Consider the following 144,179-nt stretch of genomic DNA (forward strand, 5'->3'; position numbering starts at 1 on the left):
GCTGCTTGTCATGTGGCTGCTGAAGAAAGATTTTAAAAACCAGACTTGTAGGTGAATGAGAACGTGTATTGCATGACTAGTTAAAAGTCCACCTTGAGAAGCACTGGCGACTTCGAAACACAAATGGAGAGAGGAGCTCTCTCTTGCAACAATCAACCGGGTGTGACGAAGGAATTGTACACGGAGTGTCATGCATAGTTCACATGGAAGAAAAACAGACTGAGGTGTTGCACAAGAGCCACATGAAAACAAAGATTCCAGTGTCACTGCCCAAGCTAGTGAGATGTGAACAGAAAGTTGCATAAGTTCATAAATGATGGTTGCATTACCAGCTAAGAGGAAAAAGGTATTGCAATAAAGATTCCCTAGAAAGTGTACTCCGTGCTATAAAATCCTCTCCCCTTCTCATCATCAATAGTATTGGCAAGAGTGTCCGCCTTTAGCATTGCCATTAACAGAGGGGGTAAATAGAGAAAACAGTAAGTACTGCCCTTGTCTGAACTACGTAGCCAGCAGGTGGCATCCTAAAAGCAGGAATAGGGACCATTTTTCTTGGGTCCCCTTGGCCTAAGAAGTTAACTCTCCCCCCCCCCCCACATCTCTCAAGAGCCCCTTGGATGCTCAGTTTCTCTAGAAACACCTCCATGTGGAGATTGCAGATTGTTAGATTATTAAATCTCCTTTATGCAGTACAGACCTGTCTCCATGACTGTATGGAAACGGAGTATCAGACTTAATCAAAGAACATTCTATGTTTAAACCTTAAAACCTTGAATTTTTGCTACCAAAAAAAAAAAAAATGCAAAAAAACCCTATGCAAAGGGAACCTTTCACGCTTTTAGTATTCAGGAATGCTACAGTCAAGAAAATCTCAGTTTTAAAAAAATAAACCTAAAAACAGGCAGAGAAGAGTGCCATCAGCACTGAAGTCTTTTATCTTAGATTATGATTTTGTATCATGACAACTAAACATTAGAAGGATTCAGTAAACACACAGATGAGTTGGCCCTCAAATGTACAACCGACAGGATGTTTGTTGGTATTACGTAATATAAATTAGGAATGATTCCACATCAGAAAGTCCTCACTTTCTTCACAGGTTATGAACTGTTGGTCAAACACGTCATCACAATCTCCCCTACCCATAAGAAGGTCTTTCAATACACAAAGTATTGGGACAGAAAAAAGAATATTAATTGTTAAGAGAACAAAAGCTGTGATGCAAAAAGTCTTCATTGTTGCCTCTTCAACATGAGTACTGGCCTTTAAAAGAAGCTATGACAAACAGGTAAATCAGAATTTGATAAGTTATATACCATACACTATAAAAGATGAAAATGAATAACTTGACTACATAGAAGTTATGAAACAGTTTGTATTTTATACATAGAATATGTACACTGGTATTGGACATGTGGGTTTTATCCATGCAAATTCAATACAAAACTATTTACAAAAAATAACAGTAGGATTGTTTTTCAAAGAAACATGTACATGTTGGAAGCTCTAGCAATAATGGAAGTCCTGAAAAAAGAGACGTAAGATACAGTATTGTACACATAGGTGAACTTAAAAATGAGAGAAAGGGTTTACAAAACATGAAATGCAGAACAAATTAAAACGCAATATCAAATAGTTGTATTATAACTATTTACACAATTTAAGCATTTGCTGCTACGTATATGATCACTTTCCAGATCTCTGTCTCAGAATTACTTGGTAAATTTTGCATACATTTACATGTTGCTGATTTGGTTACACTGTGTTTTCTGAGTTTTGTAATCACAAAAAAAGGTACAAAACAAAATATCTGAACACGCACCAAGTGATAATTGAACATGGTTTTTAAGCAATCACATTTTCTTGGTTCTACAGATTACACAATAGTTAAAAGTTAATTCACATTAATCCCACACTATTTCACCAAACAATCCCTTTACAATGTTTGTGTGCGCACTACACAAACAGGACTAACATATGCATATACTGTAGATGCAACACAGAACAGCGGCAACTTGGAAATTCCCACCGTTGTGGCAATGCCCTATCCATGCTTACTACAGTACATGGGCTCAGCAAACAAAACTGTACTAATACTTACAAATAAAGGCTTGCTCCTGCATGTGCTCTACCAACAGAACTCCCAATGTTCAATGTTAATTCCACGTGGGGAGCAACATGGTCAGGCCCAAAATAAGAACTGCCATTCTGGGCAGACTTTACTGATTTAAAAGAAAAAGAAAGAAAAAAAAAAAACATGAAAACCCCACACTTTTGTGGTTACCTCCACATATTTGATCTGTCTGGCTTTATGAAAGTACTACACTTCCACTGGGGAGGAAGCCTTAACTTTGTCTTAAGTGCCAACAGATTGTTTTAAATGGATTGCTATGTAGCTCAGTTATAAACACCAGGGGAAAGTCTAGTTTCCCTGAAGTCAAGGAGTTTTCTCATTGATTTCAATGGGGCTAGAGTTTCACCCATCGGGAATTAATTTGTATTTGGTTTAATCAATTCCTCTATTTTAAGACTTGTTAGAAAAGTGAGGGAGAAGTTTTGTAAAGCTTATCAAGGACTGGCATGCTGATGCGTGCAACAGAAGGAAGTTTACTTAAAGAACCCTTGTTTAAAAAAAAAAAAAAGCTTAATTTTCATTTACTTTAAAAGCAATTCGACTATCATTCAGAGTGACTGATGCCATCATGGTTGTCACGGTTTTCTCCTGCCAGGCTTAAAAATGACCTTTAGGTGGTTTTATAAACTAAAGCACGTTTTAAAAAAAATGATAAGAAATAAAGAAAATGACAGCGAAACACAGTGTAGTGTAAAACTACAATTTAAGACTTAACAGAAATGCCCTATAGACAGTAGCTTTTAAAAATCAATCAATACAAAGCTTTATTCTAGGAAATAAAAATTAAAACCATTGTCTGGAATTAAAATAGAGAAGCTTCCTTCTCAGTTTAATCACAGGGACAATGCAGAGAAAACAATGTCCACATTAGAAATAAAAGCGTAATGTTTTCTTTTCACATTTATATCAAAATAACTGTACATAAAACTTATTGTGCTTTTTAAAAAAAAATCTGTGCATTTTATATACATGTTTTCCCCACAGGTGTGTAGAGACCTCTATAAATGCATTGTATGTATATTATGCTTAACTGTGTGTTGCACATGTAATAGCCAAGAGTGTTAATACTGTTTCTTTTCATACGATTACAACTACTGTATAGTAGCTCACAAACTGGAGTCAAGAAGCAATCTTAACTCCAGGGAAATTTCTTCGTTTGCAGCACTGCACACTCCCCTAACAAGCATTCCTTTCATGAGTCCAATATGCCAGTATTTTTTTTTTTTTTAAGTGACAATTATTGGAAACTGAGAAAACCAATTCTATACCTACTATAGCCTGTTCAGAGAGATGTGGGTCCAGAACTAGGAGCTGATCCTTTAAATCATAAAACTATACTGCAATTCCAAACCATCTGCTTTCTTCTCCCAATTCGCTTCACCCGGCTAACCTGTCTTCTGAATAATCTGGTCTGGGATGCAGCCAGCATACGCCCCACTGGAAATTCTATGCCACACAAAAATTGCATATATTCTCTTGTATATAGACCATTAGAATTTGTCTTTACAATTTCAGATCAGAGTGGTGTTCCTTTATTTACACGTGACTTTTTTAAACGCCAGGCATTTCATTTTCAGCTGGAAGTTGTTGGAAATGACAAACGAGTGTTTCAAAATGCTCATTTCAAAAAAAGGATGCACCCCTTGGTATAACCTGGTGCAGAAAATGGTAAAAAAGGTTGCTTACCTGTAACTAGAGGTTCTTTGAGATGTGTGGTCCCTTTCTATGTTCCACACTTGGGTAAGCATATGCACCACGCACTAGTCCAGAGATTTTTAGTAAGCAATGTTGGTCCACATGTGCGCAGTTGCTCTCCTCATGCTCTGAACTGAGGGTATGAGGAGCAGTGCAGACTGATGCCTCTTCAGTTTATTCGCTTACCATGAATCCAGTCATCGGCCACCACAGAGGGGATGGAGAGTGGGTAGTAAATACAGCTAGGAACCATACATCTCAAAGAACCTCCAGTAACAGGTAACCTACCTCCATTTCTTCTTTGAGTGATGGTTCCCAGGTCTATTCCATACATGGAAAATTAGTAAGCAGTAGTCAAACAGGAGGTGGGAGCAAGAATGAAAATGGTATGCATGTCTAGTATGGTTGTTCCCACCGTTATATTTGCAGCACAGGTACGGACCAACGCATAACGTCTGAAGGTACTGCTAGAGCTCCAGTAGCCGCCCTGCTTGTATCTAGCAGAGTACATCTCAGAGATGCTAGAGAGGTTGTTTTGGCTCAAGTGGAGCAGGCACTCATCCCTTCAGGATGTGAGAGACATGCTAGTTGGTAGCAAAGATTCAGCTCGAGATCCTTTTAGAGAGTCTGTGCACAGAGAATGCTTGAGTCGTTGATTGCTCTGCTAAGGTGCTAAATAGTCTCGGTGGTTTCCGATTTGCTTTCATTCTCTCCACATAGAACACCAGTGCCCGTCGGACATCTAGAGAGTGAAGCCTACTCTCCGCATCAGAAGCGTTGAGGTTTTGGGGGAAAAGGTGCCAATAAGTGGATGGTTTGTTTTATGTGAAACTAAAATTATTTTAGGGATGAACTCCAGGTACAGGCAGAGAGGTCTCTTTATGAGAAGTGGTATAATGAGGATTTGCCTTGAACATAAGAGTGACCATATGGGCCATCTAGCCCAATATGCTGTCTGACAGTGGCCAGTGCCAGATGCTTCAGAGAAAATGAACAGAACAGGGCAATTTTGAGTGATCCATCCCGTTCCACCTTCTGGCAGCTGGGGCTTTAGGGACACCCAGAGCATGGGGCTGCTCCAATCATCCTGGCTAATAGCCACTGATGGCCCTATCCTCCATGAATTTATATCTAGGCTCAAAAAAGAACTAGATACTTTTGGCCTTCACAACATTTTCTGGCAAGTTCCACAGGTTTTCTGTGCATTGTGTGAAGTACTTACTTTTGTTTTAAATCTGCTGCCTATTAATTTCATCATATGACCCTGGTTCTTGTGTTATGTGAAGGGGCAAATAACACTTCCCTATTCACTTTCTCCAAACCAGTCATGATTTTATAGACCTCCATCACACCCCCCTTTAGTCATCTCTTTTTCACGCTGATCAGTCCCAGTCTTTTTACATCTCTCCTCCTATGGAAGCTGTTCCACACCCCTAATTATTTTGTTGTCCTTCTCTGCACCTTTTCCAATGCTAATGTATCTTTTTTTTTAGATGGAGTGACCAGAATGGCATCAGTAGTCCAGGTGGAGACATATAATGGATTTATAGAGTAACATTATGATATTTTCTGTCTTATGTATCCCTTTCCTAATGGTTTCTAACTTGGTTAGCTTTTTGCCTGCCACTGCACATTGAGCAGATGTTTTCAGAGCACTACCAACAAGTACTCCGAGATGTCCTTCTTGAGCGGTAACAGCTAATTTACACGTAATCATTTTGTATTCTGGTATTTTTGTGTCCCATTAATTATCTTCATCTCACCAAGTTTCCCAAGCACCTGCTACATCAATATCCTCATTTAACACCAGGCAATTTAGTTCACCCACGTTGGTATTTAGACTCCTAGCATTTTTATATAAGCACTTACATTTGTCAACATTCAGCTGCTTGCTTTCATGTGTTCTATTTAAATGGGATTCTTAGGTTTTACTGATCCTCACTAGCGCCAATCTGTACTTTGCTAACTTTTCCCTATCCTATTAGGATACAGAATATCCCCCTTAATAAATTCAACCCTAGGGGACATCTCAGTCCAAAGCACGTGCTCCTCTGCCCCTGTTGGCTTTCCCCCAGCCCTTAAAAAAATTCTACAACTTTTTGAATTTTACATGCCAGCAATCTGGTTCCATTTTGGGTGGAGCCCATCCTTCCTTTCCCCAAAGGTTCCCCAGGTCCTAATAAACTTAAAGCCTCTGCTCCCTACACACTCTTCTCGTCCACACATTGAGACCCTGCAGTTCTTTCTGTCTTCCTGGCAATGTGTGTGGAACTTGAAGCATTTCAAAGAATGTTACAATGGAGATCCTCAACATTAATCTCTGACTTAACGGACAAAATTGGCCCTCAGGACCTTTCTCCTACCTTTCCCTATGTCACTGACACCTACATGTACCACAACCACTGACTCCTCTCCAGCACAGCAACATAAAACACACTGTCTAGATGTCTTGTGAAATCCACAGTCTTCACACCGGGCAGGCAATTTACCATAATATTCTCCTGGTCACCACAATCCTAACTACCTAGATTTCTAATAATCTGATCCCACATTATCATCTGGTTTGTCCCAATAACTGGAGTTGCCTCCCCCAGTTGGGTATCCTCAGTGCAAGAGGATACCATGACATCTGGAAGGAGGGTCCCAAATATGGGATTTGGGATGTTCTCCTTCCACGAGACTGTCATCCTCCTTAACAGCACAGAGGCTGTCAGACTGGGGATAGGACCGTTCTGCTGTGTCCCTGAAAGTCTTGTCTGTATACCTGCCTCCTTTAGCTCCTCCAGTTCAGTCACTCTAGTGCCAAGAGCCTGCACCGGGTCTCTGAGGGCCACGAGCTGCTTGCACAGTATGCACACATAGCATCTTCAGAGCAATAAACTGGACAGCCCCACTCTGCTGCTGGACTTTTGACTCCTGAATGGCCTTTTGGGGAAGTGGGGATGGGAGGGGTGATGGTTATTGGTCTAAGTTTAGAGTATGTTAGGTATAATCTGCCTCATACTCCCTCAAAACTCTGTTTGCTGCTCCCACTTGCTAGCTCCTCTGGTTGCTTAGGAGCTAGCGTTTTAAACCTATTCTCCCCGAGTTAGTCCTCCTCCCTTGTCAACGGAGTCCAAAGGGGTTAGCATTAAAGGATTGCAGGCTTGGGCCTCATTAGTAAGCTCCCAGCCTAGCTAGCCGCTTGGCTCAGCACGCAGCCCTCCAAATCGACCACACTATAATCTTCAGTCAAGCAAGCACACAACAGACAAACTCACCCCAAGGATCACACAGTCTTGCCTCATCTCAGAACACCCTTGCAAAACTCTCATTTGCTGCTGTTTGCTAGTTGTGGTTAGCCTTGAGCTCCCGCAGCTCGCCCACTCTTCTGATTGATGGGATGGCGCCTAGGAAGACAACTTTCATCGCCAGGTGGGACACGGAACAGGTGGCTATTGGTCCAAAAGGAGGTCTATTAAGTGCTGACAGGACAAGATTGAGATCCCATTCTGGTGTTAATTTCACCACTGGTGAGAAGGTTCTAATGAGTCCCTTTCAGGATGAGTTGTTGGATGACTGAAGATAGTATGGCACTCAATTGGAGGACTGGAGGATGAAAGGCACTGCTTGCTACAAGATGGACCTGATGTCTAAAACAGGGGTTCTCAAACTGCGGGTCGGGACCCCTCAGGGGGTCAACAAGGGTATTACATGGGGGGCACAAGCGGTCAGCCTCCACCTCAAACCCCGCTTTGCCTCCAGCATTTATAATGGTGTTAAATAGATAAACAAGTGTTTTTAATGTACGGGGGGGGGGTCGCACTCAGAGGCTTGCTATGTGAAAGGGGGCACCAGTACAATAGTTTGAGAACCACTGGTCTAAAAAAGAAGAACATATGCATATGCATCTGAAGAAGTGGGCTGTAGTCCATGAAAGCTTATGCTCTAATAAATTTGTTAGTCTCTAAGGTGCCACAAGTACTCCTGTTCTTTTTGCGGATACAGACTAACACGGCTGCTACTCTGAAAACTGGTCTAAAAGGTGACTAGAACAGTCTAAAATGACAGGAATGCCAAAGGATTCTGAAGATAACTAGTGCTGGGAGGATGGGTTGAGATCTTCAGGAAATCCAAGATCCAGAACTGTCTCCAGCCAGTTGGGTGTGATGAGGATGACCTCTCAAGGGGTCCAGGTGCCTAGTGCAGTGTGATTGTCCACATGGGCTCCCCAACCCTCGAGTGTGAGAAAAGGAACTCCCACACCAACTTTTTCTGGGTTCCCCCACCAGGCAACAGAAGCCGGGATCTTGGCCAGGACTGTTATTCAGCATTGATATTGTCTTTGTCTGGTGAGCAGATAGACTGAAACCAGCGTTATAGGCAGCGGAGGTGGAGCCCAGTAAACAGTGTTATGTGGGTGCCTGAGGCCATGTTGTTTAGATGGGAAAGGCAGACCCTGGCTGTAGTCTGAGGGTGAGCTGTTTTATCAAATTACTCATGGTGTAGAATCTCTCTATCAGAAGGTAGGTTCTTGCAGAGTCCAGAGTTGCTGTTCTGAAATTTATGATCCTTGTGGGAATCAAAGTGAATTTTTGTTTGTTGATGCAGACTCCCAGGTAAGAGAAGAGGTGGAGTAGGAATAAGGTCGCTGACTGGACTTCCCTGCCAGATCTGCCCATCAGCAGCCAGTTTTCGAGACATGGAAAGACTGTAAAGCCATTTCTTCTCATCTGGGCCACCATTACCCTGTATCTAGTGTATACAGGAGGACTCCGAAGTGATAAAAATCTTGCCCAAGAAAGAACCTGAGACATTTTATGTGGTACATGTGAATGCCTAAGTGAAAGATCATGTCAAGATCTGTGAAGTATGTTGCCCTCTTCCTGAGAGGGGATTGTTGATGCCAATGTGATCATGCTGAATTTTAACTTTCAGACGAAGACAATTAGTTGGGGTAGGTCAAGAATTAGTCTCTATTCCAGGGCTTGGCAACCTTTCAGAAGTGATGTGCCGAGTCTTTATTTATTCACGCTAATTTAAGGTTTCGTGTGCCAGTAATAAATTTTTAACCTTTTTAGAAGGTCTCGTTCTAGAAGTCTAATATAATATAACTAAACTATTGTTGTATGTAAAGTAAATAAGGTTTTTAAAATGTTTAAGAAGCTTCATTTAAAATTAAATTAAAATGCAGAGCCCCCTGGACCGGTGGCCAGGACCCAGGCAGTGTGAGTGCCACTGAAAATCAACTCGTGTGCCGCCTTCGGCACCTGTGCCATAGGTTGCCTACCCCTGCTCTATTCTCTGTTCTTTTGGGGAACTAAGAAAACTGGGCAATAGAATCCCTTCCCTTGATGTTGAGGTGGCACTCGTTCTACGGCTCCTTGTTGGAGAAGAGAGTCCACCTCCTGCTATAGGACTGTCTCATGAACTCGGTCCCTGAAAAGACGCTGAGAAGCGGGTTTGTGGGTAGGAGGTAACAAACTCAATTGTATAGCCTGAGTGAACAGTTTCCAATACCCACTTGTCTGTTATTGCACTCCAATTGGGGATGCAATGAATAAAGTGGCCACCAAATACTTGGGGACAGGGTCAGAATAATGAGGCATCAACACAGCAATGCGGACCTTGCATGTCTTGTCAAAAGAAACTCTTGGGCAGGAGGTTGGAATCAGCTGTGTTAGACCTTGAGGAAGCTGTGTACCTTGGTCTCTGTACCCTCTGTCCCTCATGTGGTGGTTTGTGAGGGGGCCATCTTGGCTTGTACACTTGGTTGCGGTGCTTCCTGTGGGACAAGGGTATAGATGTCCAGAGAGCGAAGTGTTGTTCTCAAGTACTCAGAGTGAAGAGACTCATCAGTCTTTTCATTAAATAAGTTAACTTCTTCAAAGGGCAGATCTTCAAGGGTACTTTGCACTTCCCAAGAAAAACCTGAGGACTGTAACCAGGATTCTCTCCTCACAACAACTGAAGTAGCCATCTTTCTGGAATCAATATCAGCAGCATCTACTGCAGCCTAAAGAAATGTTTTGGCCACAAAGTTTACCCTCATCAATTAGGTTCTGGAATTGGGCTCTATCCTGCTGAGGGAGTTTGTCCTTGAAATCAAAAAACTTCCCTTAATTGGTGAAATCATATTTTGATAAGAGGGCCAGGTAGTCAGCAATTTGCAATTGAAAGCTTGAAGAGAAAACTTCTCCCCCTAGGAGATTGAGGCATTTGGCACCCTTCTCCAAAGGTGTCCTCTTGGGGTGTGGCTGCTGAAGTCGGATGCTGAAAACAAAACTTGCTTCTTTAAGTGGAATGAAGTAGTGCTTCTCAGCCTTTTTTGGGAGGAGTGGGAGTGCATGAGGCAGGAATGTGCTACACTACCCTGGCTGGATCCATAATGACTGTTGACTTGGAGGGCCTCTTGACTTGGACCTGAGGGTTGCAAGATGTCCAATAACTGTGCTGAGACTCCTGAACCTGCTTGAGCTGCATCTGGCACTAAGACACCACTTTTTGTGAGAGTTCCTTATATTGCCTGTGATCATCAGCAGATGGGGTGACTGCTTAATTTAGGTAGGATGATGCGAGATGGCCACCGGAACCACTTGAATGGTCAGATCTGGCTCAACTTCCTCCCCCTCACATTCCAATGGAGCTGTTTGGTGTTGGGTAGGAGAGAGTAGATAAGGTTCATGCATGGATCAGGGTGCCAAGAGTAAGAGTCTCCTAGGGCCCCAGTAATGCCATTGCGAGAGGTCAACTGATTGGGGGGTGGACCCATGGCATTAGGAACCATCGGTCCCTCGGAAAGTCATACTTTGACAGAGGACTGAACCCTGTTTTCCTGGAAATTCTGTCCATACTTGCCTCCCTTTGTAGATGCAGAGGTTCATATGTAGCCTCTTACTAATCTGATGTGAAGTTTGGTTCCTGATCAACCATTGGAAGCGTTGATACCAATGGACGGGTACTCAGGTTCATGTATGAGAGACGTTAACTCCATGCCCTCAAGATGGTTTCTTCCTCTGGTATGACGATCTCTCTAAATAAGGTTGGACCAAAGAGGGGAGGGGACTGAGGACACAAGAGTGAAAATATCCCCCAGGGAGACATAAGTCTCAGACTACCACATAGTATAGGGTGTTTTGGTGGTCAGGGCCACTGGATCCAACACCTCCCTGGTTACAGTGGACATCTGATTTTTCTGAGACTTGGTTGGTGCAGAGTCTGATCTGGATGCTGAAGGCAGTGGATGCCTGTCTTTTGGTTTCTATGTCGGCACCGAGATTGGTATCAACAGATCTGTACTCCTGCATGCCACATTCTCCTGCAGAGGTGGTTTACCTGGGCCTGAGTCCTTAGGATCTGTGTGCAAGGACTCACCCGACTTGGATGGAGTTGGGGAGGGATCTCTTCAGGTAAGATTTTGAAGAGGATCTTTGCCCCTGCGCTTGTGAGTGCCCCATACTCTCATGAGAACCCTTTGATTCTTTAGCCTTGCAGGTTGTAGCCTCAGCTCCTGAGTTTGTGCTCAGAGGGATGATGCCTGTTGATTGAGACTTGTGTACAGAGGGGGTCTCCCCAGTCTGGATGCAACTGGGGTCTCATGATTTTTTTCCCCATTAGGTTCTCTCTCAGTCTGAGTGCTCAACCCTCATGAATTTGGGGAAAGAGTGGTGGATGCTGCACGTAGCAGGGATGTGAGCCTTGCCAAGACAGTAAAGTCAGCATTGATGTTAATCACCCACTGAGGAGGAGTGGGGGGCAGGAAACAGTTCTTAAACCCTGGGACTGTGGGCATAGTCCTCACCCTTGGAGGAGAATTTCTCCAACGTGTGGAAAAAACTAACTAAACTACACTATACAAATACTACAACTCGAAAATATAGTTTTTAGTATTTGCACTATCTACACACACACAGATTGATTGAAGAAAGCAATCGAAGAAGCTGTGGATGCAGAAGATTCCACCCTCAGGCAACGTGGAAGGAATTGGAGAGGCATCGGTCCACACTGCCTCGTATGTCCTTGGTTCGGAGCTTGAGAAGAGCAACTGTGTATGTGGATCAACAGACACTACTTACTAAAAATCTCCAGACTCAGATGCATGGTGCACACATGTACCATCACTCGAAGAAGTAGAATGCCTAACCGGTGCAGAATTATTTTTAACAAGAAGAAGTGCTAAAAATCTTGTAAGAATTACCAGTGAAAATATAAACTAGAACCTACTACACTGAGACAAAAGTTAATCAGATTGTATCATGGTAAAAGTAGGCCTTTTAATGCAAGTGAAGACTTGACATTTTGTCATTTTCCAAATTATGAAAAACATGTTGGGGAAGTTGGAATTTGGTAAAGATATTTCTTTTCAAGACTTTGCTTACCTAATAAATGTTTTATCATTGTCTCTGTGTTGGAATGCAGACTTATTTTGAAAAAGCCAGATTAAAATGCAGCCCTATATTATGTTTTGGGATTTAAGAAAATATCAAAAGGAAACGTCAGAGCTTACGTGATCCTTTACTTCATTTGCACACTCTCTGCCTGTGAACACCAGTAGTTTTGAAAATATATTTTAAAACTATCATTTCCTGAAATACTGGGGAGAAACATGGAACTTCTGAGGTTTAGTGAAGACAATCACCATCTTGTCAAAAAATGATCAAAATTGAAAATATTTATGGAATACATGACATCTTAGCATGGTTTGAATCTGGCCATGGATTTTAATGCCAATGTTTTTTATTTTGGAAGAGAATTGCCTCCAAGTCACCAAACATTTAAAAAAAAAAAAATGCAGTTTTCACTATCGTGAAACAACTGCTGATAGTTCCCACCTCCACAATTGAGGTTATTTAGCTTCTTGTGGTGTAAAAGTTGTGCTCCTGAGGAATTCTTTTCAAAATACTGTAGGCTTTTGGTTTCGATCAGATGGTGAAATCTTGGTCCCATTGAAGTCACTAGCAAAACTCCCAATGACTTCAATGGAGCCAGGATTTTACTCAGAATCCTTACAATTCATGTCACAGTTAAAAAATTATTACTATTTCCTTCCTTAATTTGCTCCTTTATACAGTACATTTAGGGCCCTGGTTATGTTATGGAAGGGCTTTAGAAATCTGGACACAACTGAGGCTTTTTGATGGTCTGTCAATGACTTGCACTCCTGTGTGCCATGCCAATCAAAGTCACAGATCTAATCAGTCCAGCCTTTAATTATTTATATGTAAACTATTGAGACACTTTAGTAAGTGTATTTCTGAGACAGTTCGAAGTCATTCAGCCACCTTGAACTAAGCACTTTATAGCATGTTTTAAGTAGTGGCATGAATCACTTAGAAATGCCTTGGGTGAAATATCTTATTCCTTAAAGGACAAAACATTCTTACATGAGACATTGGAGCCATCCAAATATCCTGCCAATCTTTGGGGGAAGAGAAGAAACATATGGGGCTAAAGAAAACATATTGATATGTTCAGACACACAATTAAAAATGCATCTTATAGTTTTATATTATCTTGGGGTAACTCGGCTTTGAATGCTCAATAATCAGCATGTGAGTAACTCCTAGGATAGTTAAATCATCAAAAGGCAATGAGTGAGATTTCCTAAAGCTCTTACTGTTGGCATAAGTCTATTCCTATTCAAGTCAAGCCAATGCGGAGTTTCTCTGAAGCCCCCACCAAAAAGGACCCAATCTGAGTAGCCAAAGAAGGTACTACACAAAATGGAAACACAGTGTTTCAAACATGCAGGATGTTGGGATCTCTTCACTCCATTTGATGCCTCAGTGCACAGCTGTGAGGCAGTTTCCCACATGGAAAAGTAAGGGGAAAGACAGGCTCCTGGGAGCATGAGAGGGTGAAGTTAGTGGGTCTGTAAGCAGATACGGTTAGCAATAGAAATAGATAATAAATAGAAGGATTGATGATGGCTTCTTATGATTAAAGACATTTAGAAACAACACTCTAAACATGCAATATTAGTTAATTGCACCAGCTAAGAGCATCCTTCTATGGGCTGCTCTCCCCTTGTCTGCACGTGGAAGGAGGGAGAGACTGCTACTTCCACCGAGTGGGCTGGGCTAACACAAGGGAATGGTCAGGCCCTGCCACACTGCATCCTGCTCTGAACCCTGATTTCTGCATGGAAATCGAATATTCATTCAATATTGACCTAAGGAACCTTGCCCTTCCCTTACCCGCCAAAGCTGCAGTTGTGGGGTTTATTCTGAATTCTGAGGTGGGGGAAAAAGATGTGTTGTAGACAGCAATGCCTCCCCATTTTCAGATTGGAGGTATTGTTTCTTCATCCCTTAAAACATGGAGCCATATTAAGTCCTTTTTCAGTCTCTTCTGCAGCTGCTACTACTCCTGGGGGAATTCTGCACCATTGCGCAATGCAGAATTCATGTTCTGGGCAGAATTTCCTTTTTCCCTGCAGAATTGGTGCTGCAAAGCTGCTGGCTGCCACTAGGTTCCAGCAAAGTCCAGCTCTCCAGCTTGCAAATACACTGCTGGGGGGAGAACGAGGGTTCTGGGCAGCTGCGGTTCCCAGCACCCTGAAGGAAGAAGATGGCATACAGGAAACTCCATACAAGCCTGGGACCCGGCGTCAGACTGTTTTCCCCTCTGGATCCCTGCGCAGGAGGAGGTGCTTTCGTGGGTAAAAAAAACACTTCTTCAGATGCATGGAGTCATGCATCTGAAGAAGTGGGGTTTTTTTACCCATGAAAGCTTATGCCCAAATAAATCTGTCAAACTATTTTAAGCTATTTAGGGAAAACTGTGCTAACTTTTATTTATTTATTTTTAAGTGAAACTAGTGTACTACACTGACAGCTAGACTTTAGTGTTCAAATTTTAAGTCAGAATGTAATCTTCTCTTGACATATTGCAATACTCCACAAGGGATAAACAAAAACTAAGTGACTAGAAGTGATCTTAAGTGAGGATTGCACTGTATTCAACAAACTTTACAGAGGAAACTTAATTCCATCCAGAAAACTGAAGTGTTGTTCAGGATTGGTGAACGTATTTAAACATTATCCAACTTAGACTATGGTTACAAAAATCTTAAAGTTAATGTCTTTGCCACCAGCAAGTCTATGGTTAACACTACTGGAAAAGGAATTGCTATTTTTGAGGTCAAGAGGGTATGTATAAAAAATTGCAAGATAGTACAGTTCTTAATATGGAACATTTTTCTTTTTTTGAATGATCAGGTAATTCTTCAGCTATTAAAATACAGCAAAAGTAACAACCAAAAATCTGCTTACTGAACTAAATGTGCTTGTTCATTGTAATCTCAACTAAATTTATTCTTTTCCCCTGATATTGCATTTATGTGAAATGAGAATACATTTACCCATTCTTTTTTACAATGGACCTCTCTTATGAATATGAATTAAGATAAACAATAAAAAAGGATAATTCAGAGGAAGATAAATGAAACTACTTATTTTAATGGCCGATTATATTGAGCCAATTACAGTTTCTGCATGAGTACCTGTTTAAATGATATTTTTATGTGTATGATTTTGTAAAGGAGGGCATGGCTTTTTTTTTTTTTTTAAATGAGCTGTATTTGAGAATGCACTCTATAAACAGAGTATGTTAACAAGAGCCCATGAATTACTTTTATTTCAATGGATTTTAGTTAAAGAACATTAAAATTATTTTATCTTCTAAATCTTTTAGCCATCAGGATTATAATTTTCTTCTCAACTGGCTTTAATGCTTCAATTAAAGAGAGTAAGGAAATGAAATGAAACAGCTTTAGGTCAATTGGCAACAGAGTACAACTTAATTTTTTTACATCATCTGGCACACAAGGTTTTACCCTTGGTCTAAAGTAACAGTCTAAAAATACATCTGAGACATAATCAGAAATGTTGGGCTCTGGGTAAGTCACATATTTACTAAGAAGGTAAACTTTTTTTGTTTGGGAGGTAGGGAAAGAGACAGAAAAAAAGGATGTCAACTGCCCATCATTCTGAAAGTTCTCAGAACACTGTGGGAAAAATATCAGTCAGAAAAGTTGTAGAATCGAACAAGTACTTAAACCCAGAAGTTCGACAAAGCTTCTGTTGCGGGGATTTAGTTTATTTAATTTTTTTTTTTTTTTTTTTTTTTACATTTGTCCCCGAGAGTTTGATATTCTCGGCACAGACTTAACTGTTTATAATTGGTGATACTGGTGCAAATGAGAAGCATTGGTGCAAAGTGATGATGCGGTATGTCATGCAGGTGATTATTTCCAAAATAAGTCCCTCTCAACAAACGTGTAAACATTGAAAAATATAAAGATTCCTAGCTTGAATTTTTTTTAATCTAACTTATGGTGATTTGTTATTGTAAAAAAAACTAATGCAAAATCAGGGACAACATGATGTAAAATACTGAAAGTCACAGCATAAACCTGAGATTTTGGCAGCTTTATCAAAACATCCTTAATGATTATTATGTATGCGTCACTAGTCCATATATTTCTTATTTAACTATGGACATCATGGTTTGTCTCAAACAAGGAAAATAACTCAAAGTGACAATTTTTGTTAACAATACATTACAACAGAAGTGATTGGGTATTATCAAATTAAATAGCATAAATAAAATGTATTTACATTATTTTTCCAATCATTAGACAACATAATCAATTAAATTGTGCAACTTAAAACACCTAACACCAAAAATGTGAAGCATCATTTAAATCTTCACATATTACTGACCTTACGAAAAATTATTAAAATATTTTAAAATTCCCATTGTATCTATTTCAGACAAAGAAATTGCAAAAACGTTTAAGACTATTAAGAGTCATCAATTACACAGGCACTTCACATGTAAACAATCTACCGTACAACTGAAAAAATAGTTTGGCACAAACTTAGAAGATTGGAAAAAAACACCTTTTTCCTATATAATGTTTTGTGTAATTACCATACATCCAACTAAATACTGGAGATGTTAGAAGTATATAAATTACAGTCAGAAGTGCAAGAAATAAAAAACTCAAATATAGAGCTATATGAAACAAAAATGGATTAAATATGATCTGTCACTCAGATTTTCACTATCATACTGTAGCTGGTTTTTGTTTTATCTTTACATGTAATCCAGATGACTGACAAACTTTTTATAGTAGGGCTTTGTTTGGTGTGTGTGTGTGTGTGTGTGTGTGTGTGTGTTATCCTTTAACAAACAAAACTAAACAACATTTTCAATGTAGTAAAAAATCCAGTTTTTAAAAATAATATCATGAAACATTAATGGGAAACTTGGAACTTGTATTACCTGGACAGAGAATCTGATGTTGTTAAAATCTCTTGTGCATCCAAGTTTTAAAACATCAGTATAACTGTATATTCAGGTAACAGTCAGTTTGAAATCAAAGTTTTACATGTCCCTCCAAAATAAGGCTCTGTCTAAAGTGTCTGGGCAGAAACTACTTCTGATGGCTTGGATGTTCCCATTGAGGAAGCTGAATTGCTTGGCAGCAATCTAAATCAATAGATCCATGATAAGTTGTCTGGTTTCCAAAAGTCACGTTACACAGAGGAAAGCTGGGATGCTTTAGATGAAGGTAGTTCAAGCAGAGCCTGAACCGTAAGACCAACTTTCACTAGACCCCTTTCCTCCAAAATGTGATGAGGCAGGCAAAGCCTTTCCTGAAAAATAAAATGGTACATGCATCATGTTTCAACCATTCTGCACAGCTTGGGTAAAAAGTGTACTTTTAGAAGACTTCAACACTCAGATACCTCACTATGACTAATTAGAGATCTATGTAGAAATCTTCTCTGGTCAATAAGTTTGCATATGCATCTATCTCTACAGCAAATTTTAAGTGCGACAAGGTGCTCAGAAGTTAATTATATCTCACATAAGATCTGATAATTGCAGTGTGAATAAACTACACACAAATATAAATTAGTAAGTTAGAGCAAAACAAAAACTAAAGAGTGTCTTATTAAAATGTTAAACTAAGAAGAAAAACACTATTTCTTAAAAGCCTCTGATAATGTATTGAAGATTTAGGGCCAGACTCCCCCATCTGTTTCCATAAACAGAGTGAGCAAAATGGAGTGAGGGTGGGGTAGTGCTGGTCAGTGGCAGACTTCTTCCGTCCTTGTCCTTGCAGAAGCTCCACTACAAGTTGTCTGTAGGGAGGACTACAATTTGCTGGAACTCAAGAATGAATCCTCTCCCACCCAAACCCATAGGAATTCTCTTATAAGCATGACATTCAACATGAACCCCTTTTCTCTATCGAAGTGGAGCCATTGGTAGCAGCCAGTAGGGGAGTCATTGGAAACATGACTTGTGCAGGAGTTGTGCGGATATGGAGGGCGGGAGCAGAAGCACAGGGCTATAGCTTAGGAACTATGGTTTTCAGGGTTAAGCCACCTTCCTGTCCTACTGAGGTGGAGTTCAACAGCCACTGTCAGAACAGTCATGTGGCAACTGCAAATACAAACTAATGGAGTTTCCTGTCCCCTAATGCACAGAAGAAAATTTGGCCCTCAATTTTTCCCTTCATGGAGGAGGTGGAAGAATGAGCATGGGTAAAATGAAAGTGAGGGAATAGTAACAAGAACTAGAGATGAGCTAGTACAGTTAAGAGCCATGCAAGCTTCTTCTATGTAGCTCTGTCAATGCACCTTGTGATCTGCAAAATCCCTTTCATTCTAGTCCAAGATCTTTCCTAGGCAGATATTCCCATTCATGCCACAATGTGCCACTAAACAAAGGGTTTCTGAAAAACACACACACACAGCTCGTCTATAGCACTTTTCACCAGTAGATCTCAAAGCACTTTATACAGAAGGTCACTATCATTATCCCCTGAAACTGAGACACAGGGAAGTGACTTGGCCAAGGTCACCCAGCAAGCCAGTGGCAGAACCAGGAATGGATCACAGGTCTCCCAACTCCCATTTCACTGCCCTAATTACTAGGCTTTCTAGATAACCCAGAAAAGTAAATGCTAACACATCTTGTCTGCGATTATTAATAAGTATATTAATCAATAAAGTGATTAGTATACCTGTGGCACGCCCAATTTTTTACAAGCATCAAGAAAGTTTTCAACATTTCTTCTGCACTTTGCCATACTGAGTTTAGGCTGTAAAGATAGGATGTTAGATCTTTGTTACACATTTATAAAAGGACTTTATAATTATGATGCAAATTCAATAACAGTTGTATTAGAAATCAAGCGAAGTTACAAAACTAATTTTTTAAGGACTTAGTACATAACAGACTGCTAAACCCTTGAGCCTTAATGTAACACTAAATACTTGCTTATTGCATCCTGAAATAAAATGAAAATTGATAATATAACCATTTAAAATAGTGAAGATAATTCCCAATTTTCTAGTGCTGAATTCCAATAGTTTGCTTTCACTTCAGATAGAATAAAAATGATGCAGATGACTCACCACTGCTGGTGATGGTACATGAATACTTGCAACAGAACGTGGCCTTATGTGATTGGCTAAATGGCAAAGAACAACCCCATCCATCAATGCTGCTCCAATGTCATCTGGCAAAATGACTTTTAACCTCGATTCAAGATTCTGTAAAATAGAAGAGGTGTCCATAGTAACGATAGTATCACTGTCAAGGAAATTTTGATTTAATTTAAAATCCAATAATCCCATACATTTAAAAATGGCAACACTAACCCTAAACTGTTATGCTAGGGGTACAGATATCCTCTGTATAATTAATCTGCTTTTCCTCAGCTGTTTTGAATGATGTAACTATGTTCACAGGTATATCGAGGTAGCAGCTCATGCAGCTGCTACCATGGTGCTCTGTGCACATGTGCAGATCAGCTATGAAAACAAACCTACTGCTCCTGTCAAAGCCCATACAACGGACAGCTTGCACATTCATTCTCTGAAAGTGAAGGATCTGTAGGTTGAAATGTCACGCTCAAAAGCAGCATCAGCTGCTGGTGAAGATATGGAGGCTATGGGTTTGATACATGCTATTCATGGGAGGCAACTTCTTTTTTCTACTACTCTGGGGGTCACACCCACAGAGAGAGAGAGACACAGATAGTTGGAGTGGAAGCATATTTTGGGGGTTGGGGTGTCACCCACCCGACAAGTGATAATTGAATGGTGAGGGGTGGAAGTACCTACACTTGTGTAGCAAGAGAGTTGGGGGAAGGTGGAAGTGCTTTTCACCACACAAATTACAAGCCTTCATGGAGAAAGGGGCAGGAAGCACACTCGATCAATCACCTTAGGAGCAGTGCTTCTCCTAAACAGCTTAACTGGACTTGAGCAAATTGCTGCTACAGCAGGAGCTGGAGCTGCTATCATGGTATTATCTAGAATATAGATTCAGTGTTTAACTGAAATCTCTGTACATGATGTGCCCTTTAGACGTGTGCAGCCTCTGATGACATACAGCTGGGAATCGGAGGATGAATTAAAAATATAACTAACACAACATCAAGAAGAACGGACTGTTCTAAGTTTCTGTTTTATCTAACCATTATTTAGTAGCTGCATAAAAAAAGAGTTACACTTTTTTATTAATTAAGAATGTAACTTACAAAATGATTTTCAGAATAGAGCCATATAGGAAAACATTTATTCAAAACACTGAAATTTAGATCCAACATGGCATTATTCACACTCTTTTCAGCTAAGGTCCTTCCCACCAAAGCATGTCTGATGATTCAGGGATGATGATTCGAAATCTGGGACCAACTCTTCAGGTACATGCCAGAATGCACAGTCAAGTGGTGGGCACCATTCTCCTTGTGCCATGTTACAGCAGCATTTGGCTCTCAAGGGCCAAACGTATGGCCCAGATTGACATGGTGATGGGGCATCCCAACTGCACTCCCTTTCCTAACCTGGTAGGAGAGATGTGTTGCATACAAACTCCAAAGATGGAGTTACAATACTGCAGCTATCACCCTTGCACTGCCTGGGCCACGTAGATAGGTTTTACAGCAAGTATATGCTGGTGGTGCAAAGAAAAGTAAGTGCACTGCACGCAAGGGTGTGCCCCCCCCCAGCTTGAGCCTAAACAGCAAGTCATGGGAACGTACATTGCGAAGATGTCTTATTTGTTCCCTTTCTTCCCTTAAATGCTCCATTTTCCTCCTCATTGTAAATCCAGGGTCCACTACTCCAGAGTCCTGGCGAGAGGAACGGCTGAAAGCTGTTATAAAACAGACAGCTGTCAATATTTGGAACACCCCCGCTATGGAAAAAAAAATCCACCAGTAAAGTAAAAGAGAAAAATCACAGTTATTGAAATGTTAAGCAGAACAAGTATGTTCCAATGCTATAAAGTGACTACAATAACTTACGGCTCAATGGGCTAGCGGCTACATGTAGTCTTTAGGTGTTAAATTTTCAAGGGGAAGCACATAGGCTCTCCCTTCCAATGTCTGCATTTGTGCCTGGAAATTAGGTAGGTAGCAAATCTGTCTGGGTACATAACTATGCTTTCTTTTTTGACAGGGTAGACCACACTGGTTTTTGAAAATATCTATTCTTACACCTTTTTACTGTAGCCCAGCATAAACCTGTTGTGGAAGGAACTCCCTGAATTTATTTATAACCAGTAATAATTAAAATAAATATTTAAAACTAGGTCACCGGAGAAAGTTTATGAAACCACAAGTTACGGGTATGAATTTTCTTATTAACCTAAGCTTCATAATGCTGCCCTGCTGCAATGGAAAGGACAAGGTTAAGCATTCTAGTTTGCATTTGATTTATCACTCTCCACTATCAAAAAAAACCCTTGCAGGTGACTTATTATTTGATTATCCTCATACTTGCAAATACCAATACCTTTGCAGTATTAAACTTGGAAGAATTTCCATAATATTTAGAAATATTGTAACTTATTACACTTAAATTTAATTCTTGTGAAAACCCATTGAAAGAGGTTCTAATTTTTTTGGGTGGGGGGGTCATCTTAGCAGGAAAGAATCTAGACATCCCCAATAATGAGCATTGTATGTAACTTGTTCCTAATGCCAACACTGGTCTTGTACATTTTATGACATGCATGCTACACGTAAAAGATGTGTATTCTCATCTTAACCACCGAGCCTATGGAAATACCCAAAGTATAAACTTCTTAAAAGGTGGAAGTCTTTTATAATACACTGTACATTAGAGAGTGAACTGTCCACAGAGACAATAAATAACCAACTGCAGAATGCATTTTGATACTGAGTGCTTACAAGCGAGTATTAACAAAGAACAAATTTGTTAAGACAGCAAAAGATTGACCTGAATGCATATTGTAAAGTAGTAAGGCAAGCTTTTCCTAATGAGCTCAGAAACTCCCAGATGTTCATGTGAAATTCTTCCTTGTTTGGCCAAGGCAGCATTTCTCAACTATACTTTAAATGGTTACTATATAACATGCATATGACTGATGCAAATGTCAGAAGATAGCACGAACTAAAAATATTTGCAGCCTTGCTTCCTAGTCTTCAGAAAATTAAGATCTGCTTTAACCAAGAGGAGTTAGCAGCTGTCTGGAAATGGCAAGGGCAGGGCAGCCGAAATGTGCTGAGCCTAATGATTTTTGGCAAACTCTGAAACCCCACATATTGTTTCAATGGACACTAGCCTGCCAGCCATTGATTGCCAAAGGCAGTTCTGCATTGTTTTCCCCCCTACACAGGACGGCGAAAGACACAAAAGAAATCAATAGAGCCCTGCAAATATCTGCTTTACATCTACGGATATCTGCATCTGTGGATATTCGGACCATTTTTGCAGATCCGATGCAGATACAAATTTGGTATCCGCTCAGGGCTCTAGAAATCAATGTAGCAAATAACTGCAATTTAGAGACAGTGCAGTTATGAGCTTGTCAGAGCAGCTAGTCATGTCTCTTCCAACTGTACACTTGCCATAAGTGAACCGTGGGCACTGTACTGTGCAGTGGCCTCTCCCCTTCTATTTGTTCCAAAAAGTCCCAGTCTCACATTTCTGCTGCCCTTATCTTCAGCTCCAATGTGGGAAGCAAGATCTGCTGTGGCATACTGTATTAGATAGCACCACCTTACCTGACCTAGGTTTGAGACCAAACGGACCATGAGAGTTACTGTCTGTCCTTTCATAATCCTGTTAAAGAGAGATAATATATCAAATTTTCTGCAATTTTCTCCAATTTTTGATGAAAAATTAAAAAAAAGTTTTCACACCCTAAACTTTTGTTTCCATGATGACAAGAGAACCTGCTTTAACTTAGTTGAAAAGCTATAATGAGGGGGAAGACATTTTAATAAGAAAGCAGCGAATGAAGACTCACCATCCACAGATGAAAGACATAAGCCTCTTCTAGGCACAAAAGTGGCACAAGTTTAACTCAAATCTGTTTTTAAATCAATTTAAACTAGTGCAAGTCTCTGCGTGGACACATTTATAAGCTAGCTGTAAACACTAAGGGAATCCACACACAAGCTGGGATCAATTTAACTAAATCTATATAAAAGCCAATGCTAGTTAACTTGGTGCCACTTGCATGTGCAAGCAAGGCCAGAACCACTTACAGAACAATGGGAAATGACAGCATGGGTAGGTAATCGTGGAATGAGCAGCTTCCAGGTAGACAGCCACTAATCCAAGTCTGTCTCTCCCCTGCTCAGGACTGGCCCTAGGCACCAGCCCACCAAGCTGGTGCTTGGGGCGGCACCTGGAGGGGGGCGGCGCGGTGCGGTGCTCCAGCTCCGGGGAGAGCGGAGCCCCGGCCGGGACTGGCCACCCTGGCCGCCGGGGAGAGCGGAGCCCCGGCCGGGCACTCTGCCCTCTCCCCCCCGCGCCCACCCCTGCTGCTGGGGGGGCGCAGGGGCGGCCGGAGGCTTTTTGGCCTGGGGCGGCAAAAAAGCCAGAGCCGGCCCTGCCCTTTTGCAGCTCAAATGGAGGGAAAACAGACCCGGAGGGATTATCTGTTTTCAAGAAGAAATAACCTTCAACAGCTGGGACAGTGGCCTCTCCCATCCCAAAAGGTGGCGAAGGGAAATTCCAACTCTTCAGTCCCCTGATGTGCTTGGAATCTTCTCCCAGCCTCCTACCTCATGATCCCTATCTGGCAATGGGTGGAAACCTTCAGCTTCATTGGGTGTCTTTTCTTCCTGGGTCAGTACTGTAATGCAGCTGACTGCCAGGGAAACATCATGGTCAGACCACAAAGGATTTTCCTTCCTAACCCTCAAACAACCAGAGAACCACACTGCCCGGGTAAAAGATGCATAAGGCAATCATGACTGTGGGGATGAATTCCCTTAAATTAGAGGGGGGGCCTTTTGCAATTCTGGCTGCTCTATGGACTCGCTGAGGTCCAAACCATAACTTGTTTTTAAACTCTCTAAAATGCTACACATGTAGGTAGCCTGCACTCTGTCTGTTCAATATGGCAGCTATGATTTCTCCCTTCTCAGTAGCTATTTTCATCAGCTAGAGTAAGAGGCAGAAAACAAATGCTACTTTCTAATACACCAACCTTTAAAAAAAAAAAAAAAAACAGAGGGAGCGAGAGATTTTATGCTAGTGGAGGCAGGACAAGTTAAGGAAGTTAACAAGGAATCTGTCCTTGATTCCTACTTATTTCTGTTTTTAAATTATTGCACAAGTGCATAATATTTTAATTCAATTCCTCTTTCAAAGCAAAGCTCATTGATTAACATTTTCTGACCTGTCCAAGAGTTACATGTTTTTGCACAGTGAACCACAATGAAAACAAATTAGCGCACACAGAAAATGTTCACTGAAAGAAAAAAACAAAACAAAACACAAACTTGTACCTCAGATGATACAGGAGACTGTGGGGACACATTAGTATTATCACTGTCTTGCTAAAAAGAAATCAAAGAGATGAAATTATAAAATGAAAATTATGGTTTTGAATAGGTATATGAAATTATGAAAATGCATACAAAAGACACATGCAACATTTTTTCCTCAAGTGTTGGGCAAAGTGGTAGTGACTAAATTAAAAAAATTGCAAATCAACTAAACACACACGTACAGCAGCCATAATTTGACAAAGGGTTTTTCCTGTTGTAAAACATCTTTAACTTGAACACCTCAATACATGGGAAAATGCCTAAGTCTATTATTCAGTAAATACATTTCAATTTGATAGATTTCATTTTGAAGCGAATGTTATTTTAAAATATAGTCCTTTCATTTAGTTGTAAAATGTTTAAGTCACAGAGCACACCTTTATCTATAAATATTATTTTGGAAAAGACCGGAACTAGTTACTGCAGTTTTCCTTTAAAGATGGTCACAAAAATAGAACGTAAGTTGTCACTGGATCTTTCTTTGAGATCCAGCTTTTTCTACACTATAAAACAATTTTCCCCCAGATTTTAACTTTAGATGCATCTATTAATTCACACTTGAGTAACTATAGCAGTTGAACTGGTAACTGCTATAATAATCCAAAGCATTGCTTTGTGGGTTTCCATATTGTTAAAAGACATAAAAAGATAAAGGAAGACTATTTCAGCCACCCTGACCTTGCAATTGGAAAGGTAACTGACAACATTATGGTTTGCCAGTGGTTTCGCTTTAAATATTTCCAACAAGAAATGAAAGACAAGACAAAAAAAGGAGGGCAAAAAAATGAATTTCAAAAGTAACACTAACTCTTTATTTACTATACTCCAGACTTTCAAATGCGAGGTCTGAGTGCATTTAGTATTAGCTAGGGCTGTCAATTAAATGCCAGTTAACTCACGCGATTAAGTTAAAAAAATTAATGGTGATTAATCGCAGTTTTAATCACACTGTTAAACAATAGAATACCAATGTATTAAATATTTTTGGATGTTTTTCTACATATTCCAATATATTGATTTCTATTACAACACAGTATACAAAGTGTACAGTGCTCACTTCATATTATTACAAATATTTGCACTGTAAAAATGATAAACAAAACAATATTTTTCAATTCACCTCATTCAAGTACTGTAGTGCAGTCTCTTTATCGTGAAAGTGCAATTTACAAATGTAGATTTTTTTGTTACATAACTGCACTCAAAAACAAAACAATGTAAAACTTTAGAGCCCACAAGTTCACTCAGTCCTTCTTGTTCAGCCAATCGTTAAGACAAACAATTTTTTTTAAATTTACAGGAGATAGTGCTGCCCGCTTCTTATTTACAATGTCACCTGAAAGTGAGAACAGGTGTTTGCATGGCGCTTTTGTAGCTGACACTGCAAGGTATCTATGTGCCAGATATGCTAAACATTCATACGCCCCTTCATGCTTCAGCCACCATTCCAGAGAACATGCTTCCATGCTGCTGATGCTCGTAAAAAAAAATAATGCATTCATTAAATTTGTGACTAAACTCCTTGAGGGAGAATTGTACATCTCCTGCTCTGTTTTACCTGCATTCTGCCATATATTTCATGTTATAGCAGTCTTGGATGATGACCCAGCACGTTGTTTGTTTTAAGAACACTTTCACAGCAGATTTGACAAAACGCAAAGAAGGTACCAATGTGAGATTTCTAAAGATAGCTACAGCACTCGACCCAAGGTTTAAGAACCTAAAGTGCCTTCCAAAATCTGAGAGGGATGAGATGTGAAGTATACTTTCAGAAGTCTTAAAAGAGCAACACTCTGATGCAGAAACTACAGAACCCAAACCACCAAAAAGGAAAATCAACCTTCTGCTGGTGGCATCTGACTCAGATAATTAAAATGGGCATGAATTGGTCTGCACTGCTTTGGATCATTATTGAGCAGAACATGTCATCAGCATGGACGCATGTCCTCTGGAATGGTGGTTGAAGCATGAAGAGACATCTGAATCTTTAGTGCATCTGGCACGTAAATATCTTGCAATGCCGGCTACAACAGTGCCATGCGTACGCCTGTTCTCACTTTCAGGTGACATTGTAAACAAGAAGCAGGCAGCATTATCTGCAAAGGTAAACAAACTTGTCTGAGCGATTGGCTGAACAAGAAGTAGGACTGAGTGGACTTGTAGGCTCTAAAGTTTTCAATTGTTTTATTTTTGAATGCAGTTTTTTTGGTCCATAATTCTACATTAGTAAGTTCAACTTTCACGATAAAGAGATTGCCCTCCAGTCTTGTAGTAGGTGAACTGAAAAATATTATTTCTTGTTTTTTACAGTGCAAATATTTGTAAAAAATTATAAAGTGAGCACTGTACATTTTGTATTCTGTGTTTTAATTGAAATCAATATTTGAAAATGTAGAAAACATCCAAAAATATTGAAATAAATGGCATTCTATTCTTGTTTAACAGCGCGTGCAATCACGATTAATTTTTTTAATCTCCTGCCAGTCCTAGTATTAGCATTTCATGCTGATGGCTGCTATGGAAATAATATGGTGCAAAAAGCATAAGGAAATATTAACCGGCTTTTTGTGGAAGAGTCACTTCATCCGAAGTACCTAATATTGTGTATAGTATGTATATAGCAGTGTATACATTGCCTTTGTTCAGTTGAATAGCTGAACTATTACTAGTTCGGTACTATACTGGTACTAAAGTGTAAAAATCCCCAAATGCTTCATTGTCTCAGTGTTTCCTTGTGTTCCCATCTGTCTGTATGCAACTGTTGTCTCTTGTTTTATACTTCGATTGTAAGATCTCTGGGGCATGGACAGTCTTTGTGTGATGTTTGTACAGCACCTAGCCCAGCGTGATCCTGGTCCACGACTAGGTGCTACACTAATACAAATAAATAATGAATTTTCTGAAGTATTTTTTACCACTATCATGCTCACCTCATCATTTTCATTTCCACTTGAACTCTTTCTGGAAGTCTTGTACTGCAAAACAGAAACAAGTTTTGTTTTTTTTAAACAGGAAACATGGGTTTCATTTGTACCAAATGGAATCTCTGTCAGTCAAATTGCGAGACAGATGGGCATCATTCAGTAAACGTTTTTAAATGGTGAAGAACTCAGGGCTGGGAGTTAGCAGTTTCTAGTCCTGACTGCCACTAACTCCTGACATGATCCCGAGCAGGTCACGTTACTTACATTTGTCCATCCACATTACTTACCTATGTCACAGGGCTGCTGACAAGCTAGCAGTGCTGCAGAAGTAAAAACAAAAGGTTACTCACCTTGTGCAGTAACAGTGGTTCTTTGAGATGCGTGTCCCTATGGGTGCTCCACATAAGGTGCGCGTGCACCTCTCAAGCCCTTGATCAGAGATTTTCCATTAGCAGTGTCCATTTGGCCTACTCATGCCCTCTACACCAGTGGTCTCCAAACTTTTTTGATCGCGCACCCCTATCAGTAAAAATTTTTTGAGCGTGCACCCCCTGCCGTGCTGACTCTACCATTTTTGCCGAAGCAAAAAAATAATAAAAATAAAAAAGCCGCTCGGACTCCCGCCTGACGAAGAGAAGGGGGAAAAAAAAGCACTCCTCCTGCCGCGCACCCCCAAGGATCCTCTTGCGCACCCCACTTTGGAGACCACTGCTCTATGCAACCTCATGCCGCACTCTGAGGGCATATAGGGCTACACGGGCAAACTGCCCTCAATTCTTCTGTATCTGAATGCCCAACAAGAACAGTCTGAGGCAGAGGGGAAGGAGGGCAGTAGTGAAGCACCTATACGGACGCACATCTCGAAGAACCAAAGTTACTGCGTAACTACTACTTTGAGTTGTGTCCTTATGGGTGCTCCACTTCAGGTGACTCCCAAGCAGTGTACTCACTGGGAGGGAGCGAGCGAGCTTCGGCATCAAGTCCAAGATCGAAGACAGTACAGCAGAACCAAGTGCTGCATCAGATCTGATGGCGTGAACTAATGCATAGGGTTGAGAAAGGTACGCACTGAAGCCCATGTAGCATCTCTGCATATCTCAGATGCTGGAATATTTTTGAGTAATGCTGTGGAAGTTGCTTGTGATCTTGTAGTGTGTGCTACAGTCCTTTGGGGAGGCAAAGCACCAGCTGCATCATACCAAGCACTAATACAGCCAGAGATCCATCTCTACCGTCTCCGTGAAGAGATCATGCACTTCTTTGACCTTTCAGCAATGGAGACAGAGAGTCTAGGTGATTTCTGAAATTGTTTAGTCTTATCCATATAAAAGACCAATGTCCATCATACAACTAATGTCTGAAGGGAAATCTCCTGCTGAGATTTATGTGGTTTAGGAAAAAAAAACCACGGGTGAAGATGGTTTAAATGGAAATTGGACAGCACCTCAGGTAAGAACTTTGGGTGCAGTCACAGAAAGACCTTGTCCTTGAAAAATATCGTGTGGGGGTCTACCATCAAGGCTCCCCAACCCTGAGGGCTGACATAGCAGCTACTAGAAAGGCCATCTTCATAGATAAGTGAAGCAAGGAGCAGGTCACTATCGATTAAAACAGAGGTCCCATAAGGTATTGAAGTACCCAGTTGAGATTTGAAGTCTGAGCAGGATCCTTAACATGTGGATGAAGATTACCCAGACCTTAATAAATCTCGATGACATTAAGTGCACAAAAATAGAAAACCCCTCTAGAGAGGAATTAAAAGCTGATATTGCAGTGAAATGAACTTTAATAGAGCGAATAGATACACCTGATTTTTTAAATCCAGCAGATAATCAAATATGGCTGATGGAGGAGAAGCTTCGGGCACAAGGTGGTGATGGTGATATCAGCGGTTGAACCTCTTCCATTTTTGAAGGTAAATAATTAGGAGTTAACTCCCTTTTACTGTTTAGTAATATTTGTACTCCTGTCGAGCAGGTGGATTTTAATCCCATGAGCCATCTCGGAGCCATGCCTAGAGATGGAGGACCTCTAGGTTGGGGGTGAAGCACATGACCTGCATCCTGAGAGAGGAGTTGAGGGACTGTTGGAAACTTGAGCGACAGTTGGATACACAAGTGAAGCAGGTAAAGATATCAAGCTTGTGTCGGCCAGCTCAGCACTACAAGGATAACCCTGGTCTTGTTTTGCCTGATCTTGTTCATCATTCTTAGCATTAGTAGTGTTGGAGTGAATGTGCAGAACAGGTCCTCTGTCCAAGGAAGCAGAGAGGTGTCTCCCAAAGAGAGGTGACTTAGACCTCCTCTTCAGTAGGATAAGAGGAACTTCCTGTTGTGGGATGTGGTGAATAGGTCCATCTGTGGAAGTCCCCACCTCTGGAATATTCCATGAAGGATTTGAGAGTTCAACTCCCATTCGTAGTCCTGGGAGGAGCGCCTGCTGAGTAACAGGCTTTGACATTTTGGACTCCAGGAAAGCAGCTAATAACTGAAGATGATGGACTATACAGCAGTTCCATAATTGTATAGCTTCGGTGTACAGGGAAGGGGATCTTGCGCCTTCCTGTTTACTGATATAGAACAGGCAAGCCACATTATCTGTAAGTGATTCTGATTGATTTACCCTTGATAAGGTGTCAGAACTGAAGTGGGATAATTTGGAGTTCTTTACATTTAGCTGGAGACCCAATTCTGGAAGAGGGAGAGAGCTGTCTGGGTGGAAATTAGCACTGCTTTGTAAGACTGGGCCTTGACTTTTCAGATACAGGAAGACTAAAATTGCTTCTTGCGGAAGATAAGCAGTCTTAGCAAAAGTCAGGCTCTGCCTGTGTGCAGGCTCACAGAACCTGGCAAGAACAGGGCTGATATTGCAGAAACATGCACACTCCTAAGTGCTAGGCACAGGACACTCACGCAAGCACATTCCAGAAGGGTGGTACTAGAACATCCCGACACCAAGTATAGTATGAACACACTCCCCGAAGGTGATACAAGGATACACTGACCCCCTCTTAGAGATAAGGTCAGGATGACAGTGTGATGGACAGAGATGTTTTGATTGAAACAACATATACAAGGTAATGGGTGGTAACAAACCATGTCATGGAGCAGTAACTAACTACGTTTGAGGGGCAACACGCAACTTGTTTGTACTGGTGTATAAAGATGGATCTTAGAGGGAGTGTCTTTGTCTGGCCTAGGGGGCAGCGGAACATCCCACCGCTGATTGAGCTGGTCCACTGTCATGGGCATACATGTGCTAGTGTAACTGTAGACATTAATCCGGGGAGCTAGGACCATGCTTCCTTGGCAATAAACCTGGCCGGGTGCCTTCGCTACTAAACCAAGTCTTGTGGTCTTATTGGGCAGTTCTATCTAGGTCTGCTGTGTCTGCCATCTGCGCAGAGCTAGGACAGCACTGTAAGAACAGACTCACGCAGCCAACATCTGACACCACCACTAAAAGCTTTAAGAACCCCTTTGGGGCTGAAGAGAGGTCAAAGGGAAGTACTAGATTTTGAAAATGATCCTGGCCCAGGATACCAGAGTGCAGGTATTTCCTGTGTACGGGACGTATCACTATATGTAACAAGGCGTCCTGTAGGTCAAAGGCCGAAAACCATTAAATTCTTAATGGCAGAATTCAACTGCCTTAATTATGAGACCATTCTTTTTGCAGTCTTCTGCCTCATTCACTACACACCTCTAAACTTCTGGAACAAATGAAGCCTGGGACCTACAGACAATCGCTTCCTTTACTAGACAACCCTGGTTCATCCCCACAGGGTCCATCCTATGCACTGAATGAGGAATGGGTCCTATGAGGAAACAGAAGACAGCATCCCTGTTCATAGTTCAGGCACTCAGCCCTGGGCTGGAGCATGCTCAGTGCAGAGATCACCTTTGGAGCTTCTAGCTGCTAAAACTGAAGATGTCTCTACTGAGCAAGTGTGAACTGCAATTTTTCAAAGGCTTATAAATTGCCCAAATTTGGGCAGATTTTCATGGGGATAGCAAAAGGCACATCCTGGACACCAAGGCCACCATCCTGTAAAATTTCAAGTACCTATTCCAAAGCAGCAGCCCTAGAGATTTTTTAAAGAAAGGGTCACCAGAATTTTATAACATGGGCAAAGCAACATTCTTTGAATGACAAACATTTTAGCTACAATTTAAAAAAAAATCAGTTTACGGAAGACACCTGGCATGGAAAATTACAGCCTGACTGTTAAAAATCTGGCCCAAGTTATAAGCTACTGAAAACAGGATCTTATAATAGCAATGATAGAGCAACCTTAGTAATAGGTAGTGCTTCCAGCCCCACCCAAGAGGTATATCAATTTGAGCTGAAGTTTTCCCATGTTAGGAGTCTCTCAGTCTGATATATACTATATTAATTTCAGCTATAAATGGTTCTAATGTGCAGACGTGCTCTGCACACACAGCTGCAACTGAAGTCAACTTGAACTGTACTTTGAGCATACACAGTCCTATCAAAATACCAAGTATACTGAAAAAATCAGAACCTAGGTGTTTTAAGTTGGGCATCCAAAATTAGAGGAGACAACCATTTTAGCTGTGATCTCTCTATGCTTAAATCCCCCAACTGTAAAATTGGAACAACAACATCACCTAATCTCACAGGCATATTGTGAAGCTGAATTCATTAAAGTTTGAGAAACACTCAGATACTATGATGATAGCATCACAGGAAACACCGATGAGAAAATTAATAATTTTGTATTTAGACCTGGTTTGAATGGTATACATTAAATGAGATCTGGGGCCACAATGAATGCACAAAACAAAAAGAAATATTGACTACCCATTCACTGTATGTTTTAGTCTATTAAAAGTTTCTCCGTACATTTTTGCAATTTTGACGGTCATTTCAGCTAAGGGCCATACAAACAGTTACACTGGCCATAAAGCAAATGTGAATGGAAAGCAAAAAAGAGCACATTAAGAAGATATAATCCTAAATTGCATACCAAACTAGGAAGTACTCTGTGCAACTAGTGCCTTGAGAAAGCCAGACTCCATTCACATAGGTAGTGGACCACACAGAAAGATGATGAGTAAGATCAATGAGCTATGTGTCATCTCCACAACACCATCTTCTCAGAAATGGTGTTCAGCAGCCATATAATACTACAGGCATTGAAGTTTTCACAGTCACTTTACAGATGAAACCATAGCGGTTGAGCAAATAATCTTTTCTGAAGAGGCCACTGATTTAACCATGCAAAGAATTATATCCAGAATGACAATGTGATGGTTAGTTATGAAATACAGAAATGTAATTAATAGCCAGGATGTGTTGCAGGGAGAAAGAGAAAAGCCCTTTTCACTCGACAGTAACGCCAACATGAGATCTCATATGACGGAAAGCACATTCACTGAAGTAAACCGAAGCACTACAAGGCTCTACTCAGGTAACAGTTTCTCTTTGAAGTTTGTTTTTGAAGTTTTTTTGTTGAAATATGGCTACTTTTAAATCTGTAGTAGAATGTCAAGGGAGGCTGAAGTGTTCTCCTACTGGCTTTTGTATGTTACCATTCCTGATGTCCAATTTGTGTCCATTTATTCTTTTACATAGAGACTGTTTTGGCCAATGGTGTGGCTCATGTGGTTGGGTCCTCTGATGGTGTCGCTAGAGTAGATATGGGGACAGAGTAGGCAATGAGGTTTGTTACAGGAATTGGTTCCTGGGTTAGTGTTTCTGTGGTGTGGTGTGTAGTTGCTGGTGAGTATTTGCTTCAGGTTGGGGGGCTGTCTGTAAGCGAGGACTGGCCTGTCTCCCAAGGTCTGTGAGAGTAAGGGATCGTTTTCCAGGATAGGTTGTAAATCGTTTATGTACTGGAGAGGTTTTAGCTGGGGGCTGTACGTAATGGCCAGTGGCGTTCTGTTATTTTCCTTGTTGGGCATGAGCCACACCATCAGGGACTCATTCACCTGCACATCTACTAATGTGATATATGCCATCATGTATCAGCAATGCCCCTCTGCCATGTATATTGGCCAAACCGGATAGTCTATGTAAAGAGTCCTTCCCTTTCCCCCTCTTTGCTCCAGAGTCACATATAGTACTAGGGGACACACTCCTTGCCAGTTCTGGATGATGTACAGGGAGGTCTCCCCAGCCTGGGCCTGACTGGAGCCTTGCTGCACTCCATAAGGTGCTTCCGAAGCCAAAGTTCTCGCAGAAAAGCACAGCAGATATTGCATTTGATGGAGAAATGAGCTTCTCCAAGGCAGTAGAGGCAGTATGATTATTGCCACTGGCCCAAAAGGAGCAACGGGAGGAGACGTGGTTTTTGAAACCTGGTATCCTAGGCATAATCTAAGTCCCATGCTGGGAGACTGGAAAGAATCTCACATCAGAGAATCCAACACTAACTAGTGAACACCAAATAATAAATAAAATGAAAAAATTATAACAAAGTATCAGCTCTGGACATTGGAGGATTCTGACTCAGGCCATGCGGTGCTAAGAAAGAGCTGAAGAGGCGGTCGGTCAGCCCCACCCCTTATCTCCTCAGTGTGGAGCATGAGGAGAATAGGGGCACAGGTGTGGACTAACTGACACTATTTGCAATAATTTTCCAGTTTCAGGAGGATGGAGCAAATATGTATTCAGTTGAATATACAGAGGCACCTGCACTCAAAGAAGAAATTTGCTATTGGATTCAGTTTATTTAGATCTTCTGTAACACTGTTAAAGCTGTCATATCTTTATAGATAGAAAGCCTAATCTGAAGCTTGTCACAAAACACCACAATTATCTACAGAAGTTGGAAAAAAAATTGACTTCTGCTCTGTTGCCTGTGATCTTGTGCCTATTTTGCATCATGCGGACACTGACATCTTGTGACCATTAGTCCATATTGCAAACAAACGGAAATAATTTCAGAGTATTTCCTCTCTCTCACCCTCAAGTTAATGCAGTAAGATAGTTACTAAATCAAACATGTAAGGGTGATATTAGCATACTGTACTAGGATATGGCAACTGATTTAAGATGTACTGTATATCTTTCTTAGACTGCAAAAATACCAAACTGAGCATCAACATTTGTTTAAAATAGTTTTGCATTTTTTTTGTGGTTTTAATCCTGAGGTGGGGGGAAGAAGAGAAGAAATGATGGATGTTTGGAAGGTTTCTAGGTTAGGTTTTATTCTCTGCCTTCAGAATACAGTTTTAAGTTTACATTTGCTATTGAAGATAAGAGAAATAAGAAGCATTTCCTCACTCAGCTAAATGTTTCCAGTTTTCCTGCACTCTTAAATTGCCCTGGAAGCAGATGTATTAATCTAACAGGACTGAACCAACGCAGAATATAACTCACGTGCAAGTTAGAAGAGAATGCTATCCCATTAGGCCCCTTCATTTAGTTACCCAAGAAAACCCATCCGCTTATCTTACAAAAGAGAAATAAAGCCCATAGTATTTTAATGATTCATGCCTAAAACACAGTATTTCAAAATATTGTTTGTTAATATGTATTTGATTAGATGATATATACACACTTACTTCTACAAATTGCAGCAGAGAGTGAACCAGAAGATAAATGTAACAGTTTGTATCATACTAGTCTGGTGATAATTAAGTTAAATACATTGGCTTCCTTTAGGATACAGAAAAGGTGCTCAAGTTGTAACTAGAAACATTAGTTCTTCAAAGAGGGAAAAGAGGCAGCAAATGAAAAAATAAGTATACAATACCTTGAAATATTCCTTTCTAACTTGTTTGCTCCTCCTCCTCTCTTCATTCTGCCAGATAACAGGCTGTGTTTCTGGCCAGTGCTGCTCATCTGTCAGATCCTTTTGGTTTTCTAGTGGCTGCAAAGTTCAACAACGTTTTTAGACAGCAAGAATTTAAACATTAGCATGGATTATGAGGACACTGAAATTATATTACAGAGGTAAATTTGAACAGAAAAGTTGGTTTAACTAGAAATACTATTTATCTTGGGCCTTATTTGTCTCTGTTACGCTTCAGTTTTGCAGCATTGTAATTCCACCAATCTCTAATACAGGTCACTTCTACCGACAGCACTTCTTACATTTCAAGACTCTAAAATAAGTTATATATGGGGGAGAGTATAAGTTTAATGAATGCCTTAAATTGTTACTTTTTTTTTTTTTTTTTTTTTTTTATAAAACCACAGCTTTCTTCATTATCCATGCTGGGCCTGATTTTCACAAATTAGCATGTACTGAAATTGTATACACTTACCACTAATAGGCATGCAAATGGAAAGGTAGATTTGTGACCAGCTATTCATGTGTGATTACCCTATTTGAGAATGCAGCGAGTCACTGTGCATGCAAATTGAGGTGTGCATAATTTTACACATCAGGTCAGTTATCCACTGATATTCTTTTTTTAAAAAGCATTTTCTTGTGACTCCCACCTACAATGAAATGTATGCAATAGATGGCACTATCTAAATATCCATCTTTACAACATGTAAATTAATATAATAATTTGAAGGAGACAATAAAAAGCTTATTCATAAAAGATCAGTGAATTTAAATAATTAAATGTTCTCATATCCACTAAATATAAAGAAAGATGATTCAAAAGGAGATATTTACCTACAAGGACACTGCATATAAATCAATCTACATTTCTAAAGCTGTCTTTGTATTACCACCTAAGGGCACCATAAAACGAACATAAAACAAACACTGAATTGAAATCTACAACCAAACATTTTGAGTTTGATCACAAACATTTCACAGCACTTCAATGTGTTTCCTACCCAGGAATAAAAAGCAAAACAAGAGATCTACAATATAATATATCTGCTGGGAGAGCAATACAGCGGTGCACAGGCAATCCAGGAAATTTTTGGAAAGTGTAGGGGACAATTTCCTGGTGCAAGTGCTGGAGGAACCAACTAGGGGCAAAGCTTTTCTTGACCTGCTGCTCACAAACAGGGAAGAACTAGTAGGGGAAGCAAAAGTGGATGGGAACCTGGGAGGCAGTGACCATGAGATGGTCGAGTTCAGGATCCTGACACAAGGAAGAAAGGAGAGCAGCAGAATACGGACCCTGGACTTCAGAAAAGCAGACTTTGACTCCCTCAGGGAACAGATGGGCAGGATCCCCTGGGAGAATAACATGAAGGGCAAAGGGGTCCAGGAGAGCTGGCTGTATTTTAAAGAATCCTTATTGAGGTTGCAGGAACAAACCATCCCGATGTGTAGAAAGAATAGTAAATATGGCAGGCGACCAGCTTGGCTAAACAGTGAAATCCTTGCTGATCTTAAACGCAAAAAAGAGGCTTATAAGGAGTGGAAGATTGGACAAATGACCAGGGAGGAGTATAAAAATATTGCTCAGGCGTGCAGGAGTGAAATCAGGAAGGCCAAATCACACTTGGAGTTGCAGTTAGCAAGAGATGTTAAGAGTAACAAGAAGGGTTTCTTCAGGTATGTTAGCAACAAGAAGAAAATCAAGGAAAGTGTGGGCCCCTTACTGAATGAGGGAGGCAACCTAGTGACCGAGGATGTGGAAAAAGCTAATGTACTCAATGATTTTTTTGCCTCTGTCTTCACGCACAAGGTCAGCTCCCAGATTGCTGCACTGGGCAGTACAGCATGGGGAGAAGGTGGCCAACCCTCTGTGGAGAAAGAAGTGGTTCGGGACTATTTAGAAAAACTGGACGTGCACAAGTCCATGGGGCTGGATGCGCTGCATCCGAGGGTGCTAAAGGAGTTGGCGGGTGAGATTGCAGAGCCATTAGCCATTATTTTTGAAAACTCATGGCGATCGGGGGAGGTCCCAGATGACTGGAAAAAGGCTAATGTAGTGCCCATCTTTAAAAAAGGGAAGAAGGAGGATCCGGGGAACTACAGGCCAGTCAGCCTCACCTCAGTCCCTGGAAAAATCATGGAGCAGGTCCTCAAGGAATCAATTATGAAACATTTAGAGGAGAGGAAAGTGATCAGGAACAGTCAGCATGGATTCACGAAGGGGAAGTCGTGCCTGACTAACCTAATTGCCTTCTATGATGAGATAACTGGCTCTGTGGATGAGGGGAAAGCAGTGGATGTGTTATTTCTTGACTTTAGCAAAGCTTTTGATACTGTCTCCCACAGTATTCTTGCCACCAAGTTAAAGAAGTATGGGCTGGATGAATGGACTGTAAGGTGGATAGAAAGCTGGCTAGATCGTCGGGCTCAACGGGTAGTGATCAATGGCTCCATGTCTAGTTGGCAGCCGGTTTCAAGTGGAGTGCCCCAAGGGTCGGTCCTGGGGCCGGTTTTGTTTAATATCTTTATTAATGATCTGGAGGATGGTGTGGACTGCACTCTCAGCAAGTTTGCAGATGACACTAAACTAGGAGGCGTGGTAGATACACTAGAGGGTAGGGATCGGATACAGAGGGACCTAGACAAATTAGAGGATTGGGCAGAAAAAAACCTGATGAGGTTCAACAAGGACAAGTGCAGAGTCCTGCACTTAGGACGGAAGAATCCCATGCACTGCTACAGACTAGGGACCGAATGGCTAGGTAGCAGTTCTGCTGAAAAGGACCTAGGGGTCACAGTGGACGAGAAGCTGGATATGAGTCAACAGTGTGCTCTTGTTGCCAAGAAGGCTAACGGCATTTTGGGCTGTATAAGTAGGGGCATTGCCAGCAGATCGAGGAACGTGATCGATCGTTCCCCTTTATTCGACATTGGTGAGGCCTCATCTGGAATACTGTGTCCAGTTTTGGTCCCCACACTACAAGAAGGATGTGGAAAAATTGGAAAGAGTCCAGCGGAGGGCAACAAAAATGATTAGGGGTCTGGAGCACATGACTTATGAGGAGAGGCTGAGAGAACTGGGATTGTTTAGTCTCCAGAAGAGAAGAATGAGGGGGGATTTGATAGCAGCCTTCAACTACCTGAAGGGGGGTTCCAAAGAGGATGGAGCTCGGCTGTTCTCAGTGGTGGCAGATGACAGAACAAGGAGCAATGGTCTCAAGTTGCAGTGGGGGAGGTCCAGGTTGGATATCAGGAAAAACTATTTCACTAGGAGGGTGGTGAAACACTGGAATGCGTTACCTAGGGAGGTGGTGGAGTCTCCTTCCTTGGAGGTTTTTAAGGCCCGGCTTGACAAAGCCCTGGCTGGGATGATTTAGCTGGGAATTGGTCCTGCTTTGAGCAGGGGGTTGGACTAGATGACCTCTTGAGGTCCCTTCCAACTCTGATATTCTATGATTCTAAGGACTATTTAAAAGCTGAGAAAACAGAAAAATCTGTTACGCACAAGACAAAGAAATTATACAAGAATAAAGTAGGGCGAAATTAAGACCCATAATGCCTTAGAAGTAGTACATAGATCTTAAATTCATATAAGCATTATTTGAAAGAAAGAAAAATGAAGTCTGTATTAAAGATGCAATACAAAATGAAGAGGGACATTTTTAGATTACCTTTACATTTGCAACCACAATTATGTGGTATCTGCAAACAAATACATCTGTGAACACAAACACTATGCAAGTTATGCTACACCAGTAGCACATCCATGGATGAAATGATTATCAAGGGCTAATAAGGTGATATAGTTTTACATGCATATATTTACCTGCCATCTGTAAGGAGACACTGGAGAATTTGTTTCATCTGTTGAGACACTTAAAAAAAAAAAAAAACTATTTGAATATGCATTTTCTTGGTTTTATTAACTATGTTGTTACTTTTTACACACTAATAGCAAGACTTCCAAAATACTTTAGACTAATATAGAAATTTGATATTTTAAGCAGATTTTTTGAGGTCTGAATTAGTGTTAAAAATGCATATTGTTATGAACACTGTTTTGATGTCTTGTGTGTTGCCCAACAATTTTATAACCAATACTGTCAAAAGTAATTTTATGAGCTTTTGATTAAAATGTAATGAAATTTGAGATTTTTGCATCCAGATCCATTTTAAGCTCCTTTATAGTTTTAGCATACTATGCTTACCATTTTCCAAGCTTATTGCCAATACATACTACAACTGGATAACATTAATCTTTAAAATATTACTTGTGGAATTCAGTTACTTCCTTTCTTCAAGAACCAGATACACCCTTTATTCAAAATTAACAGTAAAACTAAAGTCTGTTCTAATGCCATTTTAAAAGGGTACTTTCAGTTTAAGCCCACACGCTTTTTTTTTTTAACTGAATATTAAGAACATATAAGATTACTACGACTGAAAGTTCAGAGTAACAATTTCTCTATCGTTTCCAGAGTTTTTACTTTGTGACTGCAACAGCCCCGTATATAGTCAGTTTCACTGTTTGCCCTGTAGGGTCAGTTTTTGTGTGTGGGGGTCCATCACATAGCAATAGGGCAGAGAAATGTTTTAGAAGAGAGGAAAATTAAATTGTAGAACCTCAAAAGTTCACAGGGGGACTAACAGGTAGATATAGTACTTGAAACTACTTGTATTATTCAATTCAAAAAATGAGCTTAAAAAGTTTAAGTTCTTTGAACAAAATCCTTCTTCAAAGTTCCTACTTAAAACTCACTGCTTCAGTAATGCTTACCAGCAACCATCTTGGCTGACACTGGGGACCGAACCAGGGACCTCCAGAACTGAAAGCATGAGTCCCATCATGAGCTGAAGAACCAGATGCAGTAGCTGTGGGCTGCAAGAGACCCTCCCTTCTGAGGACTTTGCACAGAGAGGGATACATAGCACTCACCAAACAGTGGGTTACATTTAGAGTCATCTACAGCCTGGGCAACTGGATTATGATGTTGCATTATACAACATGACATCACTGCATACAACACAATAGAAAGTGAAGGATAAAAAAGCAGCAAATCATTTCTGAGGACAAGGGGCTATTTCTAAGGTAACTGCAGCAGCTACAAAGTCGCTTAATACTCTGCCAAGACTTTTAGCAGGTAGATTTAAAAATAGGCATGAGATATATGATCTTTCTACAATACTGTTCTGGGGAGCAAAACTATAAATGTCACAAGCTGCAGTTTGGGAAACAGGCTGCAAAATTTCTACTGAGGGCTATTATAGGTTTGGTTAAAATCCTAATTTTAATTGCATTAGAAAATCTGAGGAGGAAAACCAGCAATGCCCATAACCAATGAACCAGAAGCGATCCTGGGATGGAGCGTTCACCCAATGAAAGGCCTGGAAGGGTTAAGATGGCTAAGTGAGCCAATTAACTGCCCAGGCTGCACCTGGAGGAGACAGGGAGCTCAGATGGGCAGGAACAGGTGGGGCCTATATAATTCAGGAAGCTGGCAACAGAGGGGACTGCATGGAAGTAGTCTGTAGTCACTCCCTGGGTGAAGGGAGGTGTGGTTTGGACTATAGAGCAGTTGTTCTCAAACTAGGGCCGCCGCTTGTTCAGGGAAAGCCCCTGGCGGGCCGGGTGCCGCGTCTGCAGGTTCGGCTTATTGCGGCTCCCACTGGCCGCGGTTCGCCGCTCCAGGACAATGGGGGCTGCAGGAAGTGGCGTGGGCCAAGGGACGTACTGGCCCCCCTTCCCACAGCCCCCATTGGCCTGGAGCAGCGAACCGCGGCCAGTGGGAGCCGTGATCGGCCGAACCTGCAGATGCGGCAGGTAAACAAACCAGCCCGGCCTGCCAGGGGCTTTCCCTGAACAAGCAGCGGCCCTAGTTTGAGAATCACTGCTATAGAGGATAGTCCAAAGTCACTCCCTGGGAAGAGGGAATTGGGAGGTTGACAAACCCGAGAGGGGGGAAGCTAGGACAAGGCTCATGGGGAAAGCAGCGAGGTATGGGATAGATCAAACCTTGGCTGCCGATGACAGGGCCCCTGAGCCAGGACCCAGAGTAGAGGGCATATCCAGGTCCAGTAGGGGGCTACCAGCCACTGATGAAATGGCACCAGTGGGGCAGTGAGTAAGAAAACTGCCTGAACCCATTTTTCAAGAGGGACTTTGATAACCCGGGGGGGAGGGGGTGGAGAGAGGCAGGAAATAAGTATGGTGACCTGGCCAGAGGGCCGAATCATGAAGAGGAGGCTGGGGTTCCTGGAGTGAGAGGGGTCCGCAGGGCGAGAGGACAAAGAAAGAGACACCATCAGGGGAGGGCACAAGGCCTGGCCGGACCTAATCCCCAGGGTGGCAAGCAGGTGGTGCTACCAGCAGTGAGTGAATCCTCTCAGAACTCATTTTTGGTTTAGACATGGATAATGTACCTTTTTCAAAAGGCACAATATACGTTAAGATGCTTGGAACCAGTCCTGTGGTGAGATACATCATACATAATTTTTAAATCACTTAAATATGTATTTATCATTTATAGACCTATTCACCAAGGAAATCCAATCTGAATAGAAAGCATTGAAAAACAATTATATTTAGAGAAAATTTTACTTGTATATCTATTTCCTATTAAATACTTGCAGTAATAAATGTAAGGGCAGAAAGGAAACAAAGATCCTGTTTTTAAGTTCCATCTACTTGTGTTGATTATTCCTTACTTGAGGAAAATCCTGTTAGTTACAGACTAGGCTGCTGAGGAGAGGATTATGTTGTCACAGACAAAGGATTAGGACTCTGGGGCTCTAATTTTACTGTTCAAAACGGTTCCGACATTAAAAGGGAAGTTTGTATCTGACAAATTTGTTTCTTAGAAATAGAATATCTATAGGTCCTCTACCTAGGACTGGTTCAAACACAGACAAAAAGATGCTAGTTAAAATCTACCTTATGAAGAGGGCCTTCCCCCCCATGATCGCTCCTGAATATACCAAGTAATTGTAATTGTGCTCTCCCCTGCCCAGTAGCTGGGTTTAGGATTTGGCATTATTCACGGATATGATTTGCCGAGTAGCTTTTCCACTCCTGATGCTTCTATTTACAATTGGGAAATGTTTATTAGCAGCCACAAACAGCAAAAACCTCCATTAAAGAACTCTAGCAAACCAACAGTATCCCTAGAAAAAACAAACAAAATTTAGGATTAAAAAAGTTTGCTTTCAGTTTACTGCTCAATTTTAATGCCTAAATAACTTGGAAATGCACTGTTTACATCATATAGAAGTGTTTTTCAGATTACTAACAGTTTAAGTTAAACACCAAAACTATTTTTTTCAAGTTCTACTTAAATGTTCAAAGTGAGAAATTCAAAGTTACCCCCAAGTTATTCCTAATATAGATAAGAAACTAATCTGGCTATATTTCAAAGAATAAAACTGGTAAATTAAACTCAATGGCCGAGAGAGCTTTTCACATTAGGGACATGCCAAAATTAAACAAAATTGACATCTAAGGGACACGATCAACTTGCATTTCTTTTAAAATTGGTAAACTAAAACAAATTCTTTTGACAGGGCACCCTTTCAAAGAGAGCGTTCTGAGTTTTTTCCTTAAAATGCCCTATAAAATTTTTACCTTTTATCTGTTCTTTTCAACCAGAAAGAAACAGACAAACTGACTAAAGAGGGCAAACAGTGAAACTGATTCTACACACAACCTGCCAAAAGCGCCTAGTAAACAAAATGAAAAATAAAAATATTTTCACTGACTTCTGTCAAAATAATCTTGGATGTTACTACAACATATAGTAGGCACATATCATTCACAGAAAGAAATAAGTGAAAGGGAACTATGCAATTCATTCCCAAGTATTTCAAACATGCATTATCAGAGGAACTGGTGTAAGCTTTTAGTGATCTAGAACAAAATTCTTCAATTTATAACTGAACTTCAGCCATGGAATCTGAGCGACCCAAACCATACGAATGTTAGATACTTAGGTAAGATACTAGAATTCAATTCAGTCCCAATGGTGCAGGGAAGTGCAAACTGCACCTCACTGTGCCCACCAGGGACCAAGTGGAGAGAAAAATCAAGCCTGGGAAGAGCCTCCCTGCTAGCTGCTGAACCCCCAAGTTTTTCATTGAATCAGCTCCTCAACCAGACTCTCAGCTGTGAGAACCTTACTCTGCTGAATCCCCCACCCCCCGGAGATTGATTTTCTGCTGCTGGGGACCGTGAGTCAGAGGGTGGTGTTAGCAGACACCAAGCAACTCTGGCCTTTGTTTCCTCAAAAACATACCCCTTTATCAACACTGGTATAAGTAAAGTTTGGGTCTCTCATCACAAAAGGCATTTAAGGTCACCCAGTAGAGTAGCAATACGGTAAAGGGCACATAGCGGTCCGGAATACTAATCATTTTATGAACTCATGGCTGAAAGAATAAGAACTTTCTGATATCATGTTTCATGGTGTGAAAAAAACTGATCTACAGAAAAATACACTGCTATAAAATGTCTTAATGATCATATTATACCAGAATTAAACAAAAAATAATTTCTTGAAGGAGACCACCACCACAACCCCAAAACAGCTAAAAAGTGCTCTGGTATTATTATTCCAACAGCTGTATTTCACATCCAAATTTTGTCAGTGGAAGGAGTGTGAGGCTCCCACAAAAGTCGCGAACATTCAAGGGAAGAATTCAGTCCTCATTGTTCAGTGTTCCTTCCCTACCCTGTATAAAATGTTCACAAAAAAAAAAAATCTTACTTCAGTACTATGAAAGAAAGCGCTAAAAATTTCTTAATACCTTTTTTCAGATTCCACAGTCTGCTTTGGCCTGTTTCTTGTGCTTACTGAGGTTGAATGATTAAGAAGCCTACAAAGAAAACACACATTTATCTGACAGCTCTCTAGTTAGCAACCTCTGTAAAGTATACAGCGCCTTCTCCATTAAATGCTTCCTACAAAATAAACACTCTGAATATTTAAGTGGCATAGATTTTACATAGAATCTGAATGTGCTTACATAAAGAAAACCCAACAGAGCCCAGTCCTGCTTCCACTGAAGTCAATAGCAGAGTTTCCAACTTTTATGCTCTCAAGTCTTGCAATAGTAGGTATTTCTTTAAAAAAAACAAACCCAAACCAAAACACAACTCTTTACAATCTCAGAAAAAGCTAGGTCTCCTTCCTCATTTTTTACACAAGAGGCCACCACATCAACTGTTCTCATTGGGTTTAAAGCCAGCCAGCCTTCAGCTTAGAGGCCCAGTCAGTATCTACCCAAAGACAGGAGACAGTGGGGCCTGGGAATGCAGCGTGAGAGCAGTCAGGAAGAATGTACAGGTGGCTAGTGAGGCCCAGCATGGGGAGCAGGGGACTGGCAGTGGGGTTTTGAGCAGGAGACTGCGGGAAAGGCTGAGAGAATTGGGAGGGAGTCAGAACAATGATGGGGAGAATGGCGCTGAATAAAATGGCAATTACCCTCCTCAACCCTGGAATGGGCAACTGAAGTCACCCTCAAAACAGCTGGTGGCCTATGCTTGTGTGTGCATTTAGGGGTGGATTATTACCCTGAAACAATCACACACTGTGTAGAAAGAGATGGGGCTGCCCCCTTAAAGGATTAGAAAGACAGAAGGCAAACCAATAAACAGAGCAATTTTTATAACTGAACATTTTCAAGCAAGTCTCATGCTATTTTGGGGTTGGACTCAGGATTTTTGAATTCTTAGGACAGAAAATGTTGCACTGTAATACTCCATTGTTCTCAGTCCTGCTCACCGTGAAATCAAAGTGTACTCTTAAATTACACAAAAACCTAGAATTCAGTAATAATAATGATGATGATTGATTGATGATAATAATGATAATAAAAACAAATATGTACTAGAAGGATAAAGAGTAAAATTGGGAAAGTGAAATAGACACCTACATTTTAAGTCACAGATTAATCATTCTCTTACAACTGTCTTTAGTAGCAGTGAATTAATTTTAACTGTGGACTTGTATCACAGGCTTTCATTCAACCTCATCATAGGTGGCTCAGTTTAATGGTACTATAAACACTTTTCAATGACAGGGTAAGTGTTGTATGGTGGTGTGACTGTACAAATCTCATTCAACGCAATAAAATCATGCAGATTAAACTCTGAAACTGGAAAATATACTCCCTCCAGTCCACATTCCCTATATTCAGTCTTTAAGGACTGAATATTTTGGGGTGTTTTGACGTAGGGAAAAAAAATTTTAAGTATCCAGAACAAATACTTACATAAGACTACAATGTTTGTGCTATGTGATATAGCAAATACTGTAATATAATGAAACCATTTTAGGATCATTCGTTTTCAGGAAATATTTCCACTGAAGTCAGTGGACAATTTAGAGGATACTGATGGTAAAATAAGACCCTTGGAATAGAATTGAAGATTAAAAAAAATGGAATAATTTGAATCACTTAACTTTGATGTCACAACTGAAACTGTCAGTGTAGATAAAATGATTTCATGTAAGACTGACATGCAGTTATAGAAATAAGCCGTTTGACACATTAAATACTAACGATGTGTGCGTTTTTGCTGGTTGAAGCTATTTCCGTTAATGATACAAGTCATTGATGTTTCCAATCATTAAAAACCAAGACATTTATATGGGTGTTCAAAAAAATTTTAAATACTGTACTTCGTAAAAATAAATTCAGAGCTTTTTTTCCAGTATTGAAAACAGTCTGGAACGGTATACTCAAAAATGAATTCTTAGAGTAAATGCACTAGTAAGTAACAGCAAATTCAGTATCTGTCAGGTTAGTGGTTGGATGTTTGACTAGTCAGGGCTTTTCGAATTTCCTGTGAGACTGAATGACAGAGCTAAATGGATTTTTGCAGGTTCGTTGGGAAAATGTTGTCTACAACCTGTTTATAAAACTGCATGGAAGCTAATTAATCTGTATTTACTAAGTTTCCAAGCCCAACAGTTCAAGGTAAAATTCTCTGAACTGGAAAAAAAGAGTCATTCGTTCATTCCAAACATTGCCCCACTCCTTGAGAACATTATACTTTTCTCAAAAAACAAACCAACCACCAGACATTAGAAAGCTTTGTAACTCCAAAACTAAGATTCCATTTTATAAAAAAAAGTCAACAAACTGAAGGGTCTAATGAAAAATGAATGTGTCAAGTCGCTCACAAATTCTTAACTCAAGTTATTCTCAGAGTGATGCTACCAGGACAGATTCCACCATTTCCATCCACATCACATCTCTTCACACTCAACCCTCACTCTTTATAGTACATGACAATCAGTGGTTGAAGGGAGTCTGGCCTTATTTATCACTAGAAGAGTACTTCCGTATTTCTTTGCAAGACATATAGGATGAGTACCATCGTTTTTCTCCTGTTTAAAAAGATTCCATGTCCTGACAATTATACAAATTTTGCTGTACAGCAAACTAGTGTATACAATCTCCACCTGACCGTCATGAAGTTTAATTTTTGCATGGTAAATGAAAATCACTCAGATTTTCAGTCTTCTATTGACAGACATTACAAGTACAGCATCTTCTCCAAACTTCAGATTAGAAGGGATGATGGGGGGGCTGACCTTACCTGTGCTTACTTTCCAAAGTTTAATAGGTTGTTTTGTTTTTAAATGATGTGGAATCTTCACTTGGCATTAGTAGGCTCTAATGTTTGGGTTTCCTGAATACACTACACTGTTCTCAAGAATTTTCCAAGTCAAGTGAAAAATTGTGTCATGACACCTTAACTGGACGTTAAAAGATTTTTGCCTGGAAGTCCCCTTAAATTAAAATACTCAAGAATTGCTCAGTGACAGGAGTCCCTGCAGAATATGCCAGGTGTACAGGACCTTGGTGGGTCTTGCAAGTGGGGTAAGGAATTCAGATGGATTTTAAAATCAATAGGCAGAAGGACCCCATTCCTTTCAAGGCAGTATCCCATCTTTACATATGGCTCTTCCTTTCATATCCCAATACTGAACTTCTTGTACCCCACGTGGCTTTTACTGGTTGCCCACTCCCTCCATCTTGAACTTTGCAGAAAATTGTTATCTAGGGCAAGATAGAATATTTGAAATTTCAGGCTGGTTGCTTAGGTCTGGTGAAGTCAGTGGTAGGGACTGAAAAAAAAAATGTCAAGCTTACAATTGGAAATTACCGCTGAATAGCTAATGTTAAACTACCTAATGTTCTGAAATACAAACGCACTTCCTCTTGGACAATATTGAATGTGTTCATAACAATTTAGTTTGTGATCAGTTTTTTGGCCATTAAATATCCTATACTAATTCACTCAGTTACTTTGTTCTATTTTGCATAAGCCAAGTCTTGATAATATTGCTTTTGTCTAACATGCGATCTTCAGAGTTTTAAGCTCCACAAACACTAGATACCTGGATGCACGTCCTGCAGCCCTCGTCCTCTGGAAGAGTTTTTCACTGAATGAAGTTCTATAGGTTAATGGTCTCCGTCTGTATTCACATTTCATGTACACCAAACCCAGAGATGGAAGAAGGAAGCAGGAGAAGTTGATGGGAGAGGACAGGGAAGTCATTAGTATAGCAAGCAGAAAAGAAAAAGAGGATAGATTTCATAGGATTAAAAGAAAACATGCTAAATGATCAGAGTTAAGGTTAATAAGAAATTATTAGATTGCACAAATTTTAGAGGCGTCCAGGTGATCAGGTCAAAATTGCACAATCTAAATGTTTACAAAGTTGTAGATTCAAAACCAAAAATATTTCAACTGTTAATCTCTAATTCCAATTCTTATTGCTGTCACTACAAGGAATTATACAGTCACAAAAAATTATGAGCAAAAATCAGGGCCGACTTACATCTTGCTATATTTTGCTGACTGCATATAGTTTAAATCAGTGCTGAGTTTGTCTCCACATTTTAAAAAATGTACACAAATATTAAATACAAGTGTCACAGATATAGCAGTAAAGCTTAGCAAATCAATAGGTTCATGCAAGTATAACCATTGCAATGCCAACCAAAGCAGAATGTAGAGTTCTGAACTCAATTACTAAATACAACACATAACGGCTATGCTTAACAAAAGTAATTTAAAGCAGCACTAGGTTAGAAGTCTGGTCACAGAGGAAACGTTTGGTGTAACAAATGATGACATAAGGAGATTTACAACATGTTTTTCCAATATAATTATCACCATTTAAAAAAAACTAACATGACTGTTTTGAAACAATGTTTACTATAATTTTTAAATATTGTTTATATTTTATAGTACAGAAAGAATTCAAAATATTTTCTTTTCTAATTTCTTTTTTGCCAGTTGCCAGCTAACCAGGACTAAACATTACTGTTTCCTACTTATCTCTCTTCCTTAATAATATTTCCCTTCCCTATGGACACGTCCACATTCCTAAATACTTTAAATAGAATTACAAGTAATTAAAGCTATAGAAACATTCATATTATCTTTTCACACAGTTAATATTAAACTCAGCTAACACCAATTCATTAGTTGTGATATAATAAGTACTCAATGGGGATAAACTCTGGCCAATTTCTAAAGCTTGACAATATGCAGCTGCAATATCAGAATATTTTAGGGTTTAATATCTTTCACAATGTTTGAAGACAAACAGATGTGTAGCATCCCCAGCATCTCATTGCGATGCTGAAATTTAAGACACTAATGAAAACTGCATTCATCTGATTCTGGAATGTGTCATCTTGCTAGATTGCTGCCACACTCTCTCTGCTTCCTTCAGTCTTGCTCCTGCACAGCTGAGCACATTGGTGGGAAATCCTATGACCATGCAGATTCCCCTACTACAAATACTCTTTAACCCCTCTTAGTTCTGCCATGTTCCTTATAGAACACCACTTCTTCACCATCACTGAATGCCACATCCAGAAATCCATCTGCCAATGTGCCATTGACTCTCCCAAATAATCCTCTCAGAGCCCTTCCATTCAGGATTGCACTGGTTCTATTCCATTCTCCCCAACATCAAATACAAGCTTCTGGTCCTTATCAATAACTTAGCCCTTCCCTACTTATCCTCTCTTGTATCTTCTCATATTGCCTTCTTTCCCCTTCTCACTCCATCACCCGTTTTTCCCATTCCATGAGCACCTTTTTATTTTCTTCCTTGTTACACATATATATAGAATACCCTGCCCAAACTAGTCCATAAAACCACTCTCCTTTCCCACTCCAAATCCCTCCTCAAGAGCCCCCTCCTCTGCAATGCCCATTGGAAACTGCCAGCTAGCTAGATGGCCAGGATGGACTACTGCTATTCAACTTGTTTGTGTGTTTTATCATTTGAAAGACACATGCTTGAGCAAGGGTCCTCCCTCCTCATCCTTTAGCAAAATGTTATATCTTGGTAGTCTGAATGGAGGAGTTATCCTCTAAAATCTGGTATCCTGCATTCACTGAAAACTTCATATTCTGTAAAAATAACCAACCACACACAAGCAGTACATGGTGTTAAATGGTCATTTATAATCTATGCTTAGAGCATTTTAGCACATCAGCAATAATGCCAAGAATTTGTCATTACTAATTTCCATCATTTTTACATAGGAGTGTCTCACTTTGAAAACTGCCAGTGTTAAACACCTGATCAGATAATCAATGACTAGCTTAACATTATGAAACATAAGATGTTCACATCAAATGAATTTCCTGCTCTCCTTTCCACTAGATGAGCAATGAAAAAAATAATCATTAATTGCTATCTATCACAATATACAGGTTACATCTGGACACTGTTGCTTCTCTGTCAAGCGATTTTATGAAAACAGACAGGAGACACCCCCCCCCCCAAACATTTGGTATAAATTTGTTTGACTGTTTAATGTCTTTAGTTGCACAAGTCTATCCTCAAAGCTATAAAACAAACAAACGAGAGTTTTAACCAGACAACTTACATGGAAAAACAAATGGGTTAGACAAGTTGTGTGCCATGTTTACTGTAGTTGGATTTCGTATTACCTGTTTTTCTGCTCTTGTTGCAGTAGCTGAGCGGCTATTTTTCTCAAGTCAGTCACTTCTTTCAATTCATCATCTTCCTCTGCCAATAGCTGCTCTTTCTGAAGCCTGAAAGATGAACGTTCTGTTTTCAGCAGGTTATGGAAAGGCATGCATGTTTGGGGACTTGTTTTTTTTTTAAGCAAATGATCGTGTTACTTGAGAGCAAAAAAAACTTCCTAAAAGCTGATCTTCTGCCCAACCGCAGGTGCTTGTACCCACTATCGCAGAACTCTGCTTTGGAAATATTGACTTCTCAAGAGATGTTTATAAGGCCTACCTTTTTTCATCTCCCCACTCATCATTCCCTTCTATTTTCTGCAATTTCTCAGGGTGTTTTCCTCGTTCCTTATACAGAAGGAAAAAAAATTAAGAGTTTAGACATTAATGACCAAGATGTGTCATCTAATGTTTTCCACTTATTAAGTTACGTTACCTTAACATAAGAGACAAACGGTCCCATTTGTACATCTCCTTGTTCAGGAATAGCTGCATCTTCTGTGTTAGGGTCAATGTAATCATACACCTCCTGGTCTAGGGACGATTGATCAAGTTTGAAAAAAAGAAAATGTTAAACAGTTCTCTCAACCTAACGTTATTCCTAAGAGGTACTTGTGACAAAGTCAAATATAACTAATAAAGTGAGCTCTTGCTATATAGCTAGACAAGATTTTCAAAAGATGGCTTTTTCTTTGTTGTATGTTTGTTGATCTTATATTTATAATTTTATTACAATGTTGCCTGAGTGTAAATGCACAGATCTAATACATCATATAATCTTGTGCAGTGCTTAACGAAAATTATCTGCACCTGAAACAATAGAGTGTTTCTGTGTACTAAAAAGATTAGGCATTACCTTTATGTGAGTCAAATCTACTTCCTATTAAATGATTGTCATTCCTTAACGTCTGTTCCCTCGTCGATTCTGATACCTGAGAGTGAAGGCTGATTGTGTCATCATCAGATGGCTGCAAAGAATAATCAGAATTAAAACATGACTGGCATATTAATTACTCAGCTTACTGATAAGCCACAAATTACAACATAGAATCTGAATGTCGTTAAAGAGCCTACTATGAGGGAAGATTTAGGTGAAACACTTATAATGAATGCAAACTGTGGTCAAGACATGTTTCGTTTCATCTGAAAGACACTACGTTTTATTTACAGTGCCCTGCAGCCCAATTTTGGGGCCACTGGTCTCTTAGCTGAGTAAAGTGTGCTACCTACAAAATCAACAGTTTCTGAAGCACACAGACATTTCTCCACCCAAACAATTACCAAGCACAACCACACTTAATTAAAGGAGCTGTGATTCTGTCCATTAAGTTTGTGTGGCCACTTTACTTCTAATCAGTTTGACCTTTCTCGACATAATCCTGGAATACTCCTCCACTTTACAATTTCCTACGAACAATCTAATTATACTTCAGATGAATTTGCAAGTACATTTTTTTAGCCTAGTCTTAAATCTTCCCTTAGTCCCAGTTTTATAATTTTACCATATTCAATTTTAGTACTGCTGTTACTCAAACTGTAATTGATTACACAAAGATTCATACAGCTACATAAGCAAGCTATTGGAAAAATAGGATAAAAACCCCAATTCCCTTATAGTTTTTAAATGTTGTTGATAATATGGCTAATATGTCAATCAATAGTCCCCATTAATAAACAGCCAATGCAAAGAAAAATACATTATACCTCAACTTATATTAAAACAGAAATGATTAGAAAAACAAAAGCAACTCTCAAATTAATTGTTCCCTGTTTTAAAAAATGATCTTGCATTTTCTATCTGAAAATGGCCAAACAAGCCACCACTGATTTGGTTCAGAGTTCAATTTTAAAAAAGCTTGGAGTAGGGTGACAGAGCACCATGCAACTAATTAGGGCTAAATATTCAGAGGGACATATAAATAATGTTAATATTTAATATCATCATTCTATGCTTGACAGCAAGTTTCACCATCAGAAGTTGGTCCAATAAAAGATATTACCTCACCCACCTTGTCTGTTTAATATTCTGGGACCACAGCTACAACTACACTGTTTACAGTAAGTTTGTCGCACATTTTACTGAGTTCATTTAACTGCAATATGCATTGCATTTAAGCTTTCTCAAGTTCTACAAAGCACATCTGAATGACAAAGAAATAAGCAATTTAGCGCAGCAAAATTATGCACAAGCTAAACAATAAACTGCTTCTGTAAATGAAGAAAATTACTGTCCTTTCAGCCCTCTTCTATCAACACAGAAAAATAAAAAATATACAGTGAATAGTAAAAAAAACCACTCACTTCAGTTGTAGACAATCTTTTATCCCCATTATCACTGCCAATGCCAGAGTCAGGACCATGATTTTTATTGGGATAAAAGTCTTCCATACTATAACAAAGAGAAGGCATTGCAGGTAAGACAAGATCTCGCTTTTCTAAAGGGTAAGTGAAAGGAAGACACCATTTTGAAGATGTTTCCCCCCATCTCTCTATGGTTGCTGGGACAAAGGGTTTATTACTTTCTTTTACACCTATCTGTGACACAAGACCCACTATAGAAAGGTGAGAGGCTATTTTAAAGAAGGATATCGGATAGAAATTTAAGGTTGAGAAGATCAATTGGGTTATCTCGTCCAACTTCCCAAAAAATTCAGGATTGTTTCCCCGAAGTCCATTCAAGCGCTGTGTGAATTTCAAGTGCAATATTCTGCACTAACCCCCCACAGGGACACTCATTCTGCACTAAGAGTTCCTCCTCGCAGTTTAGCTTAATCCACTCTCCGTGCAGAATAAGAGTGTCCACGTGGGGAGCTAGTTTAAAATAGCTATTCCAGGCTATTTCCCAGTGTAGACAAGCCCTCAGGTGTGGTATTGTGTCTGATATCCAGCCTACATTCACATTTGTACATTTTCATCTCATTATGCTTTGTTAAGCCCCTTTGATAACTAACTCGTTCTTCTCTCACAGAGGTTGAATGTTCCAGAGATCCCTGTCACAGCAAACAGCTTTTCTCGGTTATTCAGCACCAAGTCAACAAATACTGGCACAGGGTGTGGATGAAATTTTAAGTATATTGGCAAGGGTAAAGTCTTGTGCTGTAGGTAATACAGTTTCCTAAAACAAGACTGGTTAAAGACTGTTGATATCAGATAGTTCTGAAGCAGTTAACAGAAGTATCTTAATTGAGAAAGTCCAGCAAAATACATTGCACTTTTTACTTCATTTGAACTTTTCAGTTTGATTTCTCTTGTTTTTCTGAAGCTTTGTAAGGTAATTCCTTATAAATTTATGCAGCTGGATCAGCATTGGAAGGCAGGCTTTCCATCTAGCAATACAGTTCTATTTTGAGCAAGCTCAGAGGAATATAACTTCAATACTAGACTGTACTGTAGTAGTATGAAAAAGAAAAGCTGCCCATTTCAAAACACGCATTCAAAATCCATCTTTATTCTAATTTCTGATGTACTCTACTACTGAAAATTTGAAAAAGTACAATTACTATTTGCTTTGTAGCAAAAGATAACAAGAATGAAGAGAGAGAATGTAATTGATATAATTCTTCTTGAAAGCAGTTAATCAATTAACTTGTAATAATGATGCCTTAGAAGTAAATACAACTATTAAAATCACATGACCTTATTGTGAGAGTAGTTCTCCATTATCCTAAACACTTATTTCATAGCAAACATTAAGTAGTTCTAAAGAAGAACGGTTATACCTGTCTGTGAGTGGCTGGGATGGGATTCTTTTACCCAGTGATGGAAGATCTAAGGAATCTGGTTTTTTATCTATTCTGAGGCATTCTTGAATACTGAGGAATTTAAATATGTGAACTTTGCCCTTTAAACATATCTGTTAAGAAACACATGAAAAAATTAATTTAGATGCATGGCATATTTATAATATCATACATCAGATACTGTCTACATTTAAGAGTTATTTTCATTTACTTTCTACTATTCAAATGAAAAAAAATGGAGCTTTAGTAGTTTAGCAGTCAGGGTGGAAAAAAAAATCTAATTGTCCAGAAGCCCAAGACAAGCAGACCTGCTCTTTGGGTACATAAAACTGCCAGGGCTGCCTGCCTGCCTGACGAGTAAGGTCAGCAGAGAAGGCTACCCGTGGTCTGAATGACATCAGGCACAGAGACAAGGTGGGTGACGTGATGTGTCTTATTGGACCAACTTCTCTTGGTGAGAGACAAACTTTTGAGCAGTGTAAGCTCGAAAGTTTGTCTCTCTCACCAACAGAAGCTGGTCCAGTAAGAGGTATTACCTCAACCACCTTGCCACTAATATTCTGGGAGCAACATGGCTACAACAACACTGCATACATCAGACACAGAAGCATCAGAATACCGATCAGAGGGAAAGGTACCAGGGTGGCTGAAGCCGCAACAAAGGTAAATAACATCTCAGGGATCAGGGAGGAAAGGAGCTGAGTTTGGACATTTCTGATACATGCTGTATGAAACTCACAATACATATCAAACTAAGCCAGTATATGGGTTATAAACAAACAAAATTAAACTCCAACATTAATTTTCTTGTCAAAGTTGTTTCTAATAAGTACAACTCATACAACTGTATTAAAGTAAATTTTATGATTATTTTCAAATGTCAGTAAGGGAAAAAACAAGTACTATATAATACCCAGATAAAAACTACGCTGACCTGGAGTCAAGGTTGTGTACGTATCAGTAATTTAACGGTTAAAAAAAAAAAAAAAAAAAAAAGGATGTAGCAATTATCTCCAAAACAAGCATCACAAGCCCAGGAATATTAGAATTAAACTTAAAAGAAATCCAAAGATGTTAAGGTATGGAAATGCAAAGATACCGCTGTTTGGGTGCCTTTAATCCACCCTGTAATGACGTTATTCAATAACTAATTCAATTACCATGCAATTATGACTAGTGCAGGATATTGTTTGTAGTTTCAGATTAGATTAAACTGATTTTTAAGACTTTTGGGGGTGGACCTTGCTCATTATGTTTCTATAGGGCTGGGCTGAGGAAAAGATCAGCAACAGAAAGCAGGTGGAAAGAACAAGCAGAAACATGGATGCAGAGAAAGAAAGATGTTTGTGTGTGGGAGAAAGATGACGGACCCTAACATTCACACCTACAATTTTTCTCCTGAGTTAAATCTTTGGATGTTCATGACAATTTATCAGACTACCCCATAATATAATCAGCATTAGCCTGATTTTCAGGGGTTTATTCATAGGTTGTTTTTTTATTTATTTATTTATTAATTAATTAAAGGATAGAATGGACTATTACAATTATCTAGTCTGGCCTCCAGATTAAGTACTGTAAAAGGTGGGATGAATGACTAAACTACAAAATAATGTTTTGAGCAAAGGATTATGGGTCAAGAAATGCCCTTATGATATTTTCTTGTGCCACTGCCAGTTGGTTGGTAATTAACCTAACACATCTCACCCTTTCTTAAAATCCTGGAAAAGTTGAGAAAATGGAAGTTTTTTATACTAACCTGTGCTGGTGGTATCTGCATTGGATTGTTATCCAAAATTATTACTTGTAAATGACGTAATTTCCTGTAACAAACTGGGATCTCTGTAATTTTATTACAAGAAAAATCCAGCTTTACCAAGGGAAGGTCTCCCAATTCTGTTAAGGGGGAAAGAGAACAAAATCAGACACCCTCATGTTTTGTGTAATTGACCTAGTTCAACACGAGGATGGTGAGCAGCTTACCATCTGGCAACACATGGAGATTATTTCTTCTAATGTTTAATTCTCTAAGTGACTGGAGTTTTCCTATTTGCTGGGGAAGGACCTGAATCTCATTGCAGCTGATATCCTAAGTAAAAGATAATGTGTCAATGAGCTGAATAGCTCGATTGAAATTAAACAAAGGAAAAAATTCAGTGAAAGCTATTACAAAAACATGTTTTAAAGAACGATATTCTCATTCCTTTTTTCCCCCTTTTCTTACCAAATTGAGAGCCGCTATAATCCAGCTCTCAGGAGAGTCTTCCCCAATCTGCAGCAACATTTGGTAGTGTGGGAGTCCAATCAAGGAGTCTAATCCAATGGACAAGGAAAGGCCACCTTGAGATTTGCACTGGACCCAATCAGGAGATCTGGATTTGATTCCCATCTGTCTTTTGTGTAACTGCAGACAGCTCACTTACATTCTGCACCTCTGCAAAATGGGGATAATAATTTTTCTTCTTCCCTATGTTACACAATCACCTGAGACCACTGGATCTAAAATGATGAGTCTCTACTGTAGTGGTTTCAAAACTGCGGGTTGCAACACCAAATGGGGTCACACCATCAGCAGAGCGGATGACGGCAATCCCTAGTGTGTGGAAAATGCCATTTTGTGCCACGCAGCATAACCTTGCATGTACAGTGAGTGCAAGGTCACGATGCATGGAGTACACCGTTTCACTCTACAAAATGGCATCATCTGCATAGTGTGACCTCACACGCACCAGACATACAAGGTCACACTTTGCAGAGGGTGCCATTTTGTAGAGCATCCTCCATGCGGCATGACTTCGCACATACGGAGCATGCGAGGTCACGCTGTGCAGAAGTTGCCATTTTGCTCTATAAAATGGCATCCTCCATGCTGTCTGTGGTCACCAGCAGGAAATACTTCATTAAGATAAGGTTGTGCTAGCAAAAAGTTTAGGAACCTGCTGCTCTACTGCCTCAGAAAAAAAAATATCATTCTGGTCTCACAAAGGCTGCTGTGGTTCAGCCACAGTGAATAAGCAGCGTTTACACCTACTTCTCACAGGTGTTGCAAGACTAAATTAATGTTTGTTCAGGCATTCATGTAAGTGTGGGAAGGAAACTCTCAACAAGGCGGACAACACCATAAGGTAGGTGGTGAAGAAGTGGATGTACCTTCCCCAGAGGGCCAATAATGAACTGGTGGACATCTTGCATAGGCAGGGTAGTGTCAACATCCTTTGAATGGTGATCTATGCAACACTGTGGTGATCACTCGCACATTCTGTCTTTTGACATACCAGGACACTATGGTGAGGAGCACTGCAGCCAGTGCTGTGCGTGATGTCAGCAGGAAGCGAATAGCTAGGGCCCCTTCCAGCCAAGATGTCGCCAAGTACTTGAGTGGCTCCCTGGAAGGCAAATTTGGAACAGACTGGGGAGACACTGCTTCACTTTGGACTTGTAGCCACAATGCTACACAATGGCTGCAGCAGCTTATTGGCTGCCTCTGGACATGGTATGAGAAACATCAGGAGCTGGGAGTCTTGGGGCCACAGGTCAAGAACGTCGAGCACACAGTCATTACTCTGACAGCAAGGACCCTACTCAAGAGGACACTGAACGATGCCATCCGTTGGCAGTAAGTGGAAAACCTGAGATGGAAGTTGGACCAGGTCAAGGCTTTCGAGGTGGCTTTTGAGGTGACAAGCAAGTGGGATGCCAGCAACCACTTCCTCCCCAGGGACAGCTTCACCTGATTTGCCGACTGGAAATTCATCAACAGGGCTTGGCTCAATTGCACTCTGCTGAATGGAGTCATTGGGACAATCAATGCAGAAAGTTTGACTGCGCTAACGAGACACTACCCCACATCTTGTGCAGCTGCAAACCCAACTTCGAAGCCTGCCAGCTGCGCCACACCACTATCCAAGACCACCTAATCAAGGCCATTCTACCAACCGTGGCAAAGGTTGCCGTGAACTCCACCGTCCTTGGAACAGAGAATCAACTGCGACTGGACATAGTCATTACTAATGAGGAACAGAAGGTGGTCGTCATGGTGGATGACAGTTCCTTTTGAGAACAGAACCCTGACCTTCTGCGGTACCAGAGCTCGAAAGCTGAAGAAATACACCCCCGTGGCTGATGCTTTGAGGGCCAGAGGTTACAAGGTTCAAACACATGGACTGATCGTGGGAGTCTGGGGCACCCGAGATCCTGGTAACAAGCGAGTGCTAGTAGAATGTGGAATCAGTCAGCTCAGTGCCATATTCAATAAATAGAGGTTTCCCAGATCGGTCTTTCATGTCAATGTATTAAGAGAAAGTTTGATTACTTACACATTTCAATGTTTAGTAATTCTAAATTGTTGTTAACTCAGTAAATGTACTTTGAGTTCTGCAATATACTGTACTTTTGTAACATGCTATCAGACACTGACCATGCAATAATTAAGTTGGCATTCTGCATCAATGTGGACCCAGAACTGTATAGGAGAGACTCCCCATAACCTGGAAGGATTAGGATCCAGGAGGTTCCTTAGCTTGTCCCTGCCACATGGCCTTTGGGAAAAACTACAGTGGGGAACCAGTCAGACTCCAGCCAGTAGGAGCACAAGGAGCCAAAGTAGGGAGCTCTGGACATTTTGGGTAGATCTACACAGTTTTGGAAACCCACAAGACCAAGCCTCCCAGCCCAAGTAAACAGATCACCCCCTCCCCGAGGCTTCAGGCCCGAGGCTCCAACCCAAGCCACAACTTCAAAGAGCGGTATAATGCACAGCTGTTTTTAGAATGCTAGCACTAGCCCTGCTAGCTCAAGTCTGTCAACCTGGGCTGGTAGACTTGCTCCCCTGGCTTCAAAACACTGTGTAAACATGCCATCAGAGAACTTCGCACAGTTTTGACTTGTCTTTCTTTGCCCTGTGCCAATCAGCTGTTAGCGCCACCCTCTCCATTCCCCTCACTTCCCCTTCCCTGCTAGTTTATCTCCTACGTAATTCCTTCCCTCCACCCCCACCAAAAAAATACAGGCAACAACATGACGTTTGCTACCGTCATATTGTTCACTCTGCTTTGGTCTTAGATCCCCTTCCCTGACCAGATGGGTGTCTTTCTGCTGTAAGCTCTTTACGGCAGGGACTGTGTTCTACTCTGTACAGTGCTTAGCATAACGGGACCCCACTCTTAGTCAGCCCTTTACACTACCATAATAAACTACTAATAGTAGTAATATCAAATGATAACTGATTAGTGCGGTAAAGAAGTATCTATACTGTAAATACACTGAACACTGATGTACACAATTATACTCACCAACTCCATCAGGTCTCTTAACTTTCCAATTTCTTCTGGAAGGGATACCAGCTTATTATTACTGACAACCAAAACTTTAAGTGGCAGGTCAAACAGGTATTTTGGCAATGTTGCTAAAAGATTTCGACTAAAAAGGGAAAAAAAGATTACATTGAGAGAGTCTCTTGAAGCTTGTATGAATTCCAAGAAAACATTCTCTCTGTTCCAATAGGTATTAAAGTACACAGCAATACCCCTCATTCAAATTTTAGCTGTTCCCCAGCGTGAATCACTTACATGAAAAAAGCCTGCCTTAGCCAAATAAATTCCATGTCCCCATTCACTTTGACTAAAATAGCGTTCTAGTGTAATAATTTAGCCTTCCAATAATATGATGTAAATCTAGGGAACAAGATGCAATTATAAAAACATTTCAACGTCTTGGCAGACCAGCCTGTACAAGTAATGTCAAGTGAAATGGACTCAAGATAAACAAGACAAAATAAGCAAACCCATTGACTTGTAAATTGAATCTCTGGGCTTGTCTACACTTGAAAAGCTACAGCAGAACAGCTGCACTTTAGAGTAGATATTACCTAGGCCAGGGGTTCTCCCCCAGAGAAGTAAAGCGCATCATGGAACAGGCCACCCAAATACCCCAAGAACCTGCTTCAATGCAGAAATAAAACCCCCCACTTAAATGTGCATTTGTTCTAGTTTTGTTTAAGGAGGTTTTTTCCTGCATCTTTTATCCCCAGAAGCAGGAAAGGATTGTGCTTTGCAGCCCTTTGCACAGGAAAAGAAAAACAGCGTAGGTCCCTCAGATGTCACTAGTGCTCTTTAAATCCTCCACAAAGCAGACCATTCTTACTCTGCAAATTTGCCAGTGCACAACTTCCTAAATATTCCTTCCTGTTTCAAATTTGGTCCTGTATCCTACATCTCCATAAGCGTCTGACTAAACTTCACTTGAAATTATGAGTTAAAAAAAAAAGGACAGGACATGGGGGGGGTAGCATTGGAGCTTTCAAGACATGATTAACAATTATTTTTCCTGAATCCTCTCTATCAGTCAAGTCACCTCAAACTTGGCAAGAACAAAATGACCAATGGTCACAAATCCCATATGCAAAATGTATAGTGGAAGAGATTATTCCAGAAGATTTTAGGTGATCAGGGACCAAAATTTGGGTATATTGTAGAAAACAAGTCTCAACTGCGCATGGGAAGGTTACAGTTTTCCCTAATGCCCCATACAATATTTATGTATACCGATTACACTTTATAAATAAGTCTTCCTGTAAAGCTGGTGTTTATTTCTTTTCTTTCGTCTCACAAGATCCTACGATTTGTTTTCAGTAATGCAGTCACCTCTCTCACTACTCATGTGTGTGCTAAGTCAATACAGCCTTCTGAACAGCATAATGCAGGTTCTATAGCCTATTTCCAACCTTCAGAGACACTTATCTGTATAGCACCAGAAAGAAAGGAAACTTCCATTAGCTTCTGCAAATTACGGTTTGGAATATGGTAATACAGTCAACTCCTTCCCATGAAGGAAGAAGGAGCTACTTGACCTACAACCAAAGACAAACTATAGAACAACGTTGAACAAGCTGAGAAAAAGCAGGGAACTAAACTAATCAAGGTCTTGAGGAGGATGAATGCCATCTTTCCTGATGGTCTATATATAATCCCTAGACATAAACAGGAAAAAAGAGTTACTCACCTAATATTAAGATATGTTAACATCTGCAGATTTTTGATGGTTTCAGGAATGGATTTGATGCAGTTGTGATACAAATTTAAAGTCTCAAGTGGTGCAAACAGCCAGACATCTGGAGGAATTTCAGTAAATCTGTTCTTTGAAAGATCTGAAAGGAAAAGATGGTTTTCTAAAAAGTCAAAAATTTAACCAAAATTGAAGAGATGCACAAGATAACTGCTGTCCTTGCCATGTTGCTGCAAGATTAGGTGTTTGATGTTTATAAGTATTTTGGTTTTACTAGATGTTGCTGAGAAACAACTTATCCATTCACCCTGTTAAACAGCATTATTTTAGCAGATTTATCATGCCTTTCTTCTCAAGAAAACACAACTGTCATGTCTTCCATTTAAGAAGTACTAATCAAACAGTTCAAAACAGAATAAAATCCAGACAAACTAATGCTAGGATTATTTTGGTGGGCAGAAGAGGGGTGTAGTTTCCACCACATTCAAGTCGCAATGGTGATATGTTTCAAAATGCAAGCCATCATTTGGAACTAAGTGGTTGGAACAAATTTGAATACTACAGACTATACGAAAAAAAGCTCCCATACCAATAAAAAGTTGCAACAATGACTTCATCAAGTCTAGATTCTCAAATCAAGTGACAGTTCATGTCGTCATCTTTGACAGGTGAGTACACTGGGTAGTTTTAATACATATCAATTTAAAAGTGTGATATGAACCCTGAATTCCAGAGGTATCAATAAGGCTGTCATTTAGTCATGGAGGACAGGGAAGTCACAGATTCCGTGACCTCCAAAGACCTCCGTGACTTCAGCCAGCGCCGGCTGGGAGCTGCAGGGTCCCCTGTCACCTGTGGAAGCATAGAACTGCCGGGTACCTGCCACTCCCAGGTCGGAAGGGGGGGAGGGGGGGGGAGAGAAGAGAAGGACCCCTGCTGCTCCCGGCCAACCTGGGCAGCAAGGGGTGGCCCTGCTGCCTGGAGCCACCAGCGGAGGGGGCCCCTGGAGTTCCCAGCCCACGGCAGATGCCCAGGCTCCCCATTTTGTTATGGATATTTTTTAGTAAAAGTCAGGGACAGGTCACAGCTTCCATGAATTTTTTATTATTGCTCGTGACCTGTCGGTGACTGTTACTAAAAATATCCATGACAAAAATCTTAGCCTTACTGATCAGTTAACCACCAAAAGTTTTTTAAAAAGGATGTCAAGATCCATAGCACAACAATATATATAATAAAGACAAGTGACTTCATTTGGATAGAACAGTAACCCCCTTTGAGTCCATTCTCACTACCAACTGAGTGATTTAATATCTGAGCAAAACCCATTCAGTAATTAAGTCATGACAGGACAGTGAGTGGGTGGGCAAATATCCACACAGAAGTACAGAAATGGGAGACTGGAACGGACCTCTATAGGTCGCTTAGTCCACTCCCTGGCACTGAGTCAAGTCTAAATATTATTCTAGGCTATCCCTGACAGGTATTTGTCTAACCTGTTCTTCATAACCTCCCACAACAGAGATTCCACAACCTCCCTAGGAAATTTGTTTCAATGCTTAACTACACTTTCAATTACAAAGTTTTTCCTAATGTCTAACCTAAATCTCCTTTGCTGCAATTTAAGACCCTTAGTGCTTGCGCTGTTCTCAGTGGATGAGGAGAACAATTTAACACTTCTTTATAACAATCTTTTACATACATAAAAACTATCACATCCCAGTGTTCTCTTTCCCAGACTAAACAAACTTAACAGCAGGCTTAAATGCATGATTTGTGTACCAAGCAGCAGTAACATCACATTAGAAGTAGACATCAGCGTAAGGACATTGCCACTCTCTAAGAACATTTGGCTTTTTATGCCAATTTTCAGTAAAGATCAAAGTAAAATCCTGGCCCCACTGACTTCAATGGCCAAGATCTCAGCCCACATTTTTAGAACAAAATAGATCCCCGAACATTAGGGTTTAAATGAGCGGTGACAACCTTTGCATCAAATTTTAAGTGTTAAAAAAGTAACTACTGTACCTATCTTTTCCAGTACAGATTTTTCATTCATGAATAATTTTTTTCTTTAAGAAAACGGGAAGACTGGGGAAGAGAGTCAGGCTTATGTATTTCTTTATACATTTGTGTAAGGCTTTTTCTTCAGGGAGTGGTTGAAGACTGTTCTTTACCTAAGCTGACAAGATGAGGTTAACAGCTTCTTCTCCCAAAATAATCCGTTACAATGAACAGTAAATTTACTTACAATTTAACAAATGAATTAATCCCATATTTAAGCTTGGAAGAATTAGATTTTTAAATTGGTGAAGATCATTTCACCCACACAACAGACAAAAAAAATATTTCCACTGATAAGTAAGGCAAAAGTAAGAAAAATGCTGCTTGAGAACATTGAGTTTAATTTAAGGATATTTATTTTTATATTTAGACATATGATGTTGACAATTTGTGTTTTAACTTTTTAAATCTCTAGATCTATGATCATTAAATAATTATAAGTAGTATTACAGCACTATCATTCTTCAGCGTTATCACATAGGTTAGATTTTTCCTCTTGCTGTTGAACAGGTCAATGAAAGATTTTTCCATTGGTTATGCACCCCTTTCATCATGTGGATATAAAACACAAAAAAATCCTTAAAAACAAACACTGATAGTCAAAATTATAAAAAATAAAATAAAATAAAATCTAGTTCTGCCAAGCCTACTTATATTGAATAAAATAGAGATTAAGGGCACACAATCTAGATAGACTACAGAGATGCAAATATCAGGGGGTAGCCGTGTTAGTCTGTATCCACAAAAACAACGAGGAGTCCGGTGGCACCTTAAAGACTAACAGATTTATTTGGGCATAAGCTTTCGTGGGTAAAAAACTCACTGACAAATAAGAGAGCACGACAACATGGAGAAACGCTATCAGGGCAAATGGAGCCCATCAATGCTTGCAGACTATTGCTGGACAGTGACAAGAGATGCTCCATTTAATGAATACAAGAGACAAGCCAAGAAGCGCTGAGTAGACACTGAATAGGACTAAACTATGTAAATAATAGTTTTTTTCCTTTTGTTTCATAATAAATTTTATTTATATAACCCTTTTGCTGATTTTTGAAGTGTTACATAAACAGGACAGGTGAAATATTATCACATAAAGCAACCATAAACACATGAAAAGACCTAGGTTTACAATTTATGATTAAAACTCTACACAATATACATAGACATAAAATGTAAAAACTTAAATATCTTAGAAACAGTAGCCAATCAAGTATCAGGGGGTAGCCATGTTAGTCTGTATCCACAAAAACAACAAGGAGTCTGGTGGCACCTTAAAGACTAACAGATTTATTTGGGCATAAGCTTTCGTGAGTAAAAACCTCACTTGCATCCGAAGAAGTGAGGTTTTTACTCACGAAAGCTTATGCCCAAATAAATCTGTTAGTCTTTAAGGTGCCACCAGACTAGTAGCCAATCAGTTGTTTTAATTGTCATATTTGAATTCAGCACATCAAAATACATAATAAATAGCACATTTCATCTCTGAAGCAGACGACTTCTCAAAAATTGTAGACCAGTGTAATAAAAGTGAGATGAATTATTTACATTCTCTGTTTCCTGATGCTGTCACATCCCCCTGCCCTCCAGAATATCATTACCTTCCAAACCAATTTCCCCCTCCACACACTGAACTTCCTTCCAAATCCCTTCCGTCTCATTTGTCCTCCTCTTTCACTCCCATTCATCTGCCTTCCATCCTCCCCAGTTTCTAGATTTTTAAGGCTTCTTTCCCCTTCTTTAATTCCAGTTTCTGGAACATCTCCTCCCGCTTTTCCACGCCCCGTCCCCAGCCCCATGAACTGTTGCAGACAAATCAAGGGAAATAAAATATTGTTTAAAACAAGGTTAAGGTTTAATCCAGACGCTTTTACACCACAGCTACTGACTAATCTGAGGCATTTTAAATGAATTAAATGCAGAAAACTGCAGTATAAAATTACAGTGCAACTGTTACAGGCATGCAGGCATATAAATACATTTTGCCACCACTGATGTTCAGACAGGTACACTTATGATAATTGTCAAAAGGAGGTTATGCGCCAAAATGCAGTATTGCATGTGGAAATAAGCTCAACTATGTGCAGTTCTCAGAATGCTTTTCATACACTTTGTAGACCTTTATTGCCATATATATTGTATCTTGCAGTTTAAGAAATTTCATGTCTCAAATAAAGAATTTGAAAGAACAGATTTATATGCTCAAACATGATTTAACACTAAGGATGGTTTCAAACAAAAGCAGATTAACACTGGTTAATACTGTCCAAACCCACGTTTCCTTCCCTGTTTGAAATATACCATTTATTATTACTTCCCTAGAAAACCTGGGCAGTGCAAGAGCTCAGTGGTTTGCGCATTGGCCTGCTAAACGCAGGGTTGTGAGTTCAATCCTTGAGAGGGCCATTTAGGGATCTGGGGAAAAATCAGTACTTGGTCCTGCTAGTAAAGGCAGGGGGCTGGACTCGATGACCTTTCGGGGTCCCTTCCAGCTCTATGAGATAGGTATCTCTCCATATAAACACAAATGTTATCTGCCTCATTGACAATCAACAGAGAAAATGTGTTTTGGTGAAGTCATATCATGCAAAAGGGAAATAAAGGCAATAAAATCCCCACATATATTCCACTATAAATTATCATATACACAGGCCCTTTGAGAAAGGGCATTTTCAGTGCAATCTATATAGTTTAATACTTTAAAGGCAGTGACTTTTTTTTAAGTATGTTTAATTCTTTTGGTACCTAGCCAGCTGTTAAAGACAGACACTGAATTGTAATGCATAAAGATAATTATAATCAATGGGAAAAGGGTTCTGGAAGAATATCATCATCAAGACACCTACGATCTCAAACTTTGGAGAGACACTACAGAGCGATTCCAAAACCTTCCACTCGCAGTTCAGGCCTGACCACACAATGCATATGGCCATCTCAGTGTACAGGTAATTTTCTCCAAGTACTGAGAGGGGCACCTTATACGTGGAATAATAAGATATCAATCTAATTACCCTTCACACAGTGCATATGTAATCACTAGACAGAGCAATGGTGTTGAATCAACTACATGCAGGCAAATATTAGGCTCATTAAATATAACACTCCAAATACATGATGTAATTACATGCTCTACCTATTATTCCTGTCTCATAGAAAGGCAAATATCCAGTCACTCCCTTTTCCTCTTTTCAAACACTAGGGCAATTGTCATGAGGAAAATCACAAAGGGGGTGGGGGCGAAAGACCTCAATAAACTCAAGCTCTGCATCTTCCTTGACAGAGCTGCAATAGCGGAAGCAATGGTGGAATCCACAATGTAGACATGGCTCAGGCACTTTGACAGCTGTGCCATTTAGCCCTACAGATAGCCATGCCTGAGCTACACTGCAGCTTTCACCTTTACAGCCAACAGTGGACCAAAATTTGGGCATATTGTAGAAAAATGTCTAGTGTTTCAGAGCAACATTCCTCCCCATATATACATCTACACACACTCCTCCCTCAGGAGCCACAAAGGCTGAAACACTGCAACATCTGCTATCACCATGATAGACATTTAACCAGACAACATATTGTTGGAAACCAAGTGCATCTGAGCCATCAACAAGAGAGCTTCTTTTGTCAGACAGCATCCTCAAAAATAACAGACAAAGCTTAAGCATGAAGGCCTCGTATTCAGAGGATGCTAATGTGGACCCAGTAACTTGAAAAACCTCTACTGCTATTAAGTGTCAGGGTCACCTATAGGCCATATGCGAATGCAAAAAAAATAAAAATAAAATAAAGACTCTGCCACTATTATCTTTCTGTTATATGGACTGATGCAGCAGCTGCTGTGCATGTGTGTCAACACCCACTAAATTCAAAGGGATTCCCATTCATGGAAGAACTGCAGCATTGCCCCCTCCCCCCATCCACGAATGCAGAAGTGAACACAGACACAAGATTGCTGCGACCATCACCAATTTGTTACTGTACAATTCTTGTGGGTAAAGTGTTTGTATTTTGTTTTTCATGCAGTGTGGCAAGTGAATGTATTTCAGACTGTGATTTTATTAGCAAGCGTAGTCCTATAGCACAATGTTCTATAGCTAAAATGGTGGAATAATTACAGCATGTCAGTGAGATGAGCCGTTATAGTTTAAAGAGATTTTTGGTCTCCTGACATACGCAAAATAGGAGTGCTTATCTCACAGAAGCTCTCCTACTTCTTAAGCTCTTTAGAATTCTCTATCCAAGCAGGAGAATTCAAGCTTTTCATGGTTCCCTTCTTGGTTCCAAATCACAAGGGATAGTTTTTGAAAACGATGTAAATGAAAGCGGAATATGTAGAGGTTGAAGGAAATCAAGATTGCAATAGCTGGATTTACGTCCAAACACTCTTTTGTTAAAAAAAAAAAAAATTTACTGGATTTCCTTACGAAGAATCTCAGTTTAAGTTTCTTTAATTATATTACTTTAACTGGAAAGAATTCCTTTCAGATTTGTTGTGTACTTTAATATACACAATCATCTGGAACAAGTCATATGACTAAGTGAGGTGCTATTTAAACACCATCTCAAAGTGTGCTAGTTACACATTGTTGATTAATTTTCCAACCAAGGATCAACACCATGAAACCTGTATTATTCCCATTTTACAGACATCCCACTCTCACTCCAGAAGCACCACACCTCAACCACAGTTTCATCTTCCTGTTTTACGGAAACAGCATATCTTGCCTCGAGGTAAACATGGGAACAATGGTCTGGTCCTGTACTTGAGACGGGCCCCTACTATGCAGCCTACAGTTAACTTGCACATCAGATCCCCACCATAGGTCTTTTCTGCCGGTCCCCAGCAATCAGTCATTCAAAAAATCATCTAATAATATGATCAATCCCACTGTTCCTGGAATTCATCAAATTTTAATAAATGTATAAGCAGAAAACAGAGTGGGATTTCATACATGAAATATTTCTTCTTATGAGCAGGTTATTAAATAGCTTCCCAATATAGGGATTCTTGCACTGTACTCTGAAGCATATGTTGGTGTCAGAAACTGGATGTAATGCTAGATGGACAACTTGTCTGCTCCAGTACAGCAAGTTGTAGGTCTGGAAAGCTAGGCTTTATTTCCACCTCTGCCACTGACTCACTTGAGCAAGTCACTTCACAGGCAGGGAAACAGAGGCACTAAGTGGTATAATAATATTTACCTAACTCACATGGGTGTTAAGGCTTTCAAGCAACTTGCAAATATTCAGGGGGAACATGCTTCACAGTGTTATTTATGTTTTGCTAACATAAAAATGAAGAGTCATCCTCTTAAAAGTCATCTTCTCCCTCATAAGTGCTGGCACACTTAAAATCAACCTGAAGTAAATGGAAATTCTTGGCAAGCATCTGGATTCAATTATTAGTCTTCCAGTTTCACAATGGCGCCTAATGTTTATGTCACTCCTGATGACACCTGTCTGTCAACTTTGATGAGGACAGAGTCACCAATAGGGGAGGCTGAGGGTGAAGAAAAAATTCTATTTATCTTGGATACTTAAAATATACAATGCTGCGAAAATATATACTGTATTTTAACCCTAAATTCCTGTTGTGTCATAATTTCAGTTTCCCACTGCCATCCTTCCAGTAAACCCAGGGTAGAATTATGGCTTACAAAACTGTTTTAATATTAACATCGTTTTATAACGATTAATCTAAACTAATCACAGTGTAAAGCGCCATATTTTATTTGAATGAAATGTTACTACCGTTCTATGGGTGGTGGCAAGGGGTCTGAATAATTAATTTAGGAGGTGGGATTGCCCGTACAGTTTGGGCTCTACCCATTCACAGTTGAAAATCTCTTTGCTTTTCCCCTGACAAGTGTGAATAGAGCCAAACCATGAGGCATACGGTCGCCTATGTGGTAAGCCCACACTGGGACTAAACAGCTAGCTCTATGATTTCACCTACACTGTTGTTTTTTGTGAACTTCTCCCACCATTCTTCTAGCACTGGTGACACTCGACCAGAACTAGTAATTGTGGGAGCACTAGTGTAAACCAGCTGTTGGAGTTTTTATTACAGTTGGCTAACCCTCAGTCAGCACAAGGCAGGACCATGCAATATACCACTGAAAGCCAGTTCAACCATGCTAAAGTAAAAAGAGGCAGGGGTATTTCAAAGAAAGCCTCTGTGCAGACAAGACCAAAAGAGTTCATTCTAGTTTTCTCCAGATCATTCCATTGGATGGATAATTAAATATTTTCCCTAGCCTATTACTGATGCATCATAAAAACAAGCCAAATGTATCATTTAGAGATAGCAGGATCCTTTCCTCATAAACAGGTTTACATGGCGATGATTAATCTGTGCAGGACTAGAAAATATGGGACCCACAACGGATGCCTTGTTTTACCAGTCATACACCAGTATCTGAGTTACACATCTGAATATATTGAAATTGAATCATTAATGATCAAATTAAGTTAGCCAATAGCCAGAGAAGGAAGGAAACGTTACCACTCAGATTTCCTATCTAGCACCTGCTCCTTTTTGCTCCCAATTTTGATACTCAATGGACTGGACAATTGTATTTAAATTTAATCTTAGAACAGTTTTTCATAAGTTTATCCAACACAAACATAGCCCCTTTCCCAGATAGAAGGGGAAAGTGGAAGAATGAAATCACAAACTAAAATAGTTTTTTTTTGTTTGTTTTTGAGAAAAATAAACCTGAGCACTAAGACTTCTTGTCAGAGCAGGGGAAATTATGATGCTTGACTCTGTCTCAAGATGAACGGTAAGCCACAGAAGGCAAAGGGGAATAAAGCCCCAAGGCTCCGATATCTACCACCACTGGAGTGTGCACTAATTTACTCTTGGATACGAAAAAAATTTGATGCCATTTAAACATCTATTAATACTAAATTTTAGTTATTAAATAAAATAAAAATAAAAATAAATAAATTAATGGAGATATTCTAGCTCCTAGAACTGGAAGGGGCCTTGAAAGGTCATCGAGTCCAGCCCCCTGCCTTCACTAGCAGGATCAAGTACTGATTTTGCCCCAGATCCCTAAGTGGCCCCCTCAAGGATTGAACTCAGAACCCTGGGTTTAGCAGGCCAATGCTCAAACCACTGAGCTATCCCTCCCCCTTTTTATATCAGGGTAAAAATCCTTGGATTCCTATGACCAGATCAGTGGCCAAAGACAAAGTTAAAATGAAATTTAAATTTACTAAGCAATTGTTGTACCAGTGATGAGATTACAGACCCCACATAAATAATTCCAGGTGCCTGGCCTGAAAGTCAAAATACCAGGGATTTTATATAAATTTGTTTATATTTGTGATATTTTTCTCATTGAAACACAATGTAATTTCAGTGGAGAAGAGGTGGGGGAAAAGGATTCTTTTCTGTCAAAAGCACAAGAAAGAGTCTGGACAACTGGGATGTATTCCAAGAACTACCACAAACCTCTTGTGACACTTATGGTAAATCTGCAAAATGGAGATAGTTCTCCACTTCACTGGGATGCGAAGCTTAATTTATTAGTGTGTGTAAACAGCTTTGATATTTTTGGATGGATGGCACTATATTAAAGTCTAAAAAATATTAAAAAGCAAGAGAATCTTTTCAACAATAATTAGAAAATAAGTTTCTCTGTAACTTATTGCAGCTGCTTGATCAGTACCATTTAAAGTTAATGTTGGGAACAACTTAAAAAAATAGTCCATCAGTTAAAACCTACTCCTTCTACTCGACACACAAACGGTCTTCAGAGTTACAACCGCCTAATGATTTGCAATGAAGCTTTCACTGTATACAAAAATTTCACAATATTCCATTTAGCATAGAGTACAGGAGTAAGAGAAAGACACTTGTGACAACCAATGGAAAATGATTTAAAATATTTGATATATCAATCCCCAGATTCTTATTTAAAAAGAAAAAACAAAGATGTGCATCTGAAACAGAAAAAGACACACACACACAACCATGTACCAGATCGAAGCCCTGACGAAAATTCCACAATCTCTAAGGAAAGGGGAATGTCCAATGAAAGCTCAGTTTTTAAGACGACTGTCTCTATGGGCTCAATTCTGCAAGGTGCTTAGCACACTAGCGTGATCCAGCAAAGCACTTAAGCACATGCATAGCTTTAACCATGCGAGCAGTCCACATGTCTTCCATGCTAGATAGCACCACACCATGCAATATCAAGCCCTGTAAGAAGCTGTGATTCTTCTAAGTTAATGGTTCCCAAACTGGGGTTCGTGAAATGTTACAGGGGGTTCTTGGGAAAAAATTCCCTAATGGCGGACGGTTGTCTCTAGGGACACCGGCACAGGGCCAGCAGCCCAGAGCCCCTGGACTTCCAAGAGCTAAGCACATCAAAGCAAGTATCTCTATCTCTGAGGAGATTTAAACTTCAAGACTCCTTATAAGAAATGGAAAGGGAGGTGGATTTTTTTTGCTGTTTCTAAAATTAAACACACAGCTAGTATTGTTTTTAAAATATTATGAAGAACAAGTTTAAGCTTTGTTGTAACATGTGTTGTATGCCTGGCCTGCTCAAGACCTGAACGCTTGTGTAGGAGGAACTCTGAGATGGCTTCTTAAATCCCTTCCTGCTGTTTCACATCTGGTACTCCTGGATGAAACATAGAAGCCTTGTCTCATAACCAGGGCTGGTGCTTCCATTTAGGCGACCTCGGCAGTCACCTAGGGCACCAGGATTTGGGGGGGGACGGCATTTTGCCACCCTTGGTGGCAATTTGGCGGTGGGGGGTCCTTCCGTGCTTCGGGACTCGCCGAAGTGCCCCGAAGACTGGGAGTGCGGAAGGAGCACCCCGCCGCAGAATTGCCACCGACGACCGGGAGTGTGGAAGGACCCCCGCCTAGGGTGCCAAAAACCCTGGCGCCGCTCCTGCTTATAACAGGCTTATTCAAAGTGATACAAGCTACAAAAGTGAGATCTTGGAAGTGTTGCCATTTTCATAATGTAATAAAAATACTCTAATGATAAATAATAATAATAAATAGTGTGTAATAAGCATGTCATAAAAACAAATTTTATATTTCCAAGATCACTGCTTTTCTAATTTATACTCAGGTAAAGGAGAAAATCCCTGGAAATATTCATTTTTAGGAGGGGGTTCGCGAGACTTGAAATTTTAGTGAAAAGGGTTCACAGGTTGTTAAAGTTTGGGAACCACTGTTCTAAGTAGAGGGATGAAGAATTAAAACAAAAATGAGAATCCTCTCTCTCATAGCTCAGCATCCAATCATTGCAGACTAAAGGTTCCTCGGCAGGGTTATCCAGGACTTTTTCTAAGCTTTTATTCCATTATTTCGGCTGTTGTAAAAGAGGTACAAATACCTACATAACCCTTGCCAGATATCCAGAGACTCCCACTGTCAGTTATTTTCCCCCTATTATTATGCCCTGTAAAAAGAAAAGAGGATAAATCTCAGAAGTGCTGGTCACTAGAGCAATAGGGGACGGGGGTGAGGGGGGGGGACGACACACCATCAATAGCAACATGTAGTTTGTGTCTAACGTCATTCTTTAGTATGATTAGCAATAATAATAGAAAGAGAGCCGTGCCCATACCACTCAGAAAAGTGCCAAGTTTCTAAAGAATTTAAAGTGCTATTAACACATCTTTTAGGCCTCTGAACAACATTTCTTTAGAAACTGACTGACTGTGTTATACTCTGTAATAGTAAACCAGGGAAATAAACACAGTCTACTCCAAACCAGGATAGTTGTTTCTGCAGAAGAGATCCATTTCTGCTGCTCATTCCCAAACTGAAGCCGTAATCATCTTTTTGTGACGCCAATCATTTCCACAGTAACCAACTTCAGTGTCAGAGGATATGATTTCAATTTGGAAAGAGGAAGTAGATCTTTTCTTGTCACTGAGGAATAGAGGCCCCAGTTTTTATGCAATTGTCTTTTTTTAAAAGGAATGACGTAAGTAAATTGTGAATAATACCATCATTCTCCAAGGGAAAAAATGTGGTTGATGAGAGGTCAGCAGACATTTAAAGACAAGACTCAATCTATTGTCCTTAAACTGAATCAGTCCATAAGTCATATACAGATATAGAAACTTCTATAAGTATGCATTTAGAATAGCAAGACATGTCCATGGTACATCTGCCTTAAGAAGAATCATTAGAGGTCTTTATGAATTTATATTGTAGCATTAATCAAACAAGTATTTATAAAACCAATACAGAAGATTAGTGGTAAAAAACAGTTCAATGACTTTAGCTAAAAGTAGTTCACAGATTAGTCTGTCATTAGCTTACCAAAATGGAAATAAACCCCATCCCATTACACAATTTTTTTTAAAAGTACTTTACAGCCGCATCAGGATCTATTACAAGAAAGAAGTAGAGAGTAGAGAGAAGCTAGTAAGTGAAAGAAGGTTTTAAAATAACAAAAGACAACACATGATATGTTGCTACTTTAAAACTGTATTCTGAGGCCTTGGCTACACTCGCAGATTCACAGCGCTGCCTCGACAGTGCTGTGAAGCGCGAGCGTAGTTGCACCGCCAGCGCTGCGAGAGCCCTCTCGCAGCGCTGCAAGCTATTCCCCTCGGAAAGGTGGAGTACTCCACCTCTCCGAGGGGAATAGCTCACAGCACTGTATGTACTCCACCTCTCCGAGGGGAATAGCGTGCAGCGCTGTATGTACTCCACCTCTCCGAGGGGAATAGCGTGCAGCACTGTATGTACTCCACCTCTCCGAGGGGAATAGCTCACAGCGCTGTATGTACTCCACCTCTCCGAGGGGAATAGCGTGCAGCACTGCAGGCGCTGATTACACTGGCGCTTTACAGCGCTGCACTCACTGCGCTCGGGGGGGGGTGTTTTTTCACACCCCTGAGCACAGCGAGTGCAGCATTGTGAATTGGCAGTGTAGCCAAGGCCTAAGGGGAGCTGGCAAAGACTCCTGTATTCAGGCCTTGGCTACACTTGCAAGTTACAGTGCTGTAAAGCCTCCCCCAGCGCTGTAACTCACTCCCCGTCCACACTGGCAGGGCACTTGCAGCGCTGTATCTCCCTGGGTACACTGCTGCAGGTACTCCACATCTCCGAGAGGAATAACAGCTGCAGCGGAGTGGCTAGGACTCACTGGTGTGAGTGTAAACGCTTGCAGTGCTGTACTAATCACCTTGTCAAGTGGCCAATCCTCACAGGCTTAAGTCAGAACTAACTAACATGACCATTTACTGCTCTTATAAGGGTAGTGAACAATGCATGTTCTATTCTTTTCTCCTCCCCTTTGTCTGTCTTGTCTATTTGGATTGGAAGATCTTTGGGGCATGAACTGTCTTACGCTTGTGTTTGTACAGTGCCTAGCACAATGAATTCCATTCGACACCTAACCACCACCATAACATGATAAAATAGCAGCAACAACCAACAATTCTAGAATAATAAGATAATTATATCAACAGACTTGCCAATTTAGTTCTTAGTAATACACTTTTAAAAACTGAACATTTGCTCCAGGTTCAAGTAAGATTATTAGCTTTAAATTAATGTCATCATCCCCACCAATATGAGTCTGGCTGATCGGCAGGTACAAAAAACCCATCTAAGGAATAACATGATTTCACAGAATACAATTAATCCTCATAACCAACGGCAAGACATGAGCTAGCTAATGACACTTATTTCTTGAAGGTGCACAGGTATTTCAGAAGCTGTTTTTTCATTAAATGTGAAATAAGTACAATGAATATTTAAAGGTAGTTAAGGATGTTTTAGTTACTCACTGCTTCTCTATTTAGACCTACTGTAGAGCCATCAACATCATAGCTTATTTAATCACTAAATGCACAGCAGGTAACCCAAACATCAACTACTGTATTTGCAGCTGTATTCTTCCTTTCTCATCCATTCAACCCCACACAACAACCAGATATACAAAGGTTATCACAAACTAAGATCATCAGGTTTTACTGGATAGGATGCTTAAATTTTCATCTATTCCAGGGGTAGGCAACCTGCGGCACGCGTGCCAAAGGTGGTACACGAGCTGATTTTCAGTGGCACTCAACACTGCCCAGGTCCTGGCCACAGGTCTGAGGGACTCTGCATTTTAATTTAATTTTAAATGAAGCATCTTAAAACATTTTTAAAACCTTATTTACTTTACATACAATAGTTTAGTTATATATTATAGACTTATAGAAAGAGACCACCAAAAACGTTAAACTGTATTACTGGCACGTTAAACCTTAGAATAGAATGAATAAATGAAGACTCGGCACACCATTTCTGAAAGGTTGCCGACCCTTGATCTATTCCTTTATTTCAAGATTTGAGAAAGCTGTGTGGTCTAGTGGAAAGACCACTGGACTGAGACCCAGGAGACCAGGGTTCTATTGCTGGCTTACCCAAGGTTGCCTAGCAGGCCAGTGGCTAAGTCACTTCGCCTCTCTATGCCCCAGTTTATCCATCTGGGAAATGAGGATAATGTTACTGCTCTCCTTTGAGATACTCATGAAAAGCACTATATAAGCTATTATATAAAATATATACTCACATGCGTCTGATGAAGTGGGTATTCACCCACGAAAGCTTATGCTCCAATACTTCTGTTAGTCTAAAAGGTGCCACAGGACTCTGTCGCTTAATATATATACTCATACTCCCTGACTAACCTGACATTGTTCCATTAACACTACATTACGTAAAAATAATTTTAAAGCGAGTGCAAAACTATTTAAAGTACAACAGCCTGTACAGTGCATTCTAACAATCCAAAATTTTCAAATATTTCACCATGCCAAAACAACTGAACTGCAAGTTCAAATTGTGCCCCCACCCTTCCACTTCAGAAACAGGGTCGACAGGACTGAAAAACCAGGGGCCAAATCCAAGCAATAGTGCTCTACAAACATACCACATAACCATGCAGCTGTTTTACGTATGACTGCAATAGAAACAATAACTCTACCTCAGATTGAATGAGCCGTGACACAGCTTTTAAGGTCATCACAATTGCCTGAGGAACTGTAGTTAAATGATACAAAGCCAAGTGGAATTTAAGAGTTAGTCCTCTCCAAGGAGACCTGTGAGGGCCTTTTGACATCAAGTATATGGGAAAAGGCCTTCTCAAGATGGGTATGCAGTTATGGGGAAAACTGTTGCCAAAGCAAAATACTCTTATTAAGGCAGAACTCAGATGAGTACACTGCACCACTTGATCCTTACAGCATGTGGTATAAAGTTGATCAGATATTAGTGCCTGAATTTCAGTTACTCTATGAAATTATGTCACACCATCAAGGAAAATATTCTTCCAGATAAGGAATTTGATGTCAGAGGTACTGAGTGGCTAAGATGAGCCACCATTTTCTTTGTCAAGACCACACCGATATTCCTCAACATGGGGAGCTTCCTAAGTTCACAGTGTCAGGTCCTGAATAAACCAGACACATTGGTCAACCTTCTAGTCATTCATAACAACTAGAAATATCTGCCATATAGCCCCAGATGAAGCTAATCTAAGTGAGATGAAAGCAGTTAAGCAATGTGTACGGCAGGCAAAACATTCCACATGGGCCTACAGCATAAGCCTTTTCAACTAAAGGCTGTAAACCCTTGTTTTCTGGTAGGCTGCTTCCAAGAGGCCAGGAAGCGTTTAAAGACTTGCTCAAATGCACAATGCCTACAGAGCGCTAACTTCTTTGAAGCCAGGCTGTCCAATAACTTCATCTCACAGTAAGTTTTCCTTTCAGTTTGATATTTAGGGATGCTAAATTATTTCCACTACCTTCATTGACTGTTTTCAAAAATTTAAACGTAAGTGCTAATTTTGAAACTGGAAACCATGTAACTAATGTGAACAGGACTTCATTCTTAGTGTCGCCAAAATACACCTTTGCCGTTCTTTAGATGAATACATTTAAACAGAACACTATCCAAAATTAGATTGAAAAAAATAATAAAAAGGTAATTTGACAGGTACCGTCTGGAAAAACTAGTTACACGTGAAAGGCCTTTAAAATTCATTGTTTACAGGCTCCCTAAATAAATCATTTGTTCTAAAAGAACAAAAGATACTGTCAGTTCACAAAATACCTTGTGGTATGTAAATTACTAACTGGCACATTTGTGCCGAATTAAAATATACAGGGTATGATTACTACACTAATACATGTAAAACAGAATCTGAAAAGCTTCAGCTGGTGGGGCTTTGATAGTATTTTTTTAAAAAATGATTCAGTGATATCACTTTGACTTGCCCTGATAATCTCAAGTATTTGAAATTTTTTTTTTAATAAGGCTTGAATATTGAATTGAGATTTGTTGAAATAGGCCACTGAAGCAAAATCCTAAGGAATCAGTGCAACTAGCAGGTGAGAAGAAGCAACTTTTACTCTTACCTGTGCAATCTGGAGGCTATTCAAACACTTCTAGAATTAAGCAACAAGGGGTCCTGTGGCACCTTTAAGACTAACAGAAGTATTGGGAGCATAAGCTCTTCTTCAGATGCAAGTCTTGCATCTGAAGAAGTGAGGTTCTTACCCATGAAAGCTTATGCTCCCAATACTTCTGTTAGTCTTAAAGGTGCCACAGGACCCCCTGTTGCTTTTTACAGATTCAGACTAACCCGGCTACCCCTCTGACACTTCTAGAATTTATACCCTGCCCAATCTGTTCACGTTGAGTTATTTATCAGGCATTGTAATAAAGGAAGATTTGAAGAATACATTTTATTTCTAGTCTTCTACAGAAGACCGTTAATGAAAGACCGACATTGCATTTTCACCTTTATCCAACCAAACTGGCTTTTTTCAGGAAATATCTATCTTCAATCATAAAACGGGGAAAGAAAGAAAATAAGAACTGTTCAACTGCCAATTCATAGAAACTTTACTACTGAGACAAATGTCTAATGCTCTGCCCACATTAAATTTTTACAAATTCTGGAGAATAAAAGATTTCACTGGTGAAATTTTAACTTTACTAATGAAGAGACAGGATTATAGAAAGAAAGGTCTCATAGCTACAGTAATATTGCAGAACTACGTGAGATAATTTACATGAGATGTCAACTTAGGTTAGACTTTCTTCTGGAACTAAATGTTTTTGAGTTTGTTAATGGTGCCTTCTTCAGTTATTTCTTAAATAAAAACAACCTATTATAAGTTCTGTTGATATTAAAACATATTAATGTTAGTCAAAGTACATTTAATATGAGGAGGCTTTAAAATTTTACCAATCACTCATTTTGCACAGATAAGTGACTTCAACTGTGATCTCATTGGGCAATGGTTTTAGACAAAGACCAAGCCCCAGATGCCAGGAAGAGTAGGTGCTATCTTTTGGAAAAGCATCTGCTAAGGTCTCAAATTTGAACCCCTTTTTCCCCCAAACACGTCATTTGGCTGCTAGAAGGGAAGACTGACCACTTTCTCTCACCAACCCCAGAGTCTCAGGGCTGCTGTAAGTGAGGTGATGGCCTATGCAGTTCTATCTCCCTCTAGCTGTCTTGGGGCAAGTGCTGGAATTACTCCACTCATCTTTGTCCCAAACAGCAGCAGAAAACACTAGCATGACTCTAGTCAATTTCATTAATGGTCACAGTTCTGAACAGTAATGGAAAAACTGTACAAAGTTGTTAAATTTCATTCTATTGCTGCTAAAAAAAAAACCCTGCAGAGACCGTGGAGCGTTTTAGAAGCTGCGGGAGACACTTCTGCATTTGTTCATATTTGGAAGGTTTCTTCCACAACTTTAAGGACAAAGAATACTTTGGTAAGGAAAGAGTTTACACTTGACAGAATTTGTTGTAGGTCCTCATATTTGCCACTGCAAGCTGCCTAGTCACTAGTAGCTAGTGGATTTTCAAGCGCTGATTCAATGCATTGGTAATATACAGAGAAAAAATATCCAACTTTTCTAGTAGCGTTCAGAAGTAGCTTCCCTTCCACTTCTAGTTATCCGTTTGGGAGGCAAGAGCTCTTTTCAGATTTTCTTTTGCTCAATTTTAATGAGGGGTACTGGGTACATCTGATTTTTCAGACATTAGGCCCATCTTTTATTCAGTTTAAGTTTCTACAGTATCCCAGTTACTATAGCCAAGAATGTGTGTTTTCTGATAAATGTTTAAATCAAGAATTTATCAAAACAGGTTCATAATAATCTTACTTTCACGTTTCAATCTTTCATAAATTTAACTTAGTTCATCTTTGTTTTGACTTAATTCAACATTGCGTTAAAAAATTAAAAGTGTACTCTCTCATTTTTCCAGACTTCAAATTTTGTACTAGCAGGCTGTTCCTGATGCTGCTTGGAATGGTGAGCTTCAGAAAACAGACTAATTTGTCTGTTGTATTTTAAAAGACCTAGTTTTATTTCTGTAATTATTTTATATTAACATGAATTATGCTAATATGATTTTAAGCACAATCAGAACCACACAGTCATCTGGGCCTACCCATGCTTTAAGAAGATTTGGTTGCAGAGTATAAGCGAAAATCCAAAATTTTCAACTATCTTTTTATGGTGCGTAACCTGAAAAACCTTTGTTTGATCAGAAGGCTTCAGTGATCTGAAGCTTAGATCTGATGAGCAAGTGTTATGCTGGACTCAGAGATGCTCACTGCTTTCATAAAATAACTGAAATGAAAAGGTATCTTTCTGAAATCCATAGTGCTTACATTCGGCAGATCTTCAATAGTCAGGCCAGACTGTAAAATCATGGGGGAAGGAATCAAATCTTTGTACATCTTCGTACAGCATCCAGGACAATGGGTGTTCTGAATTACTAGCTAGGAAAAAGGCTAGTACATCTGTTAAATCATCCTTGGGTGTATTTTATAAAGTGCAGTATCTGCCTAAATTGAGAGCCAGCTATGAAAGTTGGCTGAATTAAAATACAAAAAGACAAGTAAACCACAGAAAGCTCAAAAAGTAGAGTATTATGACATTTCTTCAGAGAACATCCGAGCAGACTGAAATTTCAGAATAAGTTTTTCCTTAACTCAGAAATCCATACTAGCATACCAGACAGACTCCCAAAGGGATGGTGGGGAGGGAAGGATCCCATCAAGATTTTAAAACTTGTTTTTGCATTATCCTCTGCCTCCAAACAACTACATAAATATTTTTTCATACAGTAACATATTATTGAGAATGACACTGCATTGATCCTTTTATCTGAGCCCAAATACACAGAATATAGTCACTGCAAAGCTGTTTTCCATTGTGCTTGGGTGTGTTTTTCTGTATCCGACTGCTTAGATACTATAGTGATAGGCACTTTGGAAAAGTCGGAGATTCTTTGGTCTCAGTTTTGATGTTCTATGAGAAAAAACTGATGTAAGGCAACACCTATTGGCCACTCAGTGCAGGCACAAGTCTGCTGAAAGGGGAGCTTCATTTCCCAGTACACAGCCTTCGGGATCAGAGTTCAGAACCAATAATACTGTGATTTGTTTTCTGTTAAGTGTTCTATTTGAGAGTATTTGAAATGCTTTTTATCTAAGGATACATATAACTTTTACGAAATGGAATTGAATGTAACAGAAGTACAGTTTGCTTTCTCTACCCTCTTTTAGTATTCAGTTTATGTTAGTTCAATATTGCTTTTAAAATGGAATAAAATGACCTGGAACAGAAACAAACATGCTTTGGGAAGAAAAAAATAATATTAATTCTCTGTAACAGTAGGTAGGAGAGCTGGACTGAGAAATTTCATGCTATTGTCCACAAATAGGAAGAAGTTGTATAATGAGAACACTTTGTGTTCATAAAGTAGATGGTTGTTGTAGGGCTGTGCATAAGCACTTCACATAAAGGGTTTCTGCTTTGTTTTTAAAAGAAATGTCAGTCCGTCAGCACTGATTCAGATATGAATAAAGGGGTAATTAGAATGAACCTAAAGCACATTAAATTCCAAATTTGTCATTGCAATGCCATCTACTGTAGTTACACTTAGTATTTTTGCTTGTTAGCCTACACAGAATAGTTCCCAAACAAAGAAAAACTTTCAAACTCACAGAAAAAATTTTCATGACACCTTAGTAAATCAGTTTGATCCGTCCAATTAAAAAGAACACAGGAGACAGTTTTACAAGTGCCTAAGCAACAAAGGAGTAGAAGTCCAGCCAGTCAACCAAAATTACATTATCTTAACTTTTTCTTCATTCCATGTACTAATATAAGAGTAACATTCCTGATTAATAAAATTTAAAGCTTATCAAAGAAAAATAGTTTTTCTATTCAGTTTGCACATATGACACCAGTTCATGTACAGCAATTTTCACTTGTGTTACTGATCAGTTTCAGTTCCTTGTCTCAATCATCATATCGATATTACTCCTAAGCTTCCTCTATGGGGAAGTTCACTTGCACATACTTCCCCCGGGCCCTGTAAGTGTGTGTTTAACTAGTATTTCGGCAGAAGTGAAGCTGCTGAAATTACAGCATTTATCTGGATATGTAACTTTATTGGGGGGGGGGGGAGGGAAATCTTTAATTCACAAATCTCTACATTTAAAATAAGGTGATTCTGTATGCCCTACAAGAATCAGAGAAAACTGATGCATGTCTCTCCCAAATGCCTGTGAATGAGCAAGGAAGAAAGAAGGGTGACTAGGAGGATAGGTCTCTTCCCTCCCCCACTACACAACTTCTGCATGGACTCAGAGGAAGAGCAGAGAAAATGGACTGTTGGGTACTCCCCTGCAGAATGCCTGCCTGCAGTGAGGGAACTGGAAAGAAAAAACTAAGATGAATTGGAGAAAGGGGGAATTCCTAAGTTTATGTTCAGTCAGGCCGTGGTGACATGCACAACAGAGGCACACTCTGCTCCTGCATATATTCACCAGTAGCCGCTGAGAGGCATGAGTGTTTCCCTGTCATATGTGCTGGTAACAAAGCAGCAGGAGAGAGAGACAAAGGAAACCTCCAAAACAAATTAGAAAACAGAACTTGGAGATTGGGGGGGGCAGAGGGGGAGTGAGGCAATATAGTATCTAACATTGCTTTTGTTAAGTTTTGAGCTCTGACAGTATCATTTTAAGGTTAAAACTAAATAAACACAATAGTTAAATAATATTGGGGATGGGTGCCAAGAAAGAAGAGAGCTCTACATCCTTCCTAAGTTTTGCCCGAGTTAAGAAAACAATTAAAATTTAACCTATTTTAGTGTTATGACAAATAAAGTTGAGACTTTGCCTCACATAGTTAACACAGCACTAACCAAATTTATATAAGACTTTTCAGGTAGGCCCATAAGTTAAACAACACTTAACATAGTCAAGAACTAAGTATGAGATTTTCAAAGGCACAGGTGAGCAGTAAGTTCCCAACGCCTAATGATGGTCAGTGGAAGTTGGGTGTCTAATTTCTCTGAATATCCAAAGTCCCTGGCTTTGGCTGCTACTTCAGCTGCTTCCACAAGCTGAAGTCTCAGCCTGGTTCCTCCTGCAGTTTCCCCCTCCCCACCAAGGCCGGAGGCACCACTTAGGTTCTACTTTCCCCAAAGCGCTGGGGAGAAAATCTCCCCTGAACCGGTCTGGGTACAAGGGGGTAATCCAGTCATATTGTAAAACTGCCACAGTCAGATTTGGAGGCCTGTACACACTGTTGTGCTAAATATTAGAACGCTGACAAGAACACGTCACTTAACAATATTTTATTACAGTGTTCACTGAAATTTCTTCCTGCTTTGAACCTCCACCTAATATTGGTCTTATTAAATTTTTCTCTAAACTTTTGTTTAAATGTGCTAATGCATTAGGACAGGCTTTGTAGCAGAAGTAATTAGGTGTTATAATCATCAAAATTATTTTTCTTCTAATGTCCACTGCCATTATTTCTCCCCACACACACCAGTATTTCTGAACCAGTTATTCACATGTTTAATCCTCCAATTCTCTTCAGTCATTCACACCTGTTTCTCTGACAAGTGCCTTCAATGAGAGTGAAACATACACAGCAGAACATGGGCTTCCGCCTCCTGAAAATCAATCTGCACTAAGATATTTAAATAAAGGTGTGTGGAGTGTTGGGTTCCAGCTATTTCAATATGCAACTTCATTTTAAGCAACTGCACTGACTCTGTTCGAAAAAAGATCTGATTCTTAATTGGGATCTGCTAGTGTGGACCTCTCCTCCCAAAGTCCCATTACAAACTCCAACATGGCAGGCTCTGTCCAAAACAAACAAGTTTTCTACATCAAACAGAGATAAAAAAATAATAAAAAAAATTAGAGATTTGGAATTATCAGTATCATACTGGATGGTCAGCTGGATCACCCCGGGTTAAAGGGAGCAATTAAGGAAAGTAAGGACATTGCTAAGAAGCTACATGACTTCTTCGCATCAGTCTTCAAAGGATGTTGAGGAGATACCTACCCCAGACCTGTAATTTTCTAGTAACAGAGGTGAGGTACTATCAAAGACTACAGTGCCAGAAGATGATGTACTGAAGCAATCTGATCATTTAAAAAGCAACAAGTCACCAGGCCCAGCATGAATCCAAAAGTATGAAGTGACTGAATGGCTAAGAAAAATATGTAACCTCTAACCGAGAGCAGCTACTGTTCCAAAGGACTGGAAAGTAGCAGACGATGTACCTATATTTTAAAAAAGGATAGAGGTGAATCATGGAATTACAGACCAGTAAGCCTTACATCTATATATGGAACAACTGAAAAAATAAACTTAAAACACCTGGAAGATCATGGTCTAACCAGCACAGCTTCTGCCAAGGGAAATAGTATCTCACTAATCTCTTGGAATTCTTTGAATGTGTCAATAAATTTATGGATAAAAAGAACTGGTTGACAATTTACTCAGGCTTTCAAAAGGCATTTGACAAAATTCTTCACAAGCAGCTAAGTCCTCATGGATCAAAGAGTCAAAGTAAAGACAACAGAATGGTCAGTTTTCATCAAGGCGTAAGGTTAGCAGCAGGGGCCTCAAGGTTCTCACCTAGGTCTTACGATGTTGTATATATATTAACTATCTGAAATAGGAGTGAGTAATGAGGTAGCAAAATTTGCATTTGACAGCGTTCTTTAGCTCTGTCAGAACCAGAAAGGACTGCAAAGAATTTGGAGAGACCTAAACAAGCTAGGTGTATGGGCAACATGATGGCAAATTAAATTCAGTGTTGACAATGTAAAGTAATGCACACTGTAGGCAAAAATTTAAACTACTTATACACCATCCTGGGTTCTACATTGGTTGTATCCATTCAGTAAAGAGACCTAGGCATCACTATGGACAGCTCAATGAAGACCACTGCTCATTATGCAGCTGCAGTTAAAACAGCTAGCAGGATGGTAGGCTGCATAAGCAACAGAAAGCTGACTAATACAGAAAAAATTATTATGCTTTTCTATAAATCAGGGTTGCAGCCTAATTTGGAATACTCTGAGCAGTACTGATCAGCCCATCTCAAGACGGATATTGCAGAAAGATAACGAGAATGATCTAAGACATGGACAAATTCTTCTATGAAGAAAGGTTGTTTACTTTAGAAAAAAATACATAAAGGACATGATAAAAGTATATAAAATAATCAAAGCTACAGAAGATAGACATCTCTTCTTTCCATCTAGCAACACAAGAACAAGGGGCACACTTTCAATGAAGTTTAAAAAGTGTGGAAATTCAAAACCAAGGAAAGGCAATACTTTTTCACATGTGCAATAAAACTGTGGAACTCTCTGACAGATGAAGTCATTGAAGCCATGAACTTAGCAAGATTCAAACAGGGACTAGAAATGTATATGGACAACAAGAATATCCAGAGTTGTCATAATTATAACAAAAATTTTGGAAGGGATATTAAACCTTATTCTTTAGGACTTAAAACAATTTCCAACTATTAGAAAGCAAGGCAATATCTAATATGGGTGCCAGATTAACCCACATTTGCAGGGTTCTACACCTTCCTGTGAAGCAGCTGTTACTGGCCACTGACAGACAGCATACTGGACTATCTCTAGAGTCTGATCCAGGATAGCAATACCTTTATTCCCATCTGCAAGTTACTGCTAAAGAAGTTTTTAGTATATATTTTAAGTTATCTACACATGCATTAATTCTGAAAACATGAGGTAAAGAGATTCTGTTCTAGGATAATAGGAAATGAATATGGACAAAACACTGGAATTTGTTTCATGTTTCCAATAGCGTACATTTATAATATTTAACTGTGGAAATCTGGGGAATTTTATAAAATGAGCTTTTTAAAGCGTACTAGTAAAATGCCATCTTGGAATGCTGTTCTAAAAAACTGATAGTCCATTTGGTAGGGCAAGTCAAGGAAATATAAATTTTAAGTTAGGTAAAAGGAATAGATCAGAACTAAATATTTTGTCTCTAGGTCACTGGTATAAACACAGGCTACATCTAAGAGAAGCCTAGTTGAAGGTTTCAGTCCAATTCCTAAAGGACGGAGGTCCATATCACTCCAAGAAGCATTGCAGTCGGCAACCTCAGTGGCCATCTTTTAGATAAGCCCAGGATTGACTGGATAGAATGAATGAGTAATTACCTCAGAGTAGTCCCCAAAATAGGGGTAGGAGACGCACTGGCAGGCAGGCATTGTAGAGAAGCTTCCATTCCTGTTTATGTTGTAACTATTCTTCTTTTTTCAGAACTTTTAGTCCGGCACCTTTCATGAGCAAGAAATGCACCAACATAATATGCTTCAGCTTTGTAAGGTTAATTTACATGTATTAAGATCTGCAGATTCTTACTGAAGACACGGATGTTCTTCAGTTTGCAATCACATTCTCTACTTCAGATGCACCTCACTCAATTTCTACAATAAAATCGAGACTCAACAAATTACGGAACAGTTTCTGGTTCTAAAGTAACAGATTCTTTGAGTTCTTAGTATCTGGCAGCCAGTCAGTTACCTGCCACCATTCTTACCAATGTCAATACCATCAAAAAAAAACAAACAAACCACACTTCTATTTCATTCAAGAAGGTATAATTTGGTTAGATGACTATGATGTAAATCATCAAACTAACATCCCCACAACAACTCTCTTTGGGTGTAAACGTATCTGCATTATGTGAGAGAACGTCAATTGATCCATCTAAAAGGGGCCAGATAAACATGAAATATCTGGGTCAAATAATGTCAGGAGCATCAGACAATGATACACCCTTCAAAATTAGGTATGCTTGTTGATGTCTCTGCTGAGACTGTCAACGAATCAGAAGATAGGATGTTTCAGCCTCACTGTCACATCGGAGGACCACCTCTCCATATCAGACACACTTTTGAGGCAGGCACACTACAAAGCCCATCGTTTACCTCTCTCTTTGTTAAGGCTGTGGAGGAGGGTAGCAGTTGAGGTGAATAAACTTGTGGTTAGTCCTCTGTCTACAGGACGGGCATCCATAGTACTGGATAGGTGCTTATAGGCATATTTTTAATACCTGAAGAAAAAATAAATTAGGGCTGAAGTTTGGTGCGGCAATGTCAGGATACTTGCAAATCTGCTTCCTATGTGGTCCCTGTTCTGTGTATAGAGAACGTTAGTTTCAAGGGCAGTCAACATGGCACCTTTCACAAGCATCAAATTCACATGATTTTTTAAAATGACTAAGATCACAAAAGTTAAAAAGCAAAAACGTAAGAGACACTGCCTGTGTGTCAATCTGCTAGTAGATTTTATAAAAAAGAAAAAAGAAAGAAAAAAACTCATTTCTTGGCCAAATCAAGAAGTCAGTGATGTAATAGACCTGTATGCTTAATTCCCATCTGACTTAACAGTGCCCACACAATGAGAGGATGTGGGCCTCAAGACTGTAGTTAGTTTGGTCTCAGAGCATTTCCTATTGGATATTCTCCAATTTACATAGATTCTCCAGTTTAAAGGATTTGACAGATGCATAATCAGAGTTAAAGGGCCAGATTACTGTTGCTGCAAGATGATTGCCGGAAATAAGTTTTGCCACATAATATAATGAGATGCGATAAGATGCCACAGGCCTTTGCTACAACACTTGCAACTCATGGTTTAGTAAGGCATTTAAAACTTCAGCATACGCAGGAGACCACACAAATAAACTGGAGGAAGGGAAGTGTTCAAACTGGGAAACACTCCCACACCCATCCTCTCACCCACATCCCCTTTCTGGATAGGACAATTCAGTTCAAGTTTAAATGAGCAACTGTGTGTCACAATTGATTTACACTTAATTCAATAGACATTTTATGAAATGTGAACCAGAAGTACTTCCAACTCAGTAAACAGACATTGGTCTCTAGGGAGGAAGGATGTTGTTGTGGTTAAGGCACATAACCCTGAAGCTATAGTAGTAGTTCTAGGGTCCTGTTTTCAGCTCCACCACAAACCTGGTGCATGTCAGTCACTTACAGCCAAATTTTCAAAAACAGCATTTATTTGCATGCCCATCTTGAAACACTTTGGGTCTGAATTTTCAACATGTTGAGCACAGGCAACTACCATTGACTTTTACAGGACCTGTGGGTGCTCAGCACTGCTGGAAGAATGTCTCAAGATGAATAACTAAGAACCGAGGCAACAAAACAGTGAGCAATCTTAACCAGAACCACTGTGCCTCAAATTACATATGTACAAGATGAGGATTAATGCTTCCCTGCTTCACAGGCATGTTGTGATGTGAAGCTAATTTATTAATAGTGTTAAGTGCCATAGAAATGCCTGTAAATAAATAAAAATAGTGTAACAATAATGCAAATCTGATCCAAGAATCTAATGAAGAACAGGAGTACTTGTGGCACCTTAGAGACTAACAAATTTATTAGAGCATAAGCTTTCGTGGACTACAGCCCACTTCTTCGGATGCATATAGAATGGAACATATATACACGGCTGCTACTCTGAAACAAGAATCTAATGCTTCTTTAGAGAAAATCTGTAAGTAACAACTTTTGATGCACTCACAGAATACTAAAAATTCACTCACCAGTCAAAAGAACCAGATTAGATAACTCCAAAAACCAAATCAACACAACAAAACTACAAAGTTCTTGTTTACAAACAACTTTTAGAAAGATCTGTATAGGAGTTGAACTACAACCTATATGGTTTGAGGATTAATTCTTTAGTAGGTCCTGCATTAAACCAGTTCCACTATATACAAATAGCAGAAGACTCAAGGTGCCATTTGCCAATATTACTAATTATTTGAACAAATTTCTTGGTGCCATAAAAGCACATACATCTCTCTGTGGCAGGGACCTCTTTGTATGTATTTGCACAATATCTTACACGTTGAAGCTTCAATTACGATTAGTGTCTGTAGGCACTACAGTAATATAAATCACTCAGGTCATGTTGGCATTCTGACAAAAGAGTCAGTTATTAATTTACACAAAATTGTGTTGACTTTGTATTTTAATTACTGTATACATTCAAAACAGTTTCAGTGGTATCTTATGATCAATGTATACCCATTAAATGTATAGACCCATGATGAACAGAATGCAAGACAGAAGAAATCTTTTATTAAGATTCACTATATCCATTTCCTCATTTATATTTTCACTGTTGAGTATTTACACATTGAAATGCTTAGTGTGTTGACGAGCACATTTTATACCTCCCCTCCTTTTTTTTTTAAACAGAAAAATGTAGAGCTATCACTCCATAACCCATTTTTAAATTAATCTTGTGTATCTATTGTAAGACAATTAAAGCACTCTTGCCTATCCACATTCTGCATAGCACATGCAAATATACCACATGTGCCAGAAAATAAAACCATTAACAGACCTACTGCTGGATACTCCAAATATCCAGTTTCTTAGCCAGCCTTCACAAATCATTTAAAAAAAAAAAAAAAAAAAAAAAAAAAAAAAAAGAGAGAGAGATTGTGATCTTATTGAACAAGATTGCCGATAACCCAACACACAAAATGCAGTCCACAACAAAGACTAACAAAGAATAAGTATTTGATGAACCATAGGAGCACAGAATTGTCACAGATGGATGAAAGCACTACAATGGGCAGACTCCCTTTCAAAATGATAAGCCAATTACCCACAACCCCATGAAAAAAAGAAACAAATATCACTTTCCCTTTCCTACTAATATATGTAAAAAACCCTTACTACTTTTGAATACATCAGACCTCAGTTAATATATTTCATTTTACCATTCTACCCTAATTAACTCATGTTCAGTGACCAGTCCAGTAGCAAATAAATTCAAAACTAAGAGTGTAAAAATACACAATAGACCCACTCCCCCCCCCCCGCCCCCGCATCGCTTATAAATAGAAACCAGGTTGTCTAGAGACTATACAGAAGCAAATACCTCCAATTCACCTCACATTTTAAGAGAGTCTAGATAAATTTGGTGGTCTAGTTTCCCACATCTGTATTTAGTAACATGGTGAATACATTCAGTCCTGATCTGCACACAGTTTGTAGTTACAGGCAGGCTGCGATGTGTGCACACCATGCCCCTTACTCGTAAAGGGAAAGAGGCATTCTGGAAAATCCCAAGCAACAATGCTGCATCACGAGGGACGTGACACCCTGATGGGGCCAGAGCCCCCAAAACGGGACCAGAGCCCCCAAAACGGGACAAGTGAGCCACAACACTCAGCGCTGATTATTGAGCTAGCAAAATAAGCGACTGCCTGTATCCTACCCAAAGCGCAATCCCACCCCATCTCCCCCAGGGACATACCCTTCCTCTGTCCCCCAGCCCCCACCCCATCTCCCCCCTGCACACACACAACCCCCCAGCCCCCCCCAGACATACCCTTCCTCTGTCCCCCACCCATCTCCCCCCCTACACACACACAACCCCCCAGCCCCCCCCCAGACATACCCTTCCTATGTCCCCCAGCCCCCACCCCATCTCTTCCCTACACACACCTCCCCCCAGCACCCACCCCCGCCCATCTCCCCACTATGCACATTCAACCCCCTGCCCCACCCCCAGGGACATACCCTTCCTCTGTCCCCCACCCCCACCCATCTCCCCCCTACACACACAACCCCCCAGCCCCCAACCTCCCCCATGGACATCCCTTCATATCTCCCCCGCTACACCCCCCCCCCAGTCCAACCCCCTCTGGACATACCAGTATGTGCCCCAGCCCCCACCCCAGTCCATTTCCTCTCCCACCCCGCCCCCACCCTTCCTATGTCCCCCACCTCCGCCCATCTCCCCCCTACACACAACTCCCCAGCCCCCAACCTCCCCCATGGACATACCCTTCATATCTCCCCCGCTACACCCCCCCCCCAGTCCAACCCCCTCTGGACATACCAGTATGTGCCCCAGCCCCCACCCCAGTCCATTTCCTCTCCCACCCCGCCCCCACCCTTCCTATGTCCCCCACCTCCGCCCATCTCCCCCCTACACACAACCCCCCAGCCCCCAACCTCCCCCATGGACATACCCTTCATATCTCCCCCCAGCCCATCTCCCCCCTACACCCACCCACCCCAGTCCAACCCCTCCCCCATGGTCATACCCTTCCTCTGTCCCCCACCCCCACACATCTCCCCCCCTACACACACACACACACACACACAACCCCCCCCCAGTCCAACCCCCCCCCCGACATACCAGTATGTGCCCCAGCCCCGCCCATCTCCCCCCGCACACGCCAGCCCCCAGCCCCCCGCCCCGCCCCGCCCCGGGCCCCGCACCTGCTTGCGTGGTGTCGCTCAGGTCGTAGCCGCCGCCGGGGAAGTCGCGGAGCTTCCTGCCGCTGAGGCCGAGGATGCCCGAGCCGGCCGCCTCCTCCAGGGCCCGGTCCAGGCTGCGCCCCGTGTGGGGCTGGGGCAGCGGGGCCGCGCCCCAGTAGGGCCCGGTGGGGTAGGACAGGGTGAGGTGAGCGGGGAGCCCGAGCCCGCCGCCGCCGCCGCCTCCCTGCCCGGCCGCCATGTCCGTGCCGGAGACAGGCCGGCCCCACAACAAACAGCGGCGCGGCGCGCAGGCGCCGCCGGCCGGGGGGAGGGGGCGCGCCCGGCGCGGGGCCGCGAGCGCGGGGCTGGGCCGGAGGCGGGGGCGCGCCCGGCGCGGGGCCGCGAGCGCGGGGCTGGGCCGGAGGCGGGGGCGCGCCCGGCGCGGGGCCGCGAGCGCGGGGCTGGGCCGGAGGCGGGGGCGCGCCCGGCGCGGGGCAGCGAGCGCGGGGCCGGGGGCGCGCCCCGCGTGTCTCCTCAGCGCCCCCTGTCGCCGGGGCCGGGCGCTGTGTGGAGACGGGGGGGGCGAGCAGGACCCCCCCAGCGGGCAGGGAGGGGGGCACCTTGGCCTCACTCTGGCCACGTGACGTAACAATGGTTAGACTTGCTCCCGTGAGGGGGCTGGATGAGCACTAGCAACAGGGTCGTGTCAGCATCGGACTGGGTACAAACCCGCCGTCAAACGATGCACCCCTGGGAAGGGACAGAGACTCGCCTGAAGCTACATCTATCATTGAATACACGAATCGAGGGGAACTCAGGCAAGCCGTGAGTCTGGGGGCAGCTGCTCTGGGTAGCAGACAGCCTAATGCCCTTGGAGGGCACCGGATGAGAAGTCTTGGCAATCATGATGATGGGATATGAAGAGGGAAACCATCTGATGGGAGAACTGCTTTTTTACTGCTGGAGGGCAGGCTCAGAATAGATTTGCCAGCTGTCCACCCATCTCCCCAAGGTATCTGTTTCCTGAAAAGGAGGCAATAAATAATAGTCCTCTACATGCATATGAAATCCTGGGCAAGTGACCTAGAGAGGGATAAGCAATTTGATAAAGTTAAATGTGATCGAGCTTTCTATTGTATTCAGTGGTATAGTCCTTGAAGAGGGAATTAGAGAACGACTGTGACCGTTTTTACTACGTATCGTCATCTTCCACATCACATTGTGTTATGGGCATTAAGCGTCTTTGTAAAAAGTATACAATGCAAATATAATTAGTCATGAAAAGGTGAGAATTCCTGTTCAGTCATAACCAATCAATAGCCAATTTAAGAATCGGATCCACTCCTGCAACCTTACTCTCATGAGTAGTGCATTGATTCACTGGCTGGGACAACTTGAATGAACAAGGATGCAGGATGGGGCCCATAGATTAATTTGTAAATTGCTCCAAAGCCCTTTAGCAAAATTTATAAAATGGAAGGTTTCATCATATACTCTGTTATACTGTCCAACATACGAATGCTTCTACAAAAAAAGGAGGAGTTGCAGTCTCCTGGTAATCATAAAAATCTGTTCATAATTTATCCATAGTACTCTAGTATTAAAGTATTCATTCTTAGACCAAATCATCTGCTGGGATAAATGGGTGAAACTTCAGTGGTGTTTCTCAGTTTGATCCAGAGAATGTAGTCTTCTGTAAAGTTTTATATTGGTGGAATGGATGTAAAGAAGAAATATTGAGTGGATGTGGAATATAAGGAACTTTAGAAAGAACTGTAGGAGCATGTTGGTTTATGTTGTTGCAAGCTATCATCTTGCTAACAACATGGAGGAGGAAATGTACACTGTGTATTAAAAAGAAGGAGATTCGGTAAAGCTTGAAGGGTCACAGAATTTCCTGAAAAAGCAAAGGATAGTCCCTTTTCAACCAGCAGTGCGCCATTTATGAAAGTCTAGGGTACTTGCAGGGTAGACACGGAAGATCCATTTTCATCCCGTTTGATTAACAATTTGGCACAATCCTAGCCTACCATGGTGTCCATGGCAACTCTTAAATGACTATTATAAAAATATTATTTAAAGGAGTATACATTAAGGCCCGACTCAGTGACAACAGATGGACTGCAGCTATATCTGAGTGGTATCTGCGAGAACTGAAACAGCCATGCGGTCGGCCTCCAAAGAGGTGGGATGATTTCTTAACAAGGAGATATGGACAAACATGGCGAAGGATGGCCAGAGCGAGAGAAGATTGGAAGACGTGTTGTGATCGGCTCAGTCTTAACTGATGAAGGACCGACAGTCGACGCTAGTCTATGCTACATTAAGCCTTAATACCAGCTGAGGTAGGGGTGTGTGTGTGTGTGTGTATGTTAGAGAGAGAGAAGTGTTTTACAGGAGGCTAGGCCAAAGAATCAGAAATTGCTGTATACCAGAACATAAATGCTAGGGTGAAAACAAATCAGTAATAGCATCTGTTCAAACTACAGAGCATGATTAGTATTTGCTCTGGAGAGAAAAAAAATCAATAAGGAATCTCATCAGACAATACAAAAGAGCAGAAATAAAGGATGCAGGTAAGGTTCTCACATGAAAGATAAATTAAGTAACTTGAAGAGAATGTGGAAAAAAAATATTGATTCTCAGACTCCAATCTTGGATGCAAAGTGGAGGAATATAGAAAATCAGAAGCCATGCAATATCCTACGCTCTGTAGTAATATTATTAGTACTTGTAAAATTGTTTAACATTTTGTGATTAGCAAGTGTCCTGGAATACTACCTCTTCTGCATGAGAAATTATCTAAATTGGTGCTCTGTAAATATGAGATACTGTATACATGTCCATCAGAAAGAATCGCATGGCTAGGCATGCTCCCAAGCAGAATAAGGCTAAAGTAAGATCCACAGAAGCAGATTCTCAGTAGATCGCACAGGGTGCGACAGAGAGCAGAATTTGTTTTCATACTTAGATCTTTCTATGGTTCCCTAAAGTGGAAATTTTATATATGCAATATGACTAATTTTGAGGCTCTGAGGGAAATTCCTTGCGTGAGCTCTATGAAGGAGACGAGCCTTCAGTCAGCAAGTTAGTCCATATGTCCAAATTTGTATCCTTAGGGTTCAGTCAGCTATTGGTTGGCTGAGTCTCAAACACTCTTGTGTTTACAAGCGTTATTCTGCATCGTGAGACTGCTGTGTACCTGATGTCAGCATTCTTAGGAGACTTCCCTTTTTTTAGTTTGGTTTTGGGGTTTTTTGCTCTAAAGCAGCCTGGGAACAGCACAACTCACAGGGAACTAACTGGTGGCGGTGCTAGTATTTTAGATTGACATTCTCTTTTCTGTCTTTACTCTGTCAGAAGTATCCATAAATTGTGGTCTCCAGTGGCAACAATTTAGTGTATGCAATCAAGGGCTCATATCCTGGTGTGTTGCAGGAGCAGCCACTTTATAGAAGCTATCTGGCCATGAAAGAATAACCCTAGTGGAGGGAAAACAATGAGGAGTCCTTGTGGCATCTTAGAGACTAACAAATTTATTTGGGCATAAACTTTCATGGGCTATAACCCACTTCCCAATTTGTTAGTCTCTAAGGTGCCACAAGGACTCCTCGTTGTTTTTGCTGATACAGACTAACACGCCTACCCCTCCGAAACTTAGTGGAAGGGAATATTTTGGTGGTACAGAGCTGATGTAGTGTCTCCTATGTCAATTTTCTTCCTGCTGCTGATGTAAGAGTGAGGCCTGAGAAGAGAGGTAAGGCAAGGGCATCGCTACACCAGTTGGCTGCTTTATTGAATCTTAGGGATTCTTGGCAGGTGGAAAAATTTACAGCAGCCTGAAGATTGCTCTAAATTGCACTAGGGGATTGGCCAGGTTGGGGAAGCATTAAGGCCAACTTTGCAAACCCTCATCTGAGCTATGCTCCTTGCCTATAGCCATGGATGTGGGCAAAAATGTAGAACTGCAGTTATTTGAATGCCTATCTAGTTTCAGTAACGTTAGAAATGAAAAGGTGCCGCTCACACATCTCCTAGAGCAATTATTTCAAGCCGGTTGTCTGAACTCTGTTTTACAGCACCATACTGAGTCATATTCAGAAAATTTTCTTAGCAACCATAAGAGCTATTACTTTAGTGAAAGATTAATTCAGAAAAAAAAGTGCTTGGAGGCCACCAGAAAAGTACGGATACAGCATATATCAAGTACTGGCTCAATCCCACCTATGGACAAATGCTGCCTTTAGCTCATTCACACCATAGAAAGTATAAATAGCAAATAGGATGGGCTAAATGGGATGGCTGAGGCATCTATTAATAAAGAGAATAGTTATTTGAAATGATGGAGTGGTCACCATATCTACAATCAAAAATTAACTATTATGAGAGGGTGCCTATGATTTCCAGGTTTCTAAGTGAGGAACAGGTAGGAAAACTGGTGTTCACATGAGAGTTTCTGGTAAATAAATCCAACCTTTTGTTGGATGTCTGGGATTCTGAAGTCTAATTTTATCCACTACTTATTCCACTTGTTCTGTCTGCTGTAATATCTTTCACCATTTTTTCTCACTATCCTTCCAGTTTTTCTTTATTAACAAGCACTTCATTTCCTCCTTATCTTTATTGCTTTTTTCCCCACAGTGCTAAAAAACAAACAAAATACACACCTCTAGTTTTCAGGATGCTGAAAACCACTACAAAGCCTCCAGTTCTTGTGGGTAACTTCCACTTTGAGAATCTTTGTGGTTATCCACATCCGTTGTATATGAACTTCACCTTGTCTAGTCTAGGATTTAAGGTATAGTGTTATGTGCTAACACACATATTTTAGAAGTTTAACATACACAAGCCACTCTGCCTTTAATACATGTCTGAGTTAGAGCCTGAGGAAGCCATGTCTAGATAAGGCCTTTGTGCATGTGCGTCTGCCCCAGTCTAAACCTCGGCTTTTGACATTAATGGTTCCATTGTAACCTCTAGCATGCTTGCAACACATCATATTACAACACACAGGTGTTCTTCTCTCCTCCTGGGTTAATAAAAGCACTGTCCTATTACAAGTAACATTTCACTAGATTCTTCCTTTGTTTTTTCAACAAGTTTAGTACATTATAAGATGATAGAACTTTGTTTTACTTTTGACCTTTGCCTTTTGAACCAACACACACTTGCTCATACATTAGACAGCATGCAGACACAGCAATCCATGAATGTGCTTACCCTGTTGTGCGCATCATAGCGAGACGGCTGAATCTCCAGACCCCTGAAGCCTGAAAAAGGAAAAAAAGGACACAGATACATGAGACATACCCAAAGCAAAGCCCAGCTGTCTAAAAACATCCCCATGCTTTTCCATGACAAAATGGTCCCTTCTGGCCCCACCCTAGTCTGTGAGCCTCTACAACCAGGCAAGATCATTCCCACCCAAGTATCTTCACAGGAGACAAGAAGGAAACTTCTAGTTCAAATTTCAAACATAAAAAGAAACTAAACTAATTATGGAAGTAATGTAGAGAAAGAAAATAGTAATAAAGCTCCTTATCTCTTCAAGCACTTTGGTGAATGGTGTTCTTGGTACACCGCAGGCTGCTAGGCCCACAGTTGATTCAGCAGTGGTTTGATATGTGTGGGGGTTGATGACTCTCCACCAACGCATTTGCAACATGTGAGAGTGTCAGGTCATAGAAAGGTTTCAGAGTAGCAGCCGTGTTAGTCTGTATCCGCAAAAAGAACAGGAGTACTTGTGGCACCTTAGAAAAGTGGGCTGCAGCCCACGAAAGCTTATGCTCAAATAAATTTGTTAGTACTCCTGTGCTTTTTTTAGGTCATAGAAAGTAGTCCCTGCCCTTCATAAAGCATGTGCGGATACTGTGGTAGGACAGAATCATTTACAGCAGGGCTGCCAGTAGGTGCCAAATGTGCTTTATACATCACTGACAGTATGCACCTGCTCCAGAAAGGGTCTTTGGAGCTCTGCCAGGCGTTGTGAGATAGGTGCACCTATCAAAGATCAAGCAGTGGTTGCGAGAAAACTGTGCGTGGAGGCACCGCACTTTTGCCACTTGCGGCAACATGATTGCATTAGGGCAAGTTGAAACCCTACAGTTTCTGAGTACAGACGGGTTTAGGAGCTTTGCATAGGAAAGAGAAAGCAAAGGCTTGGGCAACAGTAGAAAACACACCAATGAAGCTGAAGGTCTCCTCTTTAAAGAAAAGCCATTACTGATATGTCTTTAAACACATTAATCCAAGAGGGCTTTTAAGAGTGCAGGAACTATTCAACATTCAGACTTTACTGATGTTCCTGTGAGGCTTTTTTTAGGTGCAACGTCACTTTTCACACCCACATTGAACAACACTAACAAGTATGGCTTCAGTATTTAGCTATCAGTTTCATGTGTCAGGTTCCTAAGTGGTTGACCGTTTTTCTATTCATCCTCTATTTTCAAGAACCAGTTGCCTGATTTCATCTGGACACACGTGTAAATGTGAGCAGAGATAGAGAGGCCAACAGAAACAGATGTTAAGTGGTTCTTTTGTCAATTAACCCCCCTTTCTCCTTACGTGCACACACAAATAATCAAATTCAAACTTGGTATAAATAAGGACAGATCCTATTAAAGTCTCAACACATTGGCCCATTTTGGCAGTGAAGCAAGCCACATTGTTCTAACTAGAACAAAAGGCAAATGCACCACTGTCAATACTAAAGTGCTAGTGCTTTATGTAGTGGAATATTTTGAAAGACATGGACATGACTTATTCTGTGACATCTGATTTATTAAGAGAAAAGAAACAAAAATAATTTCCCTTTGGCTGCTTCAGTGAACATCTTTTCATAAGTAAATCAATAAATAAATGCTATTTTATTATTGTACAGACTACAATAAAACAGAAGATCTTTTAAAAAGAAAATTCCCGGCTATATCCTCCATTTGGAGCATCTGTTTAATTGTACAACTGGCAATGCTTCAATGAACTACAGAAAGTACATTTTGCAGGGTTTCTACCCTAAAAGATGAAGTTCATGAACTTAATGTATTTTATTGGCCAGCGTGCGTGCTAGAAATATATAGAAAGCTAGAAATTCTGTACAGATGGCAAAGCTGGGGTGAAGGTGTGCGTTGCATTCAGTCTTCCTACAATGGTGTCTTAAGGGAGTTTGCTCTTTTGACTTTAAATAACTTGCATGGTATGCTGTGACAAAGTGCATTCCCACATCCTGTTTCTTGATAGAATTAAGAATGTGGTCTTCCATTAAAACCTTACTTTAGTCCAAGGGAAGACTCTTCTGAAAGTGCAGTCACATTAAAGGTTATGTCTATATTGCAAACAAAGGTGTAATTGTAGTGTGGGTAGGCATACCCCTACTAGCTTTAATCTAGCTAGCACAGGCAATGAGAATAGTGTCGACAAGGTGCACGGGCTAGCCTCCTGAGTACGAGATGGCCGGGGCATCAGGGTACGTAGGTGAGTTGCTAGCCTGTGCCTTGTTGTCTACACTACTGTTGTCACCAGTGCTAACTAGACGAAAGCTAGCACGGAGATGCATGCTGCAATCACACACCTTCACTTCCAGTCTAGCCATATGCTAGCTCTGGCCAAGTTAATGAAAACTACTTCCTAAACAGCTGCCCATGATTGTATTAAGGTTTAACCCACTACCTTGGTGTTGGCTTATTTCATGGACAGTATTCAAGATGTGGGCATATCGTGGATTTACGTAGAGGCAATATGATATTCTCTGTCTTATTATCTCTCCCTTTCTTAATGATTCCCAACATTCTGTTTGCTTTTTTGACTGCCGCTGCACAGTGAGTGGATGTTTTCAGAGAACTCTCCGCAATGACTCCAAGATCTCTTTCTTGAGTGGTAACAGCTAATTCAGGCCACATCACTTTGTATGTATAGTTGCGATTATGTTTTCCAATGTGCATTACTTTGCATTTATTAACATTGAATTTCATCTGCCATTTTGTTGCCCAGTCACCCAGTTTTGTGAGATCCCTTTGTAGCTCTTTGCAGTCTGCTTTGGATTTAAGTATCTTGAGTAGTTTTGTATGATCTGCAAATTTTTCCACCTCACTGTTTACCCCTTTTTCCAGAGCATTTATGAATATGTTGAATAGTACTTTTTCCAGTACAGACGGCTGTGGGACACCACTATTTACCTCTCTCCAGTCTGAAAACTGGCCATTTATTCCTACCCTTTGTTTCCTGTCTTTTAACCAGTTAAAGCCATATTGACTCTTCCCCAACAAATTATGTTCATGTATGTGGCTGACAATTCTGTTCTTTACAGTTTCAACCAGTTTGCCCGATACTGAAGTCAGGCTTACCGGCCCATAATTGCCCGGATCACCTCTGGAGTCCTTTTTAAAAATTGGCATCACATTAGCTATCCTCCAGTCATTTGGTACAGAAACTGATTTAAATGATAGGTTACAAACCACAGTTAGTAGTTCTGCAATTTCACATTTGTGTTCCTTCAGAACTCTTGGGAGAATACCATCTGGTCCTGGTGACCAGATGTTTTACAATTACCCTTTACAAACATTCAGTAACTTGGCTAGTTTTTATTAACTGTTATTTTAAAATGATAGAGACAAATTTGTCTTTTACACTCATGCAACCCAATTTAGTTTTTTGGGGTTGCAGACTTATTACAGAGTAGATCTTGGCCCTTTTATCAACCTTCAGCATGTGAAACTCCCTCTTAAACTGTTAGCCTCTGAAATTATGTGGAATGGAATTAACTGTGGTGCTTAGATTGTCTTAAATAAAGCAGGGCAAATGAGATATTTGCCAAGTTATTATGAGGTCACAGACTTGGTTTGGAAGGGTTATAACCCCAATATCTGGGCTTATTTATCTCAGTCACCTATTTATGAAGGTGATATCACTGCCCTAAGATCTAGGCTTATTAAATTTTGTTTCTTCCTAAATCCCAATATCATATGAATATGTAGGAGTAAAAAATATATATATAAAAACCCCATTTACACTGCAGTTCCATACAATTAGTTTTGTCATTTCAAATCAGCAAATATTGCTATACATGCTGTCTTTTAAATTAATCTCTGTGATTCAAGATATTTCTAACTCTCACCTTTAAACCTTTGAGATAAAGTGACATTGTTTCACTGTTAATGTGATGAAATGAAACACTATTGGAAATCTCACAGGTCTGTTACTTTTTCAAATGTTTTAAAAAGGCAATTGTTATGATTTTACAGAAAATCACGAATGCATCACTAACCCCCTTTGATACACTATGAAAAACTCCAAGGCTTTGTTAGAGGAAGAATAAAAATGCCTTTGGATAAAAATTCATTATATATAGATTTCATTCATTCAACTTACACTTTCAAGGTTTAAAAAGAACAAAAATCTTCTTAGGGCAATCATTTAAATACCTAATGCCAAAAGGGATAAATAATTTATCTCTGTCAGCAGAGTTGGAATGATACAAGCAATCACATCTGGCAATTGATTTCATGGCCATAGTAACCCTAACATAGTTAACCTAAATTTTGTTTAGTATCTTTAGCACTAGAGAAATTAAGCAAAATAAAATACATTTCCCCCACCACCACCTCATCCCACGTGGCTCTCTGTTCAGATCAGTTTTTTAAGTCTATATTGATGCCTTTTCTATGCAAATTTAACAGAATACTGTAAGATCTTCAGAATCTCTCCAGAGAGTTCTTCACAAGTTATCCTACTTCAATCAGCATCTTAATGATCTCCCCCCAAACCTGGATTTCAGATGACTGAAGCAAACAGTTACCTTCAAAAATAGCACCAATGTGGGAAAAATTAGATCTGTATCATTAATGATCACTATGGACAGCACGGCCAATTTTCTCCTCTCACACTAGAGTAAAATTGGAGTCAACTCCATTGTCAATTGAGTTACAATGGGATAAGAGTGGTGTAACAAAGTAATCTGTGCAACCCCCGTTGTATTCTTCTCACCCAAGAGATTGGGGTAAGACAGAAATAATGTAGTGGAAATACGGTGAGCCCCAAACATTCATGATTCATGAACCCCCCAAAAATCATGAGATGATTTTTAAAAATCTCATGATTGTTAAGACAATACATTTTGGATTAATTGTATTTGCCTTCTGGTTCTTGAGACTTTAGGGTTTGTGTTTTCAGGCTTTTCTCCAAAATTATGAGGGCTAGGAACTTTCATTCAAAAAAAAAAAAAAAAGTTGAGATTCTCTTATAATGCATGACTCCAGGAGCTGGAGAAAAACACCAAATATCAGAGTCGGCCCAGAGATCCCCTAACTTCCGAGAAGGCACCCTGTTCTTGTGCTGGGTTCCTCTAGGGATCTACAGAGGAAATCTGAAGAGAGAAGAATTTATCCCATGCAAGCGGCTGAGGAGCCAGCTGTAGGGAACCTGAAGAGACGGATGACAGACACAAGTGTGCACGTGAGGGGTGTGCATTCTGGCACTCCCTCCTAACCGTGTGAACACTAGAATAGCTTTTCCAACTCTGGGGATTTTACCATCTGTCTCACCATACGTAACCCCTCCCTCTTCCCAGCAGGCCCTGCTTCCATCCTGCCATAACTAGCTCTCTGAGGAATTACAAATCCCACAATGGCCGTCTTCAAAGGGATGGCACTTGGAACAGGGATGTGCAGACCCAGACTTGCCCTTAAAAGGACACCCTGGGACTCCTCACAAGCTATTACAATTTAACACTATAGAAAAATGCAAATAGAGTTCAGTATTACAAACCCCACGCATTCAAAAATGAGTCAGGCCTCAAACAGTTATCAAGAGATTGGCTTAAAAATGTGCAATCCGTTCATGTTTTGTTGCAGAGAAAAGCTCAAAACCATGAACTGAGTGCACCCCAAAGGTCCAGTAAGCCTCAAGGCAAATTAAAAGAAAAGCAACTTTGGCTTAAACACAGGGAAATATGGGGTGCAGAATGGAGGAGGGATTGGGAAGAGGTGTGCAGAGGAATGCAGACAGATTCAAGTGGCTGGGGGAATTCGGAGCATATAGTAAAGCTGTTCTGTGCTACTCTGGTGATACAAAGCAATTGTAAATCTAGTTTAACTGGCCAGTAAGCTCAGGCTGCTTCATGCTGCTCCGGAGTGGGGAAAAGAACCCGTGTGTACAGGTTAACGTGGCCATAAAAGTTAAATTTAAAAATATGGAAGGTTGACACTTCATCTCTCAAAGTCCTTAGAAACATCAGATAGTAACTACAATGTGTATGCCACCCCCATGCTCCCTCTTGCAGCCAGGTCACATACTGCAGATGCATCTTGCTTTAATCTTCCCAACTGGGTCAGCAATATTCTCTTTGGGATTCTTGTTTACTGTTCAAGTACACGGCGGCGGCTCCAGGCACCAGCACTCCAAGCGCGTGCCTGGGGTGGCAAGCCGCGGGGAGCGGTCTGCCGGTCACTGTGGGGGCGGCAGTCAGGCAGCCCTCGGCGGCATGCCTGCGGGAGGTCTGCCGGTCCCGTGGATTCGGTGGCAATTCGGCGGCGTGTATGCCGAATCTGTGGGACCGGGGACCTCCCACAGGCATGCCGCCGAAGGCAGCCTGCCTGCCGTGCTTGGGATGGCAAAAAAGCTAGAGCCACCCCTGCATGTACGACATTTTCAATTAAAAATTGAAACATGCCACAGAAATTCCTAGACAAAAGATGTTCAAATGGAGTTAAGATTGACAGTACATATCAGCAATTTAAGAGTAACTACACTACAGATATATTGCAGTTATTCCAAAAGCAAGTATTATAAACCCAGGAGATTCAAAGTTAAACTTAAAAGAAATCCAAGCATGTTACAGGATGAAAATACAGGTAAGGAATTCAACCACCCTTCACTTTGCCCTGTCGTGACACGGGCGGGTGGGGGAGGGGGGAATAAGAAAAAGTCTAATGGGTCTTTACAAATCGGATTAATCTAATGTGAGAACAGAAACAGTAAAACGCCTTAATCATAATCACGTAGTTATTGCATGGTGTCACTACAAGACAGTGCAATGGTTGTTCAGATGTTCCTACCTTAACACCATTCTATTCTTTCAGTATTATAAATGTAAAATTCCCTAAATTATTGCCCTCACTTTTCCAATTTGAATGTGAGCCCAGCAATTCAATCTGCTTTCCCATGTCTTGTAAAGGTGATTTCTATTATGGTTGTGCTAGGGGCTGTACACATAGTAAGAGACAATCTTTGCCCAGAATAGTTTTCAATCTAAGCTCCTGATTCCATCAACACTTGCCTGCATGCTTAACTTCAGTGCCATTGACTTAAATGGCACTATAAAGGTAGGCATGCTCCTCAGTGTTTGCAGGATCAGGTCCTAAATATTTAAGGCATCATGTGGGAAGAGAAAGAACCACAGAGAGGTGAAGGGATTTGCCCAAGGTCTCAGGACAGGTTAGCAGGTTACCAGTTCAGTGCCCTATCCCCTGGACCACATTCTGACTCAGTCTGTTCCGCTTCCATCACTAAGCTTCAGCATTCTAGCATTTCAATGTACTCCTGTTTTGAAGGCCCCTCCACATATATATATATATATAACTATATTAGGAACTGTGACTCATAGCTATCTCTTGTTACTGGTACTTTGGCTCCCTCACGTTCCTTCCATATCACCAAGAATTTCATATCTATTTCCAGGGATATCAGGTAGTGCATTGTATGTGGAGAATGCCCCCATTTGAACTGTGTACTGTACATTGGGGAAAATGAGACACTGTCTCAGAAACTCACAACACTTTGCTGTTGTGCAAACTTTGTTCAATGATTCATGTGACCTTTATTATGTACCCTATAGCAGAGATGATTTCAGAGCAATTGTTATCTAAAATTGCAGAAACAAACATGCTATTCATCTAGTATCACATTAGCCCAATTTAAAAGGGTAGATTGTTCCTTCAGCAGATTTTTCTCTTCCTTTCTGGTTTGTTTCTCCATAAGGCATTGAAAGCAGAGGAAGATAGTTTGGCAGGACATTCTGCATTCAGAGAGTGGGTGATGGACATTCCCAGCATTGACCTGTTCTCTTGTCTAGGGAGAGAAATGTGCACTGAAGAATCTAACTTGCACTTGCAATCCATTCAGGGTGCTAAGACTTGGGTCTGGATCTTATTCATGGGGGCCACAGATTGTGTTTTAAAGGGAGACTGAGCAAAGGGTAGAGAGGAAACTCAGCAATAAACAAGTCCATACTAATTATGCTCTACAGTTTACTGCTAATTTTTAGGGGGGAGGGGGAACACAATGGTATTTGGGATTTATAAGGAAGCATCTATCTGTTTTTAATTTCTCTTTCATCATACCATCAAGGTCCCTAACAGATGAAGTAGGGAAGAAGGAGTCTGTGACACAGGTTTTGTCTAGATGATGAAAAGAGGTGCTTGTGGAAACTGAGTCAGCAAACTCAAGTTAGCTAATGAGATTTGAAACACCCCTTGGCATCACATGCATCACAAAATAGCACCTTAAAATGGTATTAGCTGGTCCCATAGTACTAGCTGGCCACAAGGAAACAATTTTAATTTTGTTAAACTATTGTCTACACTGGGTGTTAAAGGATTTGAAACACAACTCAATTTTAAAGCATCTTTGTTCCCTGCCAGCAAGATCCAAAGGGGACTAAACACTTTGTACTTCCTTAATGGTTTGTCTACACTTGAATTAAGGTAGGGTGTGAATTTAGAGCACGACAGCTATTTGGAATAACTGTGTGGACACTATTTTTCCATAGTATCAGAGCCCACACATGGAGTTATTCAGGAATAACAAGAAAATATTCCTGAGTAACTCCAATTTAAGCCCTAATCTTAAACCACTTCCCAAGTAGAACCAGCAACATCAGCTGCTTTTGAACAGGAACATTTGTGGGCTGAAGGGTCACTATTAGGAGAAGGCACTTAATAGGCCATATTATTATTCATTTGTATTACAATAGTCCCTAGAGACCAACCCAGCATGGAGGCCCATTGTGCTAGGAACTGTACCAACGCAGAGCAGCAACAAATTCCTACCCCAGAGAGTTTACAATCTAAACACAAACTGAAAATACCATGTTTTTAAAGGGCAGGTTTTTTGGCCTTGTGGGAACACCACTTCCAGGGCACCCTCTCAAGGCACAGGGGGGCCATGCAGCCCCTTCCCTCAATAACTTTCCACACTCTAAAGTATTTAAAACAAAACTCTTCTCTGGGGTCTAGTTTATGACAACCTGTCCACACAGTTCTCAGTGGTCTTCCAGGCCCAAATCCTTCCTTCTTGGCTAAGGCATTACACTGCCCTTCTGGGTTTGGGCTGGGCTTCTCCCTGCTCCCTTTAAATTGCCCTCTGGCCATTCCACCCAGGCTAGTAACGAAACATTTCAAAAAACAGAACTCAAAATAAAACCTTCATAACAATAATCCTTCCTCTGAGGCATCTCCACCCGGTACAGCTTTTCTCGATGGCTTGGAGACCCAGGCACAGCCCTCTAGAGCACTGGTTTTCAACCTGTGTGCAGCTTATCAGCACACAGCTGTGGCCCATGTGACATCCTCAGGGCCATATGGGTAGTATATATATTGTGTGGCTGCAGCCCCCGTAACACAGAATGCTGCATATGTGGCCCACAATGGTAAATCCGTTGAGAACCACTGCTCTAGAGGCTCCCCTAGTGTCTCAGGGACTCCTGCAGTCACCTGCTCCCTAGCAAGGATCGATGACCCCAGCTGGCTAGCATCTTTCCTTCTCTCTCCAGAGGCCTGATGAGCTCAGGCGACCTTTTTCAAGAGGAGACTTGGCTGCGTCCCATCTCCCTTCAAAGGGCCAGCCCCCCCCCCTGACAAGCCTTAAAATGGGGAAGGCCCATTTCCCCCTTTTCCATAACTCAGAAACGGTGGATAATTTCCCAACATTATATTCACCTCTGGGCTACGCCCAGGCCTGGGCAGCGCTAACCCCCGAGGAGAACTGCCCAGCCTCAGATGAGCCTGTGGCATACCCTGAAGTAGTGGAACCTCCACACCCCCACTACAATTCATGAAGTAAATCTAATAAAGGGAGACAGGAGAGCAGGAGGTCGAGAGAAGAAGACACAGCATTGGCGGTTGCTGCTGGGACAGGGAGATTTGGAAAAGGAGGCAGCAGCCGCTGGGATAGGTGGAGGTCTGGGGGGAAAGCTCTTGCTGGAAGAGGGGCTGAAGGGGGTGCTGGTGCTAGAAAGGGCGAGGTGGGTACTGCTAATGCTGTTGGAATGGGGCGGGAGAGGAAGGGATGGTGCTATCTGGAGCTGAGGCGGGGCGAGAAGATGCTGGCGGGTGCTGGCCAGGGGCTGGGGAGGGTGTCTGGGCTGGGTGCTGGGGAGGATGCCAGAAGTGGGTGCTGGCTGGGGAGGGTGTCCGGGGCGGGTGCTGGCCGGGGAGGGTGCCAGGGTGGGTGCTGGCTGGGGACTGCAGCGGGTGCCCGGAGTGGGTGCTGACTGGGGTGGGTGCCCAGGGTGGGTACTGGCTGGGGACTAGGGAGGGTGCCCGGGGTGGGTGCTGGCCAGGGGCTGGGGAGGGTGCCAGGGGCGGGTGCCAGGGGTAGGTACCAGTGGTGGGTGCTGGGGAGGGTGCCAGGGGCGGGTGCTGCCTGGGTGCCAGGGGTGGGTACCAGTGGTGGGTGCTGGGGAGGGTTCTAGGGGTGGGTGCTGCCTGGGTGCTGGGGAGGGTGCGAGGGGTGGGTACCAGTGGTGGGTGTTGGGGAGGGTGCCAGGGGCGGGTGCTGCCTGGGTGCTGGGGAGGGTGCCAGGGGCGGGTGCCAGGAGTGGGTACCAGTGGTGGGTGCTGGGGAGGGTTCTAGGGGTGGGTGCTGCCTGGGTGCTGGGGAGGATGCCAGGGGCGGGTGCTGGGGAGGGTGCGAGGGGTGGGTACCAATGGTGGGTGTTGGGGAGGGTGCCAGGGGCGGGTGCTGGCCGGGTGCTGGGGAGGGTGCCAGGGTCGGGTGCCAGGGGTAGGTACCAGGGGTGGGCGCTGGCTGGCCCGCTGGCACTCTCCGGCCCGGCACATTCCAGGCAGGCGCACAGAGGAGCTGGGCGCAGAGCCGGCCGGGCGGGGACGGGCAGCTGGGCAGCGCGCCCGGAGCACCGGCCAGGCTGGGCACTGCCTCTCCGCTCCCAGCGCTGGACCCGCAGCAGGAGCCCATGGAGGCGGCGGGGCCGGAGCCGGGAGCCGGCGCGGGGCCGGAGCGGGGCGCGGAGGAGATTGACATGTCCCTGGGTAGGTGCCGGTCCCTGCCCCGCCGAGCGCCCTGCCAGGGCTTCCCGCGGAACCGGGGCGCGCAGCCTGGGGCGCTTGGAGAGGCAGAGCGCACGGAGCGCCAGGGCCCGCCAGCCCCGGTATCTGCGCTGGGCTCCGCGGCGCGCAGCCCCTTGGCTGGACAGGGCGAGACGCAGCCCGGCGAGGGGCCCCTCCGGGCTTGGCACGGAGCTGCAGGCCGGGCCGGCGCCCGGCCCCGCTGGGTGAACTCCTGGGCCGGCGGGCGGAGCTGCCCCAGGGCGCGCCGCGGCTGGTGTCCCGGAGTCCGAGCGCGCCTGGCCGCGGCAGCCTGCCCTGGCCGCCCGGGCTGGCCGGGAACGGGAGGCGCCCGGCTGCCGGCTGTGGGAGCTTTCCCTGACCCCGGCTGCCAGCGGCCCGCCCTCAGCACAATGCCATCGCCGTGAAATCATCCGCGCCCCCTGGCTGGGCGCTTCCCCGGCCCCCAATGCTGCGGGGAGGCCAGACCTGATTTGGAGCCTTTCCTTTTACTGCCTGTGTAGGACTCAAACGGGGCTTACCTGCCAGGGAGCGCAGCTGGCCCTCTGAAATCCGGGATCCCCGAGGCTGGGACCCGGCCCGGGCTCCGCAGGCAGTTGGAGTCTGGTGGTAGAAACAAACCAAAACAGAGAAAAGAAACTGCTGTGGGGTGTAGTGCCGCTTCCCCCACACCCTCTGCACAGGTGGAGCAGCAGGCGGGGTTTGGCTCCGGCCCAGGCAAGCAGCTTGTTTCTGGGTATTTACAGCGATCAGGTTCATAGGGAATGAATTTTAAAAATGACCATGTCTCTTTGCTGGGAGCTGTGGGATGTTTCTAGTCTAGGGAGGAGGAATATTGTGAACACGGTGAAAAGCCAAATACCACAGCAGGAAAAATGCTGACTTTTTTCAATTGTGCTCTAATAAAAGAAAACAAGAACAAGGAACGGACCCAGTGCAATTTGACTGGATGAGGTGGATTAGATGCCCAGTTCTGTCATGTCCCTTTGAAAAATTCAGCCTTTATTTATCCAGTTGCAGCATAATCTAGGAATTTTAGGGGCCTAGTCAACTGCCATGGATATTAAAGGGCGCTGGAGTAGCCCCTTCCCAAGGAATAGTAACATCAGAATGGCTGTTTTGTCAGGTTCCCCCCTGTATTTTGCAGTTTCTGTTATGTGACATAGTGCCCCATAGAACTGGCTGCCAGGCATACCGAACATGCGGCATACAATATAAAGATCAAGGTTACATTCCGGGAGAATGTACGGATGTAATAGCTGTACAGTGTGGGTGTTAAATGGCAGAAAAAGAGCAAGTGGAAAAACATCAGTTTAAAAAACTGTCTCTGAACGCTGCTGAGAGACACAACCTAACTTCAGAGCTGAAAGTTTCTAACCCAGCAGGTTGGAGAGAGACTGATAAATGGACCCTCGGCCGAAATGAAAACATGAGCCCGGGCCTGTGGTCACTTGGTGCTGAGACTATTATTAGCAGCTCGCTCATTAGGCCAGTCAGTTTTCTGTCAGGGACTATGTTGATCTGGGCATAAACAACTGTCCTTTTATTAAGTCACGAGGTTTGGGATATAGATCCGGGAGGCTTATTCCACTGACATTTTCATTCTATAAACAAACTTTGCCAGGCTGTAATTGTTGGGTTAGCTGCATACTTTTAATAGAGGCACTGGACCGTTTCTAGCCCCATACAGTAGAAATTCTGGAGCAGAACAACAGCCAGTTCTATTTTTTTCACAGAAAACCCAGAGCCAGATCCTTGGCGTGGTGTGAAGTGATGTAGCTGTACTGACTTCAATGAAGCTCTACTGATTTACAGCTGCTGAGGATCTGGCCCCTAATTTCACTATTTGTTTGGGGTTACACTGAGTGACCCTAGCACTGGGTCCTCTGAGGTGTGGTTGCGCTGCTCAGGGCAGGTTTGAAGGCTCAGTTTTAGCAGAACAACCAGGAGTCCGGTGGCACCTTAAAGACTAACAGATTTATTTGGGTATAAGCTTTCGTGGGTAAAAAACCCACTTCTTCAGATGCATGGACCACTGGTAGATGCTGATATTATAGCCCCAAAACTCTGAGAGTTCTTATGCACATTCACACAGCAGAAAATTATTTTTCATAATTGCTGTCTCTTCTCTACAGCATTTACTTATGAAAATAGAGTAGGGTCCCAGACAGGCCCACGGTAACCGTTGCTGTACCTATTTCCTTTTCAGCATGGAAAGGTGGTCAAGCAAACAACTGAGTATTTTTCACTTACAGCAAAGGGAGAGTGATTTCCATCAGTCCTGTGAGCTCAGTATCAGCTCCCTGTTCCCACCTCCACCAGGAGCAAGCCGGGACTCAGCTAGGAACGCACGTCAAAAATGTCTGTGCTCCAGGCAGCACCTGCCTCACGGGCACACATCAGTGAGACCATTAAAACACATGAACATTGAGATCACCCCATGGGCTCTGCTCCGGGCAGACGGGGTAGCAAAATCACAAAAACAGGCAGGGAGTCTAGTCTCCCTCATACCTGACACTGTTCACTTACTCTGGGTCTTGTATTCCTTTGGTTCTTGGTATTTTTGGTAGAGATTGACAAATGACAAGCACTTGAGGAGTGATTTGTACCCACAATAATGGCTCTAGGAAATCTCCTGGCATGCGGCCACCTCCATCAAAGAAAACACTTTCCAGCAGTCTCTGCATAAGCATGGGTGAAGTGAGCGTTCCATTATAAGCCTGATTTTGACAGCCCTTCCCCCACTCTTCACACAGCACACAGTCAACCTGTGGAACTCCTTGCCTGAGGAGGTGGTGAAGGCTAGGACTATAACAGGGTTTAAAAGAGAACTAGATAAATTCATGGAGGTTAAGTCCATTAATGGCTATTAGCCAGGATGGGTAAGGAATGGGGTCCCAGCCTCTGTTTGTCAGAGGGTGGAGATGGATGGCAGGAGAGAGATCACTTGATCATTACCAGTCAGGTTCACTCCCTCTGGGGCACCTGGCATTGGCCACTGTCAGAAGACAGGATACTGGGCTAGATGGACCTTTGGTCTGACCCACTAGGGCCGTTCTTATGTTCACTAATTTGGTGAAAACTGAAACAATCTGTCTGGAATTCCATATACATTATCTGATGACAGGTTGGAATTTTTTTTTTTTTAGGGTGCACCAGACTTCAAAACACTTTGGGTTACCAAACCTAGATTTACTTTAACCCACCTTGTTGAGACCCGGCGCCTTTGGCTAACTGGGGAGGGTTTCTTAGCAGAATCGTTTCGCTAAAAGCAGTTGAAACATGCATAAAGTGATGCAGAGTCCACATGCTGCCTTGTGGAGAGTGAAAGAAGTTTGCAAAAGATGGACGCTTGCTTCCAAAACTGTGCAACGCTCACAGGCACATCCTAAGGAACCGCATGGGGGGCAGGAGTTCTTTCTGAAGCCTCTCAGAGGACTCATAGACTCATAGACTTTAAGGTCAGAAGGGACCATTATGATCATCTGGTCTGACCCCCTGCATGCTGCAGGCCACAAAACCGTCCCTACCCCTTCCCTTGACTCTGCTGTTGAAGTCCCCAAATCCTGTGTTTTGGTAACTTCAATTGGCAGAGAACCCTCCTGCTAGCGATCCCTGCCCCATGCTGCGGAGGAAGGCGAAAAACCTCCAGGGCCTCAGCCAATCTACCCTGGAGGAAAATTCCTTCCCGACCCCAAATCTGGCGATCAGTAAGACCCCGAGCATGTAGGCAAGAGTCTCCAGCCTGACCCCTGTTAGCCATTATACTATTTACCTGCCATTGCTCGGTATTCCTTGGCTAATATGTTTTTCCATTAAACCATTCCCTCCATAAACTTATCTAACTTAATCTTAAAACCAGACAGGTCCGTCGCCCCCACCGTTTCCCTCGGAAGGCCGTTCCAATATTTCACCCCTCTGACGGTCAGAAACCTTCGTCTAATTTCAAGCCTGAACTTCCCCACGGACAGTTTATATCCATTTGTTCTCGTGTCCACATTAGTACTGAGCTGGAATAATTCCTCTCTCTCGCAAGACCCTGCTCCATCCTAAGTTGCACAGCTGTTTTTGTCTAGTTTAAGTGTTTCTAAACCACGTCCTATCACAGTGGCCTATAGGCACAGGTATGTGTTTAAAGAAGTCTGCCACTAACAGAAATACAGGTGCCTGACTGGAGCTGAACCAGCAAAAAAATGGAGTAAGACAGTGGTGAAGAGAGAGAGAGAGAGAGAGAGAGATTCTCCTTCCTGCTGCCATAATGCCACTAATTTAGGTTTAAACATATGAAGGTTTAATCAGAGGAAAAGTTAAATGCAGGCATATGAATGGGTGGCATTGTACAGGCTCAGGACCATTAATGTTACACTCGGAAAGGCAACAGAGTCCAGCGAAAGAAGACATGAACAACAGCATGGTCTCATGCCGTGAACACCGTGACCCAGGATCTCTTTCTCCACTGAACACACAGTTAAAACCCCTGATCTGTTTAGAGCTAATTATAGGCCCCGCAGCAGGTGTTCTGTGGAGGTCTGGGACATTAGCAGTATTGCCTGGTTCCCTTTTGCTTGTATTTTAACCCCCTCTCTACCCATCTGTGGTGAGGTGGAGCTGAGGATGACTCAGAGCTGACAGGTGTCCCAGTCACTAACCCGTTATAGAGCAGCACGAGAGCCAGCGGATTGCTCTCTCCTTTCCCTGTAGTGTAGAGGCTGTGGGCAATTTCCAAAATACCTAGCTGCTGCTGCTGCTGGCCACGGAGCAAACATGGAAACTGAATCCCTCTGTTCAACATACCAGAGGGGTAGCCGTGTTAGTCTGAATCTGTAAAAAGCAACAGAGGGTCCTATGGCACCTTTAAGACTAACAGAAGTATTGGGAGCATAAGCTTTCGTGGGTAAGAACCTCACTTCTTCAGATGCAAGAGATCTTGCATCTGAAGAAGTGAGGTTCTTACCCACGAAAGCTTATGCTCCCAATACCTCTGTTAGTCTTAAAGGTGCCACAGGACCCTCTGTTGCTCTGTTCAACATGAAACCTAATAGCTGGTTCCGTTGGTGTAGGACTGAAGAGGGATCTGTTAGAGAGAATCTACCTCCCTGCCATGAAATGCAGGTATTTCCCCACTCAGTGCTCGTCTGCTTTTTCCTTTCATGCTGTTACCGTGCTACGTGAGGATACATGCTGGATCAGACTGTTACTTTTCAGCTCATGTGCCCCCATCCAACTGTGTGAGTGCACGTTCCAAACAACTGGAGAAGTATCACCAACCCCAGGCGGTCAAACGTCCTGAGTCAGGTCACTGAAAATCATGAGAATGTCTTAAAAGTCATGAGATTTTAAAATAATAATAATACAGTTTGGGTTGTTTTTATTTGCCTGCTGGTTTTTGAGCTTTCGGAGGGTTCACAATTTCCAAGTTTTTCCTTGCAACCAGCAGGGCTAGAAATTTCCATTTAAAAAATAAAAGTAAACAGAGATTCTCACATAATCTCATAAATCCTGGAGCTGGGGCTTTATGAAAAGAAATCACAGACTCATGATAGATCCCTGAGAGCTGGGAACACTGTCGGGGGTAGACACCTTTACTGATGTCAGATTAAACGAACTCAGACCCCTAATGAGCGTGAGTCCTCATTTATCACCCCACTTTCAGGCCTTTATCATTGCTGTGCCTCAGTTTTTCCATCTGTAAAATGCAGAGTTGCAGGGACAATTAATTCATTAATGGTTGTACAACATCTTACAGTCCTCGGGGGGGTGGCTGCTGGCGAATTGCTGATGTCCCAAGGGCTTCATTGTGCCTTGGAGGCACTGGGCCCTATGGGGGGCAGTGCAGAACTGCAGCACTGTCCCAGAGGTAGCAGTGAGCTGGATTACACTCCAGGGAACCTGGCACAGTGGGGGTCAGATCCATGGCCCTGCCTCCTCCTTACCCCCTGTGGGGCAATGTATGTCTCAGGGGGCAGGGGGCTGGGGAGGACTCTGTGAAAGCCCCTTGTGAGGGGTATGCCAAGGGTGGGATCTCTGGGCAGCACCCGGCTTTCTGTGCTATACCGGAGGCCAGACATCTCTCTGCCCTTAGACTCATAGAATATCAGCGTTGGAAGGGACCTCAGGAGGCCATCTAGTCCAACCCCCTGCTCAAAGCAGGACCCATCCCCACTAAATCATCCTTGAGATGCGTATGACTAGTGCAGATACATGGTCCAATCCCTACAGCCATTTTCACGTACAGCCAAAGTCTGCTGTCAGGGACATCGCTGTTGATAAGGACTGCTTTCCATCCACTTAATCCAGATATGCATCCGTATAACTGCGAGCAGTAATTGGCCCTTAATTAAATTCAGGTCCCAAGCAGCATTAGGTGCAGTTATTAAATTAATCCTCTATAACTGTGGCTTCACAGGAGTAACAATACTTCCACTCTAACCTGCCTCCCCCTTTTAATTAACCTTATCAAATACTGTCTCTAACCTGCATAGTCTATAAGGTATCACAAACAGCTGATTGATTCCTTCTGCAGATCTTTTCTCCATTAAAAACCAAACCTAATGGGAATATTTTCTAGCTGGTATAAGTATGAGGAGATTAGGTATGAATCGCTCAGTTTCTCTGTGTCGCTCTCAATATATTTAATGGTGACTTTACGTTAGGATTATTTTACTTTATATTACTTGCAGGCGTTTATTTGCTCCCAAGTAGCCAGAATGTTTTATGTGGGAACGTTCCAGCTCACAGGTGCTCAAACTTTCCTGAACTGTGACCCTATGGTACAACAGAAAAAAGTTTTTGGACCCCCCACATCTAGCTGTAAAGAGAGGGAAGGTGGTCACCACGCCTCTGGACCTGGTCACAGGCTCAGGTTGTGAACCCACACTTCAGTTCATTTCTACTTTTCATTCACAGTTATAGTTACACATGCCATCCCCACCATGTGACTGATCGGGGGCTTTTAGCACCTGGCAAGCCTAGTTTGTAGCAGCACAAGCCTTGTTTTCAATATGGAGGATAATTGGATGTACTCACAATGGAACATGATGTTAGCTGAAATTGCAGTTTTCCCTGTTTTTTTCCTTTGTGTTTTCCAATCCAGATGACATCATAAAGCGCCACAGGAAAGGACAAACCAGCGCAAAGTTAGTAGGGGACAAACGAAGGCAGCAAGTGAAGAACAGGAATTCAGCATATGGAAATGGGAGACCTGGGTTCCGTACCTGGATGCAACGAAACCGGCAAGGTATGTAACTGCTAACGTGCAGCCGTAGGAAATAAGGAGATGTTTAGGATGGAAGGATGCCTGTGAAGCCAACCACCCTGACTATCCTCTTTTGAGTGTACATTTGCACACCAAGAGATATCGTCCCAAACCTTTGCTTCTCTAATCCTGGACAGTTGTAATATCTACTTTTGCTCTCGGTAGCTTAGCAAAAAGGAATTTGTCTGTAACAATTGAAGATCCAGGCTCTTTCAAAGCATAAATTCATGCCTTTCTCCCCCTCTTTCCTTCCTCATGAATAACTAATTCAAAATGACTTAATATCAACTCTTCCCTTTTGAGTTTTGCATATTTTAATTATACTCTTCCTAATCCCCCGTTTTCCCAGAACACACTTAAATTACCCCTTAGGTTACCCTCTGATCGTTCAGTTATTGGAGTTAATTTATCATTTTGGTTGAACCCATTATTTTTAGGATGTGCCTTGAATAATAATGTGTGACCACACAATAATCTAAATTGGCTCTACTAGTTTTTATGCACAAAGCTCAAATGACTTCTTTTGTGCATCTTAGAATTTTTCCATCTGTTTTTACTGCTGTTAAACAAGTTTGCTGAAGGTTTTAGAGGATTATTCTGCTCTATCTTAAATATTTCTCTTCTCAATGCAAACAGTATGTAGTGCAGTATGAGTACTGAGCATAGGTCCTGTTTGTGTTTGCCTTGTTCTTGGTACATTCTCAGTCAGCACAACGAGCAGCACTGAACTTGCTAAGGTTCAGAAGAAGTTACTCTTCATTTACCCTAGCAAATCGGACAACAAATTATTTAAGATTTTGATGGTCTTGTACCCTGAACCACCATTGTTCAGCCATTGACAACAGTGAACTCAGAGGTAAATAAGTCAAACTAAAGATTTTTGTGACATTCCCTAGGGTACAATCTGGCTTGCTGAACAGCGGTGTCCCCTCAATTCTCCAACCTGGGGTGCCTTTTACTCCGCTTTGCTGTGAGAACTACCATGCCTTGTCTGTTCACACACAGCCTCCAGCATGTAGATCATTCCCAGATGAATTCTAGGAGTACTTCTAGCCAGCCACGCCTGAATTATATTGCAGAGCGACACCAGCAAACTCCCAGTCCCAGACTTGTCCCCAGAAATGTGCATCTTGTACTGCCTAGCTCCTTTCTTCTGTGCAGTACCAGCTCATAGAAAGTCCATCATTTCATTAACAGAAAATGATATGCACAAACCCTGTTGTCTCAAATGGAGGTTTTCAAATACCGCAATCCAAATATCCACTGGTTTAGATAAAACAATAAAACAAGTTTATTAACTACAGAAAGATAGATTTTAAGTGATTACAAGGAACGAGGCAGAAAAGTCAGAATTGGTTACAAAGAAATAAAAGGTAAAACGCAAACTAATATCTAACTTGATAAGCTAAGTGAACTTGAAGCAAAAAAGGTTTTTCTCACCACATGCTCACAGCAGTCTGGCTGAATTCCTTCAGCCAGGACCCAGTTCAATGATGCTTCTTTTGTCTTTCAAACATTATTGATGCCATGAGTAGAGATAAGGGGAAAGAGGCGGTTTGTGTCCTCTGTTCCTAATCTTTATATCTTTTCCTCGTCTTTGAGAATCATCTCCAGCAGGGGTTTGGGTGACAGCCAGTCTGTTCACACGGGAACCCCCCTCTGTTCCATTGCCAAAATGTAAATTTCTTGCTTACACCCTTCTTCCTGCCAAAGAACGGCTGCTTAACCAGGTGATAGCCCATTTGATTATGCCGACACCATGCTGTGGTGCTGGCTAAACTTTTGTCCCCGAGGAACTGATTTGGGCTGCTTCCCCAGATTTGGAATATGCCTTAGTAACATCATACAGGAGAATCTTATAACTTTACATACAACATTGCCACACATATTTTACCAGGACAATAACGATCAGCAAATTATGAGTTTTCAAATGATACTTCACAAGGCATACTTTGTACAAAATGTATCATAGTTTTGTAAAAGTGGTGAAAATAGGGATGCAATCTGTCACGATTTTAGTGTAGGTATTCCTTTAAAAAAATTCCCTTATTCTTAATTTACATTGTGGTTTTTGCAAGCCTCAGCATTTTGCAGATTAAACTGCATTTAAGACTTGCTCCTGTAAGCTACAGAGCACCCACTGCCCCTGCCGGAGTTGAAGTCAGTGGAAGTTTAGGGTGCTCAGCACTGCCAAGAATTTGGCCTTCTACATTGAAAGGGTTAACTTCAATTCAATCACCCCTGAAATGCAGCCATTTCTGGGCTGAAGTGTGATAGTTCTTATCACAAGTACCCCAGCACTTTAGGGAGAGGGAATTAAGTCTCTGAATACAGCAGCAAGGGATTTACACAGCTGAAATGCAATTGCCTGTATTGGAATTTGGCCTAAAACTTGGTGACGATTGCTCCGGAGAGTCTGCAATGCCAAGCTGTTATTGGAGTTTCTGTGTTAAATTCTTCTCCAAGAGGGACTGCCAAGCTCTGCTCTCCCGGGAGCTCCTCTCAGAACTCAGCTGGCCGGGGCAGAGGAGGCTCTTTGCCAGCATAGCTGTGCTCTGCACAAGCACAGTTTCGCGCGCCCCATGTCAGCACAGAGCAAGTCTCCTTATCAGCTGCATGCCCTACTGAGTCGATGAAGATCAGCTGTAACGAACATTGCCCCACTACGTCAGAGGTGGGGTCTACAGCTTTTAAAATAGCAACATTCACACCGTGTTTTCCGGGTCAGACTCTCAGCTGCCGTAAATCCAGGGAGCACCGTGGAAGCCAATGGAGCAGTGATGACTGACACTAGCTCTGGCTCAGGACACTCGTGAGTGGAGGTTTTGCCATGTGAACTGATTGGCAGGAGCAGGATTTTTTGACCCTGGCTCCTGGTTGTATTAATCCCTCCTGCTGCCCCAGTGAAATACAGTAAAACCTGCCAAGAGCAAAAGTGGGGGCTTGTAAGAGGTGGTCTCTCTTCAAAGATATGGTATTGCCACCCTTACTTCTGCACTGCTGCGGGCCAGGGGGCTACCGCCAGAGCTGGGCGCCCGGCCAGCAGCCACCGCTCTCCGGCTGCCAGCTCTGAAGGCAGAGCGGAGATCGGCGGCTGCTGGCCGGATGCCCAGCTCTCAAGGGAGTAAGAAAATGTGGTCACTGGTCACAGATGACAGTTGGTTGCTTTTCATAGCTTCTTCACCGTTAAATTATAGGGGGGAAAGTTCTGTGGCCTCTGCAGGTGGCTCCTGACAGGTGGGCTCTCTTCAGAGGTGGTCGCAAAGGCAGGATTTCTCCTGGCGGCAAGGAAATGCACCGTTGAGCCTGCTTTCTTCTCCTCCTGTGCAGAGCCGTGCTCGCCAGTCTGCGGGAAGGTGGTGGGTGGGGAGCGTGACGGTGGTGTCTGGCAGCTGGGTGAGAGGGACAAAGAGAGAACAACCCAGACTTGGTGAGGAAGAAAAACAAGAAGAGGGCAGACAGAAACACCCCCATGGGGGCAGAACAAGGAGAGCAGGATGGGAGAATGGTTAACAACAGCTTGGGACTCCAGGAGAGAGAGCCTAGGACTGCCCATGAGTTGTCCTCTGTCAGCCAGAGCGATAGGGGAATGTTCCAGGGAGCAGTGGAAGAAGAGGGTGAAAGGCATCGTCCTCCTTTAGATGCTGAACACGATTCCAGAGCGAATCCGTTTGTAAAGCTAATTTCCTGGAGGAAGGCCCCCCCCTCAGATTATCTAGATTCATCAAACCACTGCTTTCTATCCCCTTCTCTTCCTCCCCGCCCAGATGCACCAACTTCATTCATTCTGCAGTCACTGCTGCAGTGGAGTCTCCAGGATTCAGAGTGGCACAAAGAAAGCCATTTGCAGGGCACTACAACCAGAAGACATTATTGATCCTATAAAACGTATGAACAATGCTGCATATTCTTGGGCGCCATCTAGTGGCACCATGTCCATTGACTATCGACACATAGCCAGTCCCCTCTTCCTTAGAGTACTTTCATAATAGCCAATACCCTCCTGGAGCTGTGCTTTAGTGCTTCACCGCTGTTAGGACCAAAGCATCCTAAATCTGCCCTTCCCTTCTTTCCCCTTCGAACTACTATATTCCCTCAACTAACTTGCCAACACTTGTCACCAGTTGGGGCTACAGCCTTCATCAGTACTCACTGTGGGCCGGTCTGTCTTCACTGCAATATAAGCCCAGGGTTAGTAGACCTCGAGTTAGCAGAGCCTGGGTTTGTTAGCCTAGGGCTTAGAATCATAGAGCCACAGGGTCATCTAGTCTAACCCCCTGCCAAGATGCAGGATTTATTGTGTCTAAATCATCCAAGACAGACGGCTCTGTCCAGCCTCCTTTTGAAAACTTCCAGTAAAGAAGCTCCCATGGCCTACCTCGGCATCTATTTCATTGTCCTACTGTTCTTACAGTTAGGAAGGTTTTCCTGAGATTTAATCTAAATCTGCTCTGCTGGAGTTTGAACCCCTTGCCTCTTGTCCTGCCCTCTGTGGCAAGAGAGAACAACTTTTCTCCATCTTTCTCATGGCAGCCTTTCAAGTATCTGAAGATGGCTATCATATCTCCCCTGAATCTCCTCCAAACTAAACATAGCCAGTTCCTTTGGCCTTTGCTCACATGGGTTGCATTCTATCCCTTTGAGCATCTTCGTCACTCGCCTCTGGATCCTTTCCAGTTTCTTTACATCCTTTTTAGACACTGGTGACCAAAACTGGACACAGTTCTCCAGCTGAGGCCTAACCAGCACCAAGTAGCGCGGTACTCTCCTGTGACTTGCATGTTAGGCCTCTGTTCATACAACGTACAATTGCATTTGCTCTTTTTTGCAGCAGCATCACATTGCTGAGGTTGTGATCCACCACAACTCCCAGATCCTTCTCAGCCATGCTGCTGCCAAGCCAGTTTTCCCCCATTCGGTATTTGTGCATTTGGTTTTTCTTCCCTAAGTGTAGCACTTTACATCTTGGCTATAGCCTAGTTTTCCAATTTATCAAGATCCCTCTGAATTTTATCTCTATCCTCCAAAGTGTTGGCAACACCCCCCTAGCTTGTGTCATCTGCAAACTTCATCAGTATGCTCTCTCTAGCTACATCTAGGTCATTAATATTGATGTTAAACAACACCGGACCCAGAACAGATCCCTACGGAACCCCACTTGAGACCTCCCTCCAATCCAACATCATTCCATTATTAAAAAGAACAGGAGTACTTGTGGCACCTTAGAGACTAACACATTTATTAGAGCATAAGCTTTCGAGGGCTACAGCCCACTTCTTCGGATGCATATACTAGGATATACTATATGCATCCGAAGAAGTGGGCTGTAGCCCACGAAAGCTTATGCTCTAATAAATGTGTTAGTCTCTAAGGTGCCACAAGTACTCCTGTTCTTTTTGCAGATACAGACTAACACGGCTGCTACTCTGAAACATTCCAGTATTAGTTACTCTGTTTGCAGTTGTTTAACCAATTATGTATCAATGGTAGTTAGTCCAGCCTGCATTTCCCCAGATTATTTATCAGAAATTCATGGGAGACTGTGTCAAAAGCCTTGCTGAAGTTCAGGTATATTATGTCCACCACATAGTCCCTGGCCACCAAATCAGTTACCCTATCAAAGAAGGAAATCAAGCTGGTTTGGCATGATTTGTTCTTGGTAAATCCAGGTAGTCACAAATTGAATGAGCGTCTATACTCATGTGTAACCCCAGGTTAGGAATTGTTGAACCCTGGGTCCCAACCTGGGCCTCCAGCATCTACACTGCGTTGCGTGAGCTTGTGTCCAGCCACCCCATCCCAGAACTCCTAGTGTCCTCCCAAAATGTGGCCACTGCAGCTGTTTGTTGGTGGTACAGCGTGGGAAAACTTCACTGTCCAGGGGACAGGAAGTCAGCCTGTGGGATTGCGGGATACTTTTGGCAGAGTCCCAGAACAAGACTCCAGCGGGGCTGCATGTACACTGCAAAGCCACAGGGCTTGAACCCTGGGTCAAACCCCTCCATCTCTGTGGGGTCCTGGGTCTCAGCCCTGGGCTAGTGCGATTTGCGTGTAGATGGAAGTGGGGTTAGGCTTGAGCCAGAGTTTGAGCCCTGGGTTTACACGGCAGTGCAGACGTCACCTGTGAGGCCCATGTGTCAAAGGAACATCAGTGCTTCATAAGAACACTTCATCTCTAGCTGCTCGAGACATCATGAATTATTGACTCAGTGCTGTAGATAGACTGTACCTGCTTTGCATTTTGCGCTACTGAAGGATGTAGAGTGCAGTATTTTGTTAACGGCATTGAGATATTAAGCATTGTAAAGCATCACGACCTATGCTTGTTCTTGAAACTATGTCCTGACCAATAATTTATACACGAGTGTGAATATACATTTTGTTGAGATGGCCTCTCTGAAACTGACAAACAATTCTGACTACATGAGTTTATCACATATAGTAATTAGACCAGAATGCACCGTAACTTCACCTGAAGATTAAGAGCTGTTTTACTCTCTCTTTACAGTTCAGAAAGCACAAAAGCATGAACAGGCTTTGAGAAAAGAAAATATCACTAAAGCTAAATGGGTTTTAAGCTGTGTGTGTGTGGACTGCTCATTTGTTACCAACAACAGCAGCAGGTAGATGCAGAATTTATGCAAAGATTTATAAAGCTACAAAAGGGAATAGACCCCTGTTCATTTATGAAGCACCATCATCTGGGCATTCACGACCATTCCCAGCCTTTTGCAGGTTAATCCTCCAGATGGGTGCGCTCATTTCCATGTCAGTGCCCAGAGGGCATTGGAATCTTCCAGCTATTTCATAGCAATGTGGGGATGGGAGCTCTGTCGGCAGACGGGAAGGCTCCTTAGGGTACTATCTTTATTACAAGTCAGAATTGTCTTCTGTCTACAAGTCAGTTAAGTCTTAACATTCAGACCTTTCCTAAATCAAATCAGATACAGCTTTAAAACCTTGAAATCAAGTCACTGGAAAGACAAACCCCCTTACATTTTTTTAAACTAATTCACTTGGTTTTGAGCAAAACAGAGCCCCCCATTCCAAGACACATTTCAAGCTCCTGTACTAAGAAAATCCAGTACATTTTAATTTTGTTATTATTAAAATTGTTGCTCCCAGACTGACACTAAGTTTCAACCAGACACATTTTGAAATAAGAGGTGCTTTAAAAATAAGAATTTATAACAATGCTAACCCAGGGTAGCTGTGCCCCCAGAGCTCCCTGATCACTGTCAGCGTAGTTACCCTTCGGTCCATGTGAATGAACCCTGTGAATCCTTCAAATTCCTAAGTCAAGGTTGTGAAGGATACTAAAACAGGTGTTTCTCTTCCTAGGACCCAATCGATTTAGAAGAGGGTTTGGACAGCAGCAGTATAATAGAAGACCATTTAGAAGTGCCATGGCTGGTCCGAGAAGACGAGTAGCTGCCACATTAAATGGAGCGAGCCCTTTAAACCGGCAGGCTTTAGCTCAAGAGGTAGGCGGAGGGAGTGCGGGGGAATCCACAGCTGTTCCTCCGTGTCACAGCGTTCTGGAAGGGCCTGGGGTTTTTATCTTGACTTGCCTAAGAGAAGAGAGTCCAAGCAGAGAATATTTTATTTGCTGTCCAGTTAGGTTTATAGGATGTGAAACTTGCAATGGTGTCAATGTATTTTACGGAATCTGTGCAAAACCAGCCCTGTCTTACAGCGATTCCAGGTCACCTCCCTTACTATGGCCTCTCCCAAGGACATAGCTGAAGAGTCACCCTCAGTTTTGCCCACACAAGGCAAGAGCCAACGCCCTTTGAGGTCAACGGGAGGACTTCCATTGATTTCAATGCGTTTGGAAAGATTAGGTCTATATGGCTCGTTGGCATATGGATAATAGTCTTTGATTCTACAGAGGTGCTAGTGACAGTTTAGTTAAGGTTGCTTAACATCTTCCACGATAAACTCCCCTTTTTGGGTAACTTGTAACTTTCTCAAACTCTCACTGTGTCAGCCTGAAATCCTTCAGGAGTGGGGGTTTCGTTTGATTGGTTTTTAAGGTTTGAGTGAACGTGATTCAGCTATTTTTAGCATCAAGAGAATAGGGGAACAATACACCTTTACCATTAAAATAATTCTTGTAACTTTGTTTTGAACATCTCTAGCACCAAAATGGTTTGGGACAGAAGGCTGAAATTTAGCATGTAGATAGTCCTGTGGGAGGAGAGTTGCCTTTTCATGTCATGGCAGAAATCCATTTTGATGTGGGTGAGTTAGGAAGGTTTGAAAATAGTACTTCACATGTGCTCAACACGTTTTTTAAAACTAATGAGAACTCATATAATGACAATCTCCTGATAGTGGAAGAGGGCAGCACTGCATCTGCATGTATATAGAATTTGGTACTTATTTAAAGGGCATGTAATGAATTAGGTACGGACGGACTATGGCAGGATATTAAGAGAAAGTAGGAAGTAGTTGCTAGGAAGCATAATTCTAAGGTAGCTTTCATTCCACAGAAATTAACTGAGTAGGAGTCTGTGGAAACATGGATCGGGTAGTGGGTGGTGACAGTGAGATGGATATGGTCCTCCAGACATGGAGGGGGATAGTAAGTAGCAGTATTTAGAAGTAATGCAGAAGCTCTGCTTTACTGAATGGGGATCTTTTGAGGTGTCTGTTCTTCCATGTTCTAAGGCTCTGATCCAGCAAGGTATTTCAGCACATGGGCGAACAGTAACAGGAGTTTATTGAATGAGGCAGGATTTCAGGGGGATTGTGACTTGGGGTCATACTGTCTTTGCATAATTCCGTGTCTCCACAAACAAGTTTTGGCATTTCTGTCTTCCCTATGAAATATAATACACCCACACACTCCCTTTGAAACATTCTACCCTGTCATTCATAATTTCAAAAAATTGTTAATTACAGTAAAAAAAAAAAAAGACATGATTGAGGAAAAGAAGTTGCTACAATACCATAGATCAGTGGAAATCTCCATGTCATAGTGGGAAAGACCACAGCAGATCTCAGGATTTAATAAGCTTAAGGGATCGATTACAATTATCAAAGAAGAAAAAACACTTACACATCAGGATCTTTCATAATAATACAAAAGTCACATAGGAAATAAGAGACAAGGTGACCCTTGGAGCACCTTTCCCAGACCTGAAGAAGAGCTCGATGTAGCTCGAAAGCTTGTCCCTTTCACCAAGAAAAGCTGGTCCCATGACAGATATTTCCTCCCCCACCTTGTCTCTAATATCCTGGGACTGACACAGCTACAACTGCCCTGCATAGGAGAGAAGTCAGCCCCAGTGAAATTAACACGTGGGCAGTGGGAGTGAGTCAATTCCAAGGATGAATCTCCCTCAAAACTGCTAAACAAAGCCCACCGTGAATGATGCCATGAGAAATGCAGACTGCTTGGACACCCTCAGTCTTTCCAGCAGACCAAGTATCACCACGTACAAAAGGGAAGCAAGACAGTCCAGCAAACAAACAGATTTAAGCACTGCCTGACCCCCATGGCAGTGTGGCTGGGGATAGATTGGGAACAACGTCCATAGGAGTATTCTAATAGAAACTAATCCCCTGCTTTGTCATGTTTTGTGACTCTTTTCTCTGGCCACTGAGAAAGCAAACACAGCCATTATAGCTGATTGCAAGCGAGCTGTTGCTATGTTTTAGGGCATCCAGCATGATGAAGTGCTTACAAAAAGCAGTGACAGTGGACAGCCTGAAGCACAGAGACGGCTACCCCAGCGCCCCAAGAGATTCAGAACAGCGGGAGTCCCTGGCCAAGCCCCAGCTAGAAGGTAAACAGTCTGGCACATTGATCTGATCGAGAAATTATTTCCTTGTCAGTTTGGAAGACTCTCTCGTGCTATTAAATCTCCTCTTGTGTTCTGCATTGACTGGCGAGGTGCAGCAGCCATGGAGCGCACTGCACTTTATGAAATATTCCTTCTCCTATCGCTAAATCACTTGGAAATAAGTTTACTGCGTGCTTGTGTTTAATAACCAGACATTTCCTCTGCCACTTTTAATAAATACATTACAATTTCAACTCCTGTTATGCCAAGTGCAGAGCTGCCCAAGAGACTTTGGCGCCTCCCAGATTTGTACAAGAAGCATTTGGAATGTCTTACCCGTAGCAGCAACGTTGGCAGCCGGCAGTTCCTGGTTTGCTTTCATATGTTTTAAAATCAAACCCGGTTAGATTATTTCCTATTAAGCTGATGACTAGACCTTTCCCAATGCTCCTCCTCAAGGCAATCGTTTCCTCACTTTGCCTCTTTTCTTTTAATTGCAGGCCTTTCATGCTAAACAGGAGACCAGCCTTCCAGCAGAGGCAACCCCAAGTCAACTTTACCAGAGGGGTCAGTGTGCGACAGGCTCTTGTAAGATCTGACAAGCTTGATAATTATTTTAATGTGAATCGTCCTTTCTCCCTCCCTCCCACATTTGCATCCTTGCTTCTGCAGTTAGCTGGGAGAAATAGCCATGGTTATATAGAGCGCGTGGCCCAGAGCCTCAAAGGCCCCTCGCCCACTGAAATCCAGCTGGGCCTATATTCCAAAAGCGAATGAGCATATGCAGGATTGGGGCCATAGTGGCTCTTAGGCTGGTCACTCAGTTCTAAGTGTCCTGCACGTGTCTACGTGTCCTGGTGCTGGCCTCTAAGGGTGTGTGCACAGCCCACGGCACTGCACCTCCAGCCTGGGTCGACAGCCTTGGGTTAGCAGGGCGCATGCTAAACACAGCTGTGTGGACCGCGCTTTGAAGCTGCATCTCAGGCTGGGGCTGGAGCTGTGAAGCCTGACGTCTTCTACACCGCTATCCTAGAGCACTCTGCGAGCCCTGCTCACCGGAGTCTGTCGATGCAGGCTGGGGGGGACTTGCACCCGTGGGCTGTGTAGACATGGGGCACGTCCATTTCTGGCCTCTGTAACTCTTCTCCTTCTACGGGTAGAGATCAGACCGATGCCTATGGACAATCATGCCCCTTATAATAGTGAATATTCAACAATTTGTTCAAGCCCCATTTTACTGAGAGGCTTGTTGGCATTGCTCCATGGGCCCTGATCCTGCAACCACGTGCCAACAAGAGCACATGGGCATTAATGGGCATCAGTATGGTCAGGACCCAGGCCCAGAGCAGTGTGCACTAAATGATAATGCTGCATTACAAACAGAGTCTCAGATTACCATGTTGGCCTCTGGCTAATAACAGTAGAATAGGTGATAAAGTCGGGTTGGCTTGGACTGCAAGACAGAAGGGACAGCGCAAAATTAGCCCTGACCAAGCCATACGTTACAGTGAAAACCAAATTTCACTGACTTATTGGGGATATGGGGTGTAGCTGGAGCCATGTCGGTCCCAGGATATTAGGGAGAGATGGTGGGTGAGGTGATATCTGTTCTTGGACCAGCTTCTGGTGGTGAGAGAGACAAGCTGTCGAGCCACACCGAGCTCTTCTTCAGGTCTGGGGAAGGTGCTCCCGGCGTCACAGCAAATACAAGGTGGAACAGAGTGTTTAGCATAAGCGGTTAGTGAATATTCTAAAGGACCATTCACCGTAGAGTGGTGATAGTCTGTGTAAAAATCGTTATTTTAAGCTACTTTAGAGGGAATTATTTGTCTGAGAGACAGTTTCTAAAATCAATTTCTCTCCTGCATTTTATTTCACAGCAAACGGAACCACCCACAGAAGGGAAACGACCGTGGATGAGAAGGTAATTGGGAGAATTAAAAGAGACACACAAATGTGACCAGTTCATCACTACGGAAACCAAACGAGCTACGTTTCTCTTTCTCGGCAGGTGGCAGCTGCAGCCCAGCGCTGGAGCAGTTCTAACCATTTCTGTCTGTAACCCTCAGGCGAGCCACACCAATATGTGAGTAAATGGCCAGGGTGTATGGTTTTAGACAAGCTGCTAAGATCTGTGACACTGAAAAGGTCCACCCGAAATCCCCTTTGCACCTTAGAGCTGAGTGAATAATTCAGATTAAAATGTTCAGAAAATATGACCTCTTTCTGCTCCTGGAATAACTGAAAGCAGATTGCAGTTTCCTCCCATTTGTTCCTTACTTGGCTTAATCTGCAGCGCCGGTGCTTGAGGGACTAGCGGTGGGGAGCAAACCTGGGACCTCTGGATCTAAGCGTCTGTTTGAACTACAGAGCCAGCTCCATTTACTGGTAGGAGCTGATATTGTGCAACCGCTGGAGAGACACCGTTGGCCCAGGGGGGTGCCGTGGATTGACAGAGGGGCACTGGAGAGAGATGCTGTTCCAGGCTCCGGCTGGAAGAGGGGCTTTAGTGCCGTGCAGTGGCAATGCACAGTCAGCAAACCCACCCCCCTGGGGCTGGAGTAGCAGTGGAGGAGGGCCGGGCTCCACTGCCTTGGGGTAGCCCCAGACTGCATCTCCCTTTAGCCCCAGCGCTGCACACCTGCTGGGGGTTAAGCTGCACTGGCCACTCTCCACTGTCAATCACACTCATCAAGGCTGTAGTGAACAATACCCCCGGAAAGGCTAAGGAGCTGCAGGTGGCCCTTTCATCTGCCTGCTGCTAGAGAGTGATAGAAAACGAGCGACCTTCGCTTGCTAAGTAAATGCTCCGTGCATTCGACAGGCCGGGAGGCAAGCGGCCGTTTCTCAGAGGCCGAAGACCCCCACCAAGGACAGCCAAGCCCCAGCCCCGAGGAGTACCGCTAAGATTCAACTTCCGTGCAATGGCGAATCAGGTAGAGCAGATGGCACGAGTGTGTGAATGCTCAGATCAGCTGGACGGGCCACGCTCCGCGCTGCACGGGCGCAGGCCACGGTTGCCGTGTGACCGCTCGGATTTTCCAAACAAAACGTTTCCATTTGGAGTCAAAACCCCTTTTTGTTTGAATTTTACTATTTCAATTTTATATTTTAAAAAGTTTAAAAAAAAAAATCTTGGTAACGAAACATTTTGTTCAACCTGAAATCGTTGTTGGGGATTTTCCAGTTTGGCCCCTGAATCAAAACGTTGGTTATTCGCACAGCTCTAGCTTTCACACTGGCATACACAGTCATGGCCACAGTGCCCCAGAATAGCTCCAAGCTCCTGCTTTATCTTCCCTCGTGGTTACTCAAGTTCCTTGCCAGCACAGCATTACTAGGTACTGTGCACTCAGGTGCCCCCTGCTTGTTCTGGTCCTGACTGAGGACACTTTAGTGGTCGGGTCTGGTGCTGATGGAGGTTTTCCAGCCAAATGCATTTTATCAAGCTCCTTGCACAACTCCATGTGATGGCTAGTTTAATTGACTAGCTGGCTGCAGAAGCACATTCCAGGCGTGTTTTAATCAATACCCCCTGCAGATCTGGGTGTGAATCACGCTGTGCCCTCCCTTTCCCCTGCAGACCAGCCTGACCTTGGACGAGAGATTCTCCGGCCTGAGGAACAAGAGGCGTTTTACAGCAGCGAGGAACAGCGGCCGGACAGTCATGCTGCCCTAGTGCCACGTGTGTGGCCTGGGGATGGTGGATCCAGCCCAACCTGAATAACGGGCCACCAATAAAACGCAATTGATTCCCTTTCCGCCGGCTACCTTGGTATTACACCATTCCCTTGTGCACACACAGGCAGTCAAGGTACTGTCTGGGGCAGGGACAACCAGAACTTCAGGGCTAAAGTCTTGGCCAGGCAGTGACCCCTAGATCTGCGTAACTGCCCCCCGCAGCCAGGGAGTCCTGGGGCTGCGGTGGCCAGACAGAGGCCCTGGTAGCGTGTCTTTAAGGGAGCTGCAAATAATGCCATGGAGCTGTGGTTCTCCATCATTGCAGGGGCACCCACCAGCTTTGGGAGCAAGCCTGGTCCCCACTGCCAGGACTACCTGGGGTGCTCCTGTGACAGTGACTCCCTCACCCCACACTGCTTCCTGTGCAGGAGAGGATGTCTGGCCCTCTGCCCTCAGATGGGCTCCTGGGGCCTCCTCTAGGCATCCTGCCAGCCCCTGAGCTCCCAGGTCAGCACCCAGCCTGTCACCCTCAGTGGCTTCACCCAGCACTTGTTCTCTTACTTTGCTTGGATGGGGGCCTGGGAAGGCAGGGAGTCTGAGACCCAGGAGAGGAACCAGCATGCGGGTGATGAAAGGAAAGCGTGCCAGTCTCGGGGGAGCTTTTCCGGTGCCAGCGTTTATTAGGGTGGTTTGCTTTATAGATTGATAGATTCTAGGACTGGAAGGGACCTCGAGAGGTCATCGAGTCCAGTCACCTGCCCGCATGGCAGGACCAAATACTGTCTAGACCATCCCTGATAGACATTTATCTAACCTACTCTTAAATATCTCCAGAGATGGAGATTCCACAACCTCCCTAGGCAATTTATTCCAGTGTTTAACCACCCTGACAGTTAGGAACTTTTTCCTAATGTCCAACCTAGACCTCCCTTGCTGCAGTTCTTGTCTCCCTGAATTCTGAATGATTGGTGTGGCAGGCCAAGCACTTTACAGACAAGTGTGAAGACAGGGTCCGTGCCCAAGACTTTACAAGCTAAGGCTCCAGCACGCGCACACACCCACACAGTCCCATTGTGGTCAGTGGTACAGCTCGCATCAGGAGTGTGACCCGGCCTTGTGTGCTGGGGGGTTTGCACTGGTCTGACTGAGGTTGCTGCACCAGTGCAAGCCCCGAGCAGACACATGCTGCACTGATGTGAAGAGCCTGGCACGGGTGAGGCTGACCCTGGTTTGATGGCAAGGACGCCTGTGCTGGTGCAAGTTGTTTTTTACATCACTGCAGCACGTCTGCACTAGGGATCTGCCCTGGTGCAGCTCCATTGGTGCCCAAGGTCCCGGTGTAAACAAGGCATTAGCTGCATCGAGTTTGCAGGCTGGGGCCTCCCGAGAGCACCTCCAAATGAAGGCGAGGCTACGGGCGCTAATGAGCGTGAACAGTGGAACTTAGACTTTCCCAGACTAAACTCCGTTACTAAATGCATTTCCCCCTCCTTCAGTCTGTGAATGCACGGTTCATAGCCTGAGCCTGGGCCTTGACATGGACTAGGAAAGGTCCGTGCATGACAGAACATTTTCAGTTTTACATCAGAGCAACTAACGCGCGTGTGCATCGGAACGTGGTTTTACAGGAATTTTGGAGGCATTACTAATTTATAAAGAGGTGGTATGAGAGGTCATTGCACCGAATAAAACACGTTTAAAGTGTTAGATCTGATTAGTGATTTTCCCTCAACAGGCATTTTAGTCTAACCAAAAATACTGGGCCTCAGTCCCTTGAGTGCGTGTGGTACACCATGGGGCGCGGCCTGACCAGGGCAAACGTGTCTGCTGAGAAACATAGAATCTGCTCACATGGCAGGTTCACTGTTCTTCTCTGGGGTGGTAGGGAAGGGGGCAAAGTATCTCCTCCCTCCCATTTATCTTCTGCAAGGAACAGAAGGTGCCCACCCCCAGCTTTAAAATATACAGTCAGTAAAATAAACAGACTCCAGTCATTACCCATGGATCACACTGCCCTGGCACCAACACGGATACACAGACATTCAGTGACCCCCATCGCAACCCCGCGCCTACCATTCCCCAGTTCCCTGGGGAGCAGAGATGGACCCTGCAGCATGCCCAGAAGATTAAGAAACTCATCATAATATATATATAAAATAAAATAGCATTTTGGGCTGTGTTGTATGTAAGCCATGGGAAGCAACTGTCCAGCTCTTCGCGGCACTGGGGAGGCCTCGGTTGGTTTACTCTGTCCAGTTCTGGGGACCACAATGTAGGAAGGATGTGGATAAACTGGAAAGAGTCCAGAGGAGAGGAACAAAATGATAAAAAGGTTTAGAAAACCTGACCTGTGAGGAAAGGTTAAAAGAAAACTGGGCAAGTTTAGTCTTGAGAAAAGAAGGCTGAGGGGGAGACGCCGATAACAGTCCTCAAATATGTTAAGGGCCATTATAAAGAGGACGGTGATCAATTGTTCTCAATGTGCACTGAACGTCGGACAGCACTAGATACTACGTGAACTTGCAAACAGACCCTAAAAAAGACAAATCCATTCATCCCAGAAAGGTATGAACTTGCCAGAGAGGGAATGATTATGCAGATATTTAGTTAAATTGTTCATAAATTCTAAGGCCACAAGGGACCAAAAAAAGAAATTGGAATTGGAAAAGGTGCAGAGAGGGGCAACAAGATGATGAGGGGTCTGGGACAGCTTCCGTATGAGGAGAGATTAGAAAGACAAGGACTGTTCAGCTTGGAAAAGAGACGACTAAGGGAGGATACGACAGAGGTCTATAAAATCATGACTGGTGTGGAGAAAGTAAATAAGGAAGTGTTATTTACTCCTTCCCATAACACAAAACCCAGGGGTCACCCATTGAGATTAATAGGCATCAGGTTTAAAAACAAACATAAGGAAGTATTTCGTCACACAGCCTGAGACACTCGTTGCCAGGGGATGCTGTGAAGGCCAAAATTATAACAGAAAAGAACTAGATCAGTTCATGGAGGATAGGCCCATCAATGGCTATTAGTCAAGATGGTCGGGGATGAAACCCCATGTTCTGGCAGTCAGAGGCTAGGGACACCCAGATGCTCGGACAGGATGGACAGGGGATGGATCACTTGATCATCACCTGTTAGGTTCACTCCCTCTGGGCACCTGGCATTGGCCACTGTCGGCAGACGGGACACTGGGCTGGATGGACCTGTGGCCTGACCCAGTAGGGCCGTTCTTATGTTATGTTCACTGTGATCATCATGCATCCACATCACATGGGTCATCTAGTCTGACCTCCTCTATAACACAGGCCAGAGAACTGCCCAAAACAATTCCCAGAGCAGAGCCTTTAGAAAAACATCCCGTCTTGATTTAAACATTGCCCGTGATGGGAAAAATCCACCATGATCCTTGGTGAGTTGTTTCAATGATTACTCTCATTGTTAAAAATGTGTGTCTTATTTCCAGTCTGAATTGGTCTAGCTTCAGCTTCCAGCCATTGCACTGTTAGACCTGTCTCTGCTAGATTGAAGAGCCCATGATTAAACATTTGTTCCCTCTGTACCTACTTATAGGCTGTAATCAAGTCAATCAGGGTGTTCTCTGCTGTCATCCTGTTGGTACGTTTGTCAGCGACATGGCTGTACCGTGTATTTGGTGTAAGGGTTATTTAAATAAAAGTAGGCAGACCTAAGAGCTAAAGGCCACATGGTTCTTGCGCTTTGTTTCCATTGACTCATGAATTTGGATGGTGCAAGAGAAAAATTTAGCTCTATGTAAAAGTGGACTGAGCTGATAACCAGCAATATTCCAAAACATCACAGCCCACGGCGTATCGGGTCAGGCATTGGAAAAACACCACTTTCTGCCTTGCTAAGCATAAAATAGTGAAATAATTCTCTCTCAAATGTAAGTTACTTTGTTTTGAGTTAGATCGTTAACTGATGACCACAGCATAGATTAGTAGCTCACTGCGGTAGGTAATTGATGGATTTAACATATCTAACTTAGACACAATGGAAAGCATTTTTGAAGTGTCTTGTGAATCTTTCCTTTTGCAAAATTGAATTTATGCATCACCTTTGCATTTAAAACTGGGGCGAGCTAAACATTTTCTCTAGCCCGGTATAATTTTGCTGCCACTAAGATTTTTATGCTCAGAAGTTTCCTCTAGCCCCCAAACATACCACATGCCCAGCAGGTGGCAGCGTTCAGCTGTTTACAGGAACCTGCAGTTGGTTATATAGGAGCTCAGCTGGAGAGAGGGAAAAGCTGGAGTGGTAACAAAATTGCACAGACTTTGGAGGCCACAGGGAAGGGCATCTGCTAACACTGGAAAATATTTCACTTACAGCAGCACTGGTCTGACTTTAGTTTAAATAAACAGTTTCCAGGCTGCCAGAAGACGCATGGAGATCGCTGAGAATTTATGGCCTCAAATGCATTGTAGGGCAAGAGATGACAGGTAACATTTATACGGATTTAGTAAAACTAATGTCCAATCAAAGCTCTCAATAGCTCACTAAACACTATCTTCTGCAGCAGATATCCTCACAGAACGTCCATTTCTGCTGAAGAGACATTAATTTCACTGCATAGAGAAGAAGAGACCACCCAGAAAATTGGCTGACTCCAAGGAGTGGGACTTTATCATTTTGACCAGCGTTGCTGGATGTGGTTTTTTTCCCCTTATGCAGCAGCTCCCACAGCCGGTATTTTTCTAGCTGCTCGATGGAGGGTCTGTCTGAACTCTCAAGCTAAAAGCCTCACCTTGAATGAGTTTATCAGATTAGGGATGAGTTCCCGGTCAATTTCCTCCATTGTCAATTTCCCCACAACCTTGGTGTTCTATGAACAGGAGGAGTAACTGCATTAGGGTACTTCTGATTGTTCCTGGAAGCGTGTTATTGGCCCAAAGCGGCCTCCAAAGCAGCGGGGTAGTCTCACATTTAAGGCCTCCATTAGACACATCAGATCACTATGGTCAGTTGCATCACAAGACAGCCCCTTTGAGCCAACATGGCTCCTGTGCCCTCTTACAGCCCATTTACTCGGCGCTCTGCCAGGAAAGTGCCCCTGGGAGGGGTGTGGGCAGACAGGGCAGCTTGCACCCCACTAGCTGCACACCAAGCACTTTGATGAGCATTAAACACAAAACTCTGCAGTTTTAGGCCCATCTTCATTCCTGGGTTGCAGGCAGCATTTCATTTCAGGGTCTAACTAGTAAGGCATTTTCAATTAGAGAATTGTGCTAAACTCATTGTCCAACTGTATCGTTCATCTTCCAGACTACAGGCACTGCCATTAGCAATTACAGTGGACACGTCACACTTAAGCCCAGCGCTAAGTGATGTCAACAGGAAATCCAGGAAACCAGAGGCTCGGAAAGTTCATGCACTCACGAGTGAGGCACTGAAACAGTCTCCCTTTACGTTGTTTGCTGAATCCGATAACAGAAGCAAAGCTCATGGTCTGGCCTGTGCTCACAATAAATTAAATGGCTTTTGTGGTCATCAAACACCCAAATACAGCTTCCCCCTTTAATTGCTGACAAGAGCTGCCTTGTATAATCTCCACTAGAGACATGAACAGTTCAAGTGTTTCTTTAAGATCTGGCACCAGCTCAGTGGTTCATGGGCATGTTCAGCCATGGTCCAAATCATGCTCACCTGCTGATCAAACCTACTGGCTTCGGTATGCCTCCTTGCCATTGGAAGGAAAGCAGGACTTAGCCCATTTTCTGTAGTAAACAGATCTGTCTCATGTACGCGGCACCTTTGAACTCGTGTATATGGAGGGGTTGCCAACTATGGTGCCAAAGTGAGGTGTGAGTGGGACAAGGGAGCCGGGTTTGGTTTGGGTAGGGCTAGCTATGTGAACAGGTGGGCTGCACGGTTTGTCGGTACCTGTGAGAGGAAGTCTACCACCCAATCACAGAGTGTCATGGAAATCCTGTTTGGATCTGGTCCAGTTTGAACGGGGCTGCTTTGCAATGAACGAGCAGGGCGATGGATATGGCTGGGATGCAGGAGGTGAGCACTGTTGCTGAGCTGTGCCGTTTAAAAACAAAACACCACACACACACACACACGCACACGCACACACACACGGAAATGCAGGTTTGAGCTTTGTTTCCCTAGGGCTGTAGCCAGGCATAAGTCCCAGGGCCAGGTCGGCAGAGCCAGCCCCAGGCCTCCAGTGTCAGCGCACCAGGGAGGAGTCTCTGCCCACAGCTAGCGACCGGCTTTGGCACCGTGTATGTGCTGCTGGCTGACTCCAGAACTCACTTCTGCAAAGGGGGCAGGTTATGGAGAACGTTGCCCATTCCCTTTCAGGGTGTTTGCAGCGTCCTTCCCCAGTGCTGAGCCCGGCCTGGCTCAGCTCTGTTCCAGCCCTTTATCATCCTGGTAGCTGTGCTGTCTCAACTGCACCTGTCTGGCTGCTTTTCAGCCAGCTCCAAGCGACTCCCAGCTCTTCCCAGCCCAGTCAGGACTGGCCAGCTGCATCCTGGGCTCACCGTTTTAGAGCAGTCTCAAACGTGGCTGGTTTCACCACAGTGAAGTGTGTCTCATGCACATGTGCTGTCGTTCCGGCACACCTTGCCATGCTGGTGGGAACGTCCCAGCAGCCCTGTCTAGAACCTCCAGCTCAGACATTTACAGCCAGGCTCCTTCACACCGTTTGGCACTGAGAGGTCCCTCCACACTCACAGAACAGTGGAAATAAGACTCAGGTCCTGGTCTTGGAAAACAAAGGATCCCGACTCTCTCTTTTTGGAACGTACACATTTAGTGCCCTAAACGTCATCTCTGTGCAGCCAGGGCCGGCTCCAGCTTTTCTGCCTCCCCAAGCAGCAAAAAAAGACATGATGACGACCAGCGGCACTTCAGCGGCACTTTGGCAGCAGGTCCCCCCTCTCTTCCTCTTCGACGGCAATTCGGCGGCAGCTCAAAGAGGAAGAGAGGGACCGAGGGACCCACCGCCGAAGACCCGGACGTGCCGCCCCGATACCGGACGGACTGCCGCCCCTTTGAATTGGCCGCCCCAAGTACCTGCTTCCTACGCTGGTGCCTGGAGCCAGCCCTGTGTGCAGCAATCCTTTGGGAGGCCACCAAGAGCAGGGTGCAGGCTGTCCTCTGTCTTTGTTTAAAATCACATTGCAAACTAAGGAGAGTTTTTGTAATTAGTTTGCACCATAAGGCAAAAACGTACATAACAGCATCCCTGCAAATGACTCCATCACGACCGGCCTGCAACAGTCACCCATGGGGTTAAGGAACAGAAATTCAGTCTGAGCTCTAAATGCCTGTGTCTGATTTCCTGGAGCAGAGGCCCACGAGGACAAAACCGAGTGCGGTTTAAGGCAGACTGTGCTCTCTAGACAGTTGGCCGAGTCTATCCTGGCAGCAGAGAAGCAGATGAATGATCGAACACCAGGCCTGGTAGAAGCTGGAGACTGGGCTGGCGCTGACGTGCATTCTGCACTGACTGTGAAATGGGGAGCTGCTCTTCCACCAGCACTGGAAGTTGGCCCATTTTGCAGCTCAGAGCTTTACAGTCACTCCTTGCAGTATCCCTCTTGTTGGACTCCGGTGCTTTTATTTTCTCTGGGGGGAAATGCTCAAGCAAATTCGCAGCCTGGCTGTAAAGCGGAGTCACACAAGGCGTAAAGTCACTTCCCAGCTGGGAGAGCGGAGCGGGGGAGAGTGCAGGGGAAGTGTTATTAGCGGAGGTGGAGCCCGTTATCGGCATGTAAGAATTGTTTGTCTTTCAGGGGCCCTCGGAGGGATTCAGGCAGCCAGAAACTGAGCTCCAAATATTTCACCAGAAACCTGAGACCCAACCTGCACCCCAGTCTCTGCAAATCCCTCCAGACTTGCTGCCGCCCTGGAGAGGAGCTAAGCAAACTGGGGGAGATTTAGGGAGTGTATTAAACAGCTGGCAGGTTTGTTTGTTTTTAAAAAGAGAAAGTCTGACCTGAATCCGAAGAGGAGAGCAGCCGTTCTTCCTGTGTGCGGCCGAGAACAAACTGGTCCAGAGTGTCCCAATGCACGGAGATGGGGTAGAGCAGCATCTGGCCCCAAATGTCATGCAGCTTTAGAGACGCGTGAATTGCTAACTTAGGCCACTATTCCCCCCTCAGTTGTGCACACGGAAGTTAAAGATCCATTCGGACTTTTCCCTGCCAATACACGATATACTTTGAAGACCTGTCAGGGTCTTACCTGGTTGCATTTTAAAGTGAATCCAGGTCACTGGGCTTTCCCACATCTCACTACAGAGCTGACTCCCCAGTTTTCTCTCTCCGTTGTAATATGCTTGCATGGCACTCAGCCTTGTATGATGTTTGTAGCAGAGCGGAATTAAAACCAAACCCACGGGGTAGAAGATAAAAGTACATTTACACGTTTGTGGAAACCTCATTCCAAAAAGATTTCTGTAGGAAACCGTGGCAGATCCCAGGAACAGAATGGGTAGGCAGTTGGATCAAGCAGCATGTTAGATACCTGCTGTAGTTATCATTGTTTTCCACAAAGATCCTGTGATGATAAAGGTTTGGCCAGGCACTGATTGAAAATCAGAGCCTGTTCAATTAAGGCCAGTAAACTAGTTAGAGTCTGTAGAATACTTGGCTTTCACAGCTGCAGGTGAGACTTAGGTTGAGGTGCCTGCTGTGAACGTGTGCCCTTGAAATCAGATAGTCCCTTTCAGAGTTCACTAATGGAGAATTACCTTCCATATGCGCAGCAGAGCATTATTTGCATCTGCAGTTACAGACGTCTGACATCTTCAGCCAGATGACCTTTGACTGGCTTTTATAGGCAACGTATCTGCCTTAAACTGCACCAATACTGAGGAAAAGAGAACAGTGAAAAATGATTTAGGCCTGATCCTTTAGGATCAGGGCCTTGGGTGTTAATACTAAGCCACTTCCCAAAACAGGCTTTTTAAGTGCAGTGTTGACAACTTCCATGGTTTTATTGCAAATCTCATGATATTTGACGCTGTTTTAATTAAAGCCGCAGATCCAGTGAATTCATAACAATCTCAGCCTCCACTTACGAAAAGTGTCAGTTTCTAGCCCTCACTGCTGTGGAGAAAAGCTTCAAAGTGTGACCTGAGTGCCCCCTAAAGGCTCGGGAACCAGATGTCAAAGAACCCCAAATATTACTGGTTTTTTAAAATCTCAAGAGTTTTAAGCCAATCCCATGATTCTGGAATCCTTGGCGTTACCCACACTGTATCTCTGGGCCAGAACTGATCTTGGGTCATTTCTAATTATTCGTCAAGATTTACAAGCCTTCAGAGGCGCTCACCATTACCGTGTCTGGGTACCGGCTTTAGGCACCAGACCCCACACAGGGCAATAAAAGCTGCATATGTAGTGCATGAAATATCCACCTGGGCTAGAATAAATTCTCCATTTTCCCAGGGTCAGGCAGAAGGCTGGGTTGGAGAGGAATGACTCTGTCCAACTCTGAAGCATATTAAACAGACCAGAACTATTTATCCAGAGCCTTGGTCTTAGCAGTGCTGGAGGAACATGACAAGCCATGGTGAAGCACCACCACCAACTTCTGCACCCTCAGTTCAGAGCCGTTTTACATCACTGCACCCTCATTCTCCAGCTCCCTGGTCCTGTTTACAGGTCAGGAAGGATTTAAAATGGGCTGAAGATTGGATGCCAGGAGTAGCAAAATTCTGTGAAAGGGCTGCCAGGAACATCAAGTGACGCTGCTGTGAAAAACAGCAAAGCAGAAGGGGCGTGACTCCTGGTTCTGGTCCATGTTGTAATCCAGGCAATTTGTAATTAGCACACTTCCCGAGGGAGGAATGATTTTCTCCCCTCAGTGGCTGCTTTTCTCTTTTCTTGCTTGAAGTGCTCATAAACCCCCGTGAACACAGCGGGAGTTTGGAGTGGAGAGGTGAATCTCTCGCCACACTCAGCCCTGGGGATTCTCCTGAGATGATGGCAGTCCCCTGAGAATGGGTCAGAGATCACCAATCTGTTTATAAAACACGTCTGATGTGAGGATATTAGTGAACTCCCCACTCGTGCCCTCAGACGCAGGCAATCAGAGAAAACCTTCGCTCTCCTTTCTGGGAAAAAAAAGTAACAGGTAGAATTGGACCCGGTGTTCTTCAAGGCACTCAGCACCTGGTTACAGCAACCCCCAGACAGATCTTCCTCTTGCTGCAGAGTCTGCATCGTAGAGCTCACCTCTGCAGGTGAATTAGCCACTTTCCTTCTACATGGCAGCTGCTACGCCAACAGGGCTACGTACCCGGCAGTGGGTTTATCAGACCCCGACCCTACAAACCAGCTACACAGGCTCTCCTTTAGCTGCACCTAGAAAGGAAGAGTCCCCAGTCATCACATCACCTTCTGAAACTAGTGCCCACAGCTAAGTACGTTCTCTTCCTACCCACAGGACACAGAGACGCATGAACAAATGGCCCATACAAACTCGAATGCCATGGGCCTTTGGGAGAACCTGCTTCGTTACCACTTTGGCCGAGGACTGAGTCGTCCGGGTTTATCAGTAGATCTCACCTCGTCCCATTCTCAGACTGCCAGGCCAACACCTTGCGCAGGAATTCCGTTGCCCCGAACAGAAAGATTGGCCCGTAGATACAGTACCCCTTCGGGGGCAGAAGTACCTCTTATGAAGCACGACCATAGCCCAGCGAGCATTGACCTCAGCAACATTGATACTACAGGTAATATTCACATCAGACCGCGAGACACAGCCAATCGAAAAAGTCAAGGCGATTTACTTGGGCTGCCTCCTATGAGGCTGCAAAGAACCCATGTCCTGGAGGCAAAATTTCACTTCATGCCCCACATCCTGAACTGTGCAATGATTCATCTGAGCCTTTGCTGAAAGGATTCCACCATCAGCCAATCTCACGTCTCTCTTTTGACCGCAGTTAATTGTGGTATGCAGAAAATGTCTGTCTAAAGGGAGGAAGCGAGCTGAAATTTAGAGCATTCCTCAGTGGCTAGCTCTTTATTAGCAAGTGACTACCAGACTTTTCTTATCTGAAGCGCAGTTATAGCATCAGTACACTTTGCAGCTATAATACAAGGCCAGCGGCATACAAAACAACCTGTGAACGCTGTGACAGTGTACCCCATAAGGCTTTATGGGGGGTGTGTGCTTATAAATGTATGGATGACATAACTGGAATATGTTTTGTGCTGCCTGTGCCATGTAACATATCTCCGTAAAGGTTATGGTCTACTATATCTATTCATCCTATTTGTACATATGTATCATTTTCTACTGGAGGTTAAGAATATGGGCTGTATGCTGGCTTGGTTTCTAAGTAAGCTTTGGGAGGCATTTGGTCAGCTTCTTTAGGAAGGAATTCGCCAGGTTAAGTACCTGTTCAGGAAACACTTGGAGAACAATGCATCTTGGAATGCTCCAATCCACATGAGAAGTCTTCCTGGAGACATGCAAGATACCATGTGGACAATGGCTTCAGCCTGTAAAGACTGAGTCATGCAGGGGCATGTGACTTGCCCAGGTGACTCCAGAACTCCATCTTGGAGCTGGACTTTGCATAGGAGGGAGGAGGGGGGTCTCCACCCACGAGAGAGTCTATTTAAATCCATGGGAGACCCCTCCATTTTGTCTTCAGCTGGCTAAGGAAGGAGCCTCTCCACCCCCCAGGATACTTGAAGGGAACTGGAACAAACGACAGTAACTACAGGGGGTGTGAGTGATTGCTGGACCCAGGCTAAAAGGAGATTAGCCTGTAAAAGGGAGAATTCTGGAACTGGTGAGGAACTTATCTGTATTCAGTTTGATTAGACATAGATTTGCGCATTTTATTTTATTTTGCTTGGTGACTTACTTTGTTCTGCCTGTTACCACTTGGAACCACTTAAATCCTATTTTCTATATTTAATAAAATGACTTTTTATTTAGTAATTTACTCAGAGTATGTATTAATACCTGGGGGAGCAAACAACTGTGCAGATCTCTCTATTAGTGTTATAGAGGGCGAACAATTTATGAGTTTGCCCTGTATAAGCTTTATGCAGGTTAAAACGGATTATCTGGGTTTAGACCCCATTGGGAGTTGGGCATCTGAGTGCTAAAGACAAGCACACTTCTGGGAGCTGTTTTCAGGTAAACCTGCAGCTTTGGGGCAAGTAATTCAGACCCTGGGTCTGTGTTGGAGCCGACGGGAGTGTCTGGCTCAGCAAGACAGGGTGCTGGAGTCCTGAGCTGGCAGGGAAAACAGAAGCAGGGGTAGTCTTTGCACATCGGGTGGCAGCTCCCAAGGGGGTTTCTGTGATCCAACCCGTCACAGTAACGCCTCATCCGAGTGCAGGATTGGGGTCTAAGTAACGTAGAGGTTTTTGCCATCGCTAATGTCGATGGTTCTGTGCAAAAGAAAACCCAGCTTGTAGCTTGCAACAGCTTAGGAGAACCCCTCAAAAAAGTAACAATTCACATGGAACCTTTTTTTTGCCAAGCACCTAGTACAGCCATCGCATTTCCCACTGGAAGAAAGAGTAAGGAATAACTCCCAGGGGCTGTCTCCTCTCCAAGAACGCATGCACTAGCTCCCATTCACACTAATGGAAGTTACATGTGCACAAAGAGAGGCGCATATACTCCAACGAGCTATAAATAAAATGAGGCCAATATATTTATTTTGCATAAACCAATAGAATAAAACCAAAGCCCGGATGTTTTAAGAAACTGCAGTTAAAAGTCATCTGTGAAAACTATCCTGGACAGTCTGACATCCCATGGAACAAATTTCACCTCAACGTGACAATCAAGTGCAGCGGAGGTGGATTTCTCTGGGATCTCAGCCGCCGGAATAAGACCAGGCCGTGCAGAGACTCCATGTTGAACATCACTGTGTGCGGGAACCGGGGGCGTTAGGTTTGCTAAGGTTTGAAAAGGGAAACACCACAGTCAGGACCAAGCTGAGCTGGACCCTTCAAGGCAAACAGAAGACTACGGAGAGAGAGGGGCCGACAGACACAGAGTCTCGGTGCCGTGAGGAGGGCCCCATCTCTCCAGACAGTGAACAACTTGGAGGAAAGCGTAGTGAAGCATTTTCATTGTCAGGAGAAGTACAAGAGGGAGGGGACCTGGCCGCATAGAGGAGAACTAGGGGCTGCATTTGCAGACTGCCTGGGGCTTCGGGGCTGACGGGCTCTGCAGAAAGGACAACGCCACCCCAGGCTGCATTAGTGTCTCAAGGGCTGGCGAGTGAACTGTGGTGACCACGCCATTGTCCAGCACAGACCATAGCACCTCAGGGGAGGAGAACCTGAACACAGAGGCGGCTGCCACGCCTGCCCCCTTTGGTGCAGTAATGCAGAGAGTCACGCTCTGAGGGTCTCTCTGCTCACAGATCTGGGGAAAGGGAGGTTGGGAACAATCTGGACCCGAGTTTTTGAAGAAATCCAGGACCATGGTAGCTGCAGATGGCTGAATTTAACCTTTCCAGCCAAGCAGTCAGATGCTGACAACTGCTGCGGGTTGTAAGGTCCTAGGGTGATTTTCGATTTAGGTACAACAAGCGAAGTGGGCAAAGAGCGGAGTATTGTACAAATCTCTGTTCTGGAGCAGATTGGACTAGTGTGTGGATTATTTCTTTCCATTAGTGCCCACGTCAATAGCAAGCCAGGGACACCACAGCATGAGTACAGAGGGCACTGGAATGACTCTGGAGTGACACCGGAGTACCCAAGGCCAGGCTGCCAAGCAAGCAGGAGATAAAATGGATAATCCAATTTTATTATGTTTTAGAAACCGTTTGACTCACACTGTTGAATCTATGACCATGAATCTGTGACAATGAATGCAAAGATATTTAAACACTCCCTAAGGAAAAATGCTCTGTTATTCAGGGTGTTGCCTAGAAGGGGCAATAAGGATGTATTTCTATAAACTCCAGTAGAATTAGTTAAAATCGAGGGGAATTGTGGCACATTTTAAACAGGGCAATAGTAGAATGCAGCCCTGAACAGAACATGCAAATTTCCACCTGGCACTTACTTTAATGGAAGGTTTTGTTGTCTAGTTCAAGCCCCTGATTAGGTTTCTATGTATAGTTGATTTTGCATGAAAATGGACTAGATGGAACAGTTAATCCAGAGTCCACAAAGAGCATTCTACTCGGCGTTTCAAGTCACACGCTGACTGGTGCGAGACATTGTCCCACCCGCCTGCCAGGTCCAGCCAGGGGAAATATTTGAAAGAATGTGCATTGAGGGCGTGGTCAAAACCCAGCGAAAGACTCAACGGGAGCCTTTCTATCCACTTTGGATCTGGCCCTTCGATGCCCATTAAGGACCAGTGGAGAAGGCATTACAGTGCAAACCAGTCACACACACACACACACACACACACTCACACTTCACTGCCTCACTTCCAAGAGCTGAAGCGTGGACAGCGAGTCCGCCCTTCTGAGATTTACAGACTGTTGAGGTGATTTATTCAAAACCTCTCCCTGCTGGTCTCTCCAGCCTAGGAAGTTGTGCGGGCAGTGCCCACCTGCAGGGGAATGGGACACCAGAAGGGAATGGTAATGGGTTAGACAGGCTTGCTTGCACCAGCAGTACATGAAAGTCACCCCTGGGCTGGTGAGTGTCCTGTCCTGTGAGAAGAGCCCTGGCGCATACACGCCCATATCACCATTATCCATAGGAAACGCTGCATTGTACAGCTGAAATTCAGTTAATGGAGAAGTGCTGAAAATAATCCTCTCCCCAAAGTACCCCCGACGCTGCAGTCACACAAGTCTCCCCCTCTCGCAGGTTAGTTCCTCCATGTTTCTCTTGCTATCACACGTCCTCAACGGAGCTCCCTGCACTCCTCCCTTGCTTTAACCTCCACTCTCGCCTCGCCTCTCCCCACCCAGCCAAAATGCTGCTGCTAAAGTCTTCCTCTCCTGCTGCCCCGGCCAGGACTTCAGGCTGTTACACCAGCTTGTGCTCATGTCCAACTTCTCTCCTCCCCGGCTGCCCTGTGCTCCTGTTTGCGTCTCTCCCCGGTCCCATACTGAGCCTTGTCTGCTCGCTGCAGCTGTGGACTTACCTTAGTTAGCTCAAACCACAGGAGGGGAGGGAGGCAGTTCAGTCTTATTCCTTATGACTGGTAGATCCCAGCGCAGCCCTGCTGCAGGACAGTTTCTCCCAGGGACCTAAATGCTCAAGTGCCTGCCAACACATCACGCTGACACGGCTTTGTCTCTCTCCTGCGGCTACATCATGCAAGTCTGCTACTGCCTCTGAGCTCATGGGCCCGGTCCTTTTGCTCTAGCAGTAGTGGGTCCTGCTTCTAGTTCCAGGGATCACAGGTTCAAAACCTGCACGTGACGAACAATTCATCACACACTGATCTGTTTGCCCACTTCAAATTGCTCTCCTTAAAACACCCAGAGACCCCCAGGTTTAGGGAAGCATTCAAGCCAGAGGACCATGCCAAACTCTGTGTACAATCATCCTGGTGCTTTTGTGAAGCTCTGCATTGTATTGATTTGTGCCTTAGACTCAGCTCTTTGGGGCAAGAACACTGCTTATCGACCAACACAGTCACATGATCACAGCACATGTGTATATGTGCTATTCGGCACAATAGTGAGGGTGATTAACTGTTGGCACAAATTCCCAAAGGGAGAGGTGGATCCTCCATCTCTTGATGTCTTCAGATCCAGACTGGTGCCTTTCTGGAAGATGGGTTAGCCAAAGACAAGTTACTGGGCTCAACACAGGGGTATCTGGGTGACATTCAATGGCCTGGGATATGCAGGAGGTTTTAATGCTCCCTTCTGGCCCTAAACTCTAAGAATCGGTAAATCAATGCACCCTTATGCCATGTATTACATGAAGGGTCATTCAGAAATAGGGAGGTGGAGCTGGTCAATCTAGGATTCCAAATAACTCCTCTGACGTTTACAACATCTGGCAAAGTGGTTTATTTATCCATAACTAGACACTAGGCCTATTTCCCGCTCACCTACCCAGTATAAATCTGGAGTAACTCCTTTGAAGTTATTTTGCCTCCCTTGGTATCCTGCTGATAATTGATTTATCTCCTTAGACTGACCTAACGGTTGGTAAAGCAACCCCCATCCTTTCATGTATTTATACCTGCTCCTATATTTTTTACTTCATACATCTGATGAAGTGGGTTTTAGCCCAACAAAGCTTATGCCCAAATAAATCTTAGTCTCTAAGGGCGCTCCTGGAGACTCTGCCTCTCTGGACCTTTCTGGCCCAGCTCTCCTGCTGGGACACTAAAAGAGTTCAGTTCCCCTTCTGGGGTGTATCAAAGTCCAGGCCACTTTCCCAGTGGCTGATGGGGGAGACCCAGACCCAGCCTTT

The 144,179-nt window shown here is 42.7% G+C and overlaps 2 protein-coding genes across 7 annotated transcripts; one reads left to right on the forward strand and one right to left on the reverse strand.

Moving 5' to 3' along the window:
- Positions 1-1,357: 1,357 nt before the first annotated feature.
- On the reverse strand, positions 1,358-91,079 carry LRCH2 (leucine rich repeats and calponin homology domain containing 2). 6 transcript variants are annotated; one of them, XM_054038995.1, is made up of 22 exons: positions 90,815-91,079; positions 61,092-61,236; positions 59,384-59,510; positions 56,076-56,181; positions 55,852-55,988; positions 54,072-54,205; positions 52,654-52,741; positions 51,209-51,320; positions 50,789-50,886; positions 50,633-50,700; positions 50,317-50,421; positions 47,735-47,812; positions 44,130-44,198; positions 39,160-39,208; positions 35,295-35,411; positions 27,578-27,622; positions 24,606-24,656; positions 22,869-22,926; positions 20,880-20,992; positions 19,246-19,383; positions 18,852-18,929; positions 1,358-17,472 (listed from the first exon to the last, which is right to left on the reverse strand). In XM_054038995.1, the coding sequence occupies exons 1-22, from the start codon at positions 91,050-91,052 to the stop codon at positions 17,353-17,355; spliced, it is 2,274 nt and encodes a 757-aa protein (XP_053894970.1). In that variant the 5' UTR covers positions 91,053-91,079; the 3' UTR covers positions 1,358-17,352. The 6 variants fall into 6 exon arrangements, with proteins under 6 accessions (XP_053894970.1, XP_053894971.1, XP_053894972.1 ...); XM_054038996.1 differs by lacking the exon at positions 24,606-24,656; XM_054038997.1 differs by lacking the exon at positions 47,735-47,812 and having other exon boundaries at positions 90,815-91,078.
- A 15,791-nt stretch (positions 91,080-106,870) lies between these two features.
- On the forward strand, positions 106,871-127,893 carry LOC128842807 (UAP56-interacting factor-like). Its single transcript, XM_054039001.1, has 9 exons — positions 106,871-107,052; positions 114,182-114,325; positions 121,685-121,827; positions 124,010-124,137; positions 124,635-124,722; positions 126,015-126,058; positions 126,146-126,220; positions 126,959-127,070; positions 127,718-127,893. The coding sequence occupies exons 1-9, from the start codon at positions 106,977-106,979 to the stop codon at positions 127,811-127,813; spliced, it is 906 nt and encodes a 301-aa protein (XP_053894976.1). The 5' UTR covers positions 106,871-106,976; the 3' UTR covers positions 127,814-127,893.
- Positions 127,894-144,179: the final 16,286 nt, after the last annotated feature.

Source organism: Malaclemys terrapin, chromosome 9 (assembly GCF_027887155.1).
Source record: "Malaclemys terrapin pileata isolate rMalTer1 chromosome 9, rMalTer1.hap1, whole genome shotgun sequence".
In the NCBI taxonomy this organism is placed as follows: domain Eukaryota; kingdom Metazoa; phylum Chordata; order Testudines; family Emydidae; genus Malaclemys; species Malaclemys terrapin.

Bases quoted from the DNA above. Each gene is read 5' to 3' on its own strand.
- LRCH2 (XM_054038995.1), bottom strand. From the start codon at position 91,052: ATGGCGGCCGGGCAGGGAGGCGGCGGCGGCGGCGGGCTCGGGCTCCCC. The intron at 54,206-55,851 runs GTTAGTATAAAA...GTTTCTTAACAG, and splicing joins TGCAGATACCACCAGCACAG to ATATGTTTAAAGGGCAAAGT. The intron at 44,199-47,734 runs GTATCTAGTGTT...TTTTCTTTGTAG, and splicing joins GCTGCAGGACGTGCATCCAG to GCTTCTTAATCATTCAACCT.
- LOC128842807 (XM_054039001.1), top strand. From the start codon at position 106,977: ATGGAGGCGGCGGGGCCGGAGCCGGGAGCCGGCGCGGGGCCGGAGCGG. The intron at 114,326-121,684 runs GTATGTAACTGC...TTCTCTTCCTAG, and splicing joins GATGCAACGAAACCGGCAAG to GACCCAATCGATTTAGAAGA. The intron at 124,138-124,634 runs GTAAACAGTCTG...TTTTAATTGCAG, and splicing joins GGCCAAGCCCCAGCTAGAAG to GCCTTTCATGCTAAACAGGA.